We start from the raw sequence: 140,689 nt of genomic DNA, 5'->3' as shown, positions 1-140,689 counted from the left end.
ACTGTGTTTGACGGAAGGACAGCTCAAACTAATTTTTATTAAGCCATAATATTTTTTTATTAATATTGTGTTTGGCGGGAGGGCGGCTAAAACTAATTTTATCTAAATTATAAAAAAATTATTAGTATTGTGTTTGACATGAGCCAAGAGTGCGGCTCAAACCATGTTTTATCTAATTATAATATTATTAGTTCATATCAAAATTTATAAAAAAAAATTATAATGGTATCGCGAAATGTGGCTTTATTTACTAGTGTTTTTATATATGAGAAGAAAAACCTCCATGAGCTCTGAAATCGTTCAAATCATATTTATCTAAATTTCCAGAACTTCTATTTTTAAATACTAAAATCAAAATTTCTCCTTTGAGTGAATTTGAGAATGTACCGTTCGTAGTTGTCAGACGGCTACAAAAGTAACTGAGGCAAAAGTGCGTAAACATGATCAGGTATGCAAAGATAATCAACACGCGTTCATGCCTTTTCCTTTTGACATATTTGGATTCTTGGCATCTGATGTTGTTGAGTTTCTTAGGAGAGTGCAGAAGATTCTGAATCAAAATGCTATGACTACAGGCTCGGCTGATTATATTTTTCGTAGAATTGGATTTGCTATTCAATGATGTATTGTGGCGCAGCTTATTGCTCGCTTACCTCATACACTTGTATAAACTTTTTTTTATCCTTTCAAAATATAACAATTTTTCAATACAAAATTCAAAACTACCTTATTTCTTTCCTATTTTTAAAAAACAAAATATATCAAAATCTTTTTTAAGTTGAATACGAGATAGGACAAAATTGAAACCTTTTTTAAGTTGAATACAAATTTTTTAGAATCGAAACTTTCTTCCTTAGCTCCGATTTTTTAGAGAAGAAAATCGAAACTTTTTTTAAGTTGAATATGAGATAGAACAAAATCGAAAAATAATTCAAGTTGAATAAAAGATTTTTAAAATCAAAACTTCCTTTTTTAGTTCCTGTTTTTTATAAAACAAAATTGAAATATTTTTTAAGTTGAAAACGAGATAGAACAAAATTGAAAGCTTTTTTAAGTAGAATATGAGATAAAACAAAATCAAAACCTTTTTTTTAAGATGAATAAGATAATTTTTAAATTGAAATAAAAAACAAGTCTCTCACTAATTATAAACTTAATCAAATTCTTCTAATAATTGATTATGTCTATATAAAGCCATTATTGTGTTGTATAATCGTCATTTTTCATTCTTCTATAAATCATCTCAATATATAAATTTTTCGTGGTGCTAAAGTTTAAGATTTATGTATATAAAGAAATTAGTATTTTCGTTAATATCTTTTTTTAGATTTTGCAAAGTTAAATGCACTAATCACAAGAACGTTATAGATATATCATACTCATACAATATAATTTTATATTAATTTTCTATACCGATAATATTATATTGTTTTAGGTTGATATTCTATAATAATTTTTATTATATTCTCCTTCAAAATTTCATGTTCTTAAATTTGATCTATTTTTTTAAAAATTTGACAGGACTATGCGCTTTAAATTTTTTAGTAAAAAGAAAAAAAGACATATAAGTAAATGTAATTTATTAGATGTTCATTTGTTCATACATGTAACATAGTTAAATATTTTATAGTGATTAAATAGAATTAAAATTTATAAAAGAGGCGATACAAACATGTATTTATATTCGAAGTTTTGTATCGTATCCGCAGTTTTGAATTCATGAAATCTATTCGGATTGAAATTTATAACAGTTGTCGGCCCAAGAAAACGTGATACAAATCGTAGTAATTAATTAATATTTAAATTGTTTTTTATTTATTTATATAATATTATATACATATTTTCTAATTTGTTTGTTTATCAATCTACATTATATTATTTAAGAAAACAAATTATAAGGCCGCTGCGAAACGCGAACTAAAATTAAAACTTCCTTTTTTAGATCCTATTTTTTAGGATATAAAAATCGAATCCTTTTTTTAGTTGAATGTATAAACAAATCTTTTTTTAAGTTGAATACATATCCATTTTCTAATAAAAAACTTCCCCCTCTTTAGTTCTATATATATATATATATATCATATCATATGTTTATCAATGTATACGTCCATCATTCATTTATACGTGAATATATGTAATGATAACAATTATATATAACATAATTCTCAGAAATAGAGGTAGAGATCGTAATCATCATATTCAATTATCGAGATTAAACCGAAAGCGGAATCTTACCTGTATACATGAGATAAAAGTAGCAATCAAGCCCTTAATTTTGTCCTCGAGTTATGCATTCCTCAACCAAACACTCATTGGGATTCCAAAGCGTCTTTCTCCGATTGGTAAAGAAAAACGACTGATTGAGGATGATGTTTATTATTTTAAGTTACAAGGGTGATTTTTATTTGTATGTTTGCATATTCATATTAAGTTCATGGATCGAGGGTTGTACATTTTAATTGATTGATTCTCTTGATAGACTACTTCTATTTAATCCATATCGCTTCTTTTATTTTTTGAGAAGACATAACACTTCTTTTTTAATCTTGCATGTAAGACCATTTTATCCATATCGATGTGTACAGTATATCATATCACAACGATAGTATCTTCAATTTATACCGGTTTGAAACTACTTTTATTATTTATACCGGGATTAATGAGATATTTTTGATTTAATATGAATAATTAGTATATGATATTTTATCCCGGCGCTATAATTATTGACAAATAAATTATCTATACTTTAGTTTTAATAAAAAAATTTTGATATTATGGACATAAAAGTAAACATTACTACCTCCGTCCCTCTCATTTCTTTACAGTTTTTTTCACATGTTTGACACGCATTTTAAGGCAACTATAAAGTATACTTCCGTAATTTAATTTTAAAATTTTCTTTTTTTTATAAAAATTTGAACATTATATTTTTATTTAGAAGAAAAAAAAAATTAAAAAATAATTATGCAACTACATTTAATAAGAGCATTAAAGTGCGTGTCGAGTCCCCGTCCCCCAATGTAAAGAATTGAGGGGGATGGAGGGAGTATTTATTTAAGCTCAAGCATCTTATTGAGCAATTGATTACCAAACTTTTAATGTTTCATCTATTATAGGCAGATCCTCATATTCCATCATTTTGAAGTCTATATTATATTTTCCGATGAATCAGGTGTACTTTAATCCTGTTTTAGCTCGGATCAATATTATACGAATTACTTTTATTTTGAATTTAATTTTGTTTTTACCTCAGATCAATATTATACACATTATCTTTAGTCTGACTTTAATTTTGTTTAAGCGCAAATTAAACTACACAATATTTTGTTTTAAAACCAAGGTCAATTATACCAATCACTTTCAGTTTTATAATTTAACCAACAAATTATCCTTTAATAGTATAAGATATCTATATATTATATATCATACTATATATTTTATAGTTTAATTAAAAGAATAATTAATCTGGTAGTTGTAGTAAACATTGTTTTAGAGGCTTAATTAAATAATAATTAAATTAGTAGATGAAGCTTACTTTAAGATCTATTGGAATGATATAGACTCAATATGGATTAGAAATCGTATTGGTCGAAGAAATTGAATTTAATATCAACTAGAATTATGATTAGCTAGAATTATGATTAGCTGACCGACCAAGCAACGAATTAGAATTTAAATTGGTAGAAGATGTTTACTTCCATATGAATTAGAAGAATATAGATATCAATATTAATTAGAATTTAATGTAGTAGAAGAAGTTGACTTCAATATCGATTAAAATTAGAATTGACATACCGAATGACCAATTAACCAAAATTTTAATGTTTCGTTTATTATAATATAATGTAATTTTAGCATATATTCAAATCTAACTATAATTTCAAATCCAATCTTCATCGACTTAAAAAATAATTCAGATTCGGAAATTCAGTGGGATTGGAATCAGATCAAGAATTCAAGGTTCAAATTATATTGTAGTTTTTAATTTATCTTCCTATATAAAAAAAGAATATAAAATATTTATTTTCGTAATTAAATTTTTATTATTTCAGTGGTTAACATTTTTATCTATATATGTTTTTTTTTTCCAAAAATAATACATTTGTTTTGACGAGTGCACATAAGAAAACGTGAGAGAACTCGGTGTAATGAAAAATATCTAAATATTTCTTTTTCTTTAAATACAAAATTTTAATTTTAATTTAATATTAAATCCAAATCTAAATTCAAAATTTCAAATTCATGAAGTCTAATCGGATTGAAATGGGCTGGAACCTAGATAGCCCTGATATTAGATTTTACTGGAGCTAACAATGTCATTAGCATCTATGATCTGAGTGGAAGATTAATGAATAGTTATTTTCAGTAATCAGTTAAGATTGGGGCCAACCCTAAGTTAGTTGTATTGTTATCTAAATTTATATTTTGTACTTGTAACACTTAAAGTCTGTAAAAATGCAAAGGAGCAGACTGTAGTCTTTTTCCTAAAATAGTATCAAGCCTAAGGATTCTATCTGGAAGAAGATCAAGAAGATCATGCCTCAGAAAATTTTTGAAGAAGCTTGGAGTTGAATAAATCTGTTTGGAGAAAAATGTTCTAAGTCAAGATCTCTACAAGTCATAGATTTAATGTTATAGAGAAGTCATTCGAGAACTCCAGAATGACTTATCGAGAAGTCATCCAAACTCCAGAGAGTACCGATGGATAAGCAATATCTACTCGACGGATGAGCTATATATCCACTCGATGGATGAATAACATCTACTCGACGGATGAGCAATATCTACACGACGGATAAGCTATACATCTACTCGACGGATGAGCAATATCTACTCAACGGATAAGCAATATCCACCGGGAGTAGAGAAGTCAGGAAAGCTACTCGAGAACTCAAAAAGATATCGACAAGTCATTCTTTCACTAGAGAACTCAGAGTTATCGACAAGTCTATATCCATTCGAGAACTCAGAGATATCTACAAGTCAAGTGAAGTTATGAGGACTAGAGATCTCGATGAGCCGAAGACCTCTATAAGCCAAACTCATTATGGAGTACTAGAGATCTCGATAAGCCTTTATACTTATCGAGATATCAAGTGTTCAAATGAATCAAACTGGAGATCTCGAAGTACAGTCTCAAAGTACAGAATTGCAGATCAGTTTAATATCCAAGATAAACAATCAACAAACAATCCAACAGCTGGATTGACAAGTCTACAAAAAGCAGTTTGAAGTGTGTACAAGATCAATGACAAAGATTAACTGACAGAGGAAGATTAAAGTAAACATGGGATACTAAAGATATGTTAAGCCATAAATGGAAGATTTACTTTTCTATAAATAGAAATGACAAGTGACAGTTTAGAAAAGCTAATATCATATTTATTATCCACAGTGTAAACCAGCAGTTAACTGAGCTATAAAGCTAACACTGGTCCTCTAGTTAGAAGTAACAATTTAGATCAAAATTCTTGTAACACTCTCGAGAAGAAGCTGAGTTCTTTAACTTCGAAGAGCTTAGAAATTTTGTAGCAAAGCATCTTAATTTTTAATACAAAAATTAAGTGAGTTTTGAAGATCTGTATTCTTTATTTTGTGCAAGTTTAATTTCTGCATGAACACTTTTCTATACAAGATTTAATTTATTTTGTTCAACCATTATCTTTCAAGAAAAGCCTAAAATCAGAAAAACACATTCACCCCCCCTCTCTGGTGTGTGATTCATTACCTAACAAGTGGTATCAGAGCAAAATCTAAAAGAAAACATATTCAAGATCTTGGAAGAATGAATACACTGAAAATCAGTAGCATCAAAATCCCTACCTTTGACAAAGTTAACTACACTCTTTGGAAAAAGAAAATGATGTTGTTTATCAAGATGGCCAATCCACTCTATGTTCAGATTCTCAAGAATGGACCCTTCACTCCTATAATAAGAGTTGAGAAATCTACAGATGGAGACATGGTCATACCAGCTCAATATGCTCCTAAAGATCCAGCTGAGTATTCTGACCATAAAAAGGAGAAAGTCTCCCTGGACAGCAGCTTACAATTGATATTGATTGAGTCACTTGACAATATGATGTACAACAACATTGTCAACTGTGACACTGCTAAGCAAATATGGGAGAAGATTTTACTCTGTGAAGGAACTGAGGAAGTTAGATCTAATCAAAGAAGAATATTGATTTCACAGTATGAGGGTTTTATGGCTAAGCCCAAGGAAAGCATTACTGAAGTGTTTGAAAGATTTAATAAGCTGATAAATGACTTACAGCTTCATGACAAGTACTATGAAGCTGAAGAGGTGAATCTAAAGTTCTTGCTTACTCTTCCTGATCATTTGGAACAGAAAATCTCAGCAATCAGGGAAGGGAGAGACTTGAGCAGGATAACTCTGGAAGTTCTATATGGAATTCTCAAAACCTATGAACTAGAGATGATTCAAAGGCAATCATTGAGATCTGGCCAAGGACATGTTGTAGATGGTTCAAGTGCTTTAATAGTAAATGAAGGCCAAACATCCAATAATGAACCCAGATCTCATACCTCAGTTGCCTCAACAAGTGAGCAGAGAATAATTGATTTACAGGAGCAAGTCATACTAGAATTGGAAAAGGATGAGTTCTACACTCTTGAAGAACTGGATAAGCTAGATCAGTCAATGGCCTATCTGGATAGAAAATTCTCTAACATTAGAGTAAGGAAGCCAAGATACTTTAAAAGTAAAGGACAGTCTTTTAACAAAGAGATCAGCTGGAAAGAGAAAGGGAAGTACAATTCTGATAGCAAAAGTGGTTACAAAATTGGATATGTTGACAGATCTAATATAAGGTGCTTCAGCTGTGATGAAGTAGGCCACTTTGCTACAGAATGCAGGAAACCCAAGAAGGCAAAGAAAGATTAGGCTTATCTTGAACTTGAAGCAAAGTATGAAGCTCTTCTGAAGAAACAGCAAAGCAAAACTTATATTGCAGAAGGTAAAAGTTGGGATGATTCTGAAAATGATGAAGATGAAGAACTTGGAAACTATGCACTCATGGCCTTTGAGCAAGGGGAATCATCCTCATCTAAATCACAGGTACCAACTCTTACCTCCACTGATTTAAATGAGAATCAATATAAGGAAACTGTTAAAAAAATGAGCACAGAAATGTTTCACATTCATACAAGCATGGTTGCTGCTAATGAAGAAGTTAGCAGATTAACAAAGTTAAATGAGAAGCTTGAAAGTGAAAAACAAGAAGCTGAATTGTTGATAGTGGAGCTTGAAGCCTTGAAACAAGAAAATGGCTATCTGAAAAATAAGCTCAAGTGTGCAAATGAGATTGAGGGTGTGCTAAGAGAAAAACTGGAGAAAAGTGAAGTAAAGTTGAAGTCCTTCAAGAATGCATCTGAATTGGTTGGTTAGTACCATGAGAAAAACAAACCATGTGCAAACATTTCCATTGGTCTTGATTATAATACCTTAAATAGCAAGAAGAAAAACACTGATGACAGAGGAAAAACAACAAAGAGTGAAAATGTTCCAGCAATGCTAAAAAATGTTGGGTCACCGGTATTTAAGACTTGTGAGGTAAACTTCAGTGAATAAGAATTGATTATCAAGCAAGAAATTGCAGATGAGGATAATGAAAAGAAGAATGCAGATTCAATTCAATCTTCCAAGGTTGAAGAAAATCTTATGGACAACCAAAGTACCAAGACTCCTGTCAAAGAAACCAAGATTGAAGATGCAAGTAAGAAGAAGAAAAATAGAAGTGGAAGAATTGGGAAAAATAAAAGTAACAATCTGAACTATGTTGCAGATATTCCTGGAAAGAAGTGTGGAATATGTAGTTCTACAAATCATCTAACTCATCTTTGTAAAAAGGGTGTTAGTAAGCCAACTGAAGGAACTTGCAAATACAATGAAGCAGATTTAGATGATCCCTACTCATTCTGTGATAAGTTTGATTGCATCCCTTGCAACTTGAAAGTGATGAAGAGTTGCCACAAACTGAGAGTAGACCTAAAAGAAACACAAATTGAGTCTACATCAGAAAGGGAAAATGCACAACAATCATTGAACTCTATTTTATCTGAAACAAATCACTCTACTTCTGCTAAATCAGTTAACAAGAAGAAAGTACCCAACACTGCTTGGGTTACTAAACACACCTGAATCTCATTGTGTGAAGGGCAAAGTGAAGAAAGTCATATGGATCATTGACAGTGGATGTTCCAGACATATGACAGGTGATAAGGCCCTGCTATCACAGTTCGAGGAGAAAGCTGGCCCTTTGGTGACCTTTGGAGACAACAGCAAAGGATTCACAATGGGATATGGCAAGATTGTCTCTAAAAATGTTATCATTGATGATGTAGCACTAGTAGCTAGTCTTGAGGTGAATCTTCTCAGTGTTAGCCAATTTGCAGACAAAGGATTTGTAGTTTTATTCAACAAAGAAGAATGCACCTTTATCAACAAGAAAACTGGTGAAATTGCTCTGAAAGGAACAAGGAAAGGAAGCTTGTTTATTGCGGACTTGGACTCAACAAATAAGGATGGTATTTGCTGCTTTTACACCAAGGCATCAAAAGAACAAAGCAAGCTATGGCACAAGAAGTTGTCTCACTTGAATTTCAAGGCAATTAACAACTTAGTCAAAAAGTAGTTAGTAAGAGACATGCCCAAGCTTGAGTTTGCTCAAGTTGAAGTCTGTGAAGCTTGTCAGAAAGGAAAGATGAAAAGATCTAGTCATAAGTCAAAAACTGTGAATTCTATTAGTGCACCCTTGCAACTTATTCACATGGACTTGTTTGGACCAATAAATGTCTTATCAATCTCAAGGAACAGATATGCACTTGTGATTGTGGATGATTTCTCAAGATACACTTGGGTAGATTTCATGTAATCTAATGATGAAACTCCATATATCATAATTGAGCACATCAAGAAGATAGAAAAGCAGGCTGAAGATTTCAATTGTGTGAAAAGACTGAGAAGTGACAATGGAACAGAATTCAGAAATGCTACATTAAGTGAATTCTGCAAAGTCAAAGGCATTGTTCAAGAATTCTCAGCTGCCAGGGCACCTCAACAAAAAGGAGTAGTTGAAAGAAAGAACAGAACATTGGTTGAAGCTGCTAGAACAATACTGTAAGATGCCAAGTTGCCAACAAGTTTCTGGGAAGAGACTGTCAACACTGCATGTTATACTCAGAACAAATATCTCATTAACAAGGCACATGGCAAGTCACCCTACTCAATTATGTCCAAGAGAAAGCCTACTATAAAGCATCTTCATGTGTTTGGAAGCAAGTGTTACATTTTGAAAGACAATTCTGAATATGTGGGAAAATTTGACTCAAAGGTCTTTGAAGCAATTTTTCTGGGATATTCACTGGAAAGAACAGCCTACAAAGTTTATGTTACTGATCAAAAGAAGATTATGGAAAGCACAGATGTGACCTTTGATGATGACAAGTGTCCAGGCTTGGAATGCCTTGACGATAAAGAAGCTGAAGCCCTTAAATTTGAAAACCTCAACATTGATAGTGATTCTGATGGAGAAGATGAAGTCAATGCACAATAAATGATGAATAAAGAGTCTACTGAACAGGAAAATCATGGTAATGGAAGCTCATCTCAAACACCTGATCTTGATGGCACAAACTCAGGGGGAGAAAGAGAAGAAGGATCTACTAGTCATACTAATAATGGAGAAAATAATGAAGACACAAGTCAACAAACTCACACTAGGAAATGGGATAGAAGTCACACCAGAGAAGCAATTATTGGTGATCCTACTGCTGGTGTGAGGACTAGAAGTGCAACTACTAATGAGTGCCTACATGCATATTTTCTGTCTTAAGTAGAGCCTAAGAAAATTGATGAAGCTTTGCTGGATCCTGACTGGATATCTGCCATGCAGGAAGAGCTGAATCAGTTTAAAAGAAGCAAAGTCTGGAAGTTAGTTCCTGCACCAAAGAACAGAAGCATTATTTGAACAAAATGGGTGTTCAGGAACAAAATGGATGAAAATGGTATAGTCACCAGAAACAAAGCAAGGTTGGTTGCAAAAGGCTACTCACAAGAAGAAGGGATTGATTATGATGAAACTTTTGCTCCTATTGCAAGACTTGAAGCTATAAGAATTTTTCTAGCATTTGCTGCACATTCAAATTTTAAAGTGTATCAAATGGATGTCAAAAGTGCCTTTCTGAATGGTGAGCTAGAAGAAGAAGTTTAAGTGCAACAGCCTCCTGGCTTTGAGGATCCAAAATTTCCCAACTTTGTGTATAAGTTACTCAAGGCTCTATATGGACTAAAATAGGCACCTAGAGCTTGGTATGACACACTATCAGATTTCCTATTGAAGCATGGTTTTACTAGAGGAACCATATACAAGACTCTCTTCTACAAGAAATATGGTAAAGATATGATCCTAGTTCAGATCTATGTAGATGATATTATCTTTGGTTCTACTAATGAGAAGTTGTTCCAAAGATTTTCCAAGCTTATGCAAAGTGAATATGAAATGAGTATGATGGGGGAACTGAGTTACTTCCTTAGACTTCAAGTCATCCAAAGAAGTGATGGTATCTTCATCAGCCAAACTAAATATGTCAAGGATCTTTTGAAAAAGTTTGGAATGGTTGATTGTTCACCTGCATCTACACCTATGTCTACTGCAACAAGGTTGGATGAAGATAAAAAGGGCAAGAGTGTAGATATCTTAAGCTACAGAGGGATGATTGGATCATTGCTTTACTTGACATCAAGTAGACCAGGCATCATGTTTGCAACATGTCTATGTGCAAGATTTCAAGCCAATCCAAAAGAATCACATTTGATGGCCGTAAAGAGGATTTTCAGATATTTGAAGGGAACTCCAAACTTGGGATTATGGTATCCTAAGGGAACTGGTTTTGAAGCTGTTGGATACACAGATGCAGATTTTGCTGGATGCAGGGTTGACAGAAAGAGTATCAGTGGAAGCTGTCAATTTCTTGGACAAAGACTTGTATCTTGGTACATCAAGAAATAATAATCCGTATCAACTTCTACAGCTGAAGCTGAATACATAGTTGCAGGGAGTTGTTGTGCTCAAGTGCTTTGAATTAGAAATTAACTAATGGATTATGGCCTAGTATTACACAAAATTCCTATCATGTGTGACAATACTAGTATTATATCTATAGTATCTAATCCAGTTAATCATTCTAGGACAAAGCACATTGATGTGAGGTACCATTTCATTATAGAACATGCTACTAATGGTACCATTGAGCTCATTTTTGTACCAACAGAAAAACAACTGGCTGACATTTTTACTAAACCTTTGGATGAAGCAACTTTCACTAGACTTGTAGGTGAAATTGGAATGCTCAATTCCTCATCCTAAGGCAAGAACTCAACAAATATTTTACAGCAGATTAATCTCCAGTAAATCAAATTTAATTTGATTAAATTGGAAATTAACTGAAATATGAATTATAAATATTTTAAAAATCTCTGCATATTTGTTTTTCAAATTTAATTAACTTGGAATTTTTCAAATTCTGAGTAAACTGCTTAGTTATTAATTTACATCCTTAATATGTAAAATTAACTCAGGCAGAATTACAATAACCAAAAGTATTTAGAAAACTGAGTTCTCGATAAGTATCAATTTACTTCTCGACAAGTCACTTTAGGACTTCTCGAGTGAGTCCTCGATAAGTTAACTTACTGACTTCTCGAGTGACGTCTCGATAGGTTTAAAATGACTTATCGATAAGTCCTTGTAAAGTTCTCTAATAATGTTCATTCACAGAGTTCTCTACAAGTACAATCCTTTAACTTATCAATAACTCAGAACTGAGATAATTTAAATTGATAAATTATTTTAGTAAAATACTTTTGGAAAATGCATTCTAATTTTATTTTGAATTTATTCAAGTAAAAGTTAGAATTAGTTCAGTCCATTTTTGGGGACAAACTGGGTATTTATTTGACATTTCGATAAGTCAAGTTTGAGTTCTCTATAAGAGTGATTTAAAATGACTTCACGACATATACTTCATTTCTCAAAATGACTTCTCGATAGGCAACTCCAAAGATCTATTTTTGAGTACTCGATAAGTCATCTACTTTCACTATAAATACCCAGACTTCTCGATTAATTTGAACTTGAATTTTTTTTTAAATTCTAAGAAAACTGAATATTTATTACTTCATATCCTCAGTATATGAAGTTAATAAATAACAGATCAAAAGAAGTAAAAAGTATGAAAAACTGAACAAATTTAAATAATAAATTCTGTTCGGAAAAATACTTTTGACATACTTTGTCTCTAATTTCTCTGACTTATAGACACATTTACACACTTATGTGATTTCTTGTTTATGTGAAAATATGTTAGTCTAATGTTGGTAGACTAGTACATTATTTGTGTTGTTTCGAGTATGCTGATAGTGGTTATATTATTTGACTATATGCTGATAGGAGTAGTTATTTTTTTGTAGGGAGTACTTGTTTATTTGCATGGGGAATAGTTATTCTAAATAGTGAACTAATATTCTTGAGTACTTGCATGGTGGGGAATAGTAACTAGTCATTTCTAACTGTCAAATATGCTTATGTGCTTATTACTCTTATTATCCGGGCAATTCAAGAGTCTATTGGTTTCTATTTTTACTCCCTCTATAAATTAAAACGCTTCACTCTTTATCATTCATCACTCTCCTATTCTCAACAAACATCTGATTTCAAACTCATCTCATGTTCATCTCTCTCTCTCTCTTTCTCAAATGGATGCCTCGGTCTTTTACAGTCTTAATCATGGAGCTTATCATCCTGTTCATCATTTAGATGAAGATCAAATTTACTTTGATCCCTTCGGACTCCGTGTCCGTCTCAGGGGGGTTGTTTGTAGCCCCTTTGATATTCCAAGAGAGATCTTTGATGAACTCTCATGGGATGATCAACTCAGCATCCTTTTCTTTGAGATGGAAGTCTCTCTCGAGCAGGAGAGGCGTGCAAGAGTAGCTGAGCAGCAACGCCTTGCTGCTCTGGAGTTGCAGGAGAGAATCATTTCTCTTGCACACTCCATGTCCAGAGCTTATCAGCGCAGGGCAAGGAGGTTAGAGGCAGAGAAGAAGAAGTCCAAACTAGAGTAGTTAGGATTAGGATTTACTTGTTGAATCTATGTCTTAATGTACTCTGTTTCCATTATTAATGAAAATCCAAATTCTTCTCTAAGCATTCTTTTGTTTGTGTAATGATTCATATATGCTTATATCTGTATTGAATATTGTCTTCTCTGCAACAATGCTTGAAACTAAAATATCTTACAATGTGTTTGTCTAACGAAACTAAAAAAAAGGAGTACATTTGTTCAATGCATTACAGGTTCAACACAACAGGGAATTCAGATCATCTATCCACATGTATTAGTGCTAAAACTGCAGCTAAAACATTTCAAAACTAAACTGCAGTTCACCAAAGCACAGCAACACAAACACAAACTCAAACACAATCCCACTCAGGTAACTCCCAAAAGGAACCTGTTTTATAAAAGGACAAAATCCCCAGAATGTTCTTCAGTTGTTTTGTTGTTTGAGAAAAAGAAACTGGTATCACAAACATGGAAACTTATCGATTTTAATGAATATCACTAATGCACTTTCATGTGCAAAACAGTCTTAACAGACTGATAGGTTTGAGAGTAGTACTCCTGAGGGGGAGCTATCTAAATCCTCTCCAATTCAATTGGAGGTTCCTCAAGAAGGAACAACTCCCCTCAAAACTCTAACAAAAGTTGCCTTAGCAGTAAGAGCTAGAAGTACAATTGCCTATAACAATGTCATGAGAAAGGCAAGCATAGCACATTCAAGTGTCAGTATGTTGCAAGACATACAAGGGTTTGAGGTTGGTGCACATGGCAGTAACCCAGTCAAATCCCCTCCAATTCAATTGGAGGTTCCCACTATAAGTGGAGGACAACACACTGTCATAACCACAGAGCAATCTGTGAGCCAAACTGTGACCCCAGTCACAGATGCTTATGCACTCACTCTTTTGGTGAAATGAGTATAATTAGCCCTATATGGATTTCCCCTAATCATATGATCATATATTAACTCTTCTCAGCCACCTCTTATTTCTGTAGGACAAACAACAATTGAGCCTTTCATGTGAGAATGTGAGAAAAGATTGAGATAATCACAAAAAAATAAGAGAGGCATGATCCTTCCTGGCAAAAGGAGAGGTAGATGAGTGTCTGGATTTAGCAATCCTTGTGAGGTTACTCTGACTCTTAAAAGTCATGAGGCTAGTGCAGTGAGAAGTAGTGAGACTACTTATTCAAAAGAACAGAGAGCTTAGGAATTTCCTATTCTACTCTACTTGATAAACTCATCACTACAGACTTCACTAAAACTTGAAGCTGCCGATAGTGTTCTAAATGAACATTGATAAAAGCTTGAACAATGTGCATCTAGCTGGATCTTTCTTCCTGAAGATAATGTCAAAAAGGGGGAGAATATATCTAAATGCCAAAACAACTAATGGATGTTGCCAGATAATAATATTCTTTTCTTGATAGGGGGAGAAGGAAGAATAAATCTAAATGCAACTCACAAAAGAAGATCAGATAGGAAATTTGGGTTCTGCATTTAGATAAAGTTTTGACATCATCAATCAGAACTTATGCATAATTTCATAATAAACAAGTTGGGGGAGATTGTAATATATAATAGATGATGTCAAAGATTATCGGAGCTAACAATGTCATTAGCATCTATGATCTGAGTGGAAGATTAATGAATAGTTATTTTCAGTAATCAGTTAAGCTTGGGGCCAACCCTAAGTTAGTTGTATTGTTATCTAAATTTGTATTCTGTACTTGTAACACTTAAAGTCTGTAAAAATGCAAAGGAGCAGACTGGAGTCTTTTTCCTAAAACAGTATCAAGCCTAAGGATTCTATCTGGAAGAAGATCAAGAAGATCATGCCTCAGAAGAATTTTGAAGAAGCTTGGAGTTGAAAAAATCTGTTTGGAGAAAAATGTTCTAAGTCAAGATCTCTACAAGTCATAGATCAAGATCTCTACAAGTCATAGATTTAATGTTATAGAGAAGTCATTCGAGAACTCCAGAATGACTTATCGAGAAGTCATTCAAACTCCAGAGAGTACCGACGGATAAACAATATCTACTCGACGGATGAGCTATATATCCACTCGATGGATGAATAACATCTACTCGACGGATGAGCAATATCTACTTGACGGATAAGCTATACATCTACTCGACGGATGAGCAATATCTACTCAACGGATAAGCAATATCCACCGGGAGTAGAGAAGTCAGGAAAGCTACTCGAGAACTCAAAAAGATATCGACAAGTCATTCTTTCACTAGAGAACTCAGAGTTATCGACAAGTCTATATCCATTAGAGAACTCAGAGATATCTACATGTCAAGTGAAGTTATTGAGACTAGAGATCTCGATGAGCTGAAGACCTCTACAAGCCAAACTCATTATGGAGTACTAGAGATCTCGATAAGCCTTTGTACTTATCGAGATACCAAGTTTTCAAATGAATCAAACTGGAGATCTCGAAGTACAGTCTCAAAGTACAGAATTGCAGATCAGTTTAATATCCAAGATAAACAATCAATAAACAATCCAACAGCTGGATTGACAAGTCTACAAAAAGCAGCTTGAAGTGTGTGCAAGATCAATGGCAAAGATTAACTGACAGAGGAAGATTAAAGTAAACATGGGATACTAAAGATATGTTAAGCCAGAAATGAAAGATTTGCTTTTCTATAAATAGAAATGATAAGTGACAGTTTAGAAAAGCTAATAACATGTTTATTATCCACTGTGTAAACCAGCAGTTAACTGAGCTATAAAGCTAACACTGGTCCTCTAGTTAGAAGTAACAATTTAGATCAAAATTATTGTAATACTCTCGAGAAGAAGCTGAGCTCTTTAACTTCGAAGAGCTTAGAAATTTTGTAGCAAAGAATCTTAATTTTGAATACAAAAATTAAGTGAGTTTTGAAGATCTGTGTTCTTTATTTTGTGCAAGTTTAATTTCTGCATGAACACTTTTTTATACAAGATTTAATTTACTTTGTTCAACCATTATCTTTCAAGAAAAGCCTAAAATCAGAAAAACACATCACCCCCCTCTGTGTGTGATTCATTACCTAACTTAATACAAATCGGTTTGATTGTGTCGGCTCAAAAAGACCTAATATAAATTGGAATCATGAAAAAATATGTACATAATTTTATTTTTTATGTATTTTATAACAAATAAATCATTATAATGTAGTTCATGTTTTTTTGACAAATATGACTATTTGCGTCACAAATGAGTATATGTTCTCATAAATTCTTAGGTTGAGCGAGAATCAAACTCATTAGGACGACAGGGGATAAACTTTTAACCACTTCAGTTATTCAACCGTGCTCTCATGATTTTTTAAATAATCTTGATATAAATTTTTTAGAAAGTATATAATTTTAGGGCTGGTGCAATAGGCAGATAAATAAACTAGTTATATGATAATTTTTAAAAAGTATTGATTTGAGTACATACACGGTTTCGTTTTACAAACCTAAAAAATTACCCGGGCTATTTTTTTCCGCGGTAGTGTAAACTCTTCTTTACATGATAACACCGCCCTGTCATCCAGTCCCTCAAGTATTCTCTACATGAGCTTCGTCTGATTCATCTATCAGTAACTCTTATATTCTGTTCTGAGGTTCTAACTTTAATGTCTGTAACTAAGATGTTTGAATGTCCACACTATTCTCTCTAACCTCCTTGATTCTTTTCTGATGATCTCTAGATAGCCGGATAAATGTTGCATCGGTACAAATCACTGTTTAACTGTATAATCTGGAATCATTAGAGTTGTATTAAAATCTTCGAGAAAAATTATACCCGTAGAAGCTTCAATCATTTTCTATAGGGGTGAGCGCGGTGTGGGCGATGTGGTTTGTTAGTTCATACAACACTATATAAGGGGGTTAAATATAGTGTTTATACAATCAAATCGATTTATCAACACAAGTATGTAACAGTAATCAAGTATATTCAATATAATAAACTCTGTTACAATAGAATAGTTGTTCTTTCTCAGTGATGAACAATATCACTAAGAGCTGCTAGGTTACAATGTATGATCTTCCTCGTGAATGATAACACATCTAGTGTAAACCCTAAGTTGTGTTTATATAGTACACAGTTACAAGATATCTTCTGATTGATATGGAATATAATTCTGTCTCCTAAAATATATCAATCAGATATTATCTTTTACAAGTCTTTTTGCTATCCAACTCTTCATGCATATCTTCTATTATTTTAGTCCAGATCCTCTCCTGTAAATCAGCTGCATTCCTTATCTGAAGTTCCCGCACTTAAGTCACGATATAAATCCTGACGGCCTTAAGTTCTGATATTAAGTTCTGACTTCAGTAAATTCTGATTTCCAGTAAGTCCTGATATTAAGTTCTAAAACTAAACACAACAGATTAGATATGACATCTCAAATATATCTAACAATCTCCCCCAACTTGTAAATTATGAAAAATATACAAGTTAATAGGTTTGATGATGTCAAAAACATTTAAGTACAAATGTAATTAGAGTTTATTTAGACAACTAACTACAACTTACAGTACATGTCGCTTTACCAATATCACTGGATCAATCTGAATCCAAAGTGATTCTTTGCAAAGTCATTTACCAGCTTGTCTTCAGCTTTTCTCAGAACTTCAACCAATTGTGATTTGACCTGCATCAGTTCTTCATCTTTACTATCACCAATTTGATAAATTGTTGTTCTGAGTGCTGGAATAGATGTTCTTTCAAGACTATCTCCAAGTCTGATAACTCTAGGATGTGAAGAGTCTTCATTGTAACATAAGCATTTTCCCTTCAGAATAACTTCCACTTTAGCAGAGTTCTTCCTCATTGGAATTTCTCTTCCATCATCTTCAGTAATCATTGGAGTGTATTGAGAAGCCTTTGTACCAGAGATTCTGAGAATATCTCTTATAGCCTTCAAAATATATTCTGACCATCTTCTTGTAACATCAGATTTTACTTCCAAAAGATAGTGAATATGTTGAAGCTCTTTGACAGACTTCTTTAGTACATTAGTATCAGCTAGTTTGTAAGTTCTTCCATCATTGAGAAATAAAATCAATTTCTCTTTTAGATCATCTTTATCATGAGCATCCATCACAATTTGAGCAGACAGCACTTTGTCAAGGTGCTTTTATTTGATTTGTTCATATGGTTTGTCTGTCAACATGAAAGGATCTCTAAGAGTAACTTCTACTCCTGTGTGTAACTTTTCTTCATTAGAACCCAATCCAGCTCTATCTCTAGCTTGCTTGGCTCTTAACCCAAACATTGCAAGTTGATTAATCATTAGATTGGACTTTGGTTCCACCTGAGTAGCTTTCTTCCATAACAACTTCTTCTTGTCAGCAATTGTCATCTTGTTCAAATCAACTTGAGCATTGTCAGAGGTTGATGTCTTTATGACTTGATCAGTATTTGCTGTTTCTTATGTAGCTTATTGTTCTTCACTCTGAACAACTTGAGCTGTGTCAGAAGTTGTTTTAGATTCTTCAGTTATCTTCCTTCTTTTCAGAGTTTGAACAGTTTCATCTACTGCAGCAGCATCATCAAATACTTGAACCAGTTTGCATACTGGTTTCATCAAGATTTGAGGAATCTTCATCTCCTATGGCTTTGTTGGTTCATCAATCTTTCCTTTCCCTTTATCCTTGGGATCAACTTGTGATCTTGTCTTGGGCTTTGAAGCCTCAGAATTTGACCTTTCCTTGATCACAATGCCTTTTACCTTAGGCCTTGGAGGTTTCTTAGCATCTGAAGCTTTAGACTTTAGATTTGTCTTCTCAGCTGCAAATCTAGCTTCTTCCTCCTTTAAATTCTCTAAATTCATTCCAGGATTATGCTTGAGAAATAATCTTCTAGCAATTTCGTCATCAAGTGTCTGAATCTAGAGATCTTTATAATAGACTGTAGTCTCCCTTCCCTTGAGCTTCAGAGTTTGCAAAAATTTCTGAGAGTCTTGACTTTCAGCTTGAATGAGAAGATCAGGACTTGATATCAGAATTTGATCATCAGAACTTGCTTTCAAAACTTGAGCATTCACAACTTCAGAACTTGGAATCTTCTGTGTAGAAAATTTGCTTGAATCAGAGATTAGTTTATGTGAAGAAACTTTGCTGCTTTGCCCATGACCTTTAACTTTACCTCTGCCCTTGCTAGGGTTTCCCTGGTCATCAGCTTCATCATCCTTCTTCTTCAGTACTTGACTAGTTGAGCATTTGTATTTAACTACCTTTTCCCCTTTTTTGCATCATCGGATAGTAGGAGAGAGAGAGAAGAAGTTCTACTGAAGATTGAATTTCATTCAGTTGAGCTTGTTGAGAGACTTTATTCTGCAGGACCTTAGTGATTTGGGCCTGTTGCTTTTCCTGAACCTTCTCAATTGCTTCAACTTTCTCATGAATAGGTCTTATAAACCTGTTCTTGTCCAACTTGATCATCAGGTCCAGCTTATCAGCATTTTCCTGTAGCTTATCAACCTCAGCATGAGTAATAGAGTGTTGACCTTGAAGTGATTCGGTACTGAGAGCTGTGACTTTGAGTTGAGCTTTGAAGTCAGAATTTGTTAACAACTCATCAGCTTTTGCAATATGTTCTGAAAGAACTTTTGAGCTTGGAATGAAATCAGATTCATTCCACTTCTTGGTCCATTCCACTCCTCTGTGAGTTTCTTCCCATGGAACATGAGCATCTTGTTCAACAAACTTTTTAATCATTGTCTCATTTCCAAGAGTTTGAGCTGGAGTGTTAACTGGAGCTGACTCTCCAGAACTTACAAGAAACTCTTCATCTTCTGAAAGCACAAGTGTGTGTGTGGCTGTTGGAGATTCTTGTACAACTTCATCTGTTTCCACATCCAGAATGGGAGTATTTGGAACTTCAACATGTAGTGGAGAAACAGGTAGAGTTGTCACTTGTCCTTGTGGAGCTTCCAGAAACAGGATATATGGAATTATCAGTCCTTGAAGGTCAATTTCAGGACTTAATCCTGAATCTTCAACTTGAACATTTTCTTTCATTGGAGAGACAGGAGGTGTGATCACTGTGTCAGGAATAGTGTCTTCAGCTTGAGGTGGAGGTGGCAGAGCTTCAATCACTATTGGTCCTGTTGAGATCAGAGATTCCTGATCCCCTTCCTCAGCTTCTTGAGTATCCTTAGAGTGAGATTGTGCCAGATGCCTTCCTGCTCTCATTTTCTTTAATTTCCTGGATGGTGGAGAAATATGATCTGCATCAGAATTTGCAGATCTTTTCCTTTTCTGAATTTCAGACTCTTCAGCTTCACTGTCTTTCTGAAGAGTTGATTCTTCAGCTGCTACCTCTGTCTGAAAAGTTTCCTTTTCAGCTGCTACCTCTACAGATTCCGATATGGGAACCTGTACCTGTTCATCTTCATCAGATTCATCCCTTAGAAGAATTCTTCTTTTTCTCCTTGGTGGAGATCTAGGCACTAAAATATTCCTTTTAGGCCTAGAGGATGAAGTTCTAATTATAGGTGCTGATGGTTGTTGTTGTGAAGATTGTGCTGGTTGGAAATATGTTATGATGGTAGGCTGTGATGGTTGTGGTTGAGAGTTGGTAGGTTGTGTGGGTGCAACATCAGGATATATGGATTTGTATGTTTGAGGATCAGAATTTACTAAAAATTGTTTTACTGATGTAGGAATTTGAAGGGGTCTTAGTAAATTCTTATTATTATCAGTAGATAATAAGTCAGTGAAGGCCCTTTTAGCTAGTTTAAAGGGTGGAATCGACTCACTAAAATTTTGTGGTGTATCAGGACAACAGAAAGTATAAATAAGTTGACAAAATCAAGCAAAATAGACTATATTGCTATCTTCTTTCATCCTATCACCAATAAACCCTAAAACAGCACTTGCATAATCAAAATGTGTTTGATTCAAAAGGGCATACCCGATTTGCTGACTCATTATGGGTATAACATCAAAGTTTGAACACTTGTTGGCAAAAGCTTTTGTAATACAGTCAAAGAAAAAGCTCCACTCCCTCCTTATGTGGGGTCTCTTCAATTGTCCCTGTTTTGCCAAAGACTTTTTATAGCCCAGATTTGCCATCATTTGTTGAAGAGCTGGCTCCTCAACTGATGAATTGAAGGTGCAATCTTCTGGTAAATGTAGTGCTTGTCGAACAGTTGACAAGGTCACCACATGCTCATCCTCCCCTGTTGTAAAGATAATACTTGGGGACCCACTTGGGGACCCATTTGAACCACCATCATCATAAACACCAGACCTCCAAAACTCCAAAATCTGCTTGCCTGAGAGAGCCTGGGGTTGGTTCAGTGCATAACCTATTTCACTTCGAGCAAGAAAATCTTGGACGAAATGAAGTTCTGAAGGAGCCCCGTCCTTAGAAAGAATAGCCATGTAGTTATTAGGAACAAACTTGGCTCTATCATAGATTAGATCTTTGGGTGCCATTTCTGTAAAGAAATAAGTGAGAAAATGATGTGTACACAAGGTGTTTGTTAAAATGCCTGTAAGAAAAAGAACTTCAAAGAATATTAGAGAGAGAGAGAATAAGAGAGATTAGAGAAAGAAAAGTAGGTAAAAAATTGTAAAATCTTTTAACTCCCATATATATATATTCTCTCCACTCAACAGCTCTTTTTGGAAGTAAAACAGACACTTTACACATGTCAGCCAGTAAATATTTAAAGCAGTGGTTAGTGGGCACGGGAAATAAGCAGTAATTATTGTGCACTTACAGTTGTCAAGGCAAACACGTTTCCCATTAATCAAATGATTATCACTGTTTTTATCTCACTTAATTATTTTCTGATAAATATGACTGTTACAGTAAATACCACAAATAAGTCAAGTAAATAAATATTGCCACGTAAGCATCAGAGTTTCCATCAGGATTTACATCAGAACTTGACTATTATCAGAACTTAACAGTCATCAGAATATGGCTTCTGTACTCAAAAAGTCATTGTCTGTTTCTGTGCTTCTTCACACAAATACAAACTAGTTTCTTCAGAGTTTAATCATCAGAACTTTCATCAGAACTTGTCCTCAGAATTTATGTAAATAATACTTAACTGTTTGTCAAAAAACAACTTAATCACCACAGTAATTTTCATCATTCACATGGAGTGAGAGTGTGTGCATTTGCAAATGATCAGATAATGATTAAAGTCTGATAAACTTCAGTATATCTTAGAAATAAGGCATAACTAAGAAAAATGCTTAAAATCTGTCTTTAATTTTGAAGTCTTCTATAGAACAAATTTATGCAAGAGTCCACCTCAACTGTTTGTGCTCATTTTATGTATCTTTTGACATTCTTTTTACAGTGGCTTCTCAGTGTAAATGAGTCACAACTGCTATCAGAATTTATGCTATTATCAGAGTATTTCTCCAGTAATCAGAGAATGTGAAAAGTCACCAAGAAAAATTTATTTGCTTTTCTAATGCATATTACTTAATACCAGCAATGCACTTGGGTCTTCCCTTTCACATATATTACTCTAGATCTCAAAGGAGTACCTGACTTCAATTTATTTATTTTTTTCATTTCCTTCAGATAAGTGAGGCTTATCAAGCACGTAGTTCATCCTTAAGATTTACTGACATCAGAATTTGACAGATAAGAAGCAAGAATCTAGTTTGTGACTTAGTAATAAGATACACAAAGTAAATTTGACTAAGCTCAAAATCAGAGTTTGTTTGTGTTTGAGATTTCCACATAAATAACTAATTCAAACATGGGATATATAGTATGTTAAAGACTACTAGGTCAGCATTTAGCACAATAATCCTCATTAGAGTGAATAGTCATAGAACATTCAAAACACTTTCAGATTTTATAGAATCACATCAGATAACAATCAGTATTTAATATATTACAATTTAAGCACAGATTACATGGAGATAAGACAATATGTAAACACTGATCATAAAGTCCGATGCATGAGAATAAAAACTAAGCAGATTTTGAGAAAGAACCTGAAACCATTCCAAGTTCATTTACCAGTCTTGTAAAGGTAGCTTCACATAGTGGTTTTGTGAAGATATCTGCTAGTTGTTGATCTGTTGTAACAAAATGCAATTCCACTATACCTTCCATCACATGTTCCCTTATGAAATGGTACCTTATGCTGATGTGCTTTGTCATGGAATGTTGAACTGGATTACCTGTCATAGCAATAGCACTTTGATTATCACAGTAAATGGGTATTTTAGAAAATTCTAACCCATAGTCCAGTAACTGATTCTTCATCCAAAGAATCTGTGCACAACAGCTTCCTGCAGCAATATATTCTGCTTATGCAGTTGATGTGGAAATTGATTTCTGTTTCTTGCTAAACCAAGAAACCAATCTGCCTCCAAGAAATTGGCAGCTTCCACTAGTGCTTTTCCTATCAATTTTGCATCCTGCAAAATCTGCATCTGAGTAACCTATTAGCTTAAAATCTGATTCCCTAGGATACCACAATCCTAGATCAGCTGTACCCTTGAGGTACTTGAAAATTCTTTTCACAGCTATTAGATGAGGTTCTCTTGGATAAGCCTGAAATCTTGCACAAAGACAGGTAGCATACATGATATCAGGTCTACTTGCAGTTAAATAGAGTACAGAGCCAATCATACCTCTGTAGTTAGTAATATCTACAGATGCTCCAGTATCTTTATCTAACTTGGTTGCAGTGACCATGAGAGTTGATGCAGTTGAACTGTCTTGCATTCCAAATTTCTTGAGTAAATTTCTGGTGTACTTGGATTGATTTATGAAAGTACCTTCTTCAGTTTGCTTGACTTGAAGTCCCAGAAAATAGCTCAATTCTCCCATCATACTCATTTGATATCTTGACTGCATTAACTTGGAAAATCTTTCACAAAGCTTTGTATTTGTAGAGACAAAGATGATATCATCAACATATATTTGTACCAAAAGTAAGTCCTTTCCATGGTTGAGGTAGAATAAAGTCTTGTCAATTGTTCCTCTGTTAAATCCACTTTCCAGAAGAAATTGAGCTAAAGTCTCATACCATGCTCTTGGAGCTTGCTTAAGGCCATAAAGTGCTTTGTCAAGCCTGTTGACATTATTTGGAAATTTTGGATCTACAAAGCCTAGAGGTTGTTTAACATATACCTCTTCTTCCAATTCTCCATTGAGAAAAGCACTTTTCACATCCATTTGAAAGACTTTAAACTTCTTATGAGCAGCATAAGCCAAAAAGATTCTTATGGCTTCCAATCTAGCAATTGGTGCAAATGTTTCATCATAATCAATACCCTCATGTTGAGAGTAACCTTTAGCAACCAGCCTTGCTTTGTTTCTTGTAATTATGCCATCACTGTCAGTTTTGTTTCTGAACACCTATTTTGTGCCAACAATAGATCTGTTCTTTGGTCTTGGCACTAGAGTCCATACTTTATTTCTTTCAAATTCATTTAACTCTTCCTGCATTGCCTGCACCCAATCAACATCTTGAAGAGCTTCTTCCACTTTATTTGGTTCAGTCTGAGATAGAAAGGAATGATAGAGACATTTATTTGATGTTGTTGTTCTAGTTCTGACACCTGCTTCAGGATCTCCAATTATTAAGTCAGGTGTGTGTGCTTTAGTCAACTTCCTTGCAGATGGAAGTTGATCTCTAGAACTGGATCCTCCCCCATGATCATGATGTCTCCATCAGCATTTTCTGATGCTCCCCCTGAAGTTATGCTTTCTGAGATTCCAGAATTTGAGTTGGATCCTTCAGGAATTGAAGAATCAGAGTTTCCAGAATTATCAGAATTTGGCTCATCAGAACTTGATGAATCAGAACTTGAAGAGCCAGTGACAGGTTCTGATGCTTCTTGAGAGTCTTGAGATGTGGTAGGATCATTAGCTTGCTCCCCCTGAACATGTGCATTTTCCCTTGGAGCAGTTACCACAGTTTCAATGACATCAGAATTTAACCCGTCAGAACTTACATGATCAGGATTTAGGTCATCAGAATTTACAGAATCAGAATTTACATCTTCATTTTCAAATCTCAGCTGATCATGATCATTGAAATCTTCAAGTCCAGTAATCTTCTTATCATCAAAAGTCACATTGATAGATTCCTTGACAACCCTTATTCTTAAATTGTAGACTCTGAAGGCTTTTGTGGAAAGTGGATATCCAACAAAAATTTCTTCATCAGCTTTTAGATCAAATTTTGACAGCTGTTCAGGATGAGTCTTAAGAACAAAACACTTGTATCCAAATACATGAAAATATTTCAGATTTGGCTTCTTTTTCTTCACCATCTCATATGGTGTTTTTCCATGCTAGTTGATCAGTGTAGCATTCTGTGTAAAACAAGCAGTCTGCACAGCTTCAGCCCAAAAGTAGGTTGGTAGCTTTGCTTCATCAAGCATAGTTCGTGCAGCTTCAATGAGAGTCATGTTCTTTCTTTCTACTACTTCATTTTGCTGTAGAGTTCCTGGTGCAAAAAATTCCTGCTTTATTCCATGCTATTTGCAGAATTCTTCCATGATTGAATTCTTGAACTCAGTGCCATTATCACTTCTTATGATTTTAACAGAATCTTTGACCAATTTATCCAGTTGTCTGACATGATCAGTTAGAGTAGATGCAGTTTCATTCTTCTTGAACCATAGCATATTTCTTCTTTGCAGTGGACATGACATTGACTGGACCCAATAGATCAACATGCAGTAAGTGATAAGGCTCAAAAATTGAAGATTCAGTTTAGCTCTTGAATGAAGATTTTCTTTGTTTTGCCTTTTGACATGAATCACAAAGGCAATCAGGAGCAAATACTGATTTTGGCAGTCCTCTCACAAGATCTTTCTTTACAAGCTCATTTATATTGTTGAAATTTAAATGAGAGAGTCTCTTGTGCCAATTCCAGCTTTCTTCAATTGATGTTCTGCTTAACAGATAGATTGCAGAACCATCAGAACTTGTTGAAAGTCTGGCTTCATATATGTTACCATGCCTGTAACCTTTCAGAACCACTTTGCCTGTAGAATTACTTACAACTTCACAGTGTTCTTCAAAGAAATCCATATGATAAACCTCTTTCACAGATTTGACTCACACTTAGCAGATTGCGTTTAAGTCCTGAGACAAGAGCTACTGATTCAATGATGACATTCCCAAGATTGATATTGCCATATCCCAGAGTTTTTCCCATATTTCCATCTCCATAAGAAACTCCTGGGCCAGCTTTCTCCACAAAGTTTGATAGCTGGGCTTTATTTCCAGTTATATGTCTTGAACATCCACTGTCCAGAACTAGGATGTTTTTCCTATTGCCCTGCAATCACAAAGACCACTATTGGTTAGTTTTAAGGACCCAGACTTGCTTGGATCCTTTGGCCTTATTAAGTTTGTTAGCATTTGCAGCGGAATTAAATTCCGAGTTTATGTTAACATGTTGTTTATCAGACTTTATATCAGACTTTGCATCAGACTTTACACTAGAAGGAATAATGCTAACTTTCTTTAAAGAAGGTTTTATTTGATAATACTCATAGTACAAACTATGATATTCCTTACAAGTATAAATGGAACGTCATAAACTACCACAATGAAAACAAGGATTTTGTGGTTTAAACCTAACAGACTGACTCTTAACTCCTGATATAGGAGGTAAATAGTTTATATCCTTATTCTTCCTGCAAAAAGAAGCAAGATGGTCAGAGCTTCCACAATTATAGCATTTCTTTTAGGAGCATTAGGAACAGGCATATAATTATTGCTTTTATTCACACCTTCCTTTCTATTCCTATTTTTCCTAGCTTCCTCAACCTTGTTCACATTTCTGATCTCTTTCAGCTTATGCTTAAGCTGCTTCTTTGTCATTAAGTCTATGTTAACTTCAGTTGGTTTATCCTGTTTTAATTTGTCAGAAGTTGACTTTTCTTTGACTTCTGTCTTAGAATCTTTCATCTTTTCAGAATCAGACTTAACAGTTTTTGTTAGGAATATATGTGCATTAGTTTGATGATATGTTTAACAAAACACTTAAGTAGAAATTCAGTGTCTGTAGCCTCAACGGATAAGACCACTTTGGCTATCCGTTGATGGTGTAGCTTTACTTAGAAATAAGTCTAGTGTTGTAGCATATTTCAGTCTCTGTATTTAAGATGTAATTCTTAGAAGTTGAGAGAAACTATGAGTCATGTTGACTACTAGAAGATATGCAGATAGGAAGGCCAATTGTAAATATTTCATGCCTTGTAATTTTGTATAAATGAAGTGGTATCAACGGATGACTTAAAGACCTTCAACGGATGAGAAGCTAAGCTTCAACGGATGTCTCTAAAGCTTCAACGGATAACGTCCTTCAACGGATGAGAGCATCAATGGATGAAAGCTTCAACGGATAACATTCTTCAATGGATGAGTGTATCAACGGATGAAAGCTTCAACGGATGTTCTGATTAACCGTTGATAAGTGGTAGTTATACCTACAAACAGAGGCACGTGGGTGAACAGAGATAACTAAAATGTGGAAGCCTAATTTCAGGAACATCAGAAAAAGCAGCCGTTCTACTCTAGTATAAAGAGACATTAAGTCAACAAAGTACTGGAGTGAACTGGAGAAGAAACAAGTGGAGATCTTACTTTATTATTTTATTATATCATTGTCTTCACTTGTAAACTTGGTAATATATAAAAACCAAGTAGTAGCTAGTAATTAGATAAGAATTTTTCCAGAGCTGTTTAGAAAAATCTTGAGAGAAAAATTATCTAGTTTGTACTAGGATGCAGCTGTGATCAAATTCTTAGATCACAAAATTTCTGAAATACCATCTCTGGTGGAACAACAAATCCACCAGAAAAGTTTTTAAAGGTTTATTGTGTTCTTTACATTTGTGTTTGAATATATATCTGTCTGTATCAGCTTAAAGCAATTCACACACTTGTTCATCTTGAACACACGGTCTTTATAAACTGCTCAAAACTTGAAAAAGTTTTGAGATTTACATTCAACCTCCCTTCTGTAAATCTCATTGTTAGTTCACTAGAAATAACAATTGGTATCAGAGCAGGCTCTTGACAAACAAAGAGTTTAAAGATCTCGGAAACTAACAAAGATGAGTAAGAAGGATATTGGAGTAAAGATCCCAGTTCTTGACAAAGACAGTTATCACCATTGGAAGGTGAAAATGCACCTTCATCTACTCTCCCAAGATGAAGGTTATGTAAACTGCATTGAGAATGGTCCTCACATTCCCCACAAAGTAGCCACAGTTGCTACGGCCACAATTGCTGTTGGTCAATCCATTCCAAAACCTAGAGCAGAATGGACAATGGAAGACACAGAAGAAGTCCACAAGGATAAGAAGGCTATGAACATTTTGTTTAATGGTCTTGACAAGGATATGTTTGATAATGTGATAAATTGCTCAACTGCCAAAGAGGTTTGGGACACAGTTCAGCTGCTGTGTGAAGGTACAGAACAAGTAAAAGAGAACAAGATGCAGCTTCTCATTCAACAGTATGAGTATTTTCATTTTGAAGAAAATGAATCTTTAAATGACACATTTAACAGATTCCAAAAGCTGTTGAATGGATTGAAGCTGTATGGTAGAGTGTACCAAGTGAAGGATTCAAATCTTAAATTCTTAAGATCCTTGCCAAAGGAATGGAAACCCATGACTGTCTCCTTAAGAAACTCTCAGGATTATAAGGACTTCACTCTTGAAAGATTATATGGAATCTTGAAGACTTATGAACTAGAGTTGGAACAGGATGAGGTATTGGAGAAGGGGAGAAAGAAAGGAAGTTCAGTTGCATTGGTAGCTGAAAATGAGAGGGAATGCAGACAAGAAACTGTGAGATCTACATCAAACTCCAAAGATGGTACAAGATATCAGGAATCAAGCAAAGGAAAAGAGCAAGTTGCTGAGAATGAAGACAACTCCAGTCAAGATGACTCTGATAGTGTTGATGAGCATCTTGCATTTCTGTCCAGGAGATTTGCAAAGATGAAGTTTAAGAAAAACACTAGAACCACTAAACCTCATAAGAACATGGTGGACAAATCAAAGTTCAAGTGTTTCAATTGTGGTATAAGTGGACACTTTGCAAGTGAGTGCAGAAAGCCAACTTCTGTAAAGAACAAACTTGACCAAGTAGATTACAAGAAGAAATATTTTGATCTGCTCAAGCAAAAGGAAAGGGCTTTCATTACTCAAGAAAAGGATTGGGCAGCTGATGGAGAGGAAGAGAATGAAGATGTGGAGTATGTCAACTTAGCTCTCATGGCTGATTCTGAAGAAAATGAAGTTAGTTCATCAAGCAATCAGGTAACAACTCAGGTAATCACTACTGATGTAACACAGCTTACTAAAGAAGAGTGCAATGATGCTTTTAATGACATGTCTACTGAATTGTATCATTTGCGTGTGTCTCTTAAATCTCTTGCTAAAGAAAATAGTAGGATTAAAGAGAACAATCTGTTTTTAAGTAATAGAAATGCTATGTTAGAAGATAAGTTGATTGACCTAGAGAAAACCAAGCTGCATTGTATATCTGTTGAGAATGAACTAGCTGAATCTATTAAGAAAGTAGAAATACTTTCTAATCAATTAAAGAGAGAGCAAGAGGTGATTAAAGCCTGGAAAACATCTAGGGATGTTAGTGCTCAAATTGCCAAGGTCCAAGGAATTGAATCATTCTGTGAAACTGCCTGGGATAAAAACAAAAAGAAACTGGAATTAATTGATGGGCTGTCAACGGATGTGGAATCAACGGATGATGAAGGTTATCCGTTGAAGGAAGAAAATGAGCATCCGTTGAAGGTTCCTCAATTAAGACAGGCAGATGTTTCTAATAGTGAAAATCTAAAGAAACTCAACAAAAAGTTTGGTTCAACTTCCAAGAACTTTGTTAAAGAAGAAGCAAGCACATCCAAAGATGTCAGTAAGGTGAATATAGGGCACATGACCTTAGAACAGTTAAATAATAGGCTCAAGATGGTTGAGGATAAAAAGGAAACTAAAAGAAAATCTAACAGAAATGGGAAGGTAGGTGTTAACAAACATAACAATTACACACCTGATAGGTATGCTCCTAGAAAAAGCTGTGTGCATTGTAGTAGTGTTAATCATCTATCTGCTAATTGCAAATCTATTAAGAAAACCCCCATAACTGTACCCTCTTCCATGCCTAACAAGTCTGCATCACCTCTACATGCTATGCCTACTATGTCTCAACAGAATCCTTATGCACATTTTGCAAACATGCCATATTTTAACAATCCTTATCTTGCTGCATTTAGTATGCCTCAAATGCCATACAATATGCCTATGTGGAACAACATGTATGCACAATCAATGCCTTATCATATTCCAAATGTGCTAAATGATTCTGTGACTAACCCTACACCTCAACCAACTACATCCAAGACCAAGGTTGACTCAAAGTTACCTAAGTCTAGAGATGCAGGAGGAATGAAGTCTAGGAGAAAGGCTAACAAGAATGGACCCAAGGAAACTTGGGTACCAAAATCAAATTGATTGATTTTGTGGTGTGCAGGGAAATAGAAGAAATCTATGGTACTTGGACAGTGGCTGTTCAAGACACATGACAGGAGATTTCTCCCTGCTCACAGAGTTTAAGGAAAGAGCTGGCCCTAGCATAACCTTTGGAGATGACAGCAAAGGGTTTACTATGGGATATGGCTTGATTTCAACAAGGAATGTCATCATTGATGAAGTTGCATTAGTTGATGGTCTCAAACATAACTTACTGAGCATCAGTCAACTATGTGATAAAGGGAATACAGTTTCCTTCAATTCTGAAGCCTGTGTTGTCACTAGTAAGAAAGACAACAAAGTGGTTCTAACTGGAGTTAGAAAAGGAAATGTGTATATAGCTGACTTCAACTCTACAGATGCAGAATCTATTACTTGTCTCTTCAGCAAGGCAAGTACAGTTGAAAGTTGGTTATGGCACAAGAAGCTATCCCACTTGAATTTCAAGACAATGAATGATCTAGTCAAAAAGGACTTAGTAAGAGGAATTCCTCTTATTGAATTCTCAAGGGATGGTCTGTGTGATGCTTGTCAGAAAGGCAAACAAAGGAAAGCATCATTCAAGAAGAAGCTTGAAACAACTATTGATGAACCATTACAGCTGCTACATATGGATTTGTTTGGACCAGTCAATGTATTGTCAATTGCAAGAAAAAGATATTGCTTAGTGATTGTAGATGATTTCTCAAAGTTTTCATGGGTCTATTTTCTTGGATCAAAGGATGAAGCAAGTGAAATCATTATCAATCACATCAGGCAAATCAATAATCATCCTGACTTGAAGGTTAGGAATATCAGGAGTGACAATGGAACTGAGTTCAAGAATTTATCAATGAGGCTGTTCTGTGAAGAAAATGGAATCATGCATGAGTTCTCAGCTTCAAGAACACCTCAGCAAATATGGGGTAGTTGAAAGAAAGAACAGATCTTTAATTGAGGCTGCCAGAACAATGCTTGAAGAATCAAAGTTACCAACATATTTCTGGGCTGAAGCTGTTAATTGTACCTGTTTCACTCAAAATATCTCTTTGATCAATCAAGCTAAAGGCATGACTCCTTATCAGTTGTTCAAGAGAAGAAAACCAACTCTAAACTTTCTTCATGTCTTTGGATGTAAATGCTTTATACTAAGGAATCAATCTGACCATAAAGGGAAGTTTGATGCAAAGGCTGATGAAGGGATATTTGTTGGTTATTCAGCTGGAAAAGCTTATAGGGTCTACAATCTAAGAACCAACATTGTTATGGAATCTGTGCATGTTGTGTTTGATGACAAAAAGATTGATGGACTAACAGATGAGGGACAATATGAGAGACTCAAATTTGACAACATTGAGATATATTGTGATGATAGTGAAGAGGAGATTGATGGAGATGACACTTCAAAAGGGATTCAAAACATGCCCTTGGATAATGCACAAAATACTGCATCCATTGATAGAGGCAATGCAGTATCCGTTGAAAGACATAGTGCATCATCCGTTGAAGTACAAAATGAAGCATCCATTGATCATATCTCATCAACGGATAATCGATTTACATCATCAGTTGATAGAACTCCAAGTACCCTGCAAAGGACCAACAACTCAGGGGGAGTTTCAACTAGTCAACACTCTGTCTCACATCATGACAATACTGAGGCCACCTCATCTAGAGCTCATCTTCCACTTCAAAGGAAATGGACCAAGAATCATCCCTTTGAACTGATCATTGGTGATGCATCATCTAAAGTGCAAACAAGAAGAGCTACTCAAGATGAATGTCTGTATAGTAGTTTTCTATCTCAGGAGGAACCTAAGAAAGTGGAAGAAGCCTTATTGGATCCAGATTGGATATTAGCTATGCAGGAAGAGCTAAACCAATTTGAGAGAAACCAAGTTTGGAAGCTGGTACCCAAACCAAAGAACAAGAGTCCTATTGACACAAAATGGGTATTCAGAAACAAGATGGATGAAAATGGCATTATCATAAGGAATAAAGCCAGATTGGTTGCTAAAGGCTATTCTCAGCAAGAGGGAATAGATTTTGATGAGACATATGCTCCTGTTGCAAGACTTGAAGCCATCAGAATTTTTCTAGCCTATGCAGCCCATGCCAATTTCAAAGTCTATCAAATGGATGTCAAGAGTGCATTTCTAAATGGGAAATTAGAGGAAGAAGTCTATGTAAGTCAACCTCCAGGATTTGAAGATCCAAATTTTCCAGACTATGTGTATTATCTGTTGAAAGCTCTCTATGGACTGAAGCAAGCACCTAGAGCCTGGTATGAAACCTTATCAAAATTTCTTTTGGAAAATCACTTCACTAGAGGTACTGTTGATAAGACTCTCTTCTTTAGAAATGTTAATGGCTCTAGTATACTTGTTCAAATTTATGTAGATGACATAATATTTGGTTCTAAAGATGATAAACTTTGTAAAAAGTTTGCTAAGCTAATGCAAAGTAATTATGAAATGAGCCTTATGGGAGAACTAACCTATTTTCTTGGTTTACAAGTTAAACAAGTTAGTAATGGAATTTTCATTAGTCAAACTAAATATATTCATGATCTTTTAAAGAAGTTTGACTTAATGGAATGTTCATCTGCAAAAACTCCCATGGCCACTGCCACCAAACTTGAATTAAATAAGACTGAAAGGTCTGTGGACATTACAAGTTATAGAGGCATGGTTGGTTCACTTTTATATTTAACTGCTAGTAGACCAGATATAATGTTTGCTACATGTCTGTGTGCTAGATTTCAAGCTGATCCTAGGGAGTCTCACTTAATAGCTATCAAAAGGATTTTCAGATATCTCAAGGGTACACAAAATTTAGGTATTTGGTATCCTAGAGAATCTGGCTTTGATCTAATTGGTTATTCAGATGCAGACTATGCAGGTTGCAAAATAGACAGAAAAAGTACAACAGGCTCCTGCCAATTCCTGGAAAACAAGCTTGTATCATGGTTTAGCAAAAAGCAAAATTCAGTCTCTACTTCTACAGCTGAGGCTGAATATATTGCTGCTGGAAGTTGCTGCTCTCAAGTGTTATGGATGAGAAATCAACTCCTTGACTATGGATTTCATGTTGATAAAATTCCTATCTTTTGTGACAACACAAGTGCCATAGCCATAACAGAGAATCCTGTACAGCACTCAAGAACCAAGCACATTGATATCAAGTACCACTTCATTAGGGAGCATGTCATGAATGGTACAGTGGAACTACATTTTGTTCCAAGTGAACAACAAATTGCTGACATATTTACCAAGCCACTTGATGAATCAACATTCACAAGATTGGTAAGTGAGCTAGGTATGCTTAATTACTCTTAAAATTCATGTCTTTATTGCAATTTGAATTGAAGCCTGAAATGTATTAGCCACTAGAACAAATTTGACTTCTAACACAGATTATTCCATCAACGGATGTTCCCTATCCGTTGAAAGTCAAAGTTGTTCTGTCAACGGATGATCATTATCCGTTGAAAGACAAATACATTTCTGGAATTTTTATCCGTCAACGGATAAAACTGAAGTACCTTTCAACGGATGACAATTTGCCTTATCCGTTGAAATGACACATCAGTCGATTCGGGTGTTTCACAGCCGTTGATTCTAATTTCTTAACCGTTGATACTCATACATACATCTGTATGTATTGGTTTTAAAGGTAGTTGTTAGAATACTTACAGTTTATTCTTAAACGGCTGAAATTCACTAACATATACTTATTGATTAATCTTTTATTAATTTTTTTTAAAGCATATAAGCCCTTCTGATTTTTCATTTTTACTTTACGCTTTCTTAAAATTTCAAGCATTTACCATTTTCTCTCTGCAAAACCTTCAAGTTATTCTCTGCAATTTCTACTCACAACAATGGCACCAGTCGTGAAAATTATGTCTCAATCTGGGTTCATCTATGAGAAGAACAATTTCATAGCTTTGGTAGAAAAGAATGAAGCCCATTCAGACTATCACAAAATGATGGACTTCATCAAAAACTGTAAACTTAGCTATGCAATGCTGGAAGCCCCAACGATTTACTGTGAAGTAGTTGAGGAGATTTGGACAACTGCTGAGTTCAACTCCATAGATATGACTATCTCCTTCACTCTCAAAGGTAAAAATCACTGTATTAACTGTGATGATTTACAAGCATGTTTTAGATTACCTGAGAATAATGCCATGACACCACACACTGATAATGATGTATCCAGCATGTTAGATTCCATAGGTTATTCTCTTAACTCTGCTAGTTTAGGGAGTATTAGAAGAAAAGGCCTTAGGAAAGAATGGAGTTTTCTTGGGGATGCCTTTATAAAGGTTTTCTCTGGGAAAATTAGTAATTTTGATGCCATAACTTCATCTCTTGTTAATATGCTCTATATGCTTGTTTCTGATAGGTATTTTAACTTTAGCAACTATGTGATGCTAGAATTGGGTACTAGATTAGGTAACAAAGCTAATAGACCTAATAACATCTATTATGCTAGATTCTTTATGTTATTGGCTAACCATGTTGCTGAAGGTTTGGTCATAATCAATGAGAATAATAAACTCAAGTGCTGGGCACAAGAGAAAAGAGTTCTTGCAGATTTATTGAGAATGGATCTCAACAGCAGTGTGCCATTGGTATATTTACCAATCATGAATGCACCTCAGGTAGGTGAGGTAATTGCTTCTACAACTCCTACTTCTTCCAACCCCTCTATTTCTTTATCTTCTAGTGTGGCCATGAAATCTGTGACAATGCCCCAACAGATTTCTACCAAGGTCACCAAAACTAAACTTTCAAAATCAAAGACAAAGAAAACCACCTCTGTTGTTTCTCAAAAGACAACAGTTGTAACACCAACCATTAACCCTGAGGGGAGTGAACAGGGAGTGAGTGGTGAGGGGAGGGGTGAACATCAAAAAGCCCCCCAGGATAAGGTGGGAGAGGTGAGTGGTACCCAAGCTAGCCAAGCCACAGTTTCTCAAAAAGCTGTGGTGGTTAAAAAGGTATCTGGCACATCCCTAGTTGCATCCTCCCAAAAGGATGTTACTATTGAAAATAGTTCCCAACCAGGAACACAGAACAAACGAGGGAGGGACACTGAAGCCAAACACTCACCAACAAAAGCTTTTATTAGAAGAAAGAAGGCTAGAACCCAATCTTCTACATAGGGTGCACACACTGCACAGATACATCCATCTGTATCTATGCCTTCTCAAACTCAGTTTGATGTGGCTCCAATAAATGTGGAGTCACAGCCCCATTCTCTCACAATAATAACACATCAATCACCAAACACTTCATCACCATCTCTGGATGTGGATATGTTATTCCCATCAATTCCTGATTCTCCCTCTTTATAACTCAGGGAGGAGCCCCACTCAAATACAGGTGATCATCATCTCTTAGATGATTTGTTGGATCACCCGCAAATTCTTTCAGATATAATTGAAGGATCTGTGTCACCACATCTCAAATCAATCTACACAGATTCAACAGTTATATCACTTTCAATTTCAACTTCTTTTCCTTCTTCAACGGATATCACTCATCCGTTGACAAGTGGTTGCTCTTCAACGGATAAGCTTAACAGCAATTATCCGTTGATAACATCAGTTTCACCTTCAACGGATATTCCACATCCGTTGATAGTCTCTACACACATAACTGAATCAATTCCAAGTGTAGAAGACATGAATACTGTGCAATCACTCTTAGGATTGAGGGAAGGGAGTGAAAATTTGAGTGAGAGGCTGGGTTGCTCCCAGGCAAAAGGAGAGATTGAGAGCTCAAAAATGCATGCTATTTCTTCCAGCATGGCAAAAGTAAGTGAGAGGAGTACCACCTTAGTAGGTGAAGGTGAGGGAGTGAGTTGTGTGAGCCAGGGGGAGCCCCTGATGCAAGAAAATAGAGAAAAAGAGAGAAAGGCAGGTATAGTAGATATAAGGGTGGAACCAGCCATTGCTAGTGAGTCAATGATTGTGGATGATGCTGAAAAGGAAAGACAATTTCAGCAACATTACAAAGCTGTAATTGATAATATTTCCTTGGATGCTGACACTTTTACTCATCCTGTGTCAGCCTATCAAATGTTGGCTGCTCAGGGCAATGAGGAGGCAGAAAAGACACTACATCTAGTACACACAACAGAATCTCTTCAAAGGGATAAAGCTGCTATTAACAAGATGCCTTCTATAGCTGGTGAGCCATCTGAGGAATTTGGAGTAAATTCTGATGATGATGACTCTAGTTTCTTTTGATGGAAGGCATGAACTTAGGGGGAGATGAAGGCCCTAGTTCAATTCCAAATCTACCTGAATGGGCTTTGACAAAGGAGTATAGATCAGGGGAATTCAATGTCTCCTTAGTCAAACAAATCAACACTATTCAACAGGCCATTCAGAACACTTCACATGCAAGTATCAAGGCTATCCTTCAAGCTCACCTGGACTCACTGCATCTCATGAAGTTGCAGCAAGTAAAGCAGAATCTGAGTATGGATGATCTCAGGAAGGATATTGCTGACTTGAAATCCTACAGTTCTGAAAAATTGGATTCAGTCATGCCCTATGGTACATTGCAGGACTTGGTTTTGAGATTGAAAAAGGAATCAGTTACTGAGAAAAGGCTGGCCAAGTTGGAAGACAGAGTTCAAGTTATTGAAGATTCTGTGGCCACCATTCTTCACAACCAACAATCTCAAACCAGTCTCCTAATGCAGCTGGCAAAAGCACAAGGCTTGACCCCTCTCCTTGATGATAACAAAAAGGGGGAGAGTAAAAGGGAAGGGGAAGGAGAGCCATCTACAAAAATCAAAATATCTAAAGTGCTAGTTCCTGTCATCACTACTTCTCCAATCATTCAAATCAAAGGAAAGCCTGATGGAATTGATTTGATTCAGCTAGCAGCAGCTGAAATTCAAGTGAAAGAGCAAAGGAGGAGAATTGATGAAAGGTTGCAACTGTTGTTTGGCTCTACACAAGATAAATCAACATCTGTGAAATATAGCACAAAGATTGAACCAATCAACATGGAGCTCAAGCCAGTAGGGAGACATAAGGATGGAGAAGCTTCTTCCAAAGAACTACAAGCTATAATTCCTCAAGCCCAATAAAAGATCCAATAAGGACTCTACAAAGAATCCTTTAAAAGAAGTGGACTTTCCTCCTCCAAAAGCTGATGAGAACAAGCTTTTAGGTAGGAGTATTGCTTATCTCAAAGAAACCATGGATGAGGCTGTAAGGAGAAATAGGGCTATTATCTCTAGAGAGGGAAAAGAGCATATGTGTGATGCAAGGACATCCCAAATTCTCAATAGCCAAGAAGGAAGAAGTCAAGCAACTAAAGGCTGACAAAAGAGCACAAGCAAAGCTTGAACAATAGCTAAAGTCAAGTCAAGTTGAAGAAGAGAAAGGAATTGAAGTCAGGGGTGAAGACAAGATTGCAGACCTAGATGAGGTTTTTGGGAGTATATTTGGTGAGAGTATGGAAGAAAGAGAGGAATGGCAGAAGGGAAACAGAAGAAAGGCCAAGGCACATAGAAGGAGTGAAGATAATACTGAAGTAACCAAATCTATATCTAAACCACTACCTTCCATACCTGAACCTATTGTTGCTAATCCCACTATAAACATCCATGGTGAACCAATCATTCCAAAAGAGGAACCTATTGATTGGGACACCATCAAATTGCCTACCTTTCTAACCACTCTTCCACTACCAAAGAAACAGAAAAGAAAACCCAAATCTACACCTCCCATAACCTCTAAGAAATTCACTCAAAAACAACAACCTAACCCTAAGCCACCCATTTCTAAAGATGATTATGTTCACATCTGTGACATAAAAGAAACTTCAGACATTAATCTCTATCTGGATGAGCTAGAGGAAGTAAGGGGAATAGCTGCCTACAGACAGCTACCAGAGAGATTGGTGTTCAGATACAAGGGAGCTGGGGAAAGAACATGGCCTCTCTACAGGATTCTGAATGAAGGCTACTCTACCTTGGTCAGAGTCTTTTCAGCCATACAGAAGGATTCTGGCTTTACCAGAACTGCCAAGACTGAAATTCTCAACAAGATTGCCAACATAAGGAAGACTTGGAGGGAACCCAATGCTTTGCCCAGAACCTTACTCATTCAAGAAAGGGGAACTAAAATTCACAAATCACCTCATTGGTTGATGGAATTTAGAGATGACAAAGGAGTCAGAAGATTTTTCAGACTTGAAGACCAACTCAAGATTGCCAGCAATGAAACTCTCAAGGAAATGCAATCTAAGTTGGATATCAGTGTTGAAGATGAAGCTGAATTCTTCAGACAACTCCAACTCCAAATTGAGGAAAATGACAAAGGGCTAGGAAAGAAAACCAGGGAACAAAGAAGAAAATAATGATTTGCTCAGGCTAGAGGAGCACCCTTGGAAATATTGTAAATCTTCAATTACCTCCTAGTACATACACTTTTGCAGCACTTTTGAATTTCTGCTTAGTTTCATTTCATATATCTGTTAAGTGTTTTGTTATCATCAAGTTAACCCTGAATTTATGCCTACAATTCTTATAGACATAAATAGGGGGAGATTGTTAGGAATATATGTGCATTAGTTTGATGATATGTTTAACAAAATACTTAAGTAGAAATTCAGTGTCTGTAGCCTCAACGGATAAGACCACTTTGGCTATCCGTTGATGGTGTAGCTTTACTTAGAAATAAGTCTAGTGTTGTAGCATATTTCAGTCTCTGTATTTAAGATGTAATTCTTAGAAGTTGAGAGAAACTATGAGTCATGTTGACTACTAGAAGATATGCAGATAGGAAGGCCAATTGTAAATATTTCATGCCTTGTAATTTTGTATAAATGAAGTGGTATCAACGGATGACTTAAAGACCTTCAACGGATGAGAAGCTAAGTTTCAACGGATGTCTCTAAAGCTTCAACGGATAACATCCTTCAACGGATGAGAGCATCAATGGATGAAAACTTCAACGGATAACATCCTTCAACGGATGAGTGTATCAACGGATGAAAGCTTCAACGGATGTTCTGATTAACCGTTGATAAGTGGTAGTTGTACCTACAAACAGAGGCACGTGGGTGAACAGAGATAACTGAAATGTGGAAGCCTAATTTCAGGAACATCAGAAAAAGCAGTCGTTCTACTCTAGTATAAAGAGACATTAAGTCAACAAAGTACTGGAGTGAACTGGAGAAGAAACAAGTGGAGATCTTACTTTATTATTTTATTATATCATTGTCTTCACTTGTAAACTTGGTAACATATAAACCAAGTAGTAGCTAGTAATTAGATGAGAATTTTTCCAGAGCTGTTTAGAAAAATCTTGAGAGAAAAATTATCTAGTTTGTACTAGGATGCAGCTGTGATCAAATTCTTAGATCACAGAATTTCTGAAATACCATCTCTGGTGGAACAACAAATCCACCAGAAAAGTTTTTAAAGGTTGATTGTGTTCTTTACATTTGTGTTTGAATATATATCTGTCTGTATCAGCTTAAAGCAATTCACACACTTGTTCATCTTGAACACACAGTCTTTATAAACTGCTCAAAACTTGAAAAAGTTTTGAGATTTACATTCAACCCCCCTTCTGTAAATCTCATTGTTAGTTCACTAGAAATAACATCATCCTTTAATTTTTCATCCAAATTATTTAGCTGGTTGATTAAGCCATTAAAACGATTCAGATGATCTCTTAAATCCCCGTCTTCTTCCATCTTGAGCCCAAACAAATCTTTCTTGAGAAACAACTTGTTGGCCAAAGACTTTGAGTGATAAGTCTTCGTTAACTTCTCCCACAAATTCTTGGGATTGTCCTCTTCAAGAACATCATACTTGATTTCCGGTGCAAGGGCCAACCGGATCGTTGATGCTGCACATAACTTCATGTCTCCCCACTTTGTATCATCAACTTCAGTAGGCTTCTTCCCTCCGAGAGTCGCATATAACCCTCATTGAATTAACAGATCTTTTACCGTACTTTGCCATAAGGTAAAATTGTTTCTTCCATTAAACAATTCAATTTCAAATCCCCCAACCTTCTCCATCATGAACCTTGGCTCTTGATACCAATTGTTAGGGGGAACACACACAAGTATAGAACCAAATAAACAATACAAAACACACACTCAATATATGACGCGGAAAAACCCACGTCCCAACTTGTATTATTAATCAAAACAATTATCAATAATACAATCAATCTCACCAAACGGTATTCACTCAAGTGATACTTAAGTCAAACAATACTCAAGCATACATCAAAACAATAACATGACTATGTATATATAGCCATCACAAACTTAGCCAACAAGACATACATAATCTGATTACAATAATAATTGTCTACCCATACAATTATTACCCATTCCCATTATAATAATAATTGTCAACATATACAATTATTACCCAACTCAATTATGATAATAATTGTCTATCCATACAATTATTACCCAATTCAATTATATTTTCTATCACCAAGACCATACTACCTATTGGGTTTAACCCCAACATAAGTTACATTCAACCATCAAAGCAACTTATAAGGAATGTACATGCAATAAAGCTTCATTTCCATTGAGGAAAATTATAAAGATTGCAACAACATTTAAGTTCGATTCAACCATTAAAGCAACTTATGAAGACTACTAGCATATCAAATTCATAAGACATATTAACGAAATTGAAGCAAACATTAAAGACTACTAGCAAATCGAATTCCTCAAGCTTATTATTGAATACATCACATCTCCAAACTTCTACAATTTGTTAGAAAATGGAAAATTTGAGACTTGTTTTAGACATGTTCTTGATGTAATTTTCTGAAACTAATTGTTGGAGGTTGTCGTTAATATGAGAAATTAAACTTTCATTTTTGGATCTAAGTCATTTTCTTGGTGTAATCCATATAAAAATTGAAGTGAATTTAGTAATTTGAAATGAGTTGTGTGGGTTTATCCCACATTGATAAGATAAAGAGCGGTTGAGTACTTTATATAGTACCATGTGCAAGTTTAGTGTACAACTACTAAGGCTAAGGCATGTGGGTGTGCATTGTGTTATAGCTGTAAGGCTGACCAATCTGAATCAGATACTTAATATGTGTTATTAAATGAAATTTAAAACAAAATATTTATTTTAATTAATGTAATATCTCCAGTTATGTTTTATTTTGTATTATATACAAAACAAAACGTTTGAAAAAGATATAAACACATCACAGACTTGTGAAACCCAAGCTATTACCTCACTTTTTCCCTCTTCCACAATATACATATTAAAAGCATAGGTTTTCTGGACGAATTGAGGAGCAAGTCGATGTTAACCATTACGTGTCTGTGTCACAAAATTACAATAAGATCTCAACACATGGATCTAAAACATTTGCTTAACAGTTCATAATCAACTAGTAATTAACAACAAAATAGCTATAACATATAATTGTAATTAAAAAGGAAATTATAAGAAATCTAAGAACTGAAAATTTTAAAACGGATTAGATACAAACCTGACAACATAGATTTAAGTTGTAATATGCTTCACAGTACGGGGTTTTCGTTGTAATTTTGTTACCTTTGTGGTCGCCTGGTCGTGGGGATAAACAAGGTAAGTAATAATATTACTAACTCTGGGACTCACTTTAAGCTCAGATTATTTCCACGAGGTCGAGGTCACGAGATGTCATTGAATATTGCCACATCTGGTATAATCCAAAATCATAGAATTTTGTTAAAGTGACCTAATTAATCTAATTAGTTCAACTAACAAACACATATCAACACATAACATGGTTTTATAAACATAATGCTTCTAGATATTTAAATTAGAAAATACATGTTTATACCGTGGACCTTGATTTCCTTCCTTCAGAAGTAATACAAAGTCTTTTCCCTGGATCATTTTTCTATTCATTGCATGAAGCCATAGTTACCAGGAAATAAACAATTTAGCAAAGTTGTATTGTTGTAGCCTGTAAGCGATATTGTGCAATCTATCATAGCGTAAGTGGGGCAATAATCACTTTAAAAAACCGTCTACACTTCTCGAAGGTTAGGCATCTCAGCTGTTGATAGTTATTTCAGATTTCTTAAAACTTCTGTTAGAGTTAAGTATTTTATTCTATCTTTGTCAATCCAGTTACTGATTTGTGGAGTAGTTAAGAAGATTCTGGACAAAGAATATACAGCTCTAGAAGCCTCATTATCAGTTGAAAATGCAAGAAGTCTAGATCCCGGGCTGGCAATATGTAAGTAGTGTACTTGTAGCAGAGTTTTTTCTTAATTAAAAAAAGTAGAGAGATCAAAAGAAGAGCTGACACAACAAACACATACTAAAAAAATAGGATTATCAATGAAATGATAAAACAATCCCGACCTTTCATGAAAATACACATCCATATGAAAAAATCAATGCGCCGAAAAAATGATCAATAATTGCTTAATATAAGTTTTTGGTATGTAGATGTTTAAGGTCAACTTGATCTCCATCCGATTCATCCACCTATTTGCAACAAAACTTAAAATTAAGAAAAATACTTGATAAAATTAGTATTTCAAAATGAAGTTTTGAGAGTAAAAATAATTGAAAAATATATTGGCCCTTAAAGTATGCATATATGTACATTTTAACACATTGATTCCGATATTACCCCTCTGTATGACCGCCGATTTGATGATTTTGTCTCCGAGAACCGAAAATAGGGCCGATTTGTACAAAGCTATAATTTAGTGGCAAGGAGAAATATTTTTATACTTTTAGGATTCCTGTGTATTTTCACTTTTCAGTGTAATACTTTAAGGGTCGAAATGTTATAAACCCTAATAATATTACGATTTTTCTAATGTGTGCCCAAAAACACACAATAAGTACTAACTCACATAAATTTGGTGCATTTTGATTGGTACTCTAATCATAAATATTGATGAACCCCCTGCATTTACAACAACTCCACAAATAAAAATACACCAAACTCATAAAATTTAATTTTTATTGTGTACCTTTGGACACACGTTAAAAAGACCTATAATATTATTATACCCGACAATTCGTTGTGTCCTGTACTCGAAAGCTGGAAAATTGTTTTTTATTTCCAAGAAACCAACGGGCTAAAATTATTTAATTAATTTATTTTATTTCGGGTCGGGTCAACCGGCCCCAAATTCTAAACAACATACATATTTTTCCCCAAATACATAGAGACCCATTTAGCTGAATCTTCCTAGCTGTGCCCTAACCTGGTAATTTCAAACTCTCTTCTCTCTATTACATCACAGATATTTCAATTGTGTGTGTATGTATATATGTTTTTACATGGTCTACTATTTCTTTTGTTGAATTTTAGTTTAATTCAAATTTAAAGATTGGATTTTTATGTGAAAAAGATTGATTTTACTTGCTTTAAAGCTTAAAGATTTCATCTTTAGCTTGATGCTAACTTGCATTGCCAAGATTCTTGGAAAAAATTGAAGCTTTTTTAGTGTGAGTAACATTTTATGTATGTATATGTGTATGTATATATGTATGTATGTATTGAACATTGATTGGAGTTGCTGTGATTCCTAAAGATTTCAACTTTATCTTGAAATTCAAAGCCGGTTTTTCTCGAAAAAAAATTTTGTTTAAAAGTCTGAGTAGCATTTTTTATATGTATATGTGTGTGTATATGTTAAAAAGATTGAGTATAGTTGCTGTGAAGCCTAATTCTATCAACTTTATCTAAATATTCAAAGACCGCTTTTATTGAAAAGAATAATGCTTAAAATTGTGACTAGCATTTTTTATATGTGTACGTGTGTGTATATAAGTTTAAAAGATCGATTGGAGTTGGTTTAAAGCTTATAGATTTCAACTTTAGCTTGAAATTTAACTGGTATTGCCCAGTTTCTGTTAAAAAATAATTTTTTTTGGAGTGTGAGTAACATGTATGTATGTATGTGTATGTACTAAACATCTGTTGGAGATGCTTCAAAGCTGTATGATTTGAACTTTGGCTTGAGTTTCGACTTGCATTGTTCAATCTCTTAAAGTAAAGATTTTGAATGGTAAATTTTTTTTTTAACTGTGGGTAGCATTTTACGTATGTATTTAGGCATCCCCGAGACTTGAACTTTAGCTTGAGATTCAGCTCCCAGTTTCCAGTTTTAACTTTATGATATATGTATTAAAGTTTGATTTCTGGAAACCTGAGAGTAGTACTTATATTAGTATATATATAAGATTGGTATAAACACCCTAGAACTTAACAATAGCCCTGTTGGTCCTATAGTTGGTTAAGCTGTTCTAATGTTTTTTATATTACCAAATAAAAAAAACAAGAGATGAGAAGATATGGAAAGTTTATGCGGAAAATCTGCTTATGGCTGTTTATTATAAATGGAAGCAGGCTTGTTTCTATGTTAATTTTTTAACTTTTATTGTATTTGACACTGTAGTTAATTAATTGAAATATATTCGGGGAAATTTATAAAATGTTATCACATGCAATGTGCTCTAAAACTACTTCTGGATAGCCTAATGAAGCACCTATTTTCTATTGAATTTGTTGCTTAAGGTGAAAATTTTATTGCATGTACATTCCTTATAAGTTGCTTAAATGGCTGAATGTAACTTAGGTTAAACTATTTATTCAAACTTTGAATTGATTTTCGCTTTCCCCATCTGTGTTTTGTCGCTGTTGAAAATCATTTTCACAAAGCTTTAGAGTCTTTGTGCTTTTGGTAATAAGTTAGTATGTTTAACACTTGAAATGTAAATATGACTGAAAACTACAGATTTTGAAAAGCCATCATACTCGGTCCATATAAATGGCAAGTGTCGTACTTTTGATTGATTTTTAAATCTTTTATATTGTTTAGCGACTAATATTCTAAGGTTCTACTTTAAAATACTACCATCTATGAGATGTCACTAAAATAATTACCATGATCTTCTTTTTCCCTTAAGTATGCTATAAAATTTTTGTTTGCTTCTAATTCCTTCTACCAAGTGGAACATTTCTTTTCGTCTTTTTTGCAGGCGATGGAAATCTTAAAGCATTTTTGGATTGAGTTGGAAGGATTTATTATCATTGCCATTTAGCTAGGGAAAATTTTCAGGTCTGGATTAAAAGGCAGCAGTTAATTTATTTCTTTTCTAAAGGAAATAGTAGGTGTAGAACGGACTTCCATCTAAGAGAGATTCGTATTTGTTAATTTAACAACATGACAGACTTCTTCGGTTACACGGCCTGCAGACAAATTTCTGAAATGCTATTTTCTTTAGCTTTCTTTCATGTTTCTGAGTACATACTAGCAATTATCTTCCATGGAAAGTCAAATGTAACTCTCAAGTCGCTACTGATCAGCAAAAACTATCTTGTGGCGATGATTTTTTCATTGATAGAGTACTTGGTTGAAGTTTATTTCTTTCCTGATTTAAAAGTACACTGGCGGATAAGTAACTTTGGCCTTTCCATGGTTGTCATTGGGGAAATTATTAGGAAACTGGCAATTATAACTGCTGGTAGGGCCTTCACTCATCTTATTAAAGTTTATCATGAGGAGCATCATGAATTGGTTAGGCATGGAGTCTACAGATTTGTTCGCCATCCTGGATATTCTGGTTTTCTCATATGGTCAATTGGCACTCAAATAATGATGTGCAATCCAATATCCACAGTTGCATTTGCACTTGTTGTTTGGCGTTTTTTCTCACAACGGATACCATACGAAGAGTACTTCTTGAGGCAGTTTTTTGGATCACGTTATGATGCCTATGCTCAACAGGTTCCTTCTGGAATTCCCTTTGTGAATTGATGGGTTAAATCCTTGCATAGATTCAAGTGGACCTGGAAAGTGATACTGTATTTTTAATATTTTGCTGATACCGGAAAGGTAAGGTTATGGAAATCATTATTTCTGGTTATTCTGCATCTAACAGCTTATGAAATTTAAAACTGTGCTATATCTATCATAAATTGCTTAAGCATTTTTTTTGGTTTTAAAGTCGGTTCATCAGCTCTTTTTTTTGAGAAAATAAGAAAAGAAAAAATGGCTTTAATATATCGTCTTCCGCCTTTTGCGTTTGATATAGAGGTAGAAATGTAAGTGTACCAGTGGGATGGAGCCTTAATGTATCATTAAAAGATCTTAGTTTTTATAATGATGCAGTTCTTTTCATTTTGCTAGAGACTGAAATTTTTGCCGGTCTTGATTGTAATAATGATGCATTATTGATTGGTTGCATATATGGATATGTAGTTTTAAATCCGTTTTCATTGGATGGCGATAGTTATAACCTACCATGTACAAGGTCCATTATTTTTAAAACTTGTTTTTTATTTGAGTCAGTTGTGCAGATTTTAGAATATCTCATTCTCCAGTTCGGCATTTGAAAGCATGCATGCTTAATGGAGTCTAGATACCCTACTGCCTTGGCAGAAACTATGTGCATACCTGTTGTTAATCTAGTTGTCAAAAAAGGAGCTGTATTGATTATTGATACTCAAACCATAAAAGGTGAAGTAGCAGGACATGAATGCATATGCATGGAAATATTATGACAATGTTTGGCCAATCTGGATAGTTAATATTAAGTACTACTACTACTAATTATTTCCAGGAAACTTTTTTACGACAACAAGTACTTATTTCTGAAAAAGAAGATTAGACCAACACCCTCCTTACAACAATCAGTTTGTATGCAAGTGTTTGTGTCCTTGGACAAAGTCACTACTACTAGTCTACTCGACCGGAATATATAATAAGTATAAACCAACGTGGAATTTTAGACCAGACCTTAAAATTTAAAGATCCAATTTTTTTAGATAAAACAGCTTGAAATTTGTAAAAAAAGTGAGAACATTCTTTTGATTAGTCAACCTCTTCCAGTTATTATGTTAGGTGTTTCTGAAATTTAGAATTATGCATCTTAACTTAATATGTCAAAAATATTTCTTCAACTTTGAACCCAAGTAAGAATATATTCTGTTTGAAATTCAAGCCATCAGACAAGCCCAGACAGGGGTCTTAAGTGATAAGAGATTTATCTTATTAATATTTGACTTGAGGGCTGTGACTGCTAGCTTTCTGAAAATATAGCCTTTACACTTGAAGAGCATTGTAGCTGATCTATAAACTTCTCTGTATTTCCCTGAACTTTGTAAAACTTTCAATCACAATGAGGCTATGTAAACAGAGTAATGAGTCGGATGAGGTGCTGGTGAAGTCATCATTCCTTGTGGAGCTACAACGACGTGTACTTAAAGCCGAGTCAGCTTTAAGAGTGAAGGATGAAGAAAATGACATTCTCCACCAACGACTGCAACAATATGAGAACCGCTGGTTTGAATACGAAGGAAAAATGAAGTCAATGGAAGAAGTATGGCAGAAACAAATGAGATCATTACAGTCTAGTCTCTCCATTGCAAAGAAGAGTCTGGCCCTGGATTACTCTGTGAGAAATTCCGATGCATCAGTCAACGATGACAGAGACTCCAGCTGGGAAACAGGGAGTATTTTAGGAGTCGTGATAGCAATGGGGTGAGGCCAGTGAGTGCCGGTCTTAGTGTTATAAGTAGATTGGCCGAAGAGTTTGATCAGAGGAGCCAAGTTTTTGGCGATGATGCAAAATTCTTGGTAGAGGTAAAATCAGGTCAGGTGGATGCAAGTTTAAACCCTGATCGAGAACTAAGAAGGTTAAAACAAATTTTTGAAGGCTGGAAAAAGGACTATGGGGCAAGATTAAGAGAAACAAAGGTAATCTTGAATAAGCTAGGATCTGAAGAAGGATCTGGTGACAGGTTGCAGAAGAAATGCTGGGGAAGGTTGAACAGCTCGAGGATTAATTAAATTTAGGAATCCACAGTTATACTTTGCTTGTATGTCAGTGCCAACCGATGTATGCTTCTAGAGTTTGCAAAACTCTCGCAAACAACTACATTGCTAGCAACTAGAAAATGTATATTGTTTGTCTTATTTTTAGATGGTTGAGATCTGTTTTCTGATCTGGTAAGATTCAAGGCAATGTGTAGTAGTATATGGATGAAACTTCTAACTAATTTAATATGAGAACAGGCAAATAGGATTTGAATATTTTTTTTGTATATGTTGTTTTCACAAGTTTTGTTTCCACTGTCTATTCTCTATTGTCATTTGATACATACAAGGGGTCTGGAATGTGAAGCAGATTGTAATACTTGTTACGGTTTTTTTGTGGTGTGCCCATGGGCACATGATAAACACAGACTTCTATAATTTTGATTGTTTTGATTGACCAATACTTCTGGTAGGATTTTAAAATTTCAAGTAGTAAATATATTTTATAACAGGCCCTAAATATGCTGTTTGTCTGATTATCTATTTATCTACGAAAAGATTACATTAAAGTTGAACTCTTGACCTCCCGCAAAGGGGACAAGAGCTCAACCACCGTATCAATCTTTGTTGGCGGCCAACAATGACTAGAAAAGAAGTAGACACACTTGTTCCTTCCCATGACAACATTTATTCATACAAAAAACAAACACAACTTAGCTTAGACACTAATAAGTAAGACACAAAAATCCTACAAACTTGTCCTTATTATGCATCATCAAGCTTAATATAAGTAACTACTATCAAGTTAATGGGCCTGTTTGGCCACAACTTATAAGTAACTTATTGACTTATAAATCCGTAAGTACTTATCGAGCACTGTTTGTGTACCTAACTTATAAGTCGGATTTTCAACTTATAAGCTGATAAGTTGAATGTTAGTATTGACGTACTTTTTCTCAACTTATTTTGATTTTTTGCGTTTTTATTAACTTTAATTTTTAAAAATATATTTTTAAATGTTAATCTAATCTAAAATTCATGAAATAATATGATTATATTTAAAAATTATTTATTTTGATTTATTAAATTAAAAAAAATTCGGACTTATAAGTGAAATTATCCAAACACTTATATAACTTATAAGTATTTATTTACTTATCACTTATAAGTTACTTATTCATTTTAAGTCATAAGTTACTTATTTTAAGATTTCCCAAACGGGCACATTATGATGCTCGAGAAGTAGGCATGGCGAGCAGATGAGTTGATCTTAGCAATGACAATGCAAAAGTCTCTTCCATGTCTAACTCATCTGGTTTCATACCAATAGGTAGCTCCCAGTTGAAACTATGAACCAACTGAGCAACTACCAATTTTACGTTTATTAAGCCCAAGTGCATACCTGGACACCCTCTTCTGCCTGTACCAAAGGGTAAAAACTGAAAATCTTTTCCTCGATGATCTATGTTACTGCCATTGAATCTTTCTGGATAGAATTCTTCGACATTTTCAGACCAGAGTTTAGGATCTCGGCCTAATCCCCAGTTATTGACAATGATTCTTGTTTTCTGCGGTATGTAATATCCATCTATAACAATGTCTTCCATTGACTCATGAGGAAGCAAAAGTGGCCCAACAGGATGTAATCTTAAAGTTTCTTTAACTACCATATCCAGGTACTCTAGTTTTGACAACTCTGATTCTTCAAGAAATTCACTATCCCCGACGACATTTTTAATTTCTTGTTGAACTGATTTCATCACCCTTGGATGACATAAAAGCTCTGACATTACCCATTCAATTGTAGTTTGTGAAGTATCTACAGCTCCAAATATCATGTCCAGCATGATTGCTTTGATATGTGATCTTTTGATTTCATGGGATAAATATTCCTGGGTGCTGGTAGCATTCTTCTGCAGAGATAGTAGCACAGCAACAAAATCCTTATCGAGTTTTTTACTGTCATTACTAGCATCTTGTTCATGATCATCAATGATAGTTTCCAAGATTTTGTCAAATGTCTGGCTGGCTACTTTGAGCCTGCGAGTAAATCCCTGTTAGAGGGAAATCTAGATGTTAAAGCTAATCAATGTACATGTTATGAAATTTTCATAAGGGCATGTGTATAATTAGTAACAACATATTATGATAGACATATTTAACAAGCCTGGGATCTTTCGGGAAACAGGCTCTTCATTCTTCGGAATGAGGGGAAGGTTGCGTACATCTTACCCTCCCCAGACCCTGCGTTAAGCGGGATATACTGGGTATGTTTGGTTTGGTTTAAATTTAACACTTTCAAGTTTCAACCATTTGAGTAATTTTGGGATGGCAATGTACCTGGAGATCAAGTGGCCTCAGAAATGGGATAAAATCAGCAATGTTAAAGGATCCAGCAAGCTTGGCCAGCTCGTGCAAATTATTACTCAAGTCAAATCTTTCATCTCTAGTCTTTCCAAACAACATTCTACAAGTCATATCTTGAACCAAATGCCCCACTTTCTGACTCACATCTACCACTTCACCTGCTGCAGCAGCTTTTTTGAGGGACTCAACCAACAACCCTAGTTCCTCTCTTCTCTGCCAAGCCATCGAGTTGATTGTTGCGTGGTTAAGAAGCTCCGTTGAGGTTAACTTCCTCACGCTCCGCCAGTAAATGCCGTACTTGGTAAATGCAATGCCTTTGGTGCCATATGACATGTACTTACCTGCCTCAAGTTCTGGACGGCTAGCAAAAACACTGTCATGGGTCTTGAGAATAAGTTCTGCAGCAGCAGGCGAAGACACGACAAGTGTAGGGACGGAGCCCAGACGGAGGGACATCATGGGACCATATTTTTGGGACAACTTGTAGAGGGAGCGGTGAGGGAGGTTTCCTAATAAGTGGAGATGACCTATAACTGGTAACCTTAGGGGACCTGGAAGTGCTCTGTGGCCTCGTCTTGCTGAGGCCACACCCCGGAGATGAACGAGCCACCATATGGCTCCAATGAGGACTATAACAATAGCAAAACTGATATAGGAATACATTGTATTCTAACTGTGGAGTGTCTTCAATTCTAAGTTTAAATACTTGAGGCTCTTGTTTGTCATAGAAAGAAGATAAGTTTTCTCACTTGTTTTTATACTCTCTCCCTCACGTTTAGTGCGTGGGCTTATACAGGGACGGAACCAGAAATTTGATATAGCTCCAAAATTTTACATTGAAATTTCTCTGGTTCTAGACAATTGACAGGGACCGAGGCAGCCGACTGTCCCTGCTATCGACTTCACATTAACTGCAGCGGGGGTCAAGTATGTCGTCGTAACATTTAATGTACTGATTACATTATTGGCACATGATTTCCAACAAAAATATCATTCAATCAATGATACTCAACAAGATTACAAGTGCATTAGTATCTAGTTGGATAAACACGAGTGATCGTGGCTTATTGTAGACTCTGCGTAACAAACAAGAACCACAGAAACAAGGACCAGAAGATAGAAATAGAAGTAGCTATGTCCAAACAAATCAGGAAAGAAAACACAATTAGCATTGCTAGTAATCTATAATTGCTGGCTCAAGAACAAGAGGGATAGCCTTCTGGGAGGTAACGCCAAAAGTATCGTCCAAGTCCAACTCCTCAGGCAACATGTTGTTGGGAAGCTTCCAGTCAAAATGTGCTACAAGTGACACTAACATTAAGCTCATAACCCTCTCAGCTAGGCGAATCCCAGGGCACATTCTACGTCCTGAACCAAAAGGTAGAAAACTAAAATATCGACCTCTGTAGTCGATTTCTGAGCTCAAGAACCTTTCTGGTGCAAACTTCTCAGGACTTTCCCAAGAATCAGAATCTCGAGCAATTGCCCAGACATTGAATATTACTCGTGTATCCTTGGGAATCGTATACCCGTTGAGTTTTACATTTGTCTCGGTTTTGTGGGGCAGAAGAAGAGGTACCACCAGGTGAAGCCTCATTGTTTCTTTCAGAACAGATTGTAAGTATGGTAGTTCAAGAATATCAGCTTCTACTAGAGGTGCTTTTACATTGATTCTTTCGTTGATTTCTTTGCGTAGCTTCTGCATGATGTCTGAATGGATCATAAGCTCAGTCATCGCCCATTCGATAGTACTCGAGTTTGTATCAGTTCCAGCAATAAACAGATCCTGAAAAATGAATAATAACTAAGTCTGAAGACAAGTATGCAACACTGGAGACATTGTTACAGGCATGAAGAACTGAAAACATACCATTAAGAGGACCTTGATCTGTTTCACATCGAAATCGACTGGATTCTCCTGTCGAAAATCAAGAAAGGAATCCAGGAGATCTCCATGAGGTGGAAGATTATCTTCTCTATGCCTTAGCCTCTGAACAATGAACTTTTCACAAAGTTGATCTAACCAACCATAAGCAGCCTTAGCATCCTTTCTTATGCCTTGCGGATCGAATTTTTTGACCCAAGGAAAATAATCAGCAAAGTTCATCTTTCCATCAACCTCCATAATAGTATTGACAGCATGATGAAACCCATTCACATCTTGATTAGAACTAAAATCAGCCACATCAACTGAGAAACAAGTGTTCGACATCTGATTCAAAGCTGTCGTAAAGGCCAATTTCCCAATATCGACATCTTGTCCTCGTTTACTGATTTCCTTAACATGCTCAACCATTTTTGACACAACTTTAAGCCTCAGCTCTTGTAACTTGTCTATTTTTTTCGGATTTGTCAAGTAGATGCTCAACGCCTTACGTAACGTTCTCCATTGATCACCAGCAGATATCCAGGGCGTCGCAACATCATGATTCTGTAGTCCTCCAGCAACAGCATCCGGAACAGACCTTCCGGAGAAATCAGCATCATGTTTCTGAAAAATTTCTCTAGCCACTTCAGATGAAGATACCACAACATTTGTGACACTTCCTAGCTGTAGTGTGATGAGAGGGCCATATTGTTCAGCCAGTTTCGCTAATGATCTGTGTGGTTTTGGACCAATTTGCAAGAGGTTACCAAAAAATGGAAGGCCTATTGGCCCTGGTGGAAGCTTTGCTCTTGCATATAAACCAAAAAGATATTGCACTAAAATCAAGAAAAATAGTGAGGATGTTATCAAGACAAGGTATTCCATTTCTGTTGAACACTCGAACACCTCAGTTTCCACTCTTCATATATTATAACCTTAACGTGTTAGAGAAAGTCGCACCGATAACCTTAACGTGTTAGAGAAAGTCGCACCGACGATGATGGTGATGGCATCAAAGGCAAATGTATCAACTTACTGTAGGGAAAGTTGAAAATATTGAGACAACTACGGCCTACCAACGTACCTACCAGCAATTCAAGCTCGATTGACTTTAAAATATAAACACAAATATACAAAAGCGTCGAATATGCCATTATTTTGGAAAAAGGAACATGAACAGATCACAAAGTCATTGAATAATAAATGTTAATGTAACAAACGTATCTTCAGGTGAACTGTCAAAGTAGCCCAACAAGAACAGATCACAAAGTCATTAAATCATCTTTTTAGTCAACCAAGGCGGCTCCGATTTAAAAAACTCATCCATCAGTCTTCAGTTGCATGGTTGGTAGCATATGCAGCAAGCCAGCAACATTCAACAGCGAAGCCGGTGATGAGTAACCAGCTCGTCTAAATCTCTATATTTTATGTGTTTCAAAGGATAAGATATACCGCATAAGCATAACAACTAAGTTTGAGAATGTGCAAGAAAATTGAGTGGCTAAGCCGGTGATGAGTAACCAGTTCGCCTAAATCTGTCTTGAAAAATGTTTAATTGGCTATATTTCACTAAAATGCAAATTAATCATATGTTATGAAATTGCCACCTCAAGATTGGTTAGACAACTCAAATTTTATTTGACAAGTTACTTAATATTACTGGATCTGTTGTTATCATATAATAAAGAGATTAGAGCAGTGCTAGTGTGCTACACACGCCAAAAGGGATCCCAAAAATGTTCCCAAATGACATATGACGTGATTTTATTCAAATGATGCAAGAGGGGTTCATATCATTTACGAGAGAATATACAATAGCATGCTGATAACTCAGCGTAGGGGAATGGTTTTGGTAACGTTGCTGGGACTCTTGACATTTCTCGAGAGATTAACATGTAGCATCCGAAAATATCGATAATCATGACAATGACTGCGTCTATCAAAGTTGGCTTTCTGGACCAGAAGATCTGACTCACTCACATTTCAGGAAAATGTATCAGTTTATGGTTGCTAGTTAATAATAGTTGCTGGCAGAAGTAGTAGTGGTGTAGCCTTCTGAGCGGTAACACCAGAAGTATCATCCATGTCCAATTCCTCGGGCAACATGTTATTCGGAAGCTTCCAATCAAACTGTGCAACAAGTGACACTAACATGGAGCTCATGACCCTCTCAGCCAAGCGAATCCCTGAGCACATTCTGCGTCCTGAACCAAATGGTATGAAACTAAAATGCTGACCTCTGTAGTCAATTTCAGAGCCTATGAACCTCTCTGGTGTAAAATGATCAGGATTTGCCCAAGAATTTGCATCTCGGGCTATGGCCCAAGCATTGACTATCACTCGAGTATTCTTGGGAATCGTATAGCCATTCAGCTTTACGTTAATCTCTGATTTGTGGGGCAGAAGAAGAGGCACTGATAAGTGAAGCCTCATTGTTTCTTTTAAAACAGATTGAAGATATGGTAATTCAAGGATTTCAGCTTCTTTAAACTTTTCTTTCCCTCCAACTTTTTCACTGATCTCTTCGCGTAGTTTAAGCATTACAGTCGGATGGAGTATAAGCTCAGACATTGCCCATTCGACTGTACTTGAGATGTTTTCAGTTCCAGCAATGAACAAATCCTGAAAAATAAAATAACATATTGATATCTCAATCTTACTTGATTGGAATGATCATTTGCAGGTATGCATAACAAATGCACAGGTGCTTAACAAGAAAATTATTCTTGAAGCTAATGAAGTAAGCTTTGTCCTTCTTATGAGAAGACTTAACACTTCTACAGAGATAAAAAAAACCATACCATTAAGAGGACCTTGATGTGTTTGATGTCGAAATCAGCCTGACTATCTCGTCGGAAATCAAGAAAAGAATCCAAAAGATCCCCGTGAGATGGAGAATCAGATTCTCTGTGCCTTAACCGCTGAGTAATAAAGTTCTGACAAAGTTGGTCAAGCCAACCATAGGCAGCCTTTGCATCTCTCCTTATGCCTTGAGGATCAAATATTTTTAGCCAAGGAAAATAGTCTGCAAAATTTATCTTCCCATCAACCTTCATGATAGTCTTCACCACTTTATGAAATCCAAAAACATCTTGATCAGAACCAAAATCAGACACATCTACTGAAAAACAAGTGTTCGACATCTGATTCAAAGCCGTCGTAAAGGCCAACTTTCCAATATCCACAACTTGCCCATTTCTACTCAACTCCTTAAGATGGTTAGCCATTTGTGTCACAACTTTTAGCCTAAGCCCTTCTAACTTGTCTACTTTTTTTGGATTTGTGAAGTAAATGTTCAAAGCCCTTCTTATCGTTCGCCATTGATCCCCAGCAGATATCCATGTCACTGAAACATCATGGTTTTGTAGTCCCCCAGCCACAGCATCTGGAACAGATCTTCCGCAGAAATTAACATCATGTTTCTGTAAAATTTCTCTAGCCATTTCGGATGAAGAAACCACAACACTTGTGTCACAGCCTAGTCGTATACTAATGAGAGGGCCATATTGTTTTGCCAGTTTTGCAAGTGATTTGTGTGGTTTTGGACCAATCTGCAGGAGGTTACCCAAGAACGGGAGGCCGATTGGCCCAGGTGGAAGCTTTGTTCTAGCATATAAACCAAGAAGATATTGTACAGAGATCAAGAAAAATAATGAGAATGTTAATAAGACATAAGGTTCCATTTCTGTTGAGTGCCCATTGCCCAAACACCTCAATCTCTACTTCTTATACCACTTTTACAGCCCTAGCTTGTGGTTAACTAACCATAATGTGACGTGCATATTCTTGTAACCTATAGAATGTCTCGCAGGCTTGTAATATTAACCATCCACAACTTAAAACTTGGGACAAAATCGACTGACAGAATCAACCAGAACTTGAAATGTAACTGACTAGGTTCAATCAGATACTAAAGTTTCAAATAACAATGGTCACATAAATTTACATTTATATGTAGAGTTGGTAGGCAAAAGCAAGTCATACCTGTCTGCCTTGAAGTGGTAATTACCAGTTCGACATTAGGTATCTCTTGCAGCATTTTTCTCAGACTCTTACGACAGAGACCATGTTCTGTATCATTGTTTAGTTAGACAATTGGTAGGCCAAACTCATACTGAGGAATATCTTCTAATGCTAGTGAAGTTAGGTTTCAGTATCTTGACAAGGATTATCGCGGGTAGGTTGGTCCTTCTCGATTGTCCTGCGTTCCTTCCCCATTGATCCAAATGTTTTGTGCATGCAACCTGTAGTTTTGTCTTCAGCAGTTCAGCTGAGATTCCTTTCGAGAGAAGTAGGTTCTCAAGACGATGACAGCGGATACCATTGCTGTCTTTTGGCTATATCCTTTGAATACTATCATGTGTCAACAAACACTGGCCTAATGACAATGATCACAAGTTCCCTCAATTTCATTGCCTAGTAGTTAGGCCAAAGTTTTTTAAAGTGATCATATAACACAACTGAGTGAACAGAATACATATATGATATATCACACTGTGAAGTGTACAAAACAGCAGCTTGTACAAAGCATATCTAAACTTCTATACAATGATTGATGTCTCATTTTCCACACATTACAAAGACAAATTTTAAACAACACTATGCCGCAAAGGAAAAAAGATATAACATGACGGACTAAAGAGTGTACCCTTAGCATGGTAATTCTACACCTTCAAAAACTCGGGCGAAGAAGTTGCTGCTGATGCATATACAGGCCTTCTCTATATCATTTGAACAACATTGTACACGACGTAACCATCTTCTGTAAATCTTCTACGTAATATTTAACTGAGTATACAATAACAGAAAGCACCGTGAATTCAGAAGTGACAAGCGCTGAATTCAGAAGTAACAAGCACTGAATTCAGAAGTAACCAGCGCTAAGTAGGAATTTATTTACCAGGTTTAGCTTCATTCACCATCAGCTTCTAACCTCTTCTTCTTTAACCTTAAAGATTTTAGTCTTGGACTCGGTGCCACTAGTAGTAAACGAGACATTACATAAGCCAAAAGTTCTTCTCTGTGAGAAAATGTGAAATCTAAATGAGCATACTCAAACTCGTTGAACGTTACATCCACGCCTGCATTTTTCATCCTCCTATAGTGCTTTTTCACCATTGTTGGTCGAATTACCTGGTCCTTACGACCGGCAACAAGATCAACAGGAATGTCAATGAACCCGTAATATTCGCCCACGTCCAGTGGTTCAGTTGAACCATATATCTCCATGTTGGCAGCTGCACTCCCATAGTCATACATCTGAAACTTCTTCGAGTGGAGAATCTGTGCCAGGTGAAGAGCCACGTGAAATGAAACTCCCGGCATGTCATTCATATTATAGTGTGGTAAGCCAAGGACCCCTACCCAATTTGAACTATCTCCGCCTGCAACATAACTCATAAGCGTTTGAACAAGTCCTCCAACTGCAGGATAGTTATGGAGATCACGCGCCAATTTGTTTAGCAGCATACGGAAAAAACGGGTTGGTATATAAAATCCAGGAACTATGGGTTCAAGAATAGGAGCCATCCAACGAAATAAATACTCCAAGATTTTAAAAATAAATGTGGAATCATCATGGAAACCAGCAGGTGATAACAAGATCAATCTGGACAGCCTGTGAGGCTTCTCCTCAATCCTGCGGGTAACAACATACATTAATATAGCAGCTCCTCCTAAACTGTGACAAATCGAACACATCTTATAGGGCTGTTCACTGCTAATTTGTTCTTCCTCCGTTTTAAGTGGAAAAGATTTCAACTCGGCTGTTTTCACTTCATGAATCTTCTCTACCAAAGCTGGTATATCCTCCATACCATGTTCATTTATTGAGTAACGCCAATATCTGCATTTGGTCCAATTTAAACCTTTTATTTTATGTAATTTGACCTACAATTTATAACTGCTAAAGTTTTCGCCCTAAACTTCACAAAATTGCAAATGAGAACTTACTGTCGTGAAGAAATATTCTTGTTGATGTGTTCTCTGGAAACCAAGCCACGGAAGTTACCAAGAAAAACATCATATCCTGTAAAGGGGAAAAGAACAAATGCAGTTAAATTATTGGGTCCTAAAAAAATATGAACATCATAAACAATTTAAAGGGCTTCTTTTTATTGGAAGATGCGGAAAAATGACAGACCTTGATCAAAGGCTGCGAATGCTGGAGAGCCAACAACTCCATTGGAAACCCAACTAGTGAAAAAAGATCAATAATTGAATTATAACTCAACTGGAGATACTAATAAAATTTTACTGTGAAATGGAAGATCGTGGCATTTTCTCGTTGACATGAAAGATAAAGATTTGTTATGAACCTAGATGTAACTTTAAGAGCCATACATTGGCTTACAGCACACTGACAGAAATAAAGCTCTAGATTTGGTTGATTCAATGAGATATACAGAAGACACGCAAAAATACTTCAAAAATATCCAAGCAATATAATTCATATTATAATCCATGAGAGAAAATAACTCACCCCATAGAAGAATCAAATACTCCATGTTGTAGGTAAACAACCTTCCTCGAATTACGTCTGCAAAGTCAAAGAGCAAGGAAAATCATTACAGCCGCTGTATTTTAAGACATTTGCAGGGACCACCAATCGGTTTGATTAACAGGAACATGAAAAACCTTTTTTATACCTTGGAATTCTCTCTAGAAGGAGAACATACCCATCAGCAGTGACTACACGAATGGCTTCATAAGGATACCTAACACATTGAGGTAAATATAACATTATTACAATCGCCCAAAGAAAGTCAATTACAAATATTAGTCACGTGAACTAGGTGTTGTTGTGGTAATTAATTGTAATTTGATTAGGGTTTACAGTGATTCAAGTCAACTATTTTATCTTAAAAGTAGAATGAGATAGCATGCACATTTAATACAATTGAGCGTCAAGGTTAAATAAGCAATAGATAAATGAAAAGATAAGTAGCTGCCATTAAAAACACAACCCAATGTAGATAATTGGTTCACATTAAATTAGTGGACATTAAACAATTTAACAAAGATAATTACTTCTCATTCAGAGCACCAGAGGTCGCAATTTGCAACTTAAACAATTACTTCTCCCAAAATTATTATCTGTGAATTCCATTTTTTGATTGTATTCTCTATATAGTACTATAATTTTAGGAGCAAATTTTTTATAAAAAAAATAAATAGAAGAATTTCACTGTTCCTAGAAGCCCTATATGAATCCAGACCAGTTGCCTTTCTGCACTTTAAACTACAAATAACTTGCTCAATGCCGGACAAGTTCTGAAATCTTAGCTCGAAAGTCAAATAGTGCTTAGGGGTTAGGGTACAATAATTTATACACTTAATCAAATATATAAGAACGTTTTATCGCTTTTGCTAACATCGTAAAGTTTGAGGGAGTTGGTCATGGTATCAAAGCACAAGTATACCAAGTGGTCACAAATTTGAGTCCCGCTATCCTCAATATACTCAAATATTTGATTTGGATAGTAAGTTATTTGTTCATGGGCTCATAGTGCTCCAATCTTCACTTCCATAATATGCTTTCTGAATGAGTTGGAAGTCTTAAAATTATAAAAATCCATTTAGTGGCTTTCTCCAACATCTTGAGGTTTTTGTACAGTTAGTCAAGTGATAAAACTTGCTTGGAAGAAAAAAAAAATGTATTTAGACCCTTAGATTCACTTCTTTGGTCTAAAAATCAAAATTTGGAAAACTTAAATTGACAAGAGGATAGTAATTTTTCAGAGTTCTAGTTCAATATTATGACGAAATTTCCCTGACAAACAGATTCAACATGTTTGGCACTTCACTTTTCTGGACCACGAATAGGATATCTAAAACGTATTTTCAAGCTTATCAAATGTTATATTTAAATAAAATAACCTGAGAAGTCCATTAAGGCAAAAAAATCAGAAGCAAGTTTAAAACTTACATGCATGTAGCTGGTCAAGGTAATAATAGTATGTTTAGAATACAAAATGTTACCCGAGTTCTGTTATGACATCTCGACATGTTCGACCGTCCGTATTCAGGGAATCCCGTAAATTGGCAGTTCTTTCTCCAAGAGAGGGATCAGTCTCGGCAAGAGTAGCAGTGGGAATGGAAACACTTGAAGCATCATCAGGGATATTTTCACTGGTATTAGAAGAGAACCAGCTTAATAATCTCTTGGAAGTCTCTAATGGTGATAGCAGACAATGTGTTGCCTTGTGGACTACGTCAAATACAGCTTCTATAATTATCTCAGTTCCTAAATGAATATCCTGGTTTACGTAGTACATGAGAAAAGTATTAGATTTGGATATGTTATGTGAAAAAATAACAAGAATAACAATAATATATGTTCCTGCAACAGTTATATAGATTTAAAGAAAACCTCAATAACTCCACGTCTCCTGTCAGTGGCACGTTGCATGATATGGTCTTTCAGTGCTTTCTTGTTGCTGTCTGAATCTAACTGCTGCAGCTCTTCCAAGGTAGTGCTTACATTTGAGCCCCTAAAAGGAGATGCACTGGAGAAATAAAGCAGTATACCCGTCAGAAACTTTGCAGGAAATAGCATCCATGCCAGTATATATCTGAACCAAAGCGCCCAATTTCCCCAGTGCCTGTCACGCCTACTAAAGCTGCTTGTTCTTGAGACTCGAGAACTTTGAGATAGTGGAGTTGAAGGAGTGTCATCATCATCATCAGTATAATCTTCCCCAGATGAATAATCCACACTTGAACCCGTATCAGAATCCACAGAAAGTTCGTGAATGAATTGGTTGAAAGACGAAACACCACTACAAAAAGCACAAAAAGAACCATGAATTTCAGCAAGCAGCATTTGTCTCGTGAGAAAGAAAATGTCGCATATTAAACTGAAAGAGACCCTTAAGAGAGAAGAGAAGTGTTGCCCCCAAGACCATGTTTGAGCAGAATCCGTCTTTGGCCCACTCGGGTCTAAAACTGGGTTATAAATAAAACCAATTTATTAAGCCAGGAGAAGGCGAGGCTACACAAGTTTTTTACAAGTATATAACGAGAATTGAGCCCTTTCATCCCAGTCCAAGACCATACTGGTCTTTCTCTAGGCTGGTTTCCAATCTTTTTAGCAGTCTTGCTGAAACGGATTTAGAGATATAATTTATGTTCTGCAATCCTAAATATAAAGTAAAGAGAAATCTATGTACATAATAAGAATTCTAATCGATCATAATTAATAAAGTCTAAATGGCAACTCCATGTATAATATTTTTAGATAAACGACAATGATCCATTTTATATAACATGGATTTTTTGTGAACTCATTTTCAAAGAGAACAAAAACTTCAAATCATTTGTAAAATACCCCACAGCACTACTTTTTTAAGATAATAACAGCACAACTACTTAATGCTAAAGATCTTAGGAGTTCCATAATCAAATGCTTGACCAAGAAGGAGAAACAAAAAATTAAAATATAAGGTCCCGAGCTTCAAATTGTACCAGAATGTGAAGGAAGTTCACTTTATCAAGTTAAATTAGCAAACAGAACACTATCGCTGTGTTCCAGAAACTTTTTTTGGAAAGAAAGAAAAGAAAGTTTGAAATTTTATTTCGAAAACTTGTTTACGAGTGATTTTTTTGGAAGGAAAGAAAAAGAAAAAGAATGGAAAAGAAATTCTTCGTATATTTGCTTCCAAAATCTTCTTCCCACTTTTGCGAAGATTTAGAGAGGAGAAAATTGATCAGTTTCCATCCTTTCTTTTCTATCCTAGTTTCAGAAACAGTCTATATATTATACAAGACTTCAGACGATTTAAAATCATGTATATGTATCTCTGAGATCTCCAAAAGTGACTCGCTTAACCAAGTTCAGCAAAACATGACTTACTTCTCCATCCAACGAGGAAGCCGAGGCCCTCGAAACGTTGGTCTAAGTTCCCAACCTTGCATTCCTTCAAGTATGGAAGTCTTCCCCGGAATCATAGCCAATAACAGTGCCGAGACCCCATTTATGAATCTAACGATATTATTCAACGATTCGTAAGTGATGGTTTTCACTGACCTGCAACCAAAAAACTCAATTAGATATATCATTAAATAACTTTATAACTATATTCAAAGAACTCATAGTCAAAACCTCAATAACAAAATACAGTTTGGCTCAAGACAAAATTTCAGTGAAATGTACAACTCAACTAAAAATATACACATCTCAACTATAAAAGTGCCCTATCATCATAATATATGATCCAATCAAAACCGTCTACTAAGGAGAATTGGTAACTTAAAATGACACCAAAACTCATGTTCATCAGATTTTTCGAGATCAAACCCTTCTGCCCCAAGTACTCTCAAATTTGGAAACTAAGGTTCAACATTTCCTCTCTGTACCTCATGATCCATTCTTCAATCCCAAAAAATGGCCTTTCAAGTGAGGATTCGAGTTACTATCTAATTAAAACCTCCTAGTAACACCAAGGTTGCTCAACACTCCCTTGATTCTAAATACACAAAATTAGGTTGCTCAACATTCCCTTGATTCTAAATACACAAAATTTAGCACTTCAAAAAATTAAACTACTTGAACTAAAAATTCCAAAATGTAAAATCCAAACAAATACAAATCATTTCCTCTCTGCACCTCATGATCCATTATTCAATTCCAAAAAATGGCCTTTCGAGTGAGAATTCGAGTTAAAATACATATACTATCTAATTAAAACCTCCAAGTAACACTAATGTAACTTAACAAATACACATCATTTCAACTCAATTAAATCAAACCAACCTCACATAATAACTTAAAAAACTGCAAAAATCATCACAAACACAAAAACTACAATCAATCAAAACCCATAACCAAAAACCAAAATCTTGGAACCCCATCATCTCAAAATCAAATATTTCATCAAATTAATCACCAAAATTAACCCAAACATAATTAAAAATGACACCTTTATTATTTTCTTGAAAAGGGTCATTTAATTATGCAAAAATAAGATGAAAAAATGTAAAAAAGACTCACTCTTTGGTGATAGCAAGGACATTGTCAACAGCCCTTTGCATCCTTTTGGGTAATTTCTATATATATCAATATAAATATGTAAAATTGTAAGTATAGTTCTTGAAAATAGGATCAAAATGGATATGTTTTAGCGAGAAACAAGAAGATCTTAACAGATATTTGCGTGAGAAATGTAAGCAATGTTGATTCTTGACATAAACCGAAAGTTAAGATATACTGTGTGTGTGTATATTTGTGTGTATGTATAGGTCGATATTTATTCTATATTTCAACCATAAATAGAAAATAAGAAGAGGATTGGATTGAAACTTGAGGTGGATCCCATTTTGTGTTGCTGTCAAAGTAAGTTAAAAAGTTAAAATATTTATTTATACAAGAGAAAATTTGCCACTATTTTATCGGCTATTATTTGTTGCCTACATGCGCGTTTATAAATTTCGGAAATCGGCACTATTCAGTTGAATATTAATTTACGATGTATTAAATAATTTTGAAAAATTTAATAATTTATCAATGATTTATCTAAAATTGATTAAATTAGACAAAATATTTTTGAACGAGTTTTTAGCAAATTGTACGCCGTTTTTCAAATATCGAACGATTTATATCAATTTACAAAATTCAATAACTAATTCAGTACAGTGGTCTCACTCTTAACCAAGTCGAGTTAAGTAATAAGTCACACAAAAATTTCAGGTGATTTCTATATATTTACGAAAAGATTTAACATAAACTTATTCTTCAAAATTATACACTAACAAATAAAGTTAATTTTCAAAATTACATTAAAATTGAAGTGAAAAACTAATTTGAAGTAAAATCTTATTTTTAAAAATTAAACTCGGGCATGAAATGAATGAAGATTAAAAAATAATGGTAAAAATGATGTAATGATATAAGGGACCTGTACTTTTAAAAAATAAAACGGTCTTTCACATTAGTTACTAACTCCAATAAAAATGGGCTCTTTTTATTGGTGAAATTGATGTAAATGACATTTATTATTCAATCACCAATTAAAAAAACACATATGAGAGTTAGTGATTATTGCTGTGTGCTTGAACACACCGTATAAAATCCCAAAATAAAATGCCACACCTTGATGATGTGTTAGATGTTGAAAGTTAGCCGTGTGAGGAGTTTTTGCAAATGGGGACACGTTCCATATTTTGTTTTAATGTCGTGGGAAATGTGTGTTGCCTATAGTGGGTGTTAGATATGGCACGCAATTTCATGTTTATGTTGAATTTTGTTAAGTTACTTCAAATATATAAAATACGGGTTTTACGGTGTGTGTCCGAGAGCATGCAATAAACACTAACTCTCTATAATTTGGTTTATTTTGATTGATTCTCTAATCATAAATATTGATGGACTCCCTCCATTTACAATAACTCCACCAATAAAAATACATCAAACTCATAAAATTTAGTGTTTATTGTATGTCCTTTGACACACATTAGAAAGACCGTATAAAATAATTAAAAAAGGTTTATATGGTGTGTTAGGTTTGTAAAAATCGGTAATCAGTACAATCAGTTTAGGTACCGATTAGGGATTAATTAGTAAATCGGGGATTAATCGGAATAAAAATTAAATATATTTAAATATTTTAATAATATTTAATATATTTACCTTATTTATTATGAAATATATAATTTAAAATTATTTATAAATATTAATGGGATTTCAAAAATTAAACCGGTCAAATATTTTTTAAGGATTAATCGAGAATTAATCGTTTTTTTTTAAATCGGGAATTTTTAGAACATTGATCGTATATAGCCTACCAACAAAAAAGTGGAGAGGGCTACCGCCCATTTTGCACCGACCTAAGACGAACAAAAATCTGATTCTAACTACCTAAAATGATTTGACCTCTAAATACACTTACCATTTAGATTTTCTCTAAAAATGATTAAAAAATACAACAATTGCTTAATAATAATAATGCTTATTAGCAATTTATAAGGCTCTCAATACGTATTTTATCATTACGTTTTTAATCACGATTTTTATTCTCTTTTAAGTGCAGAAGTCAAGAACAAACGTGTCAAAAATAAATTATATTTATCCGAATATTTAATTGTATTATTGAACTTCTCATTTTTATACATATTTCCAAAAATATATTAAAGCATTTTTATGTTGCGATTGATTTTCAGTTTACCGATTAATCTCTAATTATATTTTAATCGTCAAATTTCGATTGACCGATTAATCTGTATTCTTTAAAAATTTCTGATTGTTTTTCAATTTAAATTTTTTAATATCACCTAATATTGCTATTCAGTTATGATGATGATTCAATTGCAGTTATTATATGACTGTTGACCCCAAGTGTAGGTGAAATGGTTCGTTATTGTTAGAGGCTGCGTTAATTTTTTAATACTCGACACGTATTTCAAGGTGAATATAAAGTATATTTACATAATATATTTTTGATTTTTTTTAAAATTAAAATTCAAACATCAAATTTTTATTTCGAAGAAAAAAATTTAAAAACTATTTATACAACTATACTTTAAAGAAACATTAAAATGCGTGCCGAGTCTTCATCCCCAAATGTGTACGATCTACGAGGACAGACTGAGCCTGTGTCTATATAAACTATAAATTTTGATTTTTGGGGTGAGTCCAGTCAAATAATCCGCACTGTGCTAAATTTAGTATGTTTGATTTTCTTGACTTGGGTTAGTTTTGATGATGTATTGCTTAGGCGTAAATTTTTTCATAGTTAAACATATTTGCATCGAAAATTATTCGAAATCTCGACATTTCGTAATTTGAAAGAGCAATTATATATTCAAGACAACTTATATCTGTAGGTCCAGAACTCAGGCATGATGGGCCTAACAACTTACATCTGTAGGTGTTTAAAAGCCCAATTCCCCCATCTAATTGATGAAAAACCAACTACCACATGTATCAACAAGAGGGAAGATCCAAAATCTTGCTAAGTGGGGCCCACTCATTCATTAGTACTCCTTCTGTCTCGTTGAAATCTATACGTTATTTTTCGGCACATTTTTTAATGTTCATTTAAAACATAATTTCATAATATTTTTTTTTAATTTTTTTTTCTGAATAAAAGTTTCATGTTTAAACTTTTATTCAAAAAAAAAAATTTGAAAAAAACATTACAGAACTATATTTTGAAATGCGTGCAAATAGTAAACATATAATAATCAATGGGACGGAGGGAGTAACCTTTTAGCGTTTAATTGAATGACCGGTGATTACTCATAGTACTAATATGACGTATTTAATAAAATATAAAAAATAATTAATTTATTAAACTAAATATATAAATTTAAAAAATTTAAGAAAAAAATATAGTAAATCGGATTATAAAATTGAATCGACAAAATATATTAAAATGATTAATCGGGCGATCAATCGATAAAATCGGTGACTTTTGGAGCATGCCCCTTTGTTAAATTTAAACCATAATTTTTATTTTTGTCAACTGATTTTTTTAATTTGGATAAAGATTTCATCTTTATTCTCCACAATAAAAACCTATCATTTTTACAAACATAAAAATCCCATCTTTCAAAAAATAAAAGAATTATTTGGGTGTAAAATTATAGAGAAAAAAGTTTGTTCTTGGAGAGATACAAGAGATTGAGAGAGAGAGAGGAGAGAGAGAGATGGTGGCTATGGAGACTGCCATTTGTGGTCGTGTAGCTCTTTCTCCTAATCATGTCATTCATCATAAATCAGGTACCCTCTCCCACCATATATAAGTATACTATGTGTGTATACATGAATTTCAAGATTTTTTTTTGATGAATTGCTTATATCTAATTTCTTGAATTTCCATTTTGATTGTATTAATTATGAAGTTGGGTTGATTATAATGTTGTAAAAAATTATTTTTAGGTGATGTTACAGTTGCTGACATTAATCTTGATTTCAGTGATGCTTAAAATTTTATTTTCTTGATTTTTTTTTATTATGTTGTGGATGCTAAAATTATTCTGTAGGTTTTAGTTTTTTTTTGACTTTTTAGTTTTTCTTTATGAATTGTATTATGTGATGATCATTTGGTCCAATTCAGTAATGTTATGACTGTGGTGTTACAAGTACTTTTGCTGACCAGCTGCTTTTATTAATTATAAAGGCGCAAACTTGGATAGAATATATTGTTGTTGTGAGTGACATAACACTGTGATAGGTCCCGAGCCCATCCACATTTCAGGAAAACCAAAAAGTGTATTGTTTAGTTCTCGTAAACGATTTAGACTAAGCACTTGGTGGTATGCTGGCGTTGAAGTGTTTAGGATGCTAAATGTATGTTGTACATTTTAAACAGGCTTATTTTGTTCTTAAAACGCTGAGAATTTTTTTAGGAAAGGTTAGTTGCATTAGATAATAAAAAGATCAGCAAACAAAGCAAGTGGATACCTCAACCAACCAAAGGTACATTAGCTATGAAGTTACCAAAAATACAAGTGGATAACATGTGGGAAACCTACATGTACAAACTACCAGCCTATCCTCCAAAGGCGACAAACTGAAACAGTTGCTGAAGACTAGACAATGGTCACAATGCTAGACAATGCTTCTGACACTTCTAAGATGTGGATGTTTCTTCCAGCCAAATACCCTCTTATTCCTCCCCTGTCAAATGAGATGAACCAGATATATACAGTCACCAATACTTGTAATAGGCTTGCCCCTTTATCGCCTAACCACACATCGGACCCCCTATAATGCAAATTTTAGGATACAATACGATGGAGTTGAATTAGGGTACTAATACCACCAAACTCATCACTCTGAACATTATATCTGAAAAATTATTAACAAAATAACAACCTATATCCCCTATAGGCTATGTTTCATGATTGGAATGTTCCAATTAATATTTTCAGTGCCTAATTCATCTAGTTAAAACTATCTTTAGAATGGTACTGATGTTAAGCATTATACTATACTGTGGCATCTTAGTTATGTCGTAAATTTGTTGCGATTCTCATGTTCTTATTATTGCCCCAGGGGATAAATATCTTTATAAGCAATGCGCGCACCGGAGCAATTTTATGGCAATGTCAACAACAGTAGTAGGGAAAGGTGGTGGTGTAATAGACAAGCCAGTCATTGAAAAGACAACCCCAGGCCGTGAATCTGAGTTTGACGTAAGGTATCACACCAAATTCTTTCTTCAATGTTATTTTGTTAGTGAGATCAATCTAGTGAATTTTTGAAGGAAAGAAATTCTTTCATGGAAAAATTTTTGGTGGATGTTAAACCGCGAAGAAAGTGGGAAAGAACAGGGCCGCCCATATCTATGAGCAATATTTTATTTTCGGATTTTAGTTCTTGTGCTTTAGCACTTGAACAGAATGGTGATAATTGCCTAATTAGCTCTATATGCAGAATATATACACCAGGAGGTAACACACCTTCTACACATTTAATCCGCAGCACTGAATCGGTCTCATTAGGCATTAAATGTAATTATGGAAAAAAATAGGAATTATGGCATACTTTTCAAGGCGTTGAAGCAAACCTAGGCGATAGTGAGTCACATGGATGCCTAACCGGTAGCGAATTAGGCATTTTTCTATTTATAGGCATATATATTAGATATTATGTACATATTTTGATTGCTTATAATAATAATTTCATTAATGTAAAGATTAGTTTATTTAATTGAATCAAATAGATTTATTAACTTTTCTTGTTTAGTTTTAAGACTTTTAATATGAGTATAATGGTTTGAAGTTCTATGGTACAAGTTTATGAAATACACCACTCAGAGATGAAAATAAGCAAAGTCCAATCACATTTAAAAAATATATTTCATATATATATATATATATATATATATAGATAGATAGATAGATAGAGAGAGGGGGAGAGAGAGAGAGAGAGAGAGAGAGAGAGAGAGAGAGAGAGAGAGTTGAAAACCTAATTCACTTAGTGTAAGCCTAGGTGTTGTCTAGCTCTCCTAGGCGCCGCCTAATTCGCCAACCGTATTAAAATTAAGGCGGTTCAGCCGCGTATTCATTTTTGACCTTCTTTCTGTCTAGGCGACGCCGTGACACCTATTTGCTACAGATGATGGTGTCAGTAGTGGAAGAACCTTTTAATTTTGGGCTAACACTGAGATTAGCGATATACAGTTCGATTAGGTCTTGCTGTTTAGTTGTGAAAGTGGATGGCTGGTTTTTATTGAGCTTGTGAGGTTGTCATTGTTCTTTTTTCTGGTTGATGGGAGGAGGCTATACTCCTGGTTATATCATTCTAGTAGAATTTTTTTAGAGATTACACATTTCTAATGGATCACAGTTCCAGGCAATCAACTGTGTAAGTTTAGTGCCAATTTGCATGGTAAGTTTAGTGATCGACTTCCGGGTGCCCATGAAATCGTCTGCCGTCCTTTAGGCTTAGTTGAGTAATTGTCAAAAGAACAGAACTTAATGTATTCTCTTACCAGTTATTTTACTCTGATAAGAAGCACAAATTGGGTTAATGTTCATCCGGCTGAAATAAAAAGTAAATATAAATATTTTAATTTTTATAGATGAGTCTCTATTCCCTTTCCCAGTTTTGTTGTCAGCAAGGCTGTAGGGGCGTCATTACCTCTGGATAACTAGAGTCTAGCCATTGAAAACAAGAAAAAAGCTAGTGTTCCCAAGTCTCAAAAAGAATACTAAAATTTTAGTTGAGAAACTTTAATTGGTTTTACCTCCACGAAATGTAGGCCCTCCCAGGCGGCGTATTTTTTTGAAACGAGGTGCATGCATTTAGTCTGAAAAAGTCATATAATGTAAGTATGATTAATTACACTTTATCATGTTAGCGTTTAGGATCCATTTTGGGAACTCAGGCATTGCTCTATTAATAAATGTTATGACATGAATTACAAAATTTAGTGAAAACTTCTTTTTCTTGTCTCGCCTCATCGATCATGTCATTTGATTTAGTAAAGTTAATGGTCATTAGTCATTTAGGTTTGTTAAGTTGCCAAGGTTGCTATACTGGTTCGATATTTTTATTATGTGACTAAATGAAATTGTTTTCCTCAAAATGAAATACTTCATATAGAATTTTATTGTCATCTGTTTCTCTCAGGAAATCAAGGAAAATGTCCCCACCTTATCGGGTGATGCTTCACAATGACAATTACAACAAGAGGGAATATGTCGTGCAAGTACTGATGAAGGTTATTCCTGGAATGACTGTCGACAATGCTGTCAATATAATGCAAGAAGCACATCACAACGGCTTAGCGGTTGTAATCATCTGCGATCAAGTAGATGCTGAAGATCACTGCATGCAGCTCAGAGGTAACGGGCTTCAAAGCTCGATTGAGCCTGCCAGTGGTGGTTGTTAAGTGAATTTTAGATATTATCCGTGTCAAATTAAGGTACTAGGATTGTGGTTATGTATGTACATAGAAGCACAACTGTTTGAACGTTGCAGTACAAAGATGTATATGAAAGCACAAATAAGGCAAGTTGAGCCAAATGGTTGGTGAAAGTGAAATTCACTGTACAGTGAACTTATTGCTTGTTTTTAAAAAATTTCCAATATCTTGTTGTGTTATGTGGATGTTGTCTATCTCACACACACACACACACACACACACACACTCTTTACACAGAACACTAGCTTTAAAATTGCCAGAATTTGTATATAACTAGACATCTGCAATGTTGGATATAATTATTATGGAATAAGTCATAACAGACTATATAATCTTTTTGGCCCCTCAGTTTTTATAGATCAGTATTTCTGTTTCAAAAGCACTGTTCTATATTTGTTATAGAAGTGGAAAAAAGTATAACAGACTATATAAACTTCTTATGTGAAGGTAAATCTTTAGCAAGCCAACATTATAGGCTAGAGGAATCATTGGTTATCAAGATGCTGTAGTTTCGATGGAGGCATGGGCGTGATTAGTTACAAAACTTCCTGAAAACGAAATGTAAATGCATGTATCAACCTAAAAACGCTTCATGGTGACTACTTAAGGACATCAAAGAAGGGAAATGAAAAATAGTATGGATCGACTCGATGCGAGCTGACATATCATTTCAAGTACAAAAATATTAGACCATACACAAGCCTGGGCAGCCATTACCTCTCTCTATTACAGTATAGCACATTTGGTGGTCTACTTAAGCTTTCCTTTGTTTAAAATGAGAAAATCTCTATCCGAATATTCTATAATCGATTTTTTATGGATATGAGCAAAACTATGCAATTTTCTAAATATGCATCGAAACCCTCTTCATAGCTAAACTCAGAAACAGATTCAAAATGCTAGCCTTGCAGCGACTATGTACCAGGTACTTAACCAAGATGCTCCAAAGTTTTGGGACTGTTCACGAACGTTGCACTTTTATTAATACCTTCAACCAACAAAATGCGCACTGCTTCTATGCCAGTTTGAAATGTAAAATCTAGCTGCAAAGTTAACATATTCAGTCAGATTCCATACTCTAAATTAACAGTAGAACTGTATCTTTTTATCTGCTATTGAAAACATTACATAACCTCTTCACTTTCTTTTTTACTGAACGGACGAAGAACAAAGTTGGCAGGATCCATTTTTCCAGGAGGACGCCCTATGCCTGCAAATAAAAGCTCAGTGATATAAAATGTAGTAGCATTATAGTAGTCAGATTTTTTAAGTGGAAACATACCAATCCTTAAACGAGGAAAATCGCGACTTCCTTTAAGGTGACTGATTATGCTCTTCATCCTGAAAGACATTAAAACATCAATTTATCAGCAGTCACCTTAACGTAGATTTTATTCAGCAAACACACACTTTGGTCACATCAAACTGTTTTCATTTCTAATTAAATGTCCCAACAATGTAGACAACTATACATTCCCCGACAGCTAATTTCCAAGTACAATGAACAAATGTTGTTTTGGGTAAGTATGACATACAAGCAATCAAACATGCTCCAAAATAGAGAAAAAAGATATCTAGATATCATTCAAAGAGAAACTGTATCCAGTTTAGATAGCATAAAAGTTTAAACAAGTAATACGACGGAACTAATAAAGAAGTAATACACTTTAAAAACAAAATTGAAATAGTAAAAATACCCATTGTGTCCTCCATGTCCGCCTTTTGGCAATAACCGCAGCTTTGCAAAAGGGAGATCTAAATCGTCATAGATCTGCCAAAAGAAATCATCAGTTAAAAGTTTGGAGGCACTGATTCTGTAGTCTAGAATCCAAATGTAGTAAATACTTACTACTAGTACTTGCTGTGCTGGAATCTTGTAATATGACACTATTGCTCCAACCTTAGAATTGGATGAAAATTCCGCTAGTTAAATAACAACACCATGGAAGCATGACTAGTATCATACTACACATTTTCTGAAGAGTTACTTACAGACTCACCGCTAACATTCATAAAAGTCTGAGGTTTAGCAAGCATAACTGGAACATTTCCAATCAAACCTGGAATCGAAAAGGACAAAACCATTTATCAAACATCAAAAAACGACAGGAGCAATTTCATCGTGACTTTGTCAGAAAAACTTCTTTTTCCCATTTAAGCCAGATTTTTGGTCATCAATTACGGCTTCTTAACTGGAACAAGAAAAAGACAATCTGCATACGGCATAAATAGATAAATTACTTCAACACAACAGTAGGTAAATTGGACTGGCAGGAAAGGAAACAATAAGCAGTCAACTATAGTAACTTATTACAGTATAATACTTCCCCGTTCTTACTAAATCCCACTTCTCTAACCAGTTATTCTAACCCAATAACTGATACATAAACTAGGTACTGTCTCTGACAAAACAAAACTAGGTAATGTCATAACTCACAGGTTTATTATAGACAGACATAATTAAAAACCTAACGCAACCGAGAAATTTCAACCGAAAGAGAATATACCAAAATAAATATCCTCCTAAAACAAATAGATAAGCTACCCATCTTAGAGCTCCATTTTGTAAACATAGGCCGTGCAAAAAATAGGAAAGAACTCGCATGCCAATCATATCAGGAAAAATACAACTTGCTCTTATAACAAAAGCAGGATAGGCAAGCTCCACGAAATACCAAACAAAGTTGGTCTCTTGAAACGGGGCTGCTCAAACCTAATCATAACTTCTTAGCTAGCCTTGCTCAACAGAACAAGAACAACATACTAAAATTTATGACCAATTTTCATGTAATCAACAATGTAGCTAATAATGTACACCACTGGAAACAAAATTACGACATCAAGGATCAATTTATCGAAAAACGACAAATTATCTTTCCCAATTCCCATACAACGATTTAAACGAAACAGCACTCATCATCACAAGTAATCATCAATATAGCTGATAATGTACACTACATAACCATAATTACGACATCAAGAATCATATTACTAAAAAATGACACACTACCTTTCCCATACAATGACTTAAATGTAAGAGCACTCATCGAAATCCCTTCCGATTCCGCAATTGCATCCACCATCTCAAAACCAACCTGTAATCAAACCAATCACACACCAAAACCAAATTCACATTTTCAAACTAATCAATAATCATCATCACCTCTAAAAAACGAAACTTTAAACCAATTATTAACTCCACAATAAGTAAAACCTCTAAAAATTACTATAATAACCTCACATTAAAAACACACTATCTCTATCATATTGTACCGGAGAAAAAATATTACTTTATCGAAACACGAAAAGTACTAAAAGACTAACATTATGGCGAGTGCCGTTATATTTCTTCCCAGGATTACCGAGTCCAACAATAAGCCACGGCTTTTGCTTCTTCACCTCCGCCGGCATCGTCGCCGGCGCCGGCAACGACTCTCCGGCGAGTTTTGAGGAGGTTGAGTGGAGAGCTTTGGACATGAATCTGGTGGAGATGCGGCGGTGAGTGGCCGGAAAACGGAGAAGCGCCGCCGTAAACGCCGATGAATTGAAATTAGGGATTGTAATTACCATTTTTTTTGTTTTTATGAGTTTGGTTAAAAATGTGTTTGGGGATATTATTTTTTATTTTGGTGTGGATGAGGAAACGACGTCGTTCAAGATTTGAAATGGGGAAAAATAAAAAAAGATCGCCGCTGCCGGGGATCGAACCCGGGTCACCCGCGTGACAGGCGGGAATACTTACCACTATACTACAACGACTTGTTGTTATACTTTGTCTGTTTTCTGTTTTAACCGGATTGTACTAGTTGGGTTTTGAAATTTAGATAATCTTCGTGATACAGAAATCCTTGCTCGTATTCGGGTTTTCTAATATGTGCACAAACGCATACAATAAGCACTAACTCCCATGAGTTTGGTGCATTTTGATTGGTCCTCTAATTATAAATATTATAGACCCCTGCATTTACAACAACCCCACCAATAAAAATGCACCAAATTCATAAAATTTAGTACTTATTGTGTGCTCTTGGGCACACGTTAGAAAGACCGTTCTATATAACTCAAGGGGTAGGTATTTTTCTTCTGTTAATGTATATCAGATTCGACTCGCTAATAACGAATATAATTTGAATATAAAAAGAGCGAATTCGAATTCTACTTTAAAATTCGAACATATATCGAGTCGAATCTCATCATTCTGATATTCTGTCATATTTATATTGAGTAGTTCGAATAATTTCAGAGTACTTAAATATGTATGTATTAAAAATATTTGATTCGATTTCGTTAATTATGTTCATAATATATATTGCATGTCATGCATATATATTAAAATTATATATTATAAAATGATCATGTTTTAGTTTTGTACTTATTTATTCGAGTATTTTTAATTTTTTTAGTATTATTTTAGACGAATTCAAATTCGAATACGTAAAAACGAGTAATTCGGTACATAATCGAGTCGAATAGAATCATATACGAGTATTTATATTCCAATTCGAGTCGAATATGAACAAAGAGTAAAATTTTTAATTCCAATCTGGACCGAATCCGGACCGAATCCGAACGAGTATTTATAAATTCGAGCCGAATACGACCTTACCACTGTTCGTACCTATTCGACTCGTTTTCACCCCTCATTGTGATTCGATTCTCGTTTAACTCGTATAATTCACATTACCTAATTATTTAAAAATGAAAAAAAAAACAGAACGTCTATAACAATAGAAAGCCAAATTTGTTCGGCCGATTAAATTAGACCGAAAAAATTAATTCTTTTATATAATAGTTGTCATATTCATATCCTAAAAATTTGACAAAAAAATCAATACTATTAAATATTTGGCTTACAAAAATTCAATCCGGCAGGAGATTGAGGACGACTTCATCAATTTGATAATGGAAGTCTTTCTGGGGAATCATCAATATAATGATAACATTCACATTACACTTTTCAGGAAATTTTACAACGTCTATATAATTACTATCTATTTAATTTACATTATTCGACTACGTTAAAAAATTATAATAACAGCTTTTCTAGTATATATCCAAGAAAATACGCAAAATCTCATAAATTTAATTTATTTTAATTGGTAAAATTTTAGTATATACAGGGTTCCCTATTAGTAATAACGAATTTTTTATTATATGTCCGTTGGCACATAAAATACGTGAAATTTTAGAAACTTAATACATTTTGATTGGTTTCTTTTATATAAAAATTATGGGGCCCTGTATTCAAAAAATTCTATTAATCAAAATGGCCTACACTTCTAATTTTCCGCACTTATTATGTGTCTATTGACACACAATAAAAAGATCGTATTAATATGATTAACAAGCTCATTCCTGAGCCTGTTTTTTTACCAAAGTTGATGTCCGGGACAGTTTACGCGATCGAATAATCTTTGAGCTAATAAATTAGGAGAGGGCTACCGTAGTAAGCTAACAAACCTTCTTGATTAAGAGTCCGTAGGATTTACCCGATGCGCACCCAAAGGGTAGCAGCTACGAGTTACTTACGATAAACAAAAAAAAAAGTCCATCGGAATGAACTGGGATCGGGGAATAATAAACCTTATGTTTCCGGTCTTCCACATATATATTAAATTATAAGATTTAAAATTCTTATAAATGATTTTTAAATCAGTGTTACAGATTTCGGAAATCGTAATTATTCGGTTGAGATATCGATTTGCAATTTATCGAACATTTTTAAAAAATCAGATGATCTATCCGCAATTTATCGGAAATAAATTAAATTGAATAAATTTTTTTGACCGATTTTTGAATAATTTATTGACGATTTTTGAAAAATCAACGGATTTCTAAAACAGAATTTTTAATATAAAAAATGAATAGAGATCTTTACCTTCAAACCTATCGAATTGAAATTTTGTGATTAATAGGTCCAACATGTGCTCTTGCAGCAATGCAGCTGTGATCTCAGATTAACAATCGCTAATCCTCCGCTTTGGGATCAATTAAGAATCCTCAAACACTAATCTATAAATTTAAATATCTGCAGTATCTAATCCTTAAAGTCAATGCAGAAACGTGAATAGCTAGACTTCACTACAAAATACAAAAAATTTTGAGTTCTAGAAACAACAAAGACAAATACTTTGATAATTGTAAGACTAATTAAGGCCTAAGGGTCTTACCACATTATTGAGTTCTAGAACCTGATTTAAAAATTCTGTCTTTGTTTTCGAGAAAAAGTATCCGCCTTGACTTTTTTGGACATTTAAGTACCAATCTCCGAATATAAGTTAACCTAAACCCTTTTTTAGCGCGGTAAGATAACTTAAGTGTTAATGGCTAATCTCTTATATTCTCACGTTATGCGCTTGATTCTCGCTTATGTCCGATTAGGGGTGTAAGCGAGCCAAACGGTTTGTGAGTTACTCGAGCTCGACTCGTAAAAAAATCGAATTCGGCTAAAAAAGAATCGAGCCGAGCTCTAGCTTTTTGTATTTTTAACCAAGCCGAGCTTGAGCTTCAAATTATTCGGCTTGTAAGGTTCGCGAGCCTTATCGAGCCTCTATTATTTTTAATTAAAAATATATTTATACGTAAATATTTAATATTTTTATATATTATTTATTTTTTATCGAGTCGAACTGGAGTCGAACTCGAGTCTAACAAATCATATTTCGAATTTTTATTAATATTTAGTGAATTAATTCGAGGCTACCGAAACTTTTACGAGCCGAACTTCGAACTTGAAATTAAAGGTTCGGTCGAACTCGAGCTCGAATCCGAACTATTTTAATCGAGCTCAAGCCGAGCCTGACAGTATTCGACTCAGCTCGGCTCGATTACACCCCAATCCTATATTTCCGATATTTGTTAGAATCTATAAATAACTAAGCACCTGTAGACATAATCTTGAACATTTCCAAAATTCTACTCTCCCCAGCAGAGCCAAAATGTCTCCATACAATTTAGCCATTTTCTCACTTTTTCTGGCACCCTTACTGTGGTTCCTCAAGGGTCTGATCAAGCCACTCAAATCTAACCGCAAGCTACCACCGGGACCTCGAGGCCTACCGATAATCGGAAGCTTAAACTTGCTAGGAAAACTTCCTCACCGTGCCCTCAATGACTTGGCCAAGAAATATGGTCCTATAATGTCAATGAAGCTAGGAAATGTCACAACAATTGTCGTTTCATCTCCGCAAATCGCGGAGAAGGTACTCAAGACTCATGACCTTGTTTTCGCTAGCAGGCCTCAAAATGAAGCTGGTAAACATGTATCTTACGGAAACAAAGGGATTGCATTTGGAGAATACGGACATTACTGGCGTAACATTAGAAAGTTGTGCACACTGGAGCTTTTTAGTGCCAAGAAGATTGATGCATTGTCGAAAATGAGAAGAGAGGAGCTGGTGATGATGGTGAGTACTATAAGGGATGCTGCTATAGCGCGACAAGTGGTGGATGTCAGTGATTTAGTTGGAGATGGGATCGAGAAAATGACTTATCGGATGTTGTTTGGGAAATTTAGCGATGATAGATTTGATCTTAAAGGTACTATGCTAGATATAATGGATCAAGCAGGAGCTTTCAATATTGCAGATTATGTGCCTATGCTTGGGCCTCTTGACATTCAGGTGCAGAGCTTTTTCGTATTTTTCTTAGCTAACTCGACATATTCATTCGATGTTCTTTGAAATTTATCTCATTTTTATCTTCCCATCAACAACTTTATACAGGGATTGACCAGAAGAATTAAGGCCATGCGCAAAACAATGGACACAATCTTGGATACCTTCATCAGAGAGCACGAAGAAGCTGCTAGCAGTACTAGACCGGAAGGGTATGAGCCAGATTTCGTTGATATATTGCTCTCGGTGTTAGACAAAAGTGAAGAGAGAAGAGGTGACTTAATAACCCTAATTGACCGAGATTGCATCAAGGCAATTTTAGTAGATATGATTGCAGCAGGCATTGATACTTCGCGTACTACAATTGAGTGGATCATGTCAGAACTCATAAAGAATCCGAGGATACTGAAAAAGCTTCAGCAGGAAATCAAGGATGTTGTTGGAGATGCTGAAATTGTCGAGGATAAAGATTTAAGTAAGTTACAGTACTTAGATATGGTGATTAAGGAAAGTTTTCGGCTACATACTACTGTTCCATTGCTAATTCCTCGTCAGTCGATGGAGGATATCGTGATCGATGGATACTTCATACCTAAGAAGTCGAGAATTTTTATAAATGCCTGGGCAATAGGACGCGATCCTGCTGTATGGTCTGAAAATGTTCTGGAATTTTATCCAGAAAGGTTTGCTGATAAGAAAATAGACCTTAAAGGGCTGAATTACGAACTTCTGCCATTCGGCTCTGGCCGACGAGTTTGTCCAGGGATGAATTTAGGGCTGGTAAAAGTCCGACAAATCGTGGCGCAGCTGGTGCATAGCTTTGATTTTGAGTTGCCTAATGGCATGTCAGCAAGTGATCTTGATATGGATGAGAAATTTGGGCTGGCATTGCCTAGAGAAAACCATTTGCTTGTACTTCCTTCCGTTAGAATATGAAGCAGCGGAGATGGTCCAGGACAAACGATTGTTAGCAGCATACCATACCGCAGTATAATTCCGCGGTATATAATTTGATGGGCACATATCGTGAAATAATACTGTCGTATGATATACTACAATAATCGTTTGCCCCGGACTCGAGTCCCATGAAGCAAACTTCACTTGTTGCTTAATTGGCTGGTGCTTAACTTTCATCAAGTTGTATTCTTTTTAATAATGTTGCCTTATGGGTTCACTAGTGTTATTTAATATATATGTCGTGTATACTTTATATAATATACATTTCGGTTCTTAAAGATGTTGCCTTATGGGTTAAATAGTATTATTCATAATTTATATAATATAAATTTCAGTTCTTAAAGATGTTGCTTTGTGGGTTCACTAGTATTATTCAGTATGTATGATTTGTCTAGTTTATATAATATACATTTCAGTTCTCAAAGAGCTAGTGCTGCTTTGATAAAAAGATTTTATCATCAACTCATAAACGATAATAATATGATGCAACAATCGTTTGCGAGAGACCCGACTTATTAGATCTACAGTATCTGATCATAACTTATTACCAAGGGATCTGCACTTCTATACGGAGACATCAGTTGACTATAAAATCAAGAAATAGTCCAAGTCTCCTCCACTGACTCTTAAAGCAAGTTTATCTTGTCACATCTTGGTCAACTCTCATGATTCACATTTTTGTAAAGATGTGCTCTATTGTCTATCAGCCAACAACCAGTAGAAGTCTACAACCACTGGTGATTGAATAAGTTCAGCCCATGTTTTTGTTATCAAAGTCTATAATTCATATTAAAATTTGTTCAAATTACAATTTAAAATTTTAACAGTTACAAAATATTTGTATATTAAATTGCATTAGTTGTATACATACTGAATTATGTAGCAAAAAAAGGACATCAAATGACAATTTTTGTTTTAAATATAGTGGCATGACAACACGGATGGATCCAGAAATTTTAATTTATGAGATACGAGTAAATTCTTGGAAGGACCCCCTCTTATATTTTAATTTTTACGGAAGCATTTCTCTAATTTTTAAAAAAATTAATGATGAAAAAATGTAAAAACAAATTATTTACCGGGACAGGGACAATGTTCTGTGTTCCTTACTAGGTGTCCGTTTGGGAAATCTTAAAATAAGTAAATTATGACTTAAACCGAATAAGTGATAAGTTGATAACTGCTTATAAGTTATACAAGTGTTTGGATAATTTAACTTATTAGTCAGAATTTTTTTATTTAAATGAACTAAAATAAATAACTTTTAAATATAATTATCTTAATTCATATACTTTAAGTTAGATTAACATATAAAAAATATTTTTTAAAACTAAAATTGATAAAAAAAATGAAAAATAAAAAATAAGTTGAGAAAAAGTACGTCGTTGCCAACATTCAACTTATTAGTTTATAAATTGTAAATTCAACTTATAAGTTAGGTCAACAAACACTTGTCAATAAACTGTTTACGTCAATAAGTTAAATTATAAGATTTGCCAAACTGGATTTAGATACCCCCATGACAAGAAAAGTACATGTAATAAGACAAGAGGAAGATGGACACATGGTATATTAATATATTTGAATTATTGTTTAGCAACTAGCAATTAATAATAAGAAAAATGATATTTTCAACTCAAAGCATTAAAGAAGAAAACAGTGTAATTATTGTAGTACATATTTTATTGCAGAAATTGAAAAAGTCTTAAATCTACTAGAAAGTATTGACTTTGTGAAAACATAAATAAATGGACACTAGAACAATGATATTATGATTATGCCTCCGGAGTTTGTGGCTTAAATACGGTTTATTTTGGTTCACGTGATTTGTAGGCTACTGCGTGAGTCCGAGTTTGTAGGGTTTACGAGTGCGCACCCGAAAAGTAGCGGATGCGGGTTACCTACCCAAAAAAAGAAAAAAGAAAAAAGAACAATGATATTATATGCACCATTCACTTTTCACCTCTCACAATTCAACTAGATCTATAGTAATAGTAAGTAATTGTAGTTGACACTATTCACCATGTATGTTTCTCACAGCTTTAAAGAATTAGGTTCTCATAGTATCAGTTCCTGTTGCAGGTGTAAACACCTTCTTAACATATTGCAATTTGCAATAGTCTATCACTAGTGCCCTCTGCAACATGTTTCATTGCCTTAAGAACTTTCGGTTCAGTGAGAGCCCAAACATGATCTTATATTCTTGAACAGTAGGACGAACAGAATTTCATTATGCTACAAGAGAAAAGAAGCATTTCCCCAGACCAAATTGTTTTGAAATGGTCACAGGAGTTTATGATACTATTTCTCAGACTGAGAATCTGAATGATCAGCCTTAAGCCCTTGTATAAATTTGTCGAATTCGCGTTAGTTACTGGAGAACAAGTCATTGCATAACTCTTTGTAAAATGTAGAAACCATATCAATGAAAACAGGACATCTTAGGTTATTCCAGCAGTAAAGAAGTTGTTCCACATCCATTAAATCCTTTATTCTCCCTTCTTCTGTTATCATTTCCACCAAGTAGTTCTCGAAACTCCTGCATGCCTCTTCTACTTCTTCTGAACACTCGTTTCTTCGTACATTAGTACTACTGATAGTTTTCCCTGATGTACCAACACACGACTTCTCTCGATTTTCTGAACCTGCTGCACCAGTAACATAATTAGTACTAGTAGTACTGCTTTTGCTTCTTGCTCCAACACGCGATTTCTCTTGATTTTCTACAGCAGCTGCAGAAGCTGATAAGCTCTTCAGCTCCATCATTCGGTCCATACGTTCGATATCTCTGGTTTTCTTTCTAATTCTCAGCAAACGCAACACGCTTTTAAAACTGACAATCTTTTTTGTTCTCCTTCTGGGAGAATTTTCGTCGTTTATCTGACGTTGCAGTGGTGCTTGTTTTTGTTTCTGAAATTTTACGTGGAGGCGCTTTCTGAATCTGAATCTGAATTTGAGGATATGCAGGATTATATACTTGCATGGCCTCACTAGCCTCTTGCGTAGTTTCATGTCGTGTCGTGTAAATCAAGATAAATCTCGAATCAAAGAGTGTATGTGAAGGAACTGTAATGGAAGCAAAATGATGAATGATCTCGGAGAATGTTGCTTCTAAGATAAGTGAAGTTAAGAACAGACCCACCACGGACGTCCTAGTTGATTTAGAGTGTGACTTTAGGGGCTTATCACCCCAATATCACAAGTTCGAATCCACCGGGAGACACGGAAGTAAGTGGATTGGCATGCTCGGTGGGTACGAGTGTGCTAGCAGTCCTCCGGATTAGTTGAGGTACGTGAAAGCTGACCCGGACACCGGATTAGCGCACACAAAAAAAGAAGAAGTTAAGAAAGTAAGGGTTCATGTTGTTGCAGTGACAGTTGGTGAGAAATGTGATCAAACCAGATTTAAGTTGGTGTAATTTATAAGAGGATTTGATGCAGAATAGTTAGTTTTTTGTACTTGGTAGTAGGTGTCACGTCTGTACATTGTATGCAATCTTCGTTTGATTATGAGCTAAGTGGTGTACCATTTTACCAGCATAATGTTACAAACTGTACCAGGTCTAAATGGAGAAGAAGACTGTGTCAAAATATTGCCAAAGGTTTCGATAAATGAATAATCTTGATATATTCGTCTCAACGATATTCATTAATCGAGATTTAACCGTAATTGTTAAGCATGCAATAGCTCTCAGACTGAATTACAATGACTTATTTTTATGTCGTTCCTTGTTATTGGTTCGATTTATCGCTCACTCAGATTTATTAAAAAAAACTTTAATTCATCATCATCATCATACCCAATAATACCACCTATGACTGTCTGGGAAGGGAATAACGTACGCAGCCTTACATTCATTCCAAATAATGAATAAACTTTTTTCTCAAAAGACCCTCGGCAGGCCTTCGGCCGCTTGTGTGCGCACAAATATTTGTGTCCTAAATAAAAAATGATAAATAATGATATATAAAAGTAATTAAAAGTAAGCGAGACAGTATATCCGCCCATAATTTTCTTCACATGGGACTTACCTATTCCGTAAAAAATCATCAACCAAAATTAACTGTCGTAAGTCCTTTCTAATTCTCATATTGCAATCATTTTGATGCCCCAAACTTAATCTTCCTCCTAAACATCCCGCTCCGAACTAAAGAACTAAAAAAAAGCTTTAATTATTGATTAATATTCATAAATTATTTTTAATCAGGTACTTTGGGTGATTACACTTTTATTAGTGTTTTTTATGTTTTTTTTTTGCAGAATAGTGTTTTTTATGTTGTTTGAGATGATACAACATTCTGAAGTTTTTATTTTTGTTCAATCACCTCAATAATCCTGGCCCGTTAGCCTCTTCAGAATCTGTAAGAGCAGCATGTAGTTCTGGGCCGGCCCAAATCTCCCTAAAAAATCCATTATTCTTGTTCTTTAACAAATTTTCAGAAAATTTATCGAAGGGCTTTAGGCCCACTATACAAAATAGTGTGCACCAAGATGGGCCGATCATCTGTATTTGAATCGTTACGGATGAGAACTTATCTATCCAAATTTCTCGTCAAAAAACAAATTTATATCCAAATTTTGAAAGGGCTTTTTCAAAAAAGTTTTTGAAAAAATTACATACTTATAAAATTATAAAGAAAATATTTTATAAAATACAACATAAACTTTTAACCAACCTAAAATTAAAAAAATCTATATAAGTATGCGAGTTAGTCGAGTAACAAGATAGACGAGAAAAAAAAATTGAATCACAATACCTACGAACTAGGCGTAACAAACTCAGTTGCAATAATTCATTAAGGCTCTCTTTGGGATTATTGTTAACAATTGGTGTACTTTTAGAAAAAATGCTCACGAAAAAAGCGTTGTTAAAAAAATTAGATAACTGTTTCGTAATATTTTTAATTTGTATATGTTTTGATATAAAAATTTATAAAAAAAGTAATGTTTTTGATGAGCGGTGATGGTAAATCAGCATCTGCTTTCGGCAAAAGATGAAAAACAGTTTTTTTGAAAAGCATGGAAAACCTTATTTTTTCAAATATCAGCTTTGACACTAAAAACATTTTTCAGAAAAACAGTTTTTTAATTTTAACAAACAGTTTTTTAACTGATTTTTAGCGAAAAGTTATTGTTACTGTCTGTAACAACAATACCAAATTATAAAAAAAAAATATTATGTCGAGCATGTAATCATAATATTCTTATTTATGATTTTTTTATACTTTCGCAGGAAACTCAATAATACGAGAAGATATAAAATTAAATATATAAAAAAAATGACAAGAACACGTGTTGATTATCATTATACACTTAATCATATTTATACACCTTTACCTTAGTATAAACTATTTCTAGTTGTAAAAGACTAATGCAACATGAATGAATCTATTATAAATTGAAACTTCAGAAAGATTATTTTAAATATATTAAAAATGAATACACATATAAATTTTAATATTCATATAATTTTACATTGAATATAACCATGTTTAAATATTCAGATAATTTAAATTTTTAATATAAATTGAAATGGTCCTCCTCAGTGCCCACAGCAATTTCCAGGTACTTTCTTACCATGTGCAAAATTTCCACATCACATTAAAAAATCACTCCCAAAAAATCCAACAAGCAAGACAAGTATACATCAATTAGGTGGGTCCACCCAAAAAATACACACACCTCGATAAAATAATAATTTTTTTAAAATAATAAGCTATCCGAGTATAATGGACCCGGTATATTTTTATTTCAGTAAAGTAATAAACTCGTTAAAATAATATTTTTTCTCGATCATATTATTTTAAATTTTTAAAGGGGTTTAAGTGTATTACACAACACAGTCCCATGACAAATCAACACTCTGCACTTCCTCTCAAACCAGGAGACTTTTAAAGAGAAGACCAGTCTCTTCTCTTCCATCTTGCACACAGCCTGTTTGTCAAATTGCCTCAAAGAAAAAATTTCAATTAAAAGAATGGAATATGAAGAATCATCACAATTGAACAAAGTGGTCATCATAACTTTACCTCCTGCTCATGACCCATCTTTCGGAAAAACTATATCTATATTTTCATACACTGAACCACAATCTAGTCAAGTTCAAGAAATCCCACATCAAGAAGTGCCTAATATTCCAATTCAACCGCCTTTTAATCATCAAAATCAAATCTTTTTGAGAAGATTTTTGTTGGGTAGTTCTAAAAGTGCTTTAAGTCTTGTGGGTGTGTTTCTGATTGCTGTGATTTTGTGTTTTTCTGCGTACCCACAAAGTGTTTTTCGAGAAAATGGTATTGGTGATCATAGGCTTAGAGATGAGAATGATGATGGGAAGCCAAGTTCTTTTGTGTTTGATCTTTATCCGAAATTGGGTTTGCCTGATAAGTTGCGAAATGATGTTGAGCTTAAGTTGGGGAGGTTTGTGGAAGTGAATTCGGATAATGTTGTGTCATTGGTTGATGATGGGGTTAGAGCTAGTAAGATTAAAGCTGCGGTTTCGGCAGTGGAGTCTACTGCAATTTTACCCGTTGAGGGTGGTTTTTATCCTGATGGGTATGCTTTGATCCTTCTTGCTGTAACATTTTAAATTCCGAAATTTAGTTAGTTTAAATGTCAGTAGTTAAGTGTATCAGAATCACTTGTCAATTTAAGATGCTTATTTATTATTAAATGGCTTTGGATGGTATTGTTGACACATAAAATTCGAAAAATCTGTTGTTTGATACATGTAGTCTTTAAATATCTCATTTGTTGCACAGAAATTAAGTCTCCAGCGCCTGGTCTGGTGTGTAATTGCCAACTAGGTACTTTACAGTAGCTAAAACTATCTAGGTATATATCTGGTAACTTGAGAATGGCTGTGCTAGTTCTTTGTGTCTGAGTTATAGCTTTGATTTTGTGGGCTCCTTCTCCAGGTCATACAAAATGGCATTCCACAGTTGTGATAATGATAACCCTGGTAAAAATGGTCATGGTGATGATGAGATGCCAAATTTCTTTGTGTTTCCTATGTATTTTCAGTCAGATTTATTCGGAGCTTTGACAAGTGGATTCAAGATCAAATTGAGGACCTTTGTGGAATTTGATTATGATCATTGTCAAGTAATGACGTACTAAGAGACAAAATCTAACATCGGCTTCTCTAGTCAAATATAGTACTATTTTACCTGGAAAGGATTATACTTATCCGGATGGGTAATGCTTACTCAAAGATGATGTAATATGATGATTATAATAGCTATGGGGTTGTAATTCATTTTTATTTTCACCATAAGCATGCTAGTTAGATCTCTGTTTCTGATATCATAATAGTATTTATTATATTCAATCATAATGACTAATAAGGATTTCAAGAGGTATTTTCAATTGCGTTGATAACATGATTTTTTCAAACTTCTCTCCATCTAGGCTATATTATACTATAATATATGTGGGGAGCCCAGCAAGACCTTACTATCTTGACATAGATACCGGAAGTGACTTAGCATGGGTTCAGTGTGATGCTCCCTGCACTAGTTGTGCCAAGGTAATGCAAAGTCTTAACATATTTGGATATAATTTTTGTTATCTGTTTGGTCGATAGCTGAATCTGTCATGAGTGCAAGTGTGTCATCTGCTATTTACAAGGATTAAACGCCTTTGTTTATCAACAAAGACCAATTTACTGTTTTAATACTAGCAGTGCATTATTATGTTCAGTCTATTCAGGCAGATCCCGTAACTAGTTGCATATGAAACGTAATGCAGGGTCCACACGCTCTCTACAAACCCAAAAAAGCGAACATCATCCCTTCAGAAGATTCACTATGCACTGAAGTTCAAAAAACTTTAAAATCTGGATACTGTGAAGCATGCAAGCAGTGTGATTATGAAATAGGATATGCAGATCATAGTTCTTCTATGGGTGTTCTTGCTAGGGATTATATTCATTTAATGGCAGCGAATGGATCAGTGGTCAACATGAAAGTTGCTTTTGGGTAATGGCGTAATGCTAATATTCATGGCAAACCAGCTATTATATTGATTTGTCAAGTTGTTGCAGATAATTTTATGTTGATGTTTGTCTGACTTTTTAGGTGCGCTTATGATCAGCAAGGTGTAGTTTTGAATTCTCTGACAAAGACAGATGGAATCCTTGGGCTTAGTAGGGCAAAGGTCAGCTTGTCTTCGCAATTGGCTGGCCAGAAGATCATAAACAATGTGGTAGGGCATTGCCTTACTGCTGACGCAGCCGGTGGTGGATATATGTTCTTAGGAGACGACTTTGTGCCTCAAAGGCAATTGGAATGGGTTTCAATGCTTAATATCCCCACCACGTGAGCATCTTTTAGAAAATAATTGATTGAGTGCGGTTCTTTTTCTTCTTTAAAACACAAACCAAGAATGTGCAAGTCTATTGAGATCATCTCAATAATTAAATACTCTCCCAGTGAAGATAGTACTTGCCTGATTCATAGTATCAGCTTGATATGTACTAGTAGTGGATTTCTGCAGCCACCTCTCAAGCAATAGCACTGGTGTACTTGTCCTAAAGCTTTCAAATGTTATATGTTTTAATTTGTTAAATGAATATTATATTTTCTTTTGTACTTTATGCAACTTCTCACTTGGTTTCTTCTGTTACCCAGTCAGCAGCACCCTTGAATTATTTTTAATCAGTTTTACTATTTCCACTTATGCTTCTCAGGAATTCGTATGTTGCTGAAGTATCCAAAATAAGTTATGGGAACAACAAGCTTAGTCTAAATGGTTTGGACAATGGACATGTGATTTTTGATAGTGGCAGTTCTTTTACCTACTTCACAAAGCAAGCATATGCAGATTTAGTTACAACTGTGAGTAGCAATGATTTCATTATACTATTCTGTATTATCTCGTCCGGAACTTAACCTCCGCTGTTCAATTTTTTGGCACTGATCGCAGCTTCAAAGTGTTTCTACTGACGACCTTATTCGGGATGAATCAGATACTACACTACCCATATGTTGGCGAGCGAAAATTCCAATAAGGTATTTTTCCTAAAATTTGGGTAAATATTTAAGTGGCGGCAGAAGCCACATCATGCAACTGTTAGTAAGGTGTTGTATTATTCAAGTAATTTAGTTACTAGTAGGCAAGAATGTGAATTTATTTTGTTTTCTAAGGTAAAAGAGGAGAGCTTTATGTCATTTACTCTAATCACTGGTGCTTATGAATCATATATTACTATACAAGTTATGATGTCTAGTATATTATGTTCTATAAATTTTTGAAAAGATTATTACTTGGTTGCTGCACTACATCTGAATTTGGATTTGTGTTTGTAAGTGACTACAGAGACAAAGACAGTTCATGATATGGTGCACGGAAAAAGGGGCCACAATATAAATAGGGTGGTGATTGAGATCTGAGTTGTAAAATGGTCTCCTTTTTAAAGAACAAAAACTGTAGTCAGATTTCCTTATATGAGCTATATGACACGGAAGGGTTGAATTCTTATTTTAAATTGCTAATTTGAAGTCTCAAGTTTCAGTGACATGTGTGACAAGCTAATATATTATAACAACTTTGCAAATTTCTATTTTTTATCTAAAATCGTTAAAATAAAGACTTCAATTTCCAACCTAAATCACGTGTATTTTTTTTCTAGTAATCAGTATAAACAACGAGTCATATTTACTGCTTATTGCTAGTATGAAAAAATATCTATCTGGCCTGTTCCCTGAAGCGTTCATGGTTGGCCTATACAAATAATATCAGGAATAACCTAGATATTTATAAAAAGTTGCCTTATTCCCTCTTGCAGATCTGTCTCAGAGGTTAAGCGATACTTCAAACCTATAACCTTTCAGTTTGGGAGGAAGTGGTTAATCTCATTCCTGAAGATGAGGATTCCTCCAGAAGGGTATTTGGTTGTAAATGTATGATATTCTTTTCCTTGTGTTTTTGTAGTTTTACCTGAACACTCTATAGTTGCATTTCCTGTTTTAAAACTAATATGTCCATACTTGTATGCCAGAACAAAGGCAATATTTGTTTGGGAATTCTTGATGGAAGTGATGTAAATGATGGGGCCACTATTGTACTTGGAGGTAAACTTGCCCCACTCTCATATATTATTTTGAATTATGTTGTATGGTTATTATTATCATTTAAAATAAAAAAGGTTGCATATGTAGCCTGTTACTAATAAATATACTTGGAGGTAAAAGCACATCAATGATATGGCCTATTAATATAGGAGTAGTGGTATACACAAAGTTCTGGAAACTTTTTAGCAGTAATTCAATTAAAATCCATGCCAACAGAAATCTAGTCAATCAGTTCTGAATTGTTTTCGTATCGATGGGTGGACATCTAGATTCTTGATCTTTTACTTTGTTGTATAATTATAGCTGTCTGCATGCTATTTAGAACTGAGAGGTTTGATTCTCCTCCTTTTCAGTCAAATTTGTTAATAAAACATTTTTCTATATATAATAGTGCTTATGCACAAGTACTTACTAGTAGTACTTTGTTTAAGTTAACAAACTAGTTCTTCTGTGCGCAAAAAGTTATTTTGTCATAATAGTAAATAGTAATGAATTATATAGTGTTTGTAGTTGCAGTCCCAAACCTTTTTATTCTGGATGTTATTATTATTGACTACAGAGGATAGTCTATAGAACAACATGTACTAGCTGTTTGTATACTCCCTGTTTGGCACAAGATTTTGTTAAATATTAACATTGAAGTGTCCTCGAGTTGGAGATCCACTTTCATCTTAATGCCAATTGACAACATAAACAAAAAACTAAGTATTGATAAAGCATATAAATGGAACACCTATTATTCTTAAATGTCTGTAAATATGAAATAAAATTCTTAAATATGTACCAAGTCGGCACATGAGACTGTAATAAACTGTACTTCACATTACAGTATGTGGATTGCCTTTTTAAAATTTGATTCAAAAGTATTGTAACATCTGCATATTGTTGCAGATGTTTCTTTGCGCGGACAACTAGTTGTCTATGACAACGTTAACAACCTTATTGGATGGATGCAATCTGATTGTCTCAAGCCTGGAACATCGACGACTATGCCATTTCTGTGAGGAATGGGTGGGGTTCTGGATGCTGTATAGTGTGTTGCTTCAGGAGCTGTTGAATTATGTGTAGAATTGTCTGTAACCCCCCCCCCCCCCCAAAAAAAATCAACATTTTTGTTAATGTGTAGTTAAGCATTAGTAAACAAGTAAAAATTATGTATAGTTACATGTAATTTGTGTCTTCTGGCCTCGCAAAATTTTAAGGTTTTGTCTCATTGAGGTGATAGTGTTACCCAACTCAGGTGGTAGTGCAAGCTGTTCATTTCCTTACAACTGCGGAGCGCTTACTGCTGGCTGGGTGAATGCCTAATAGTCGAGAAGCCTGCCCCTGCTTTGTTTCCATGTAATTATGTCGGAATGTTTTGTACATTGGATTGTATCTCAATAAACTAGGCACATTGCTGACATATTACAGTTTTATGGTTTTAAATTTATATATACATCTGGTGTAGTATTTTTGTACAAATGTTTTATGGTTTATGGTGTATAGAGGGCACCATTTTCAGTAACTGGAACGGTTGCAACAGCTAGGATGCATTTTGGATTTAAGTTGCAATGTCGGTTTGAGATGTGATTTTCCAACTAAACTGATTGAGAACTATCAAATGAAAAATTATCTTGCAAAAACAGTGCATGTAAATGAGCTGTTTACTTCAATTACACTGAGACCACTAAGAAATGTACACTAGTAGGATACAAAATTCTGTTGGCAAAATTGTTCTGCGGTAAGCAAGGACAATGGTGGTGCTAAAGTGGATGCTAATGCTATAGCACTCATGCAAAGAAAATCGACTCCAATGAGATGCTATACTTGATCCTAAAATAACAAAATGTTGTACTTGTGCTAAATATAAAATCAAATATAGATGGTGATATAATTGTCACGTACGCATGTGCCAAAATGCATTAATAAAGTACTAATGACAACTATAGTTGTGTACTTTAAGATTAAGTAATTTAAAATATAGCTTTATTTAGATATGCTTAGTGCTATTTTACATCTACCATCGGACCATAAATTCTATTTTAACAACAAAAACCAATTTTTGGTTTCAAATTATAACAATAACTACATCTATTTTTAGCACCGCCGCTGGACCTGCTCCAAGAGGGGTAACTAATAATGGTTCAAAATTTTATAGAAGGTTGCAATAAAGGATCTTCCAAAATAGCTGTCGAGCAGATATTTCATTTCTCCACACACATTACTGTACTTCCAACAACTTGAAGTATCTACTGCTGCTCCAATAACAGATCTATCACAGCTCTGGGCAGCTCAGAAACATATCTATACATTGAGAAGATAACATATGCCTCAGTAGCATAGAAATCTCATATCTTTAGACTTACCAGCAGATGAAATTAACTGTAATGTTAGGTCGCTGTGTTATTTAATGTTGCTCTAATGTCCTAGCATGCAACATAATATCTCCACTTAGGACATCGATATAAACTTGATAGGTTTGAATTGTAACCAAGGCAAGAAGGCATTTTAACCTAATAAAATCATATTTTTAAAGCTTCGATATTGAATCACCTCGACAACCTGCTCCGCAATCATAACGTCTACGGGTCAACAGGTTCCTTAAAGTTTGCTTTCTCACTCAACTCTTCAAAAGCGTCAACAAGATTTTGCAGCCTCGCAACAAACTCAATCAACAGTGATGTAAATGTTGCCAAAGACAAGACACTGGCATTTTCGTATGTATCTGATTTTTCCTCAGGAGCTTTGTGACCTTTTCCTGATCTATGAGTAGGTAATGACCTCTGTTTTGAAAATATTCGATCAGAGGGGGCATGTGCAGGAGGAATAGTCTTGATATCTGTTTCAGATTTGGCATCCCAACCTTGAAGATCAAGCACGGCTTCACTGAGAGAGTTATATTTATAAATTTTATTGTTGTCATTGTTTGTTGTCAGAAGATCTTGAGACTCTTCCTTTAACCTTGATGGCTTTCTGATTTCCCAGCAGTTTGAATTGACAAGGAGATAAGATTTTCGATCAACCTTCCTTTGCAAATCTTCAGCAGCCTCATGAACTTCAAATAATATATCTGAACTTCCTAGTTTCTCCATCATTTTCAGTTTAGTCCCAAGCTCACGTAATACCTTGGCACCAGCAGTACCAACCCTTTGAAGTTCACTGCGAAATACCTGTCTTCTCTCAGCAGGAGCCTACAAAAACAAGCCTACTTGTCAATGTATGAACGCGACCGGCTAGTAGAGCCATTATTCCGTATCCTAATTCCTAAATGGAGGAGATATGATAGACAAAAGAAGGGCGGATTTAACTACAACAAAACCAGTGATAAAGGAACTCCACCTGTATTTCAGAGAGTATACACCCATGCAATGACATGACCATGAATGCACAATGTCTTAAAGAACCAGCCACTTTGACATAGTTTTTCCAAGGATATCTGAGCATTTTGTAACGACCATGTGGCGGTTCCCAGATAGCAAAGCCCACCTGGAAATATAAAATTATGTTTACACAGAAGTAGAGTTTATTAAGTTTTAGTTACCAATACAGATAATTACCAAAGCATCTTCTTGGCTTGTAGACTGAACGACTGATCTATAGCCACTATAAACTGGATCATCAGAAGCTTCGTACGTAAGGATTTTGGAAGGGACCCTCTCGTATTCAAGACAGTGAAGGTATCCGTTCACACATTCTGAGAAAAAAATTAAAAAATGCGCCTGAGTCCACCAAACAAAAGGTATCTGTTTGTCTACATATCATAAAAGCCTACAACTCATTCCCCATTTGCAGTGATTCTACCAAAAAATGCATTACGATATAGTTCTTAAAAAAGATTAAATTTCAGCCAAACCCTCATACAACACTAGGAAAAATCAGCATCTACTAAGCTAATAGTCTTTTCCAGAAAATTAAGCTAACAAAGTTACATTCATATACCTTCCAAAGAACTAGCAACACCCATAAAATTTTTTGACACCAGATTATGCAGATCCTCTCCCGCCCAAATAGGGTAGATAAATATATTTACCGCCAAAGAAACACCAGCACCCAGAGCAATAAGAATGAAGCGAGTCACTGCTGTGTTTAGAAATGTTTTTGTCTGATAACCAGATACCATTATAAAACAATATGTCAATATAAACACCCGAAAACCATATTCATACGGCTTCATTGTTGGGTACAGCTTTGCATAAGTTGCCAAAAACCCTAAAAACACATTGTAAACAAAAGTTCAAGTCGAGAGAGAAGGACAAAGTAATATATCTACCAGTACAGTACAAAAATTCTTTGCCGATAATTACCTATTACAAAAATGCTCAGGATAATTACAGCTTCTTCCCAGTCTCCTGCCAATTGGCACATCTCAGCCATTCCTAAAGCCAGCCCACCAGCTGATAATGTTCCTAGTGCACGGTTAAATCCTTTGCTAAGAGTGGCTCCTGCAATACAAACCATAATTATCTACGCTAGAAAGAAAAATACATACCTGCACCACCACAATATTATCTCATTTTCACTAAATACCACTCAACACATTTACCTGTACAATCTATGCACCATTACTCTAGCACTCTAGTATAACATGCTCTAGTACTGCAATTACATTTGCAAGCATCGTTTCTTTTCTTGTTACAGTAAACTCTAAAAGCAAACAATAGTAAACATTCTTAGTAATTTTATTCCAAAACCTTTCCTAATCCAGTGACACTTTTCGAGAAATAGTCTTGCATATTTTACAGTCACAAATCTTATAGTAAAGCCTTTAATATTTAAACCTCCAGTACTAAAAACCAATCACCAAAATTATCAAATTACACAAAATCACTTGCACCAAAAACTAACATAAGGCATTGCATTATTCCAATCATGCAGTAACAAACACATGATAAAACTAAGTAATCCTCCCACGTCGGTTCAACTCTCGCTCACCCTGATATTATATCAGAACTGATATTATATCAGAACTGATATTATATCAGAACGAACAGATACTCATTTGTAAGGCATAATAAAAGAGGTTACAATAATTTAAAAAAACATAAAAAGGCCAAAAATGCAAAGTACAAGCATACCTATACTGAACTCAAAAACAACCACAACAGTAAGAATGGCCCAAACAGAAAACTGACTAAGCTCTTCAATAGGCTCCTTAAAAAAAATAAGCAAAGAAATGAGCACCAAAGCAAGCCCCATCTTAGCAGAAAACACAACATTTCTCGGGTCGGATCGACCCATTTCCCAAGCCTCAAAACCAACATATTTCAAGCAGCTGAAAAAGGCCTCAACTTTATCACTTATCACACTAAACCAGGAATACCCACATGACTTATAAGTAGCTTTTTCATTTTCTTGAAGCCCATTTGATGATAAGTCCGTTTTGAGTGAAATGAGCTTTTCTGTTTCTGTGTTTGAGGCCATGAAATGGGGTTTTTGGGAAGTGTTCAAGAATGTTAGAGACAGGAGATGTGTAAGTAATGTTGTTGAGTTCGTGGAAGTTTCGGAGAGTTTTGGTTGTTACACGTGTCTGGTTTTTAGTAGACAAGCTTAACAATGGTCTTTTTGTTATATTTAGCAATTTTATAATTGTTTTTTAATTGTATTTAACCTGCAAACCACGTGAAACAATACTGCATTTAAGTGAGATTCGAACCTTTGCCCCCGTGAAACAAGGTTGCATTTAAGTGAGATTCGAACATGTGACTAAGAGGATAATTATCCCTCTTTAACCAGCTCAGCCAACCCGGCAGCAATTTTATAAATTGAAAATTGAAATTAAAAATTGAAATTAAAAAGAGGAGGTAATTAACAAAATATATCGGTATAGTAGGGAAAATGATTTATTAATTATAAATTATAAGACATACAATATTTACAAAAGATAACTAAATTTAAGTTTTCTTTGAAATTACGATCGTCGAATATTGAACGGATTATATAACGTAAACAGCTACTCGTTTATACGGATGAAATATATCACTTATTTGATAATTTAATAATTTGATGAATTCAAAGATACTTTAAATATCTGAAACGTATTTTAAATAATTAATTATATGTGAATATAAATAACTATTCATTCTTATGGATGTGATACACCATATATTTTAAAAAATAATTTAACAGGTTGATGAATTCGGAGATACTTTAAATATCTAAAACGTATTTGAGAAATTAATTATATATACGGTATTATATATTATATCACATAATTTTTTATCAACAAATTGTTATTATAAAACTTTTGAGATCTATCGTTTTGCACGTAAGACCCACAGAATTCTTGTAAAATATACGAAACAAACTTAAAATGAAATTAGGAAAATATTATATAACAAAAAAACTAATTACTATCGTTCGATACAAATAAATAATATCTCGTTGAATGCCAAATCCGATTTTATAAAAAAACTTGCTTTTATCTATTTAGGAAAAGAATAAAAAGGTAAAATAATATCTTAATAGATACATCATGAAACCAATATATTTTAGATATTTTAATATTTTCAGAAGCTAATAATAAAAAATAAAAACCAGTTATCTTGTTATCTTCTTTTTTGCTAGCCTTAGATTTTCTGAACTCAAAACACTCTTGAGAAGCCACTTCAATGGCTCTCACAACTAAACTCCTCTTCAACTCTCCTACAAAACCAACTCACTTCCTCAACCCTACCATCATTTCTCCACGTGGGTCCCTTCCACTTCTTACAAGAACTTCAAACATAGTAACCTTTGCTAAGAGAACAAGAAAGCTTGACAGCAGGAACAAAACTAGCTCAACTTCAACTAAAGAAGAGCTGTTGAGTGATCCCACAGCTGAGATTGGTAATAATCTTGATGGTGAGTTTGCAAGTGTGGAGTCTGGTGAGAGCTTTGAAGGGTATGTTTTGCCTGATCTTCCTGGACTAGAGAAGGACTTTTGGGAAGGTCCTGAGTGGGATGGTTTTGGATTCTTTGTTCAGTATATGTGGGCTTTCGGTATCGTTTTCGCGGTAATTAGGCCTTTTCTTTGTTCTTGTTTGAAAAATTTGTTGTGCATTTTGATGGTTTGTTATGTTTAGATTGCATTTTGTGGATGTTAATTTGTTGATGTGGATAGGTAAGTGTAGAGAACTAGATAAATTAAAAGATCGTTGGTTTATCGAGATTCGATAGTTTGTAGAACATAGAAAATGTACGCCGACCTTACCTCTAATACGAGGATAAAGAGAGGGATAGAACATAGAAAATGTACGCGTACCTTACCTCTAATACGAGGATAAAGAGAGGGATAATTATAAACTTACAGTGACAGGGTTGGAATTAGATGCACAACATAGATTCTAGTTAATGTTATTTGGAATTAGATGCAGAAAGTTGATTCTGTAAATTTGTGCAGTTGGGGGATTTAAAAGTGAGAACTAGCTATTTTTGTGACAAATGAGTTAAACGGTATAGAGTGAATATTAAGATGTTCTTGGAGTGGCAGTGTGTTACACTATGTTACCTTTGTTTCGTGTTTTGGTGTGAGAAGTTCTCAAAAGAAAAAGTTTCAGTATCACAAATATCAGGACTTACCGGTTCTCTCATTGACATGATGAACTTTCAAGTCTGTCATGTATTCATATTCGAATTTTGGATACAAGACAGGGGCAGCCAGATCAAAAAATTTAAAGACTTGTTGTAACAACCGAATCTTCCTTCTGTTTCTACATTTGACATGTTCTTTCATCCTATAGTAGCTACTCGTGTTGGGAAATAATCCCATCTAAGTGTTAGCGCAGTTATCCTATCTGCTATGTGAATGTGAGCACGTTAGACACTAGCTGCACAATTAAGGCCTATGCATGTCTCTTCAGGAGTTTGGGAATAATGTGAAGACAAAAGGGGTCTTGGGAACAGGATTTTGATTTACAAGACATGCTTATTTTTCAGATAGATAAAGCAGCTAACTATCTAATGTGCTAATTAACAACATAGTACTGCGAAAAGATTTGTTCTACTTGTTTGTGCAAGCTACACAGACTCCATTAGCTTAAATATAAAGATTGCTTCCGCGACATCAGTGGATATTGATACATTGTCAAACATTGCCCAGGCCTCTACTGCTAATTTCTTTAAAAGAAAGAGAGTGGTATCTTTGAAAACACAATTCCTAATGTCTTAGCAAACACTATATACTTTTCTCGTACATAAACATAACTTGGTTTTGCCCAATATCCCTACCTGTACTACTTTTAATAACTATGACACATTTTGAATTCTCATTGTTTTTCTCTTTGCAGGTGATTTCAAGTGGAATTGCAGTAGCTACATACAATGAAGGGGCAACAGACTTTAAGGCGACTCCTGCATACCAGGAATCTATCCAATCTCAGGAACTATTAGAACCCGATGAGTCTAATTCTGATGTCTTTGAATCCAACCCAACCGAGGAGGCACCTAGTTTGGAATAACTGGTCCTCCAACCGAATCAATGGATATTATACCTCAGAACACTCCGAAGTTTTGACAAAGAAACAACCATCCAAAAAGAAGTTTCCTTAATTTCTATAACAGTGTCATGCTGAAATTTCTTTTTGCATTACTGTATTGTTAGTTTGGTATAGAACAGCAGAATTGAAAGTTATTTATGGTGAAAGAATGTATTCAGATTGTTCTTGCAAGTAAATAGTTTTTATCCATACAAACATATTGGAATATTGTCCTACCATGTTAGAGTTGTCTGTGAGACTGTGACTAACATCTTATATGATTTCTTACAACTAGAAAAATATTATTAACCATCTTGATTTGATTGTAGATAAAATGGAACTTTATGGTAAAAATAAAACATAAAATTTGCATAACAACAGATAAGATGTCTTGTACATGAGGAAGATTACTAATGAACTAAAAACAATAACATAAATGATTACTAGACCTGTATTTTTCTCTAGTTCTAGTCAGTTTTGAATATAATGAAAATGAGACAGAGCATTAATAACAACCACAACTGGATCTCTGGCTTCAAATTTGTGCAAGCATTGTGGTGTGATCTGAATCCCAGAATGCTTGATCTAGGGTTCACCATAACCATCGGGGAAGCTGAAATACGAGAGAATGAAAAGAATATTACAGGAGATTCGATAAAAAATGTGGCTTTCCTCGTAACTACTCCTTGAAGAGACGAGATACTGTCACACAATAGTAAGGAATTTTCATGTGGTTAAGGTGTATATATGTACTAACCAGCAACTGTAGAATTGGTATTGATTCCAGAGGAAATCTGAGAACCAGGTGAAGTTGTTGGTGAAGGAGGCGACGGGGGCAATGGAGTACCTTTTACAGAATTAGACGTTTAGAAGCAGCGCACAGACAATAGTACATGGAAATAGCAAAATGTGTATGCAAGATATTGATAGAAAGCATACCTGAACAAGTAGACATGTCAACCTGGAGATTGCACTGAACTGGGAGCTGTAGAGCAAGTGTTTGGTTTATAGGAAAAGAACCTAAAGTAGTCTGATTCATCAACAAGCAAAGACAAGCAGTTTGCTGGATGTATACTTGTCTTAGGTTAACACAACAAGACTGTGTTGGAGACGACGTTCTTCCTTGAACAAAAGGCGCGCATGGAGTCAGAGGCATTAGTCCTGTTCCGCATTGGCTGATAGTGAGACCTGATCTAGAGTTTTGTGATTGAGCTGTCGAAGCAATGCACAAGAAAATTAGAAGAAGCATGTGAGTAGTTGTGGGGTGACATCTGCGATGAGGAAATGCCATAATGGTTGTGCTAATCCATTTTCAGCTGAGAGAACTACTTTCTAAATAGATGAATAATGCATTGGTTTGGTGTGGAAAGTTTTAGCATGCATGATGTATGGCAGTGGAAACACACAATTTACATTTTCTTTCTGCTAAACAATTACATGTTCATGTTAATGCTTACCTGTGAGCTGCAGCATTAACATCATATGAAAATTCATCATAGTTTAAGTGTTAACTGAAAGTTAAAAAATTAGATGACAGATTTGTGCTGGAGAATGATGTAAAGAAGGAAGATTAGAACAATGTTTGAAGGACCAGAAATTAGGGTCAATTGACATAAACTTTGAGGCCACTCTGTCAAGACAAGAATCTAAAGTTCTGAATTCTACACATTTTCGTTGAGAATGAAAAATAGGACAGACGTCGGGATTGCAATGCTTGAATCCTCTACCAGCCTGTGCTCTGATACGATGTTAAGGAACCGGTTACTCTAAAACTTCAAGGTGTTAGAGAATGACCTTTTCCAGGATCTTATATTATTCTAACAATCACAATCACAAAAAGGAAGCGTTAGCCAGTTTCTTTGGGGAAAGTTTTATATAATAAGAGGTCGAGAGTTTAAATCTCAGCGGAAAGCACCTGTGTGTACTGCATAAAGACACATTATCAGAACTGCCGTAGAAGTATATACTTAGGATATAAACATGCATGTTATTCATGAGTGAGAAATTCGACACGGATATAAGCTAATTCTACCAGAATGTACATTGCTTATCAAACAAACTCAACCTACAACAAGTACCAAAACAACTGCTATTTATACTCCAGTAATTCATTAACCTAAAAATTCATTGTGCAAAAACAAAATGAAGCAAATCTGGTGCACCTGCAGTTTACTGATGGTGGTGATGGCCAGCAGCATGGCTATGATGGTGTCTGCAGACGATTCGGATGTCGGTTTCAGCATACCTTGCTTCTTAGAATGTAATGCAGGTTGTTCTGCTAATCAAAACATCAAGTGCATTTTATCGTGCTTCGAACGATGCATAATTGCACCTAAGCCTCCTGCTGCATCGTCTGTGCCTCAGCTTAATCCCTGTAAACTAGCTTGCTCCAATGTCGAATGCGCCAATTTTAACAACGGTTAGTTTGTTAAGTAACCAGTGTCTAAAACCTTAAGGTGATAGAGGAAGACTCGAACATGATCTTATACTCTTTAATACTCCCCCACAATTATACGATACTTTTCGCTACGATTGACAACAACAAATACAACTCATACCAATACCCATACCAATAACCCTCCCTAAATCGAGCTATGATATCATGTTAAGTAACCAGTCCGTCTAAAATTTTAATGTGGTAAAGGAAGGCCCGAACAAGATATTATACTGTTTAACAAGTTTTTCGAAAAACTTTTCTCAAATTCTTTAAGTTAACTATTCTTCTAAAACTTAAAGTGCTAGGAGAAGGACTTAACTGAGTCTTATTGAAAAGGATAAGATCATATTCGTACCTTATTCACTTAACACTACACGTTAACGTTTTAGAAGAACCCAATACTTATCCTAACTAGTTATTACTTGTGTATTAAACTGCAGATATGGACAAAGGGAAATGCTTGGACAAATGTTACAAGTTCTCTTGTGAAGACAATGGCCTATAATTGCCTAGCCATCAAAATTTATTATGTGTTGGGCAATAAAATTTATAATTTGATTAATTTAATACACTTTCATTTCGAGTTATATGATCTCGTCCCCTTCATCTCTCCTCTTTTTTATTGTTAAATATCTCTCCTCTTGTATTTTTGTAATATGTAAAAGTTGGTAGAAATACTGTAATACATGAGTTGTTGAAAATTTTCAATTGTAATTTATCATACTTTTTATTTTACTATGATAATTTTACTTCATTCCAAAGTAAAACAAACATAGGTGTGTAATTATCAAATTAACATTTTGTTCGATAATTATAATTGTTAATTTGATAATCACGTATTTATATTTGTTTCGCATGATGACTATCATCGTATGTGATATTGATGCATTTTTTTTATTTTCTTCGAAATTATATATATATAACTTCGTTTAACTTGAAAATTTTATTTAATAGTTACATTTTATCGTATACCGACAAATTTGTTAAAGAGTATAAGATCATATTCGGACCTTTATCTACCATCTTAAGGTTTTAGACGGTCTGGTTACTTAACATGGTATCAGAGTTCGGAGTTCGGTTTAGGGAGAGACTCGGGTTTGAGTCCTCCCACCACCATTCATTTAATTTAAATATTTTTGTCAATCGTAGTGAAAAGTTTCGTAGGATTTAGGAAGAGTGTTAAAGAATACAAGAATGTTCGGATCTTCATCTACCATCTTAAGATTTTAGTACGTCTACGTCTGGTTACTTAACAAAACCCATTTAAGTAGGATGATTAAAATAAAATATCGGATACGAAAATCTGAGAATTTTTCTCTGTCATGATTGACAGTTTTTTCTCTCTGTCTATGTGACAGTTTTTCTATCGTTTTCTTTTCATTTTTACAAAAGTCTGCTTTAAATCTTACAATAAGGTGTCTTGATATCATTCTTTAAATACAAATAGACTGCATTGGGTGAGGGTTTCATATCATGGCACACTCAGTGGAATCCTTGGAAGAAATGTACGCAAATCTGGTCATTGATGATGAGGAAGAGGGGGGATAGTGGTGGCAAGCAATGAGGTTGTGGAGCGAAAGGAGACTTTTTTGTTGGTGGGGAAATTCTTAACGGAGAAGAATATAAAGATGAATACAATGCAAAATGTAATGGCATAGGTATGGCGACCAAAGGAGGGTATGGAAGTGCATGAGATGTGAGAACAGAGATTTTCATTTGTGTTTTTCCACCAGATGGATGTGCAGAAAGTGATTGAGGGAGGCTCGTGGTCGTTTGAGCAAGCGATGTTGGTTCTCCATCAAGTGAAGCCTGGTGAAGATCCTCTTATGATTAAACTCAGAGAGATTGATATGTGGGTTCAAGTGTATGATATACCACAAGGTTTTTTATCGGAGAATATTTTAAAAAGTGTGGGTTCTGCTATGGGGAGATATATCAAGTTAGATCCAGATACATTTGAGGGAGGATGGAAGCAGTTTGTGCGAATTACAGTGGCAGTTAATATTGAAAAACCACTAAAAAGAAGATTGAAGATAAAGAGGGAGGGGGGCTCATGGAGTTGGTTAAACTTTAAATATGAGCGTCTCGGAACTTTCTGTTTTGTTTGTGGAATCATAGGACACTCTGAAAGAGATTGTAACATCGTGTATGCCAATCCAGAGAAGTTGATAGAAAAGGCGTATGGTACTTGGCTGCGTGCACCGTCCAGAAATGCAAGAAATAATGCAGGGGCTAGATGGATTCGTAATGCAAGAAATGGAAATGGGATGTGGGGAAAGCAAGGGAGTCAGAGTAATCGGAATGAGGGGTCAACCGCCGCCCACGGTGCAGATCAGGAAAAGGAGAGATTCATGGAGATTGAAGATGTAATCCGCGAAAAAAATGCAGAGGAGGAGGAGATCAGAGTTAAATCCCGTGATTGTAGCAATCAGTTGACAGAAGATGTGGTTAGTCAACGGTAGGTCAGCAAAAAGAAAATGGGAGTCTGGTGATTGATCCTAAAAGGAGGCGTACAGAGGAGAATTTGCTGGAGAAAATTATGGGGTGGATATTATGCAAAATATAGGAAATCAAAAAAACGAGCCAAAAAACGTGCAAGTGGCGGGTCCTGTAGCCTAGGCCCGCCAAGGATTATGAGTCTTATAGTGTGGAACTGTCGTGGACTGGCCAATCCACGGACAGTTAGATTTCTTAATGAACTCAATAAAACGTATAGGCCTAGTGCTGTTTTTCTTAGTGAGACATTAGTAAAGAAAAATAAAGTAGAGAAAGTTAGTAAAATATTGGGTTTTGCGGTAGATCCTCAAGGGCATGGAGGGGGTGTTGCTCTAATATGGAAGAATGAGGGGGGCATTAATATAGTGGATAGTTGTAGTAACTTTATAGACTTTGAGGTCCAGCATGAGCAATTGGGACGTTGGAGATATACGGGGTACTATGGTTATCCAGAGAGAGGAAGGCGTGCAGAGTCGTGGGATATGATGCGTAGGTTAGCAGGGGCATCAACATTACCGTGGTGCCTAATCGGGGATTTTAATGACATTGTGACAATGGAAGAGAAAACAGGTGGAAGCAGACAGCCTCGTGTGTTGTTGGATGGTTTTGCTGAAGCAATAACGGATTGTGGATTGGCTGATTTATGCTATACAGGAGACAGGTATACGTGGGAGATGTCGAGGGGGACAAGTCAGCGGGTTCAAGAGAGGTTGGATAGAGGATTAGCTACATCAGAATGGATCGAGATGTTTCCAGGTGCTGAAGTGAGGGTTCTTGAAGTATCAACTTCTGATCACAAACCCTTATTTTTACAGCTAAACAGGCAAGTTTATGTACCTAAAAGAGGTAGGTTCCGTTTTGAAAACATGTGGATAGAGGACAATGATTGTAGAAACATTGTTAAGGGCTGTTGGAGCAATGAAGGTGGAAGTAACATGATGGATAAGATGGTAAGATGTTGCGCTAAGTTAGAAGAGTGAGGGGGTGGTATGGTGAAAGATATGAAGATGAGTTTGGGTAATTACCGTAAGGAGATGCAGAAATATAGGTCCAGGAGAGATAGTGCTGGTGTTCGGTTGTATGATCAAGCTAGGTGGAATTATCTGAAATTGCTTGAAAAACAGGAGATATTTTGGCGCCAAAGAGCAAAGCAATTTTGGTTGCGTGATGGAGATGGCAATACGCGATTTTTTCATAAATTTGCGTCTACAAGGATGGATCATAACAGAATTAGCAGATTGAAGGATGATAATGGGGAATGGCAAGAAACTGAGGAGGGTATTCAAACTGTTATTACATAGTATTTTGAGAATTTGTTTTGTAGCACTGCTGCAGGGGAAAGAATATCAGAGAGAGTTAAATTTAAGGAAATTTCAGAGGAGGAAAGTCATACTTTGATAGTGCCTATTGTCGAAGAGGAAGTTAAGGTTGTTGTGTTTGGGATGCATGCTGATAAATCTCTTGGGATTGACGGTTTTAATCCGGCATTTTTTCAGGCTTATTGGGATATCGTGGGTGCGGATGTAGTGGCATTTTGTCAACGTTTCTTTGAATATGGAGAGATGCCAGAGGATATAAATAAGACGCTGGTTTGCCTGATTCCTAAGGTGAAAAAACCAAATAAGGTAGCTGATCTTAGGCCTATCTCTTTATGTAATGTGTTGATGAAAATTCTGTCTAAAGTCTTGGCAAACAGATTAAAGCCAACTCTTAATTCAATCATTTCTACGAATCAAAGTGCGTTCATTGAGGGGAGGCTGTTGACGGATAATGCTTTGATTGCATTCGAGGCAAATCATTATATTCACAGGAAAACACAGGGGATTAATGGAGTAGCTGGAATGAAGGTGGATGTATCTAAGGCCTATGACAGGTTGGAGTGGACATATATTGAGTGGATGTTGCATAAGTTTGAGTTCCCTCAGAAATGGATAGAAAGAGTAATGCAGTGTATTCGATCAGTGTCGTATTGCTTTATTAGAGATGGGAAAATATTTGGAGATGTGGTGCCACAGAGGGGAGTTCGACAAGGGGATCCTTTATCCCCTTATGTGTATATAATCTGTGCAGAAGGTTTAAGTGGCTTGATTCGGCATTATGAAGATGCTGGCCTTTTACATGGGTGTAAAATTGTAAGGGGTGCTCCGCGTATATCTCATCTATTATTCGCAGACGACTGCTATTTCTTTTTCAGGCATCTATAAGGGAAGCAAATATGATGAAGACCATTATGCAAAAATATGAAAATGTCTCAGGGCAAATGATTAACTATAATAAATCGGATGTGGTTTTCAGTCCGAATACTAGACAAGGAGAAAGAGTGGCTGTATGTGATATATTGGGGGTGCGCCAGGTCGTTCAGCCAGGCAAGTACCTCGGAATGCCGATGTGTGTGGGTAAAAGTAAAGTCGGGGTCTTTGGTTTCTTGCATGATCGTATAAAACAGAAGCTGCAAGTCTGGTATAACAAAGAACTGTCTAAGCATGGTAAGCTTACGATGTTAACTTCGTCTGCACAAACTGTTTCCAGTTTTTGGATGAGCTTGTTTCTCATTCCAGCGACATTGTGTGATGAAATGGAGAGAACTATGAATTCTTTCTTATGGGGACGAGCACCTAAAGGAAAAAGGGTCAAGTGGATATCGTGGAAGAAGTTGTGTATGCCTAAAAGTTGTGGGGGTTTGGGGGTGAGGGATTTTAAAAATTTTAATCTATCAATGTTAGCTAAGCAGGGTTGGCGTCTTCTCAATGAATCGAACTCGTTAGTGTCTGCAATTTTGAAAGCTAAGTACTATCCTAAGTCTAATTTTCTAGAAGCAGAAGTTGGAAATAATCCAAGCTATGTGTGGCGTAGTATCATGGCTGCGATGGACATAGTGAAGACAGGGACTAGGAGAAAGATTGGAAACGGAGAGGACACAAAGGTCTGGGATGATTCATGGCTTCCAGACAAAGCAAATGGCTTTATAACTACTGTTATGCCAGATCAGTTGTAGGGTATCACAGTGGCTAGTTTTATGATCCCTGAGGAGCGTCGATGGGATATGGAGGTTGTAAATGATATTTGAAATAGTCGAGATGTGGAATTAATTAAGCGAATCCCAATACCGTTGATGGATAGGAGAGACTCGTGGTACTGGATGCTGGAGGAAAATGGTGAGTTTACGGTCAAAAGTTGTTATAGGTGGCTACAGGGAGAGAATGATGGGTCTTATCGTCTGTTCTGGAATACATTGTGGTCACTGAGGATGCCCCATAAAGTAACAAATTTCATCTGGAGAGTAAGTAAAGGGTGTCTTCCAACTGCGAGTGCACTAGCAGGGAAAGGGATTAATATTGATACTCGTTGTCCGTGGTGCCATATTGCAGAAGAAACAGATGTACATGCTCTGTTCTTTTGTGAATTTGCAAAGACAGTCTGGTATGCAGTTGGGCTTAGTCAAATTGTGCAGACCATTCAAACTGATTCTGCGTTCAGGGGGGTGGTGAAAGTGTTTGAGATGTGCTCAAGGAATCAGTGTATTCAGTTCGCGATGGTTAGTTGGAGTTTGTGGAATAGGAGAAACAGATGGCTCTGGGACAAAATAAATGGATCTGCATATGGGGTAAAGGCTGCAGCGTGTAATTTAATTCGAGTTTGGAAGGAGGCTCAAGCTAAGGTAGTGCATCGAAATCTGCAGAATCAGCAAGGTGACCGTACGTGGAGAAAACCAGACAAAGGATGGGTGAAAGTTAATATGGATGCTGCAGTTTTTGGAGATGGGAGTATAGGTGTTGGTAGTGTTATTCGAGACTCAAATGGATGCTTCATAGGAGCAAGATGTCGTAGACTGGAAGGCAGTTGGAGCCCGAGAGAGGCTGAGGCAATTAGCATGAAAGAGGCTCTTTCGTGGGTGATAGAAAAGGGATTCAAGCACTGTGTGTTTGAGTCGGATTCGAAATGCCTTGTAAATGCGTGTAATGGCTCGCCGGGGGAGGCGTTCTTTGGGACACTTGTATCAGATTGTGTTTATTTATTAAAGCACATAAGTCCAGTGCTAGTGAGGTTTAGTTATCGATGTGCGAATACAGTGGCGCATGAGTTAGTATGAGCCGCTTATTCTATATCAGATATAGGGGAATGGTATGTCGTTCCACCTAATTTTATTTCTCATGTACTAGAGATTGATAAGAGTTGATCAATGCAAGTGCGGTTTATTCAAAAAAAAAATATCGGATAATATATTGATTAACTTTCTTGATCTTTGCGTTGATCATCTTTTTTCATTTTAATTCTTTCTTCAAATTTCGTCACATACTCGTTCGAAGAAAAAACTAATTTTGCCAACGAAATATGGGTGCAGTAGATAAGCTCTTCTACTCTTACCACAGGTTAGCAGTTCGATTCTTAGCATGTGCTTGTGTACTCAATTAACAAAAAGGAAATAACTAATTTTTGTTTCTAATTTCTAATAAAAGAACTCCTGAAATTAAAAGCGAAAATAAAATAACGAGTAGAAATAAATTGGTATTGTGTACGATTAGGCAATGTTTTTAAAATATGACATTTTTTTCTTCTTTTTTTTGACGTAAAATATGACATCTTAATAGGACTTATCTTAGTCACATTCTTTAATACGAAATGTTTACATGATGTGGCATGGAAATTAATTATAAATGATATTTTTTGTTTATGTAAAAAATCTAGTTAGGTATGTTATACAAAATGTCACATTAATTTTCTTTTAGAAAAAAAATTGTATACATTATTTTTTATCAAACCTTTTTCATTTTTTTATTACTTTTAAATCCAAATTATACGTTTTAAACGCTTAACAGTCATCTCCTTTTTTTCTCCGTCTCGATACCATTATTTACCGAAATATCAATAATTTTTTGCATCTCTTTTTCTCCGCCTCACTTTTATTATAAATTCGATTGTATCCCCTCATTATTCGCTGCGGCTTCTCTGTCTTCGCCCCCAATTGTGTTTTTCTCGCCGCTTTGAACGGTAAATTTCTTATAATCGTAATTCTTCAGTATTATCACACATGAGATTTTTATATTTTTTTCGTTTCATCATCATTTACGCTAATTTAATTTCAGAATTTCATGAATTTATCATAAGCTAAATTATAAATTTAATAATTGAATAATTATTAACTTTTTTTTTGTCGTTGTAGTGATCAACATTTTGGGTGGTGGCATATATCTATGGTTTGATTGCATTTGCTACCGTTGTTAACAAGCAGTTGATAAAGATTTATAAGGTAAATAGTTGTTTTATCATGTTATGTTCATTGTGAAATCATATCATAGATGTGAATACTCTTTATATGCCATTTCTGTTATACTTTGAATTTAAGGATAAAGTTAATAACAAATTTAGGCAGTAAATTACTTGTATTGAATTTAGATTGAATTAAATTTTGAGTAGTGCTAAATGCCCGAAATTAGTTTTTGAAAATTTTCTCGATTAGTCATTTTTCCGAAATTTTTCTCGATTAATAATTGACATGTATTATTCATGATTGCATATGTATACACGAGATTTTATCTTATTATACATTTACCGACCTGCTTTAAGATAAGAATTCGTAACGTTAAAGAGTATAAGATGATGTTCGGACCTTTATCTACAACCTTAAGATTTTGGTGCGATTGTTTATTTAATATGGAACCAGAGCTCGGTTTAGGGAGGGAGACGGTTTCGAGTCCTCCCACCCCATTTGTTTAATTTAAATATTTGTTATTAGTATTGGTACGAGTTATATTTGTTGTTGTCAATCGTAAAAAAGTATCATACAATTGAGTGACAGTGTTAAAGAGTATAAGATTTTGTTCGTGTTTTCCCGTACAATCATAAGGTTGAAATATATCATACGATTGTGGGTAGTGTTAAAGAGTATCAAATTTTATTCGGGCCTTTGTACAAACTTAAACTTTTAGTGCGCCTGCTTATTCAAGATGCAAAATATTTTCGTATTGTCGTGTGTCTAAAATAAATTTATTTTTTTAAACATTTAACTTAACTTTTTTATTATCCTTTTTTTCCAGGCATTATCCTTTCTTACTAGTAAGAAATTACATAATTATTTTATAAAAAAAGTTCTAAAAAGAAAAAAAAGCCTCTTTCGACATGAAATTGGACAGCCTAGTGGTACCCACAAGGTCCCTGAGTGGGGTCCACTAGCTCTAAATCCCTTCACAGAGTGCAGGCACAGAGTCACGCACGCACATTGACACACCCAATCCATCTAAAAGATTGTCTTCTACTCAAATTTGTATATATTTGTTGCATGTCTAGTTGTCTTCCGGTAATCGCGGATTTTACTGATTAATCACCCGATTAATGATTTTAATATAGTTTGTCGGTTTCATTTTATAATCCGATCACTATATTTTTTCTTAAATTAATATATTTAATTTAATAAATTAAATATTTTTGTATTTTATTAAACACATCCGATTAATGCTCCAATTAATCACCGATCATCCGATTAATCACTGAAATGTTAGTCTACCAAAAAATATCGATTTCCGCTTTTTAGAACAATGCTTCTGTACAAAATTTATGTGGCCGTTCAAGAAACTCTGATTTTTACAATGTGTGTATATTGAGTTTACGATCAATTTGGACTTCGGAGTGCACTAATCCGAAATTCAAAGTTTTTCCAATAAAATTCTTGTGCTATTCGAGTTAAGATTTTGATTGATTTTTTTGTGTGCGAGGTTTAAATCCTTCGAATTCTTGATATTTTGGTACTATTGTGTTATGTTATGAAAATTCGATTTTCAGGCGTGAAAATGAGTACCGTACCTAAAAGAAACGTTACAGGAAAAGAGAAGAAGTTCACAAAAAAGACAATGTGCAACAAGAACACTAATGCAAAAATGAAAAGAGTGCGTATAATTTACGATGATCCTGACGCTACTGATTCCAGCGGCGATGATGAAAGTAAGGATCAAACAAAACAGTTTACTGAGAGGGTTAAGCGTGTAGCTAGGGAAGTATACATTCCAATGCATGGTCCAGCTGAGGGATCTGAAATGTCTGTGGGTGTTGAGGTGACTAACCCCGCGCTACCAAGTTTCAAAAATGAAGGAAAGCTTGAAGGTAAGTAAAGTATCTTGAATTTAAAAAAAAAACGAAAGCAAGTGCTGATAAATACAAGTTTATCGCACTTTCGCTCCAAACATTGTATGAAAGTACTTTACTGTCATTTTTTTTTGCTAACTGATTGCACACGCACGCGCAGAAGTCGAACTCTTGACCTCTCGCAAGGGGTATAAGAGCTCAACCACTGCATCACAACTTCGTTGACAAGTACTTTATCTTCTTATCACTTCGTTTTCTTTTAAAAATTCAGGAACAAGGCCTGAGAGTAACAAGATTAAGCCCTTGCTCCCGAATTTCAAAAATGAAGAAAAGCAAATTGAAGGTAAGTAAAGTATCTCAAATTTTAAAAAAAATGAAAGCAAGTGCCGGTAAATGCAAGTTTATCGCACTTTCGCTCCAAACATGGGATGAAAGTACTTTACCGTCATTTTTTTGCTAATTAATTACACACGCACGCGCAGAAGTCGAACTCTTGACCTCCCGTAAGAGGTATAAAAACTCAACCACTGAATCACAACTTCGTTGACAAGTACTTTATCTTCTTATCACTTCGTTTTCTTTTAAAAACTCAGGAACAAGGCCCGACAGTAACAGGATTAATCCCTCGCTCCCGAATTTCAAAAATGAAGAAAAGCAAATTGAAGGTAAGTAAAGTATCTCAAATTTAAAAAAAAACGAAAGCAAGTGCTGATAAATGCAAGTTTATCGCACTTTCGCTTCAAACATGGGATGAAAGTACTTTACCGTCATTTTTTTGCTAATTAATTATACACGCACGCGCAGAAATCGAACTCTTGACCTCCCGTAAGAGGTATAAGAGCTCAACCACTGCATCACAACTTCGTTGACAAGTACTTTATCTTCTTATCACTTCGTTTTCTTTTAAAAATTCAGGAACAAGGCCCGAGAGTAACAAGATTAACCCCTCGCTCCCGAATTTCAAAAATGAAGAAAAGCAAATTGAAGGTAAGTAAAATATCTCAAATTTAAAAAAAACGAAAGCAAGTGCTGATAAATGCAAGTTTATCACACTTCCGCTCCAAACATGGGATGAAAGTACTTTACCGTCATTTTTTCGCTAACTGATTGCACACCCACGCGCAGAAGTCGAACTCTTGACCTCCCGCAAAGGGTATAAGAGCTTCGTTGACAAATACTTTATCTTAATATCACTTCGTTCTCGTTTAAAAACTCAGGAACAAGGCCCGAGAGTAAAGAGACCGGGGACAATGTGACGAGCGGAGAATCACAACTGCAAGGTTACTGCAAAGTATCGGAACCTCTCCACGACCTAGGAGAGCCCGAGCCGGGCAAGAGACAACATGACGATGTGTTTAATTTACCCATCAATCTTGATGAATTCGTGATCAGTGACGAGGAAGAAATGTGGAAGCAGTTTGAAGCTTATTCACTAGTTATGAAGCCGCTGGTGAAGCCGATGGACTTTAGCTTTGGGAAAGAAGAAATGGAATGGTTCAATAGTTTGTAAGAAGTATTCCAATGTCTTTAAAATCGGAACAAATGATATCGGTTGGGGTGTCCGGAAAATAAATGTTTGGTCGAAGATGATAGGAAACTGAATAAATAGTTGTCGATGGGAATAGTTAGATATTTGGTTTGAATTTCTATTTTCTGAACTATTCTGTAATCGAGGATTGTATTTTTGTTAAATTTGGTTTGGTTTGAATTAGTAAAACTATTTTGAAGTTTTATTTGGTATACTTAAATTATTTAGATAGTACTCCCTCCGTCTCATGATAAGTTTCCTTTATTGACTTTTGACACTATTTATCGTAAGCGATTGACTATTAATTTACGTTTAATCTATAAGATCAAATATAGTAATGAATGATCTTGAATTCGTATTTATGAGTATTTTAATACAATGAAGTTTTTATATTTAACACTAATACAGAATTAAAGATATTAACAATCAAAAGTGTGTATTGACAAACATGTCCAACACAAATAGGAAACGTTTTAAGGGACGGAGGGAGTAGTAAATAGAAAGTGAAAGGTGGGCTATACCGTATATTCACTATCAGGGCCGTATACGTTGGTGACGAGTGCTCGACATATTTTAAGACTCCTTTAAAATATATTTCCGTAAATAATTTTTTAATTTTTTTCTTATGAATAAAAAATCATTGTTTAAAGTTTAATACAAAAAATCAAAATTCAAAAATAAATTATGAAATTATTCTTTATATTCACCTTAAAATACGTGTCGAGTATTGAAAAAAACCGTATACAGTTGAATGGAACAGATGAGTATCAATATTTTCAATAATACCATATTCCACGACTCCGTTTGTCGAAAAATAACTTGATTTTGTAAAGAATTTTCGAAGAAACGTCTTCCTGGAAAATATTTTTTTTTAGAAAAAAGTTGATATAGCCTCCCCCAACACCTTTCGAAATGTGGTAGTCATTTTTTTTGTTAAATATTTGCTGTTTTTTCCCTAGTACAAAACATGGCAGGACTTGCCAAAACAAGTATAATTAAGAAGAATTTACATTGACAAAAAGGGAAATAACTTAGGCAAAACAACATCAAATCTTCTCATAGAACTTACTAAAGCAACAATTATGTCAGCAAGGCTGTCTTTTAAATTTACATCAAATCTTCTCATACAACATACAAAAAGCAACAATCCAGCAAAGCTAAAGCACCTGCAATCTATACAAATCTTGAAAATAAAGACGAGTCAACCTAAGGTTTACAAAGCGGTGACGATAATACCATTGCATTTCGCAATACGTATACGTACTTGTCCAGCAGTACATCAGCTTAACCTTTTTACAGCCGCAATCTGCTGCACTAAAAAAGTGATTGCATAAACAGGAAAGATAAGATCATGTACAATATATTATTGTTCATTGACAAGCATCACCTTCGGCTCACAGGTGATTTAGGGAAATTACGCCTTATCTTTAATTACTATAACCAGATTAATTTTGAGACGACAATAATATTTCATTCCTAATAATCTGAACAAGTGCTAAATAACTTGTACCACATAAACATAACTTAAATTTTCAACTCTAGTCACTAACGCAGTCACCCAGAAAAGCCAGTTCACATACAAGAGCAAGATGGTCACTACCCCAATCCTGCAAAAGAGATGAAATGATGTGCTAAGAATATAAAACTAATGCAGTGAATTAATCATGTTCCCTGTCTATTATATATAAGGCACGATGTTGTATTTCTACAAAATTTACACAGTACCTTGCTTGGAAGCCCTCCTAATTGTCTCAAATTGTTGATTGATAGGGTTTCAAGAACTCTAACAGGAGCAAGGTCTTCAGTATGCCTGTTATGTCACCATTATCATTAATAATATCTAAAAGGCATATAGCCAATATTCCCCTTTAATAATAAATAGTCGTATACCATATATAATCAACAGTTCCCAAAAATCTGGAATGATATGATGTTGCCAGGGGTTCTCCGTATATATCCCTTGTTCTAGGGCTTCCCTGGGAAAAAGGTGACAAGGGTATGAAAGTAGATATTAAATCCGATCTGTTCTAAATTACGCAGGACTTCTTTTTTACCGTGGAAGCCATGTTATTATATCATAAAAGACATCAAAACAAAACATTAATCTTACAGGAACTCCAAGGTAAGCACTGCGAAGTTTAAGCTGGTGTTTGACATGCGTCCCTCTTTTAGTTCCGGTGGCTAGTCTTGATTCTTCAGCACTCCACCTATTTAGTATTGTTAGATAGGCATTCTACAATAACATGTTGCCAATTTGCTTAAGAAGCCGACGATAGAAAGCTAACTGTAAAAAGAGTTCACGTTTATTTCACCATATGAGGAACAGCATAATAGCTCCCATATGATGATCAAATGTAGATGTTTAATTTTAAAATTCATAGAGTATGTTCAGTGCTGGTGACCAAGCCATTCAAGGGAGGTAAAATCAGAACAGACCTGATGTTTCTTTTGTAAGATATATATCCTGGATACTCAAATGGAGCGATCTGCCCAGAAATTATTCTTCGTTCATGTAATCGAATGTCCAACTGCAACAGATACAACCATTTTTGAAGACAAAAAAAATCCATGTACTCTAGTATCAATGTATTTGCAGAAGAATGCTAAACTACAAACTAGTATATATAGGTGCCCGGTAAGACCATGGAAAGAATTCTCACCTCAGAAGATGCTAGAAAGTTATACATAGCGCTCTGACACAACACAGATAAGAAGATATAAGCATAAGTAAAAGTTAGTACCAGTGCATTAAGATATGACAAGTTGGCAAAATACCTGTGGCATACTATTAAGGTCCCCGCCAAATATAGTTGGTGCGTTACCCCATTGCTGTGATAGTTCATGGGCCTTCTCTAGAAACAAACGGACCTACAGGTTTCAATTTTACTCAATTAGGCCATGTTACGAATGATCACAATTAAAGTATTTCTTAAACACCAACATACTATACTCCCGTACACCTCTAGTTCATGTCATATATTCATAAAGATCATAATAGTGTATAATTAGCAATTACTTTATAGAAACATTCGGCAGATGTCTATTACTCCATATGTGAAGTATAATTCATAGAGAAATTATCCACCACTGCATATAAGACTGTACAACAATATACCTCTAAATTTAAAATAATTCTCAAATTCTACCCCAGATTCCCGATTTCATATTGCCATTATCTGAATAGAACCAAAAGATACAGCAGAAAGCCCCAAATAAACAATTTTCTGCGAGTATATGTAAAACAAGTTCAGATCATGTCATCATGCCACCAATTTAAACTACAATATGTGTTCTGATGACCCAAACTATTGGACTACCAACAATTAGACATGTTTGCACTTACATATCACCCCAAAAGTATACCTGCCTCTTCTTTTATATTGTCGTAGTATTTACAAGTGCATAACCTTTGCCATAGAACAAGAAAAATGTGAACCTAGAATAATGATATTATCTCCTTGAATAATATCTACTCAATGGGACAATAATATAGAAATGTGAAATAGAAAGCATAACTTTCACAATGATAAAACCACTCAATCTTTGCAGACAATTAAACACTTGCGCTAAAACAAGTGTCCTTTGACACCGCTTTCAAAATTACCCTACTTGGTGGTTATGCAAGCAATACTCACCTACCTTATACTACTTATTTGCTAACATTATCCTAGACAAGCCATGATAGTTGAGGAAGTAGAATACCTGGCCCAACTTGATGTCTCCACGTTTTGGGTTGAAGAGAACATGTATATTTCCAACCAACAAGATTCGAGAGGACATGAGCCTGAACATGATGTTCTGTATCAGTTACGTATAAGAAAATTGACCTACACGTATATTTGAAAATTCATGAATGTGCCACAAGTACAAGACTACAAGGGACCATGAACAAATTTCTACACAGCTACACTAAAGCATTGGACTCCTGTTAATTTTCTAGGAGAGAGGTACAAAATTCTGAACTATTCAAATCGATAGAAGCATCAGTTAATGCAATACTCATGATTCCAAAAAAGTAACGACTCTCAATCTATAAAAAAAGACTTAAATCTTCATTAAAATTTCATACTTACCCTGGTGTTTGACCATCTTCTCCGCTCATATCTGGATCCTTGTTATTCATCTGTCTCATTCAGAAAAACAAAGAGAAAATTAAAGTTAATGATATAAAATTTATTGTACAGGTACCTTCAGTTATGTAAACTACTGTGCAGTTTTGTAGATGAGTGTAAATTACTGTATCCAATATCATACTATCTGTGTTCACAGTGCCATGATGATAAAGCAAGCTAGCATCCTGTGAACAACCATGACAAACAGAAAACATAATGTCCATAATACCAGAAGACCTTAGTCCCTTACACCATGATCTAATGCTCCCTGTTTACTGCTTTAGTTACAGGGGGCAGGGGGTGGTTTCTATCGCTGCTAGTCATTCTGTAAACACCAAGTGACTTCTGTTTCAACTTAGATGGCAGGGTATTCTCAATTTTGTACAAGATACCTGGCATCTTTTAGCTAGGCAATTCTGCATACACTTTCAACATTTGATCTCACACAATTATATAGAGACCTTAACATATAATACGCTATATGAATTCCGAAATAGCTAATAGGTCCAGGTAATCCATTAACATGCCCTAATGTACATACAGAACCAATATATAAAATTAGGGTAAACCGTGTATATACTTATTTTTCAAATAAAATATCTTTTGTCCCACAAAGAAATAAAAATACAAACTTTACGTACCTTCAGAACACAAAGTTGAGCAACATTGTCACGGAGTCCAAACTCTTTGAATTCAATGTTCTCTACATGTAAAACAGTAAATCTGGGCAAAGTTATGGTTAGAAATCAATTAAAAGAAAAGGTGAAAAAAATTATTGAGAACATAGGCATAGCGAAATGACAGGAAGAACATAAGTTCGAAGTTTTCATAGTCGACTGTCAAGTGCCAACATAAATGTTCTGTAATTTGTGCTTTACTCTCTCCCTCCCTTGGTCCCCATATCTTTTCACTTAAGCTCACCTAAATGCCTCCACCTCGCCCTAACCCGTTCCGAGTCCTCTCAGATAGAAACACAAACTGGTCCCATTACATAACAAATTGTGGTGTGAAACTATTCTACTATCTTGAATCTAAATTGGAAAAGAAATAAGAAACTGAATAGTAAAACAAGCTATCTAGGAAAAATAATCCTAAAAAAGTATCTCCTGAAAATGATGAATCCAGAACAAGATATAGGATACATTTAATTGCTATAAGATTAAAGACCACTTTCATTGGATTAAAAAAGAAAATTTTAACGGCCATGTAGAAGAAGAAAATCCATTAATTCAAGTATCAACCACCTCCTTTTAAACGCAGCTCAGAACATCACACAGATCTAGAGGGATTTCAAAAGGTGCAACATAATCAGTCTGATGAAGACATGCCTGGTTCTGATCATCAGGATCTGATGAACGAGGTTTGTACTCTGAGTAATTTCTTGAGTGGACAACAGAAATTATTAACTCATTTAGCTTCCTTAACACTTCGATAAAGAAACAAAACAGAAGAACTTTATCAAACTTTGTGCTCCCATCATCATATCAATGACCATCACAAACTCTATCGTGAGTCGTGACAATGCAAGAATCCAGTAAAGTAAGAAATTATGCAAAAGAAAGCAATATAATATGCTTGAAAATAATTTTAGACCCTTACTGCTCGGTTTTCCAAAATATTGCACACCCATCACATGAATCACCCGTACGAGCCTTGTAAAGGGTAAAGGAAAATAAATTAATTATAAAACAAAATGTTTATAAAATTGTAATATTATGTTAAAAACTGTGAACTGAAATGCAAATTTAATTAAAGGATGCAGAGGAAGAGTTAGTACACACCTGATAAACACCTGTAAAGCCATCTTGCTGAAAAGTTTTATCTAAATCATCATAACGATCAACCTCCTGAACCATGAAACTAGATTTTAAAAAACAACCAACTGATAAATCAAATCACTATTTAATTCAGATTAAGTAAGAAAAACGAATCAGATAAAACACATCTGCAAAAGTCTAAAACTTCAGAAAACCATAAGACAGTCTTAGAAAAGTTTCTTATGACAGGAGTTACAGTCTTCTAGATAAAACATCACTTATTCTTCATAATTTTATTTCTCAGTCCAAAAATTGTTGTTTAAAGTAATACAAATATAGTTACACTAGAAACTGCACCTCGTACGAAATCCTTTAATTGAGAATTATGTATCTTATTGTTAACCATATAATACAATTACAAGATACCAACGAAATGGATGACAGTACTAACATCGAGAACTATGTGAAATCAGTCAATAAATAGTGAAACTAGTCAACAAGGATTAAAACAAACAAATCGGTTAGATAGCAAGAGGACTGATTTTAAGCCATGATTAGAAAACAGACGGACAAAACAACTCCAAATCTATAACATATTAAGTCGGGTGTTCACTCTAAAAGAGATATATAAATAAAAATAATTTAAGTGTCAACAAAATCTTCGCCAGTTCAACACCAAACAAAAGTAGGATTTGATGTATTACTGGAAATAAGAATTACAATGTTAGAATCAGCACAAAGAACCAGTCTACTGTTCTTATGCACGCTCTTCCTAAAATGTGTAGGAAGCATTAATGTTGTTTCCTGTAGGTTACATATGCAGGTGTGTGTATTGAACTGATAACCGAATATGAACAAAAGCATGAGGTACTAATTATTAACTTTTTCAATCAATGTTTCTCTATATACTTCTCAGCTTTCATTCTATGACTTTTCTAGAATCTTTTAAGGTTTATTATCTTCAGCTTTCATTAATGGCCTGAGAAGCATTCTAGAATGCAGCCATAATCCTGAGTATTTAGATTCACTAAGAGTTTAGAACATGTTAAAATCAATGAATTACACTCGCACAGTTGAACTTGCCTGAAAACACAGTATGCTTGGATTGTATTTGGCGATCTCCAAACGTATTTGTTCTTTTCTGCAGTCCCAATCAAGAAATTCTTGGGGGACTTTGTAGTACAGGTCTGGATGGTTTGTTGCATTTTCAACACCTAGTATGTTGTATGATACAAAAACAACCCTATCTGCATAATGAACGTAATATAGAGAAAGAGCGTTAAGAGATGATGGAACACATAATGAAGAATAGTGAGTACCAAGAAATTTCAATTACGTTGACGCACATTGCCTAAAATCTCTATATTATGACATTTGTTGACTATAGTGAGTACCAAGAATAGTGATTTTGTTAAATCATGTGTTCACAAAATCAAATATTGGGATAATAAGTAAGAAAGTTGTTTCCTTTTGGAGCCCTAGCCTTTGTTCCGGACGTCGATGCTCGAGCGGATTTTCACAGGGCTAATTGGGTATGCTTCTATTACTATCCTTTTGATATTGGTTTCATCTTCCCTTTCCCCAAATTGGTTTATGATGTGTTGTGAACCTTGAATATATCCCCTGGACAACTTATGCCGTTCGCATGGAAGACTCTCGCTTGTTTGGATGCGATTGAAAACAGGTACCACTTCCAGATTGATGTTGAAGTGATTAAACAGGCGTACAGCCTAAAGAAGTTTAGCAACTGTTCTCACCTTGTTTATAACAACTGTTGCTAAACTTCTTTAGGCTGTACGCCTATTTAATCACTTTACTTCAATCTGGAAGTGGTACTTGTTCTCAATCGCATCCAAACAAGCGAGAGTCCTTATGCGAACGTCATAAGTTCTTCAGGGGATATATTCAAGGTTCTCAACATATCAACAACCAATTTGGGGAAAGGGAAGGTGAAACCAATATCGAAAGGATAGTAATAGAAGCATACCCAATTAGCCCTGTGAAAATCCGCACGAACATCGACGTCTGGAACAAAGGCTAGGGCTCCAGACGGAAACAACAACTAAGCCTCGTCGAGCTTCTCGGGTTTCATGGAACTAAATTGACTATCGCGAGCAACCAACAGATTGGTAATGACCCATCCACAGGTGTTAGACGACGTATTGGGGATCTTGGTGTTGGGGCTTTCGGCATGCTTGGAGTTTTTCTTAGCCATCAGGGGTTTTGATGAAGTGACGGTGCAAGAGGAAGATAACAAATTTGGGGATAAAAGAAAAGAGAGAACAGTTGGGAGAGTATATAGGGAATAGTAAAAGCTAAGTGATAAGGTTGTGAAGAGGTTCTTGATAACTGAACAGCCTGTGCATGTATATCAGAAGGCTGTTTACACGCGTATCTAGGGAAGGATCAAGGGTTCAATTATACATGCTATGTACACGAATGCACGCTACAGGGTAATGATTTAGTCAGAGATTTTGTGAATTAATTTATTTTAATTAGCAAAATCGGGGCTATTGTTATATCCAGATTTTTCATTACTCACAATGTGATGAGATTAGCGGACGACATGGGTCATGATGGACGGGTCGAGAGTAAGAAGGCGTCTTGGACGACAATAACCACAATGTCAATAGCGAGAAGAACCAGTAGACTCTGTCAAGCCATGGTTCGATTTTAGAGGAGAACGAGTCAAGCAATGCAGCGAAGATAATAACCATAATTCGTAGTGGGAGAAAAAGAGGGGAAGGTTAGAAAAAAACAAGCAAACAAACTAAAAGATAAGATAGGGAAGAACACTACACACGGGGACAATTCAAGCTAGTCTCCTTGATCGAGTAGAACAGCTTGGAACACACACAAATACATCAACCAAGAACAAAGCTCAAAAACAGAACAATAACATTAGACTTGGACTTGTTATCAATACAATGTATCATGTAAAACAGCTTGTAATCATCCCCAAATAGCTAGTGGAACACATTTAGGTTGGGTAATCAATTCCACCCGCGGTTTTTCCCCATTTACGGGTTTTCCGCGTCAACAATTCTTGGTGTCGTTTTTTATTCACATTGTTCTTAATTTAGTTCTATTACGCAACTAGTAAAATCAACCATACTTAGCATTTAACCCACAAATTTTGGTAAAAACAGACACTACAATTTAACAAGATTACTATTAAAGATTGCAATTTTATCTTCTTGAACTTTGGCACTACAATTTAGCAAGACTACAATTAAAGATAGCATTATTATCTTCTTGAACCTTATGACTACACTTTAACAACATTACAATTTTAATTTCAAGATTGCATCTTTTTTCGGGTTTTCCCTAAATTCAAAATTAACAACAAAACTGCAACAATTTTGAACACAATCACTAAACCCAACTCCAAGAACCATAAACAACAAATGCAGATACTATAAAAATAAAATTAAATAAAAACACATAAAATCAAATGTATAATTTTAAAAAAAGACGGTACCTTTACAATGTGAATAATCATCATTAGCATAAACCCATTTGCGAGGAGTGTAAAAATGTTGATTTGAACTGCTTTTTATCTTCTTTGAAGAACGAGATTTATTGGGTGGGTCCCACTTTCGCTTCTTGGTAGCTTGGTTGCCGTGATTTCTCATGTTTCCGGCGGTCAAAACGTGATCTTTGTGGGGGGAATTTCGAGGCAGCTTGTATGTATATATGTATTTGTGGTGGTAGTCAAACTAGGTTAGGGTTATTTATTATTTACTGAAATAATTATATTTAATATTAATAATCAAAAAATTAATAATTCACTATAAATTATTATTAATATGTATTAGAAATACTAGGGACCTATGTCCGCGCTATGCGTGCGAATACGATCCTTAAATTCAATATCTTGGTATTTTTGATAATTATGTTTAAATAAATAATTGTAGAAAATAAGTTACATTCTCTAAATGGTAATGTTGAGTTTCTTACATGGATCAATATTTCTGGTAAAATAATTATACACATTCGCCTTACTAAAAAATTAATTATCTAATAAATGATTTAATACAATGAAAAATCTATTTCAAATATGAATATATTTGATAAAAGATTTTCTACAACATGAAACTATATAATTTATCAAGTACACAAATGATAAAGCCAGGTAAGTGAATTTGGTTTGTATGTCGGACTAATAAACAATGTCTTAACCTCATATAGTGCAACTAAAATTATTTGTATAGAGTGGTGGGTGATAAGATATACAATTGATAAAATAATTTTATTTGCCGAGTCAAAATACGATGCATCAGAACGAATATAATAAATGGAAAGGACTATGATTTTTGACCTGATTAATATTTTGAGCATGATTGTAATTAAATTTTTAATCCACTTATCTTATGATGAATTTCTACTCAAATTTCATTTACGCAATATAAATAATTTTTTTATATTTTTTAAAAGTTTAGGCTAGACCGAAAATAATACGCGAAAACTGATAGATGATGCAACAATGAAATGATATATTTTGTTGTGGGATATTTTTATACAAAATTAACGACAGCAAATGTGAATAAAAATACAAATGAAATCAAAATACATTTTACAAAGCCTTTTTTATACAAATAAAAAAGAAAATTTAAAAAATTAAATGCAATAAATTTATCAAATATATACATGTTTACCTTTCTGGGTTTGGTTATACTTACATACAAATATTTATTTTTAAAACTTAATTTGGATACCTGTCTAATTGCGCTATATTCTCCGCAACAGAAGAATTACACTGTCTAGGGTCAATCTCCCAAATCGCTGCTGCAAATTATAGCTAGTCTTCAAAGGTCTTCAGAGATTCAAACATTCGATCATCTTATAGACATCAATACATACTACTGCAAATGGAGGTTAGTATTTTGTTCAAATATCCATTCATAACTTTTCAATTCTTTGTAAAACGATATGTATGCAATTTTAGGGATAAGTTATAAACAAATTTACAATTTCGAATTGAATTCGTGATAGTGCGATCTGTTGTTTACATATTAATGTCTTGATGAATACTGCTCTTTAGTTTTTACAATATAGGTTGCATGTAAGGATTTTGCTTGATTTATACAAATCGATTTCTAGTTAATCAATTGAATGATAACTTGTTAATTGAGAAAATATTAGTTTTTGTTAATATTAGTTGTCTAATAACTGCATATTATATATTAGGTTACTTACAATTTGAGAAGGAAATGGGAAGATGTGGACATTGGTACACATCTTGCTATTATATAGATAAGGCAAGAGTCATAAAATAAATGTTAGTGTTTTATAAGACTTAGTTAAGTATTACGTTGAATTAAACTCACAAAATCAACGTTCAAGAATTGAAGAAAAACAACAAACATGGTGTATCAGAATGTAATCATGTTTGTAATGCTAATCCTGCATCATTAGTAGTAGCACCCTGCATCCTGTTTTCAATACTTAGTAGAGGAGCTTTTGATGTTTGTATTTTATAACCCATACAATTAACAAATGGCAACACAATAAGAGTGAAATCATAGTAATCACAAATCATAAACTAATGAAAAGGATGTATAACATATTTAAAATCAAACAATTAGCATATTACCATTAACAGAAGGAACATTAGTTTGGAGGCCAGATTTATTAATTTCTTCCATCCTGTTCCTCAAAAAGGTGTCCAGAGCTGTAACTCGCCGCTTAGTAGTTGTCCAAACAAATAATTAACTCTTTAAGTATTTTTAATTAAATGGAAAATTAATACTTAATATTTATCTTAAGCTCGGAGTTATACCAGATGATGCAGCAGTCTGAGAATCAACCAAAACTCTCTTTCGACCTAGCATCAAGTGCAAATTGTTATATAAAATAAACTTATCAAATCAAGCTTTAATATGAAACTATTAACACAACCGATTACATGCCTGTGTCAGAGCTTGAGGGGGGAGTTTCACCATTCTTCATGTTTGAAGATAATTTGGAGGAGACCAATTGACAATTGGAAACACAACCGATTACATGCCTGTGTCAGAGCTTGAGGGGGGAGTTTCACCATTCTTCATGTTTGAAGATAATTTGGAGGAGACCAGTTGACAATTGGAAATTGAAAACTGAATTACGAAATATTAACTTCATCTTCATTAGGAAAGTCTTGACAACTCCGACAATTATGTTGCTGATTTGCTTGATCTTTGCTCAAAACTTTCCTGAATTAGCAGAATCAGTTAGTAAAATTCAATTGATGTTGTATTTGAATAACGGGTTAAGATGTTAAATGGGTTATAAAATGGGTCTAAGTTGGTTATTTTTAATTAGTAATTTACATTTGTATCATTTTCCCAATGTAAAATCTGCATACCTTCACTAGCGTGCATTAAGAATATATTGATAGATAATATTTAAGGGACATTAGAGAATAAAAATATGCGAAAATGTATTATTTTCAAGTGGGTCAACAAACTGAATTTTGGCACCTATTTATACGTGCAATACCTGGATGTTACAAGATATTTGAAAGGTCAAATAACGTGAGTTATATGAACTAGAAAGTCAAGAGGTATGAACTAGAAAACCAAGAATTTTGTTCTAAAAAGCTATAAGGATATCCACATTATAACACTCCCCATTGAATGTCCAATTTTCAATAATCGTGTCTCATTAAAACCTTTATAGGAAAAAACTCTTTTGTGAAAAAAAAACCTAGTAAAGGAAAAATAGTACATCGATTTTCAAAATTTATTTAAGATCCATGAGCCCACACATCCCTATCTTGTGTACCAATCTTTCATAAATTATTGGCAACAATGACTTGGTAAATAGATCTGTAAGATTATAACTTGAGCGAATATGTTGAAATTTAATTTCTCCATTTTATTGAAGCTCATGTGTGAAGAAACAATTTGGTGATATGTGTTTAGTTTTGTTTCCCTTGATATAGCCTTCATTTAATTATTGAATGCATGTAGTATTGTCTTCAAACATAATTGTTGGGACTGTCCCATCATGATACAGGCAACATGACCCCCGAATATATTTGACTATTGACCTTAACCAGACACAATCTTAGCTAGTTTCGTGAATTGCAAGAATTTTTACATGATTAGAAGAAGTAGTGGCCAAAGATTGTTTCACTGATCGTCATGAGATGGCTGTATCTTCATAAGTAAACAAATAACCTATTTGCGATCGAGTTTTTTCTGGATCAGATAAATAACCAGCATCTGCATAACCAGTTTAAGCTTCCTTGGATTTATTAGAGTAAAATAGCCTCATATTAGTTGTACCTCGAAGATATCGAAAAATATATTTTACCCTAGACCAATTTCTTTGAGTTGGAGCATAATTATACCTTGCTCAATTACGAGTTTTTTTGAGTTGGAACTCGGTTTTCGAATAATCCTCGTAGGGGGTAGTACACGAGGTATGGAGCAAAAATTGAGGCGGCCCATTTTTTGGATATCTTTTCATATTTTTTCCCTATAGATTTATGAAATTGCATTCGCTTCCATTCGGGGTCGTCCGGAAGCGAATCGGAGCTAGAACCGATAGGAACTCCGGTTTCTGAATAATCCTCGTAGGGGGTAGTACACGAGGTATGGAGCGAAAATTGAGGCGGCCTGTTTTTTGGATATCTTTTCATAATTTGTCCCTATGGATTTATAAAATTGCATTCGCGTCCATTCAGGGTCGTCTGGAAGTGAATCGGAGCTGAAACGAATGAAACTCGATTTCCGAATAATCCTCGTAGGGGGTAGTACACGAGGTATGGAGCAAAAATTGAGGCAACCCATTTTTTGGATTTCTTTTCATAATATGTCCCTATGGATTTATGAAATTGCATCCGCATCCATTGGGGGTCATCCGAAAGTGAATCGGAGCTGAAAGTAATGGAACTCGATTTCCGAATAATCCTCGGAGGGGGTAGTACACGAGTTATGGAGCAAAAATCGAGGCGGCCCATTTTTTCGATTTCTTTTCATAATTTGTCCCTATGGATTTATGAAATTGCATTCGCGTCCATTCGGGGTCGTCCGGAAGTGAATCGGAGCAAAAAGTAATGGAACTCGGTTTCCGAATAATTCTCGTAGGGGTTAGTACACGAGGTATGGAGCAAAAATTGAGGCGGCCCATTTTTTGGATTTCTTTTCATAATTCGTCCCTATGGATTTATGAAATTGCATTCGCGTCCATTCGGGTTCGTCCGGAAGTGAATCGGAGCTGAAACGTATAAAACTCGGTTTCCGAATAATCCTCGTAGGGGGTAGTACACGAGGTATGGAGCAAAAATTGAGGCGACCTATTTTTTAGATATCTTTTCATAATTTGTCCCTATGGATTTATGAAATTACATTCGCGTCCATTCGGGATCGTCCGGAAGCGAATCAGAGCTGAGAGTAATGGCACTCGGTTTCCGAATAATCCTCGTAGGGGGTAGTACACGAGGTATGGAGTAAAAATTGAGGCTTCCCGATTTTTTGATTTCTTTTCATAATTTGTCCCTATGGATTTATGAAATTGCATTCGCGTCCATTCGGAGTCGTCTGGAAGTGAATCGGAGCAAAAAGTAATGGAACTCGGTTTTTGAATAATCCTCGTAGGGGGTAGTACACGAGGTACGGAGCAAAAATTGAGGCGGCCCATTTTTTGGATATCTTTTCATCTTTTGTCCCTATGGATATATGAAATTGCATTCGCTTCCATTCGGGGTCGTCCGGAAGCGAATCGGAGCTAAAACCGGTAGGAACTCCAGGTTCCGAATAATCCTCGTAGGGGGTAGTACACGAGGAATGGGGCGAAAATTGAGGAGGCCTATTTTTTGGATATCTTTTCATAATTTGTCCCTATGGATTTATGAAATTACATTCGCGTCCATTCGGGATCGTCCGGAAGCGAATTGGAGCTAAAACCGATAGGAATTCGATTTCCAAATAATCCTCGTAGGGGGTAGTACACGAGGTATGGAGCAAAAATTGCGGCGGCTCGTTTTTTGTATTTCTTTTCATAATTTGTCCCTATGGATTTATGAAATTGCGTTCGCGTCCATTGGGGTTCATCCGGAAGTGAATCGGAGCTGATAGTAATGGCACTCGGTTTCCGAATAATCCTCGTAAGGGGTAGTACACGAGGTATGGAGCAAAAATTGAGGCTGCCCTTTATTTGATTTCTTTTCATAATTTGTCCCTATGGATTTATGAAATTGCATTCACGTCCATTCGGAGTCGTCCGGAAATGAATCTGAGCAAAAAGTAACGGAACTCGGTTTCCGAATAATCCTCGTATGGGGTTGTACACGAGGTATGGAGCAAAAATTTAGGCGGCCCATTTTTTGGATTTCTTTTCATAATTTGTCCCTATGGATATATGAAATTGCATTCACGTCCATTTAGGGTCGTCCAGAAGTGAATCGGAGCTGAAACGAATGGAACTCGGTTTCCGAATAATCCTCGTAGGGGGTAGTACACGACGTATGGAGCAAAAATTGAGGTGACCCATTTTTTCGATTTCTTTTCATAATTTGTCCCTATGGATTTATGAAATTGCATTCGCGTCCATTCGGGGTCGTCCGGAAGTGAATCGGAGCAAAAAGTAATGGAACTCGGTTTCCGAATAATCCTCGTAGGGGTTAGTACACGAGGTATAGAGCAAAAATTGAGGCGGCCCATTTTTTGGATTTCTTTTCATAATTCGTCCCTATGGATTTATGAAATTGCATTCGCGTCCATTCGGGGTCGTCCGGAAGTGAATCGGAGCTGAAACGTATGGAACTCGGTTTCCGAATAATCCTCGTAGGGGGTAGTACACGAGGTATGGAGCGAAAATTGAGGCGGCCTATTTTTTAGATATCTTTTCATAATTTGTCCCTATGGATTTATGAAATTACATTCGCGTCCATTTGGGATCGTCCGGAAGCGAATCAGAGTTGAGAGTAATGGCACTCGGTTTCCGAATAATCCTCGTAGGGGGTAGTACATGAGGTATGGAGCAAAAATTGAGGCTTCCCGTTTTTTTGATTTCTTTTCATAATTTGTCCCTACGGATTTATGAAATTGCATTCGTGTCCATTGGGGGTCTTCCGAAAGTGAATCGGAGCTGAAAGTAATGGAACTCGATTTCCGAATAATCCTCGTAGGGGGTAGTACACGAGTTATGGAGCAAAAATTGAGGCGGCCCATTTTTTCGATTTCTTTTCATAATTTGTCCCTATGGATTTATGAAATTGCATTCGCGTCCATTCGGGGTCGTCCGGAAGTGAATCGGAGCAAAAAGTAATGGAACTCGGTTTCCGAATAATCCTCGTAGGGGTTAGTACACGAGGTATGGAGCAAAAATTGAAGGGGCCCATTTTTTGGATTTCTTTTCATAATTTGTCCCTATGTCTTTATGATATTGCATTCGCGTCCATTCGGGGTCGTCCGGAAGTGAATCGGAGCTGAAACGTATGGAACTCTGTTTTCGAATAATCCTCGTAGGGGGTAGTACACGAGGTATGGAGCAAAAATTGAGGTGGCCCATTTTTTTGATTTCTTTTCATAATTTTTCCCAATGGATTTATGAAATGACATTCGCGACCATTCGGAGTCGTTCAGAAGTGAATCGGAGCTGAAATGAATGGAACTCGATTTCCGAATAATCCTCGTATGGGGTAGTACTCGAGGTATGGAGCAAAAATTGAGGCGGCCCATTTTTTGGATTTCTTTTCATAATTCGTCCCTATCGATTTATGAAATTGCATTCGCGTCCATTCGGGGTTGTCCGGAAGTGAATCGGAGCTGAAATGAATGGAACTTGGTTTCCGAATAATCCTCGTAGGGGGTAGTACACGAGGTATGAAGCAAATATTGAGGCTGCCCGTTTTTTTGATTTCTTTTCATAATTTGTCCCTATGGATTTATGAAATTGCATTCGCGTCCATTCGGAGTCATCCGGAAGTGAATCGGAGCAAAATATAATGGAACTAGGTTTTCGAATAATCCTCGTAGGGGGTAGTACACGAGGTATGGAGCAAAAATTGAGGCGGCCCGTTTTTTGGATATCTTTTCATAATTTGTCCCTATGGATTTATGAAATTGCATTCGCTTCCATTCGGGGTCGTCCGGAGGCGAATCAGAACTAGAACCGATACGAACTCCGGTTTCCGAATAATCCTCGTAGGGGGTAGTACACGAGGTATGGAGCGAAAATTGAGGCAGCCTATTTTTTGGATATCTTTTCATAATTTGTCCCTATGGATTTATAAAATTGCATTCGCGTGCATTCAGGGTCGTCCGGAAGTGAATCGGAGCTGAAATAAATGGAACTCGATTTCCGAATAATCCTCGTAGGGGGTAGTACACGAGGTATGGAGCAAAAATTGAGGCGGCCCATTTTTTAGATTTCTTTTCATAATTCGTCCCTATGGATTTATGAAATTGCATTCGCGTCCATTCGGGGACGTCCGGAAGTGAATCGGAGCTGAAATGAATGGAACTCGGTTTCCGAATAATCCTCGTAGGGGGTAGTACACGAGGTATGGAGCAAATATTGAGGCTGCCCATTTTTTTGATTTCTTTTCATAATTTGTCCCTATGGATTTATGAAATTGCATTCGCGTCCATTCGGAGTCATCCGGAAATGAATCGGAGCAAAAAGTAATGGAACTCGGTTTTCGAATAATCCTCGTAGGGGTAGTACACGAGGTATGGAGCAAAAATTGAGGCGGCCCGTTTTTTGGATATCTTTTCATAAATTGTCCCTATGGATTTATGAAATTGCATTCGCTTCCATTCGGGGTCGTCCGGAAGCGAATCAGAACTAGAACCGATACGAACTCCGGTTTTCGAATAATCCTCGTAGGGGTAGTACACGAGGTATGGAGCGAAAATTGAGGCGGCCTGCTTTTTGGATATCTTTTCATAATTTGTCCCTATGGATTTATAAAATTGCATTCGCGTGCATTCAGGGTCGTCCGGAAGTGAATCGGAGCTGAAATAAATGGAACTCGGTTTCCGAATAATCCTCGTAGGGGGTAGTACACGAGGTATGGAGCAAAAATTGAGGCGGCCCATTTTTTAGATTTCTTTTCATAATTCATCCCTATGGATTTATAAAATTGCATTTGCGTCCATTCGGGGTCGTCCGGAAGTGAATCGGAGCTGAAATGAATGGAACTCGGTTTCCGAATAATCCTCGTAGGGGGTAGTACACGAGGTATGGAGCAAATATTGAGGCTGCCCGTTTTTTGATTTCTTTTCATAATTTGTCCCTATGGATTTATGAAATTGCATTCGCGTCCATTCGGAGTCATCCGGAAGTGAATCGGAGCAAAAAGTAATGGAACTCGGTTTTCGAATAATCCTCGTAGGGGGTAGTACTTGAGGTATGGAGCAAAAATTGAGGCGGCCCGTTTTTTGGATATCTTTTCATAATTTTTCCCTATGAATTTATGAAATTGCATTCGCTTCCATTCGGGGTCGTCCGGAAGCGAATCAGAGCTAGAACCGATAGGAACTCCGGTTTCCGAATAATCCTCGTAGGGGGTAGTACACGAGGTATGGAACGAAAATTGAGGCGGCCTGTTTTTTGGATATCTTTTCATAATTTGTCCCTATGGATTTATAAAATTGCATTCGCGTCCATTCGGGGTCGTCTGGAAGTGAATCGGGGCTGAAACGAATGAAACTCGATTTCCGAATAATCCTCGTAGGGGGTAGTACACGAGGTATGGAGCAAAAATTGAGGCGGCCCATTTTTTGGATTTCTTTTCATAATATGTCCCTATGGATTTATGAAATTGCATCCGCATCCATTGAGGGTCATCCGAAAGTGAATCGGAGCTGAAAGTAATGGAACTCGATTTCCGAATAATCCTCGGAGGGGGTAGTACACGAGTTATGGAGCAAAAATTGAGGCGGCCCATTTTTTCGATTTCTTTTCATAATTTGTCCCTATGGATTTATGAAATTGCATTCGCGTCCATTCGGGGTCGTCCGGAAGTGAATCGGAGCAAAAAGTAATGGAACTCGGTTTCCGAATAATCCTCGTAGGGGTTAGTACACGAGGTATGGAGCAAAAATTGAGGCGGCCCATTTTTTGGATTTCTTTTCATAATTCGTCCCTATGGATTTATGAAATTGCATTCGCGTCCATTCGGGTTCGTCCGGAAGTGAATCGGAGCTGAAACGTATGGAACTCGGTTTCCGAATAATCCTCGTAGGGGGTAGTACACGAGGTATGGAGCAAAAATTGAGGTGACCTGTTTTTTAGATATCTTTTCATAATTTGTCCCTATGGATTTATGAAATTACATTCGCGTCCATTCGGGATCGTCCGGAAGCGAATCAGAGCTGAGAGTAATGGCACTCGGTTTCCGAATAATCCTCGTAGGGGGTAGTACACGAGGTAAGGAGCAAAAATTGAGGCGGCCCATTTTTTGGATATCTTTTCATAATTTGTCCCTATGGATATATGAAATTGCCTTCGCTTCCATTCGGGGTCGTCCGGAAGCGAATCGGAGCTAAAACCGGTAGGAACTCCAGTTTCCGAATAATCCTCGTAGGGGGTAGTACACGAGGAATGGGGCGAAAATTGAGGCGGCCTTTTTTTTGGATATCTTTTCATAATTTGTCCCTATGGATTTATAAAATTACATTCGCGTCTATTCGGGATCGTCCGGAAGGGAATCGGAGCTAAACCCGATAGGAATTCGATTTCCGAATAATCCTCGTAGGGGGTAGTACACGAGGTATGGAGCAAAAATTGCGGCGGCTCGTTTTTTGTATTTCTTTTCATAATTTGTCCCTATGGATTTATGAAATTGCGTTCGCGTCCATTGGGGTTCATCCGGAAGTGAATCGGAGCTGATAGTAATGGCACTCGGTTTCCGAATAATCCTCGTAGGGGGTAGTACACGAGGTATGGAGCAAAAATTGAGGCTGCCCTTTTATTTGATTTCTTTTCATAATTTGTCCCTATGGATTTATGAAATTGCATTCACGTCCATTCGGAGTCGTCCGGAAATGAATCTGAGCAAAAAGTAATGGAACTCGGTTTCCGAATAATCCCCGTATGGGGTTGTACACGAGGTATGGAGCAAAAATTTAGGCGGCCCATTTTTTGGATTTCTTTTCATAATTTGTCCCTATGGATTTTTGAAATTGCATTCACGTCCATTCAGGGTCGTCCAGAAGTGAATCGGAGTTGAAACGAATAGAAGTCGGTTCCCGAATAATCCTCATAGGGGGTAGTACACGATGTATGGAGCAAAAATTGAGGCGGCCCATTTTTTTGATTTCTTTTCATAATTCGTCCCTATGGATTTATGAAATTGCATTCACGTCCATTGGGGTTCATCCGGAAGTGAATCGGAGCTGATAGTAATGGCACTCGGTTTCCGAATAATCCTCGTAGGGGTACACGAGGTATGGAGCAAAAATTGAGGCGGCCCATTTTTTCGATTTTTTTTCATAATTTGTTCTTATGGATTTATGAAATTGCATTCGCGTCCATTCGGGGTCGTCCGGAAGTGAATCAGAGTTGAGAGTAATGGCACTCGGTTTCCGAATAATCCTCGTAGGGGGTAGTACATGAGGTATGGAGCAAAAATTGAGGCTTCCCGTTTTTTTGATTTCTTTTCATAATTTGTCCCTACGGATTTATGAAATTGCATTCGTGTCCATTGGGGGTCTTCCGAAAGTGAATCGGAGCTGAAAGTAATGGAACTCGATTTCCGAATAATCCTCGTAGGGGGTAGTACACGAGTTATGGAGCAAAAATTGAGGTGGCCCATTTTTTCGATTTCTTTTCATAATTTGTCCCTATGGATTTATGAAATTGCATTCGCGTCCATTCGGGGTCGTCCGGAAGTGAATCGGAGCAAAAAGTAATGGAACTCGGTTTCCGAATAATCCTCGTAGGGGTTAGTACACGAGGTATGGAGCAAAAATTGAAGGGGCCCATTTTTTGGATTTCTTTTCATAATTTGTCCCTATGTCTTTATGATATTGCATTCGCGTCCATTCGGGGTCGTCCGGAAGTGAATCGGAGCTGAAACGTATGGAACTCTGTTTTCGAATAATCCTCGTAGGGGGTAGTACACGAGGTATGGAGCAAAAATTGAGGTGGCCCATTTTTTTGATTTCTTTTCATAATTTTTCCCAATGGATTTATGAAATGACATTCGCGACCATTCGGAGTCGTTCAGAAGTGAATCGGAGCTGAAATGAATGGAACTCGATTTCCGAATAATCCTCGTATGGGGTAGTACACGAGGTATGGAGCAAAAATTGAGGCGGCCCATTTTTTGGATTTCTTTTCATAATTCGTCCCTATGGATTTATGAAATTGCATTCGCGTCCATTCGGGGTTGTCCGGAAGTGAATCGGAGCTGAAATGAATGGAACTTGGTTTCCGAATAATCCTCGTAGGGGGTAGTACACGAGGTATGAAGCAAATATTGAGGCTGCCCGTTTTTTTGATTTCTTTTCATAATTTGTCCCTATGGATTTATGAAATTGCATTCGCGTCCATTCGGAGTCATCCGGAAGTGAATCGGAGCAAAATATAATGGAACTAGGTTTTCGAATAATCCTCGTAGGGGGTAGTACACGAGGTATGGAGCAAAAATTGAGGCGGCCCATTTTTTGGATATCTTTTCATAATTTGTCCCTATGGATTTATGAAATTGCATTCGCTTCCATTCGGGGTCGTCCGAAGGCGAATCAGAACTAGAACCGATACGAACTCCGGTTTCCGAATAATCCTCGTAGGGGGTAGTACACGAGGTATGGAGCGAAAATTGAGGCAGCCTATTTTTTGGATATCTTTTCATAATTTGTCCCTATGGATTTATAAAATTGCATTCGCGTGCATTCAGGGTCGTCCGGAAGTGAATCGGAGCTGAAATAAATGGAACTCGGTTTCCGAATAATCCTCGTAGGGGGTAGTACACGAGGTATGGAGCAAAAATTGAGGCGGCCCATTTTTTAGATTTCTTTTCATAATTTGTCCCTATGGATTTATGAAATTGCATTCGCGTCCATTCGGGGACGTCCGGAAGTGAATCGGAGCTGAAATGAATGGAACTCGGTTTCCGAATAATCCTCGTAGGGGGTAGTACACGAGGTATGGAGCAAATATTGAGGCTGCCCATTTTTTTGATTTCTTTTCATAATTTGTCCCTATGGATTTATGAAATTGCATTCGCGTCCATTCGGAGTCATCCGGAAATGAATCGGAGCAAAAAGTAATGGAACTCGGTTTTCGAATAATCCTCGTAGGGGTAGTACACGAGGTATGGACCAAAAATTGAGGCGGCCCGTTTTTTGGATATCTTTTCATAAATTGTCCCTATGGATTTATGAAATTGCATTCGCTTCCATTCGGGGTCGTCCGGAAGCGAATCAGAACTAGAACCGATACGAACTCCGGTTTTCGAATAATCCTCGTAGGGGTAGTACACGAGGTATGGAGCGAAAATTGAGGCGGCCTGTTTTTTGGATATCTTTTCATAATTTGTCCCTATGGATTTATAAAATTGCATTCGCGTGCATTCAGGGTCGTCCGGAAGTGAATCGGAGCTGAAATAAATGGAACTCGGTTTCCGAATAATCCTCGTAGGGGGTAATACACGAGGTATGGAGCAAAAATTGAGGCGGCCCATTTTTTAGATTTCTTTTCATAATTCATCCCTATGGATTTATAAAATTGCATTTGCGTCCATTCGGGGTCGTCCGGAAGTGAATCGGAGCTGAAATGAATGGAACTCGGTTTCCGAATAATCCTCGTAGGGGGTAGTACACGAGGTATGGAGCAAATATTGAGGCTGCCCGTTTTTTGATTTCTTTTCATAATTTGTCCCTATGGATTTATGAAATTGCATTCGCGTCCATTCGGAGTCATCCGGAAGTGAATCGGAGCAAAAAGTAATGGAACTCGGTTTTCGAATAATCCTCGTAGGGGGTAGTACTTGAGGTATGGAGCAAAAATTGAGGCGGCCCGTTTTTTGGATATCTTTTCATAATTTTTCCCTATGAATTTATGAAATTGCATTCGCTTCCATTCGGGGTCGTCCGGAAGCGAATCAGAGCTAGAACCGATAGGAACTCCGGTTTCCGAATAATCCTCGTAGGGGTAGTACACGAGGTATGGAACGAAAATTGAGGCGGCCTGTTTTTTGGATATCTTTTCATAATTTGTCCCTATGGATTTATAAAATTGCATTCGCGTCCATTCGGGGTCGTCTGGAAGTGAATCGGAGCTGAAACGAATGAAACTCGATTTCCGAATAATCCTCGTAGGGGGTAGTACACGAGGTATGGAGCAAAAATTGAGGCAGCCCATTTTTTGGATTTCTTTTCATAATATGTCCCTATGGATTTATGAAATTGCATCCGCATCCATTGAGGGTCATCCGAAAGTGAATCGGAGCTGAAAGTAATGGAACTCGATTTCCGAATAATCCTCGGAGGGGGTAGTACACGAGTTATGGAGCAAAAATTGAGGCGGCCCATTTTTTCGATTTCTTATCATAATTTGTCCCTATGGATTTATGAAATTGCATTCGCGTCCATTCGGGGTCGTCCGGAAGTGAATCGGAGCAAAAAGTAATGGAACTCGGTTTCCGAATAATCCTCGTAGGGGTTAGTACACGAGGTATGGAGCAAAAATTGAGGCGGCCCATTTTTTGGATTTCTTTTCATAATTCGTCCCTATGGATTTATGAAATTGCATTCGCGTCCATTCGGGTTCGTCCGGAAGTGAATCGGAGCTGAAACGTATGGAACTCGGTTTCCGAATAATCCTCGTAGGGGGTAGTACACGAGGTATGGAGCAAAAATTGAGGTGACCTGTTTTTTAGATATCTTTTCATAATTTGTCCCTATGGATTTATGAAATTACATTCGCGTCCATTCGGGATCGTCCGGAAGCGAATCAGAGCTGAGAGTAATGGCACTCGGTTTCCGAATAATCCTCGTAGGGGGTAGTACACGAGGTAAGGAGCAAAAATTGAGGCGGCCCATTTTTTGGATATCTTTTCATAATTTGTCCCTATGGATATATGAAATTGCCTTCGCTTCCATTCGGGGTCGTCCGGAAGCGAATCGGAGCTAAAACCGGTAGGAACTCCAGTTTCCGAATAATCCTCGTAGGGGGTAGTACACGAGGAATGGGGCGAAAATTGAGGCGGCCTTTTTTTTGGATATCTTTTCATAATTTGTCCCTATGGATTTATAAAATTACATTCGCGTCTATTCGGGATCGTCCGGAAGGGAATCGGAGCTAAACCCGATAGGAATTCGATTTCCGAATAATCCTCGTAGGGGGTAGTACACGAGGTATGGAGCAAAAATTGCGGCGGCTCGTTTTTTGTATTTCTTTTCATAATTTGTCCCTATGGATTTATGAAATTGCGTTCGCGTCCATTGGGGTTCATCCGGAAGTGAATCGGAGCTGATAGTAATGGCACTCGGTTTCCGAATAATCCTCGTAGGGGGTAGTACACGAGGTATGGAGCAAAAATTGAGGCTGCCCTTTTATTTGATTTCTTTTCATAATTTGTCCCTATGGATTTATGAAATTGCATTCACGTCCATTCGGAGTCGTCCGGAAATGAATCTGAGCAAAAAGTAATGGAACTCGGTTTCCGAATAATCCCCGTATGGGGTTGTACACGAGGTATGGAGCAAAAATTTAGGCGGCCCATTTTTTGGATTTCTTTTCATAATTTGTCCCTATGGATTTTTGAAATTGCATTCACGTCCATTCAGGGTCGTCCAGAAGTGAATCGGAGTTGAAACGAATAGAAGTCGGTTCCCGAATAATCCTCATAGGGGGTAGTACACGATGTATGGAGCAAAAATTGAGGCGGCCCATTTTTTTGATTTCTTTTCATAATTCGTCCCTATGGATTTATGAAATTGCATTCACGTCCATTGGGGTTCATCCGGAAGTGAATCGGAGCTGATAGTAATGGCACTCGGTTTCCGAATAATCCTCGTAGGGGTACACGAGGTATGGAGCAAAAATTGAGGCGGCCCATTTTTTCGATTTTTTTTCATAATTTGTCCTTATGGATTTATGAAATTGCATTCGCGTCCATTCGGGGTCGTCCGGAAGTGAATCAGAGTTGAGAGTAATGGCACTCGGTTTCCGAATAATCCTCGTAGGGGGTAGTACATGAGGTATGGAGCAAAAATTGAGGCTTCCCGTTTTTTTGATTTCTTTTCATAATTTGTCCCTACGGATTTATGAAATTGCATTCGTGTCCATTGGGGGTCTTCCGAAAGTGAATCGGAGCTGAAAGTAATGGAACTCGATTTCCGAATAATCCTCGTAGGGGGTAGTACACGAGTTATGGAGCAAAAATTGAGGCGGCCCATTTTTTCGATTTCTTTTCATAATTTGTCCCTATGGATTTATGAAATTGCATTCGCGTCCATTCGGGGTCGTCCGGAAGTGAATCGGAGCAAAAAGTAATGGAACTCGGTTTCCGAATAAACCTCGTAGGGGTTAGTACACGAGGTATGGAGCAAAAATTGAAGGGGCCCATTTTTTGGATTTCTTTTCATAATTTGTCCCTATGTCTTTATGATATTGCATTCGCGTCCATTCGGGGTCGTCCGGAAGTGAATCGGAGCTGAAACGTATGGAACTCTGTTTTCGAATAATCCTCGTAGGGGGTAGTACACGAGGTATGGAGCAAAAATTGAGGTGGCCCATTTTTTTGATTTCTTTTCATAATTTTTCCCAATGGATTTATGAAATGACATTCGCGACCATTCGGAGTCGTTCAGAAGTGAATCGGAGCTGAAATGAATGGAACTCGATTTCCGAATAATCCTCGTATGGGGTAGTACACGAGGTATGGAGCAAAAATTGAGGCGGCCCATTTTTTGGATTTCTTTTCATAATTCGTCCCTATGGATTTATGAAATTGCATTCGCGTCCATTCGGGGTTGTCCGGAAGTGAATCGGAGCTGAAATGAATGGAACTTGGTTTCCGAATAATCCTCGTAGGGGGTAGTACACGAGGTATGAAGCAAATATTGAGGCTGCCCGTTTTTTTGATTTCTTTTCATAATTTGTCCCTATGGATTTATGAAATTGCATTCGCGTCCATTCGGAGTCATCCGGAAGTGAATCGGAGCAAAATATAATGGAACTAGGTTTTCGAATAATCCTCGTAGGGGGTAGTACACGAGGTATGGAGCAAAAATTGAGGCGGCCCATTTTTTGGATATCTTTTCATAATTTGTCCCTATGGATTTATGAAATTGCATTCGCTTCCATTCGGGGTCGTCCGGAGGCGAATCAGAACTAGAACCGATACGAACTCCGGTTTCCGAATAATCCTCGTAGGGGGTAGTACACGAGGTATGGAGCGAAAATTGAGGCAGCCTATTTTTTGGATATCTTTTCATAATTTGTCCCTATGGATTTATAAAATTGCATTCGCGTGCATTCAGGGTCGTCCGGAAGTGAATCGGAGCTGAAATAAATGGAACTCGGTTTCCGAATAATCCTCGTAGGGGGTAGTACACGAGGTATGGAGCAAAAATTGAGGCGGCCCATTTTTTAGATTTCTTTTCATAATTTGTCCCTATGGATTTATGAAATTGCATTCGCGTCCATTCGGGGACGTCCGGAAGTGAATCGGAGCTGAAATGAATGGAACTCGGTTTCCGAATAATCCTCGTAGGGGGTAGTACACGAGGTATGGAGCAAATATTGAGGCTGCCCATTTTTTTGATTTCTTTTCATAATTTGTCCCTATGGATTTATGAAATTGCATTCGCGTCCATTCGGAGTCATCCGGAAATGAATCGGAGCAAAAAGTAATGGAACTCGGTTTTCGAATAATCCTCGTAGGGGTAGTACACGAGGTATGGAGCAAAAATTGAGGCGGCCCGTTTTTTGGATATCTTTTCATAAATTGTCCCTATGGATTTATGAAATTGCATTCGCTTCCATTCGGGGTCGTCCGGAAGCGAATCAGAACTAGAACCGATACGAACTCCGGTTTTCGAATAATCCTCGTAGGGGTAGTACACGAGGTATGGAGCGAAAATTGAGGCGGCCTGTTTTTTGGATATCTTTTCATAATTTGTCCCTATGGATTTATAAAATTGCATTCGCGTGCATTCAGGGTCGTCCGGAAGTGAATCGGAGCTGAAATAAATGGAACTCGGTTTCCGAATAATCCTCGTAGGGGGTAGTACACGAGGTATGGAGCAAAAATTGAGGCGGCCCATTTTTTAGATTTCTTTTCATAATTCATCCCTATGGATTTATAAAATTGCATTTGCGTCCATTCGGGGTCGTCCGGAAGTGAATCGGAGCTGAAATGAATGGAACTCGGTTTCCGAATAATCCTCGTAGGGGGTAGTACACGAGGTATGGAGCAAATATTGAGGCTGCCCGTTTTTTGATTTCTTTTCATAATTTGTCCCTATGGATTTATGAAATTGCATTCGCGTCCATTCGGAGTCATCCGGAAGTGAATCGGAGCAAAAAGTAATGGAACTCGGTTTTCGAATAATCCTCGTAGGGGGTAGTACTTGAGGTATGGAGCAAAAATTGAGGCGGCCCGTTTTTTGGATATCTTTTCATAATTTTTCCCTATGAATTTATGAAATTGCATTCGCTTCCATTCGGGGTCGTCCGGAAGCGAATCAGAGCTAGAACCGATAGGAACTCCGGTTTCCGAATAATCCTCGTAGGGGTAGTACACGAGGTATGGAACGAAAATTGAGGCGGCCTGTTTTTTGGATATCTTTTCATAATTTGTCCCTATGGATTTATAAAATTGCATTCGCGTCCATTCGGGGTCGTCTGGAAGTGAATCGGAGCTGAAACGAATGAAACTCGATTTCCGAATAATCCTCGTAGGGGGTAGTACACGAGGTATGGAGCAAAAATTGAGGCGGCCCATTTTTTGGATTTCTTTTCATAATATGTCCCTATGGATTTATGAAATTGCATCCGCATCCATTGAGGGTCATCCGAAAGTGAATCGGAGCTGAAAGTAATGGAACTCGATTTCCGAATAATCCTCGGAGGGGGTAGTACACGAGTTATGGAGCAAAAATTGAGGCGGCCCATTTTTTCGATTTCTTATCATAATTTGTCCCTATGGATTTATGAAATTGCATTCGCGTCCATTCGGGGTCGTCCGGAAGTGAATCGGAGCAAAAAGTAATGGAACTCAGTTTCCGAATAATCCTCGTAGGGGTTAGTACACGAGGTATGGAGCAAAAATTGAGGCGGCCCATTTTTTGGATTTCTTTTCATAATTCGTCCCTATGGATTTATGAAATTGCATTCGCGTCCATTCGGGTTCGTCCGGAAGTGAATCGGAGCTGAAACGTATGGAACTCGGTTTCCGAATAATCCTCGTAGGGGGTAGTACACGAGGTATGGAGCAAAAATTGAGGTGACCTGTTTTTTAGATATCTTTTCATAATTTGTCCCTATGGATTTATGAAATTACATTCGCGTCCATTCGGGATCGTCCGGAAGCGAATCAGAGCTGAGAGTAATGGCACTCGGTTTCCGAATAATCCTCGTAGGGGGTAGTACACGAGGTAAGGAGCAAAAATTGAGGCGGCCCATTTTTTGGATATCTTTTCATAATTTGTCCCTATGGATATATGAAATTGCCTTCGCTTCCATTCGGGGTCGTCCGGAAGCGAATCGGAGCTAAAACCGGTAGGAACTCCAGTTTCCGAATAATCCTCGTAGGGGGTAGTACACGAGGAATGGGGCGAAAATTGAGGCGGCCTATTTTTTGGATATCTTTTCATAATTTGTCCCTATGGATTTATAAAATTACATTCGCGTCTATTCGGGATCGTCCGGAAGGGAATCGGAGCTAAACCCGATAGGAATTCGATTTCCGAATAATCCTCGTAGGGGGTAGTACACGAGGTATGGAGCAAAAATTGCGGCGGCTCGTTTTTTGTATTTCTTTTCATAATTTGTCCCTATGGATTTATGAAATTGCGTTCGCGTCCATTGGGGTTCATCCGGAAGTGAATCGGAGCTGATAGTAATGGCACTCGGTTTCCGAATAATCCTCGTAGGGGGTAGTACACGAGGTATGGAGCAAAAATTGAGGCTGCCCTTTTATTTGATTTCTTTTCATAATTTGTCCCTATGGATTTATGAAATTGCATTCACGTCCATTCGGA

At 35.8% G+C, this 140,689-nt stretch overlaps 16 protein-coding genes, 1 long non-coding RNA gene and 1 other non-coding gene across 25 annotated transcripts; 9 read left to right on the top strand and 9 right to left on the bottom strand.

Annotated features, from left to right (window-relative positions):
* Nucleotides 1-43,786: 43,786 nt before the first annotated feature.
* Nucleotides 43,787-47,990, top strand: LOC141672313 (protein-S-isoprenylcysteine O-methyltransferase A-like). Its single transcript, XM_074478884.1, has 3 exons — nucleotides 43,787-43,888; nucleotides 45,666-46,522; nucleotides 47,826-47,990. The coding sequence occupies exon 2, from the start codon at nucleotides 45,851-45,853 to the stop codon at nucleotides 46,442-46,444; it is 594 nt and encodes a 197-aa protein (XP_074334985.1). The 5' UTR covers nucleotides 43,787-43,888; nucleotides 45,666-45,850; the 3' UTR covers nucleotides 46,445-46,522; nucleotides 47,826-47,990.
* Nucleotides 47,808-48,478, top strand: LOC141673186 (myosin-1-like). Its single transcript, XM_074479920.1, has 2 exons — nucleotides 47,808-48,008; nucleotides 48,119-48,478. The coding sequence occupies exons 1-2, from the start codon at nucleotides 47,808-47,810 to the stop codon at nucleotides 48,476-48,478; spliced, it is 561 nt and encodes a 186-aa protein (XP_074336021.1).
* A 1,147-nt stretch (nucleotides 48,479-49,625) lies between these two features.
* On the bottom strand, nucleotides 49,626-51,825 carry LOC141672309 (cytochrome P450 CYP736A12-like). Its single transcript, XM_074478881.1, has 2 exons — nucleotides 50,786-51,825; nucleotides 49,626-50,499 (listed from the first exon to the last, which is right to left on the bottom strand). The coding sequence occupies exons 1-2, from the start codon at nucleotides 51,473-51,475 to the stop codon at nucleotides 49,672-49,674; spliced, it is 1,518 nt and encodes a 505-aa protein (XP_074334982.1). The 5' UTR covers nucleotides 51,476-51,825; the 3' UTR covers nucleotides 49,626-49,671.
* A 134-nt stretch (nucleotides 51,826-51,959) lies between these two features.
* Nucleotides 51,960-53,789, bottom strand: LOC141672310 (cytochrome P450 76AD1-like). Its single transcript, XM_074478882.1, has 2 exons — nucleotides 52,683-53,789; nucleotides 51,960-52,598 (listed from the first exon to the last, which is right to left on the bottom strand). Exons 1-2 carry the CDS (start codon nucleotides 53,562-53,564, stop codon nucleotides 51,987-51,989), a joined length of 1,494 nt encoding a protein of 497 aa, XP_074334983.1. The 5' UTR covers nucleotides 53,565-53,789; the 3' UTR covers nucleotides 51,960-51,986.
* Nucleotides 53,790-54,418: 629 nt separating this feature from the next.
* On the bottom strand, nucleotides 54,419-56,990 carry LOC141672311 (cytochrome P450 76T24-like). Its single transcript, XM_074478883.1, has 2 exons — nucleotides 55,481-56,990; nucleotides 54,419-55,301 (listed from the first exon to the last, which is right to left on the bottom strand). Exons 1-2 carry the CDS (start codon nucleotides 56,360-56,362, stop codon nucleotides 54,690-54,692), a joined length of 1,494 nt encoding a protein of 497 aa, XP_074334984.1. The 5' UTR covers nucleotides 56,363-56,990; the 3' UTR covers nucleotides 54,419-54,689.
* Nucleotides 56,991-57,140: 150 nt separating this feature from the next.
* On the bottom strand, nucleotides 57,141-63,914 carry LOC141672308 (uncharacterized). Of its 2 annotated transcripts, none has more exons than XM_074478880.1 (9): nucleotides 63,670-63,914; nucleotides 62,533-62,706; nucleotides 61,051-61,459; nucleotides 60,660-60,937; nucleotides 59,327-59,395; nucleotides 59,161-59,217; nucleotides 58,822-58,874; nucleotides 58,632-58,707; nucleotides 57,141-58,524 (listed from the first exon to the last, which is right to left on the bottom strand). In XM_074478880.1, exons 1-9 carry the CDS (start codon nucleotides 63,708-63,710, stop codon nucleotides 57,591-57,593), a joined length of 2,091 nt encoding a protein of 696 aa, XP_074334981.1. In that variant the 5' UTR covers nucleotides 63,711-63,914; the 3' UTR covers nucleotides 57,141-57,590. The 2 variants fall into 2 exon arrangements, with proteins under 2 accessions (XP_074334981.1, XP_074334980.1); XM_074478879.1 differs by lacking the exon at nucleotides 63,670-63,914 and adding an exon at nucleotides 63,433-63,545.
* A 3,319-nt stretch (nucleotides 63,915-67,233) lies between these two features.
* Nucleotides 67,234-71,216, top strand: LOC141670664 (ATP-dependent Clp protease adapter protein CLPS1, chloroplastic-like). Its single transcript, XM_074476613.1, has 3 exons — nucleotides 67,234-67,395; nucleotides 68,674-68,818; nucleotides 70,756-71,216. The coding sequence occupies exons 1-3, from the start codon at nucleotides 67,323-67,325 to the stop codon at nucleotides 71,015-71,017; spliced, it is 480 nt and encodes a 159-aa protein (XP_074332714.1). The 5' UTR covers nucleotides 67,234-67,322; the 3' UTR covers nucleotides 71,018-71,216.
* A 467-nt stretch (nucleotides 71,217-71,683) lies between these two features.
* On the bottom strand, nucleotides 71,684-74,660 carry LOC141670540 (peptidyl-tRNA hydrolase, chloroplastic-like). Its single transcript, XM_074476434.1, has 8 exons — nucleotides 74,375-74,660; nucleotides 74,061-74,145; nucleotides 73,043-73,110; nucleotides 72,900-72,950; nucleotides 72,748-72,821; nucleotides 72,333-72,391; nucleotides 72,184-72,260; nucleotides 71,684-72,093 (listed from the first exon to the last, which is right to left on the bottom strand). The coding sequence occupies exons 1-8, from the start codon at nucleotides 74,618-74,620 to the stop codon at nucleotides 71,980-71,982; spliced, it is 774 nt and encodes a 257-aa protein (XP_074332535.1). The 5' UTR covers nucleotides 74,621-74,660; the 3' UTR covers nucleotides 71,684-71,979.
* Nucleotides 74,661-74,737: 77 nt separating this feature from the next.
* Nucleotides 74,738-74,809, bottom strand: TRNAD-GUC (transfer RNA aspartic acid (anticodon GUC)). The gene has a single exon. It is a non-coding gene; the product is annotated as a tRNA-Asp (tRNA).
* Nucleotides 74,810-77,929: 3,120 nt separating this feature from the next.
* Nucleotides 77,930-79,881, top strand: LOC141673012 (cytochrome P450 CYP736A12-like). Its single transcript, XM_074479745.1, has 2 exons — nucleotides 77,930-78,672; nucleotides 78,775-79,881. The coding sequence occupies exons 1-2, from the start codon at nucleotides 77,989-77,991 to the stop codon at nucleotides 79,600-79,602; spliced, it is 1,512 nt and encodes a 503-aa protein (XP_074335846.1). The 5' UTR covers nucleotides 77,930-77,988; the 3' UTR covers nucleotides 79,603-79,881.
* Nucleotides 79,882-85,460: 5,579 nt separating this feature from the next.
* On the top strand, nucleotides 85,461-91,132 carry LOC141671222 (aspartyl protease APCB1). Its single transcript, XM_074477377.1, has 9 exons — nucleotides 85,461-86,176; nucleotides 87,032-87,149; nucleotides 87,371-87,600; nucleotides 87,700-87,939; nucleotides 88,311-88,458; nucleotides 88,547-88,632; nucleotides 89,409-89,523; nucleotides 89,622-89,694; nucleotides 90,586-91,132. The coding sequence occupies exons 1-9, from the start codon at nucleotides 85,602-85,604 to the stop codon at nucleotides 90,696-90,698; spliced, it is 1,698 nt and encodes a 565-aa protein (XP_074333478.1). The 5' UTR covers nucleotides 85,461-85,601; the 3' UTR covers nucleotides 90,699-91,132.
* Nucleotides 91,133-91,853: 721 nt separating this feature from the next.
* Nucleotides 91,854-95,176, bottom strand: LOC141670427 (aluminum-activated malate transporter 9-like). 2 transcript variants are annotated; one of them, XM_074476258.1, is made up of 7 exons: nucleotides 94,752-95,176; nucleotides 93,981-94,118; nucleotides 93,616-93,885; nucleotides 93,234-93,370; nucleotides 93,016-93,162; nucleotides 92,230-92,867; nucleotides 91,854-91,980 (listed from the first exon to the last, which is right to left on the bottom strand). In XM_074476258.1, exons 1-6 carry the CDS (start codon nucleotides 95,095-95,097, stop codon nucleotides 92,259-92,261), a joined length of 1,647 nt encoding a protein of 548 aa, XP_074332359.1. In that variant the 5' UTR covers nucleotides 95,098-95,176; the 3' UTR covers nucleotides 91,854-91,980; nucleotides 92,230-92,258. The 2 variants fall into 2 exon arrangements, with proteins under 2 accessions (XP_074332359.1, XP_074332358.1); XM_074476257.1 differs by having other exon boundaries at nucleotides 91,854-92,867.
* A 1,039-nt stretch (nucleotides 95,177-96,215) lies between these two features.
* LOC141672356 (uncharacterized) lies at nucleotides 96,216-98,368 on the top strand. The gene is made up of 2 exons (XM_074478930.1): nucleotides 96,216-96,668; nucleotides 97,941-98,368. The coding sequence occupies exons 1-2, from the start codon at nucleotides 96,285-96,287 to the stop codon at nucleotides 98,109-98,111; spliced, it is 555 nt and encodes a 184-aa protein (XP_074335031.1). The 5' UTR covers nucleotides 96,216-96,284; the 3' UTR covers nucleotides 98,112-98,368.
* A 109-nt stretch (nucleotides 98,369-98,477) lies between these two features.
* LOC141672355 (non-specific lipid transfer protein GPI-anchored 10) lies at nucleotides 98,478-99,561 on the bottom strand. The gene is made up of 3 exons (XM_074478929.1): nucleotides 99,069-99,561; nucleotides 98,887-98,976; nucleotides 98,478-98,742 (listed from the first exon to the last, which is right to left on the bottom strand). The coding sequence occupies exons 1-3, from the start codon at nucleotides 99,418-99,420 to the stop codon at nucleotides 98,597-98,599; spliced, it is 588 nt and encodes a 195-aa protein (XP_074335030.1). The 5' UTR covers nucleotides 99,421-99,561; the 3' UTR covers nucleotides 98,478-98,596.
* Nucleotides 99,562-100,166: 605 nt separating this feature from the next.
* LOC141673064 (uncharacterized) lies at nucleotides 100,167-101,153 on the top strand. Its single transcript, XR_012555793.1, has 2 exons — nucleotides 100,167-100,548; nucleotides 101,007-101,153. It is a non-coding gene; the product is annotated as an uncharacterized LOC141673064 (long non-coding RNA).
* Nucleotides 101,154-102,299: 1,146 nt separating this feature from the next.
* On the top strand, nucleotides 102,300-104,042 carry LOC141673185 (uncharacterized). The gene is made up of 2 exons (XM_074479919.1): nucleotides 102,300-103,024; nucleotides 103,133-104,042. Exons 1-2 carry the CDS (start codon nucleotides 102,300-102,302, stop codon nucleotides 104,040-104,042), a joined length of 1,635 nt encoding a protein of 544 aa, XP_074336020.1.
* A 3,617-nt stretch (nucleotides 104,043-107,659) lies between these two features.
* LOC141672659 (uncharacterized) lies at nucleotides 107,660-111,898 on the top strand. Of its 5 annotated transcripts, none has more exons than XM_074479307.1 (7): nucleotides 107,660-108,051; nucleotides 108,224-108,310; nucleotides 109,879-110,157; nucleotides 110,411-110,482; nucleotides 110,733-110,804; nucleotides 111,055-111,126; nucleotides 111,357-111,898. In XM_074479307.1, exons 3-7 carry the CDS (start codon nucleotides 109,908-109,910, stop codon nucleotides 111,647-111,649), a joined length of 759 nt encoding a protein of 252 aa, XP_074335408.1. In that variant the 5' UTR covers nucleotides 107,660-108,051; nucleotides 108,224-108,310; nucleotides 109,879-109,907; the 3' UTR covers nucleotides 111,650-111,898. The 5 variants fall into 5 exon arrangements, with proteins under 5 accessions (XP_074335408.1, XP_074335405.1, XP_074335410.1 ...); XM_074479304.1 differs by having other exon boundaries at nucleotides 109,840-110,157; XM_074479309.1 differs by lacking the exon at nucleotides 111,055-111,126 and having other exon boundaries at nucleotides 109,840-110,157.
* Nucleotides 111,899-112,698: 800 nt separating this feature from the next.
* LOC141672442 (carbon catabolite repressor protein 4 homolog 5) lies at nucleotides 112,699-121,314 on the bottom strand. 2 transcript variants are annotated; one of them, XM_074479046.1, is made up of 14 exons: nucleotides 121,018-121,314; nucleotides 118,620-118,783; nucleotides 117,561-117,626; nucleotides 117,379-117,431; nucleotides 116,421-116,502; nucleotides 115,741-115,790; nucleotides 115,370-115,451; nucleotides 114,443-114,535; nucleotides 114,328-114,360; nucleotides 114,104-114,195; nucleotides 113,778-113,874; nucleotides 113,558-113,643; nucleotides 113,393-113,477; nucleotides 112,699-113,274 (listed from the first exon to the last, which is right to left on the bottom strand). In XM_074479046.1, exons 1-14 carry the CDS (start codon nucleotides 121,169-121,171, stop codon nucleotides 113,206-113,208), a joined length of 1,206 nt encoding a protein of 401 aa, XP_074335147.1. In that variant the 5' UTR covers nucleotides 121,172-121,314; the 3' UTR covers nucleotides 112,699-113,205. The 2 variants fall into 2 exon arrangements, with proteins under 2 accessions (XP_074335147.1, XP_074335148.1); XM_074479047.1 differs by lacking the exon at nucleotides 121,018-121,314 and having other exon boundaries at nucleotides 116,421-116,482; nucleotides 118,620-118,759.
* Nucleotides 121,315-140,689: the final 19,375 nt, after the last annotated feature.

Source organism: Apium graveolens, chromosome 7 (genome assembly GCF_009905375.1).
Source record: "Apium graveolens cultivar Ventura chromosome 7, ASM990537v1, whole genome shotgun sequence".
NCBI classification, from domain to species: domain Eukaryota; kingdom Viridiplantae; phylum Streptophyta; class Magnoliopsida; order Apiales; family Apiaceae; genus Apium; species Apium graveolens.
Note: the sequence above shows the minus strand (reverse complement) of the source record. Positions and strands in the feature narration are given on the sequence as shown.

Excerpts from the sequence above, each read along its gene's own strand:
- LOC141672313 (XM_074478884.1), top strand. The coding sequence starts at position 45,851 with ATGACAGACTTCTTCGGTTACACGGCCTGCAGACAAATTTCTGAAATG.
- LOC141673186 (XM_074479920.1), top strand. The coding sequence starts at position 47,808 with ATGAGGCTATGTAAACAGAGTAATGAGTCGGATGAGGTGCTGGTGAAG. Across the intron at positions 48,009-48,118 it reads AAATGAAGTCAATGGAAGAA|AGACTCCAGCTGGGAAACAG; the intron begins GTATGGCAGAAA and ends CAACGATGACAG.
- LOC141672309 (XM_074478881.1), bottom strand. The coding sequence starts at position 51,475 with ATGTATTCCTATATCAGTTTTGCTATTGTTATAGTCCTCATTGGAGCC. Across the intron at positions 50,500-50,785 it reads TGAGGCCACTTGATCTCCAG|GGATTTACTCGCAGGCTCAA; the intron begins GTACATTGCCAT and ends TCCCTCTAACAG.
- LOC141672310 (XM_074478882.1), bottom strand. The coding sequence starts at position 53,564 with ATGGAATACCTTGTCTTGATAACATCCTCACTATTTTTCTTGATTTTA. Across the intron at positions 52,599-52,682 it reads AGATCAAGGTCCTCTTAATG|GATCTGTTTATTGCTGGAAC; the intron begins GTATGTTTTCAG and ends TTCATTTTTCAG.
- LOC141672311 (XM_074478883.1), bottom strand. The coding sequence starts at position 56,362 with ATGGAACCTTATGTCTTATTAACATTCTCATTATTTTTCTTGATCTCT. Across the intron at positions 55,302-55,480 it reads ACATCAAGGTCCTCTTAATG|GATTTGTTCATTGCTGGAAC; the intron begins GTATGGTTTTTT and ends TTTATTTTTCAG.
- LOC141672308 (XM_074478879.1), bottom strand. The coding sequence starts at position 63,533 with ATGATGGGGTTCCAAGATTTTGGTTTTTGGTTATGGGTTTTGATTGAT. Across the intron at positions 59,396-60,659 it reads GATGTCATAACAGAACTCGG|GTATCCTTATGAAGCCATTC; the intron begins GTAACATTTTGT and ends TCAATGTGTTAG. Across the intron at positions 59,218-59,326 it reads CTTCTAGAGAGAATTCCAAG|ACGTAATTCGAGGAAGGTTG; the intron begins GTATAAAAAAGG and ends TTGACTTTGCAG.
- LOC141670664 (XM_074476613.1), top strand. The coding sequence starts at position 67,323 with ATGGTGGCTATGGAGACTGCCATTTGTGGTCGTGTAGCTCTTTCTCCT. Across the intron at positions 67,396-68,673 it reads TGTCATTCATCATAAATCAG|GGGATAAATATCTTTATAAG; the intron begins GTACCCTCTCCC and ends TTATTGCCCCAG. Across the intron at positions 68,819-70,755 it reads GAATCTGAGTTTGACGTAAG|GAAATCAAGGAAAATGTCCC; the intron begins GTATCACACCAA and ends TGTTTCTCTCAG.
- LOC141670540 (XM_074476434.1), bottom strand. The coding sequence starts at position 74,620 with ATGGTAATTACAATCCCTAATTTCAATTCATCGGCGTTTACGGCGGCG. Across the intron at positions 74,146-74,374 it reads ATAACGGCACTCGCCATAAT|GTTGGTTTTGAGATGGTGGA; the intron begins GTTAGTCTTTTA and ends GTTTGATTACAG. Across the intron at positions 72,094-72,183 it reads GTAAAAAAGAAAGTGAAGAG|CTAGATTTTACATTTCAAAC; the intron begins GTTATGTAATGT and ends TTAACTTTGCAG.
- LOC141673012 (XM_074479745.1), top strand. The coding sequence starts at position 77,989 with ATGTCTCCATACAATTTAGCCATTTTCTCACTTTTTCTGGCACCCTTA. Across the intron at positions 78,673-78,774 it reads TTGGGCCTCTTGACATTCAG|GGATTGACCAGAAGAATTAA; the intron begins GTGCAGAGCTTT and ends AACTTTATACAG.
- LOC141671222 (XM_074477377.1), top strand. The coding sequence starts at position 85,602 with ATGGAATATGAAGAATCATCACAATTGAACAAAGTGGTCATCATAACT. Across the intron at positions 87,601-87,699 it reads AACATGAAAGTTGCTTTTGG|GTGCGCTTATGATCAGCAAG; the intron begins GTAATGGCGTAA and ends CTGACTTTTTAG. Across the intron at positions 87,940-88,310 it reads ATGCTTAATATCCCCACCAC|GAATTCGTATGTTGCTGAAG; the intron begins GTGAGCATCTTT and ends TATGCTTCTCAG.
- LOC141670427 (XM_074476257.1), bottom strand. The coding sequence starts at position 95,097 with ATGGCCTCAAACACAGAAACAGAAAAGCTCATTTCACTCAAAACGGAC. Across the intron at positions 93,886-93,980 it reads CCTGAGCATTTTTGTAATAG|GGTTTTTGGCAACTTATGCA; the intron begins GTAATTATCGGC and ends ATGTGTTTTTAG. Across the intron at positions 93,371-93,615 it reads TGTTGCTAGTTCTTTGGAAG|AATGTGTGAACGGATACCTT; the intron begins GTATATGAATGT and ends TTTTTTTCTCAG.
- LOC141672356 (XM_074478930.1), top strand. The coding sequence starts at position 96,285 with ATGGCTCTCACAACTAAACTCCTCTTCAACTCTCCTACAAAACCAACT. Across the intron at positions 96,669-97,940 it reads CTTTCGGTATCGTTTTCGCG|GTGATTTCAAGTGGAATTGC; the intron begins GTAATTAGGCCT and ends TTCTCTTTGCAG.
- LOC141672355 (XM_074478929.1), bottom strand. The coding sequence starts at position 99,420 with ATGGCATTTCCTCATCGCAGATGTCACCCCACAACTACTCACATGCTT. Across the intron at positions 98,977-99,068 it reads TGACATGTCTACTTGTTCAG|GTACTCCATTGCCCCCGTCG; the intron begins GTATGCTTTCTA and ends ATTCTGTAAAAG. Across the intron at positions 98,743-98,886 it reads TACCAATTCTACAGTTGCTG|CTTCCCCGATGGTTATGGTG; the intron begins GTTAGTACATAT and ends CTCGTATTTCAG.
- LOC141673185 (XM_074479919.1), top strand. The coding sequence starts at position 102,300 with ATGGATGTGCAGAAAGTGATTGAGGGAGGCTCGTGGTCGTTTGAGCAA. Across the intron at positions 103,025-103,132 it reads GAAGATGTGGTTAGTCAACG|GAAATCAAAAAAACGAGCCA; the intron begins GTAGGTCAGCAA and ends TGCAAAATATAG.
- LOC141672659 (XM_074479304.1), top strand. The coding sequence starts at position 109,848 with ATGAGTACCGTACCTAAAAGAAACGTTACAGGAAAAGAGAAGAAGTTC. Across the intron at positions 110,158-110,410 it reads AAATGAAGGAAAGCTTGAAG|GAACAAGGCCTGAGAGTAAC; the intron begins GTAAGTAAAGTA and ends TTAAAAATTCAG. Across the intron at positions 111,127-111,356 it reads TGAAGAAAAGCAAATTGAAG|GAACAAGGCCCGAGAGTAAA; the intron begins GTAAGTAAAATA and ends TTAAAAACTCAG.
- LOC141672442 (XM_074479046.1), bottom strand. The coding sequence starts at position 121,171 with ATGAGAAATCACGGCAACCAAGCTACCAAGAAGCGAAAGTGGGACCCA. Across the intron at positions 118,784-121,017 it reads TGATTATTCACATTGTAAAG|ATAGGGTTGTTTTTGTATCA; the intron begins GTACCGTCTTTT and ends TTCATTATGCAG. Across the intron at positions 117,432-117,560 it reads GCTTTACAGGTGTTTATCAG|GCTCGTACGGGTGATTCATG; the intron begins GTGTGTACTAAC and ends ACCCTTTACAAG.